Source organism: Mus musculus, chromosome 1 (assembly GCF_000001635.26).
Source record: "Mus musculus strain C57BL/6J chromosome 1, GRCm38.p6 C57BL/6J".
Taxonomy (NCBI): domain Eukaryota; kingdom Metazoa; phylum Chordata; class Mammalia; order Rodentia; family Muridae; genus Mus; species Mus musculus.
In genome coordinates this window covers 110,868,635-111,012,813 of record NC_000067.6, presented here as the reverse complement: position 1 = coordinate 111,012,813, position 144,179 = coordinate 110,868,635, and the positions used below count along the sequence as shown (strand labels likewise).

The 144,179-nt window shown below is 34.8% G+C and overlaps 1 protein-coding gene and 1 non-coding gene across 6 annotated transcripts; both read left to right on the top strand.

Moving 5' to 3' along the window:
* The first annotated feature begins 35,212 nt into the window (after window positions 1-35,212).
* On the top strand, window positions 35,213-124,812 carry Cdh19 (cadherin 19, type 2). Of its 5 annotated transcripts, NM_001356415.1 has the most exons (13): window positions 35,221-35,567; window positions 40,172-40,301; window positions 57,942-58,245; window positions 63,399-63,690; window positions 80,549-80,668; window positions 82,816-82,980; window positions 86,874-87,058; window positions 87,565-87,818; window positions 93,145-93,266; window positions 104,634-104,755; window positions 117,314-117,431; window positions 119,378-119,629; window positions 122,626-124,488. In NM_001356415.1, exons 3-13 carry the CDS (start codon window positions 58,054-58,056, stop codon window positions 123,114-123,116), a joined length of 2,313 nt encoding a protein of 770 aa, NP_001343344.1. In that variant the 5' UTR covers window positions 35,221-35,567; window positions 40,172-40,301; window positions 57,942-58,053; the 3' UTR covers window positions 123,117-124,488. The 5 variants fall into 5 exon arrangements, with proteins under 5 accessions (XP_011246293.1, NP_001343344.1, NP_001074855.1 ...); XM_011247991.2 differs by lacking the exon at window positions 40,172-40,301 and having other exon boundaries at window positions 35,213-35,567; window positions 58,118-58,245; window positions 122,626-124,812; NM_001081386.2 differs by lacking the exon at window positions 40,172-40,301.
* Window positions 107,995-108,067, top strand: n-TKctt7. The gene has a single exon. It is a non-coding gene; the product is annotated as a tRNA-Lys (tRNA).
* Window positions 124,813-144,179: the final 19,367 nt, after the last annotated feature.

Sequence of the window (144,179 nt, the reverse complement as noted above, 5' to 3'; positions counted from 1 at the left end):
GGAAAACAACATGATACTTGAAACAACCACCAAAGATGGTACTGTGTTATAATTGTCTGTGGTAAGTTACCAGTGTGGTGGGAGGAAAGAATTCTACTAATAGGATGACTGTAGCAAGGAATCATGTGGAGTAGAAGCTACAGCATTACACATGGCTTGGTATCTGAATTCCTGAAAAAGGATCATAAAATATTTTCTAAGTCAAAGCTAATAAAATAAGGACTGAAGCCCATTTAAACATCAATCACTGTTCTGATAAAATAATAATAATCATGCTGATTCAGTACTTTAATAATCAAGAAACTTCAGAATGAATTTAAAATCATGAAGAGATATCAATATCTTTTCAAATTAATACCTTTTGATAGAAAAGTCTCAATTTTCTTATTTAAAATTGTCTTGGTAAAATGTCAGACTCCAATAACCAAAATTCTCTTAGACTGTTGACTCTGGACTATTAGAATTTTAATACTCTCCCCTTTGCCATTCCAGTCTACATTTTCACCTATGACCTAGGCAAATCAGCAAGCCTGCCCCTGGATCCCAAAGCCTTCCTTTCTCCCAGGAGGTCTTCCCTAACCAGGGACACAGGTGAAAAAGACACACCAATACACATAGTAGCTTGAACCCCACAGAGCCCAGCAAACATGGGATCTATGCTACTCTACCTGAGCCCTTCTGGTCTGTACTTCTATCTGCACCCATGTCAGACCAACATGCCTGCACACTGACCTGAACCCCATAGGCTGTCTGTCTCCCAGAAGGTCTGCTCTAACAGAGGGACACAGGTAATGCAGTTTGGTACAATCAGAACCCAGTTCTCCTACCACAGAAAATCCTGGATGCCGGAACCCAACCGAAGAGCAAGATTCTGACCTAAAATCATATTTTATCAAGATATGAAAGGTCTTTAAAGAGGATGTAAACAACTCCCTTAAAGAAATACAGGAAACACAAGCAGAAAGGTAGAATTCCTTAAAGAAGAAACAACAAATCTCTTGAATAAATACAGGAAAATGCATCCTAACAGGTGAAGGAATTGAACAAAATGGTCAAAGATCTAAAATTGGAAATAGAAACCTAAAATAAAGAAATCATAAACGGTGGCGACATTGATGATGGAAAGCCTAGGAAGTTAAACAGGAACTACAGATGCAAGCATTAACAACAGAATATAAGAGATACAAGAAAGAATCTCTGGTGTAGAAGATAATGATGGGAAATATTGAGACATCGGACAAAGAAACTGCAAAACGTAAAAAGTTCCTAATGCCAAGCATCCAAGAAATTTAGTAGACAATGAAAAGATCAAACCTAAAAGTAATAGAAATAGAAGAGGGTGAAGATTCCCACTCCAAATGTCCAGAAAACTTTTTCAACAAAATCACGGGAGAAAACATCTCTTACCTAAAACAGAGGTGCCAGAAATGTACAAGCAGCTTACAGAACACCAAATAAATTGGAACCGAAAGAAAATCCTCCTGGCACATAGCAATCAAAACACTATGTAGAAAGTAACCCAAGAATATTAAAAGCTGTAAGGGGAAAGGGTCAAGTAACACATATAGCACAGATAGTATCCAAATTAAAAGGATAAGAAATTAAAAATGAAATATAGCAAGAGAAACTGAAAAGGTGCAAAAATCATCAGCTCTTATTAGAAAAGCTTACACTCAAGAAAAAAAAAAACCTGGAAAATATAGATGAAACAGATCATCATCTAGATAGTTTTCATAACCAAAGTTAAAGTAAGATCAGTTAGACTATCTAAACAGTGATGTGGGGATTGTTGAAAATATGAAAATCCATCAACATAAACAATGTATAAACAAGCACACAGCAAAAGGAAACATGATCATCTCCTTAGGTTCTGAAAAATCCTTTGACAAAATCCAACATAACTTCATGTTAAAAGTCTTGGAGAGATCAAGAATTCATGGCACATACCTAATCATTATAAAAGCAATATGCAGTAATCTAACAGCTAATATCAAATTAAATGGAGATAAATTTGAAGCAATCTCACTAAAATCAGGGACAAGAAAAGGTGTCCCGCACTCTTCCTATCTATTCATTATTAGTACTTGAAGTTCTAGTCAGAGCAATTAGACAACAAAAGGAGACCAGGGTGATACAAAATGGAATGGAGAAGTCAAAGTATCACTATTTGTGAATGATATGATAATATACATAAATGATTCCAGAAATTCTACTAGATAACTACTCCTACAGCTGATGAGTCACTTCAGCTTAATATCGTGATATAAAATTAATTCAAACAAATCACTAGCCTTCCTTTATACAAATGACAAATAGGCTGAAAAAGAAAATCACAAAAACCATAAAACAAAATATATTCAAGTAATGCTAATCAACAACTAAAACATCTGTATAACAAGAATTTCTAGTCCCTGAAGAAATTGACAAAGATCTCAGATTTGAAATATCTCCCATTCTCATGGGTTTGTAGAATTAACATATTGAAAATGGCCATCTTACCAAAAGCTATCTACAGACTCATCACCATTAAAAATTCCAACAGAATTCATCCCAGACATGGATAACACAATTCCCAAAGTCAGATGAAAAAAAAAAAAAAACAAAACAAACAAACTAACAAACAAACAAAAAACAGGATAGGCAAAACAATTTTCAACAGAAAAAGAACTTCTGGAGAAATCACCATCCCTGATCTCAATCTCAAGCCGTGCTGCTAGGGATGGCATACCATGACAGGGACTGCCTGCAGCCAGTCAGGATGCAGATACCTCAGACTTCTGTGGCAGCTCCTTGTAAAAAAAGGATGGTTGGTGTCTGGTACCCTGTAATGCAGGAGACACAACCCTCCAGGGAACCTGCCATCTGAAATAAGGGGTTGCCTGCAGTAGGCCTGGTTAGAGACATCACAGTAATTTGCAGCAGCTCTTTGTAAAAACAAGCAAACAAACAAACAAACAAACAGTTATTCCCATTTCTCCTAACCTTAGCCCTGAATGACTGTTTAGATATCATTTGTATGTGACTGATTTTCAGTTGGCCTTTGTATGCATAATTATTCTACTATATCTAACTTCCCTATTTCTTTCTCCTTCTGCTCTGGTAAATTCTGTGAAACTAGATGTTCCTTGATGTGATGGTTCTTAAACAATTAAAAATTGAGGCATAGGGGCACAGCACAGCACAGTACTGATGGCCCAGGTGAATGCCTTCTCTCTCTTTTTGGAAACAATGTGATAAATACATAAGAGTAATTACAGATTTATGTTTGACTTGCAAAGAGAGTTTGAAGAATTATTAGAAAATGAGATAGACCCAACATTGGAACCCTGGGAAAGGAAAATTATTGAAGTTATGAAATACGTTTTGCATAACATTTGAGAGTGGTTCCTGGATAAGAACATATAGAATACATAAAATCTTATACAAGTGAAACTAAGTAAAAAATGGGACTCTTAAGAGAGTCATTGTGTGCAATGTGCAGAAGCCGAAAACTAGTGTAACTACTGAGTTAAGGGTTAACTTGATTCTTTCTGGCCACTGCCTGTCAGCTTTGCCCATGTCATTTACCAATACAGTATCACAAGAAAATATAAGTAGTTGAACTTGGAGCTCTGAGTTCTGAAGTACAATAAGTCAAATGTTAAAGTTTAAATAATGGTAAGTTTGCCATTATTATTTTAGCCACTGGCCAGGGAAGAGGGAGAGCTTGAAACTCTGGGGAACAATTGTATTTCTTGATAATTTGTGGGATATGGTTATTCCTTTGAATTTGATTTGGCAATGATTATACAATGTCTTTTTTTCCTTCCTGCTTTTGGAGAATTGATAAAAGACTGAGGCAAGAAAAAGGTGAGAAAGCAAGTGAAGAGCGAGGTGCAGTGTGAGTGAGGTGCGCATGAGATGAGTAGAGAGTGAGTAGATAGAATATGTACAAATTAAAAATGTATTAAAACTTGAAATGTCTTGTTTTCTTGCTAATTACAAGGTTTTAATTCTATGAATTCTCTCTTGTTTTATAATAACTACCTATGATTAACATCAATAGTATTATATTTATTATGCATTTATACATTTCAGATTATATGTTATGTTCTTATGTCAAACATGATAGGTTTGTTATTGTGTGCTACATATAACTTATTATCAACAAACTATAAACATCTATTGCTTATCAAAATTAATTTACAAAATCTATCATATGTAAGGTACTACCAATTATTCCATTTTTTCTAGGAATATATTTACTTAAGTGTGAAGCCTTCCATTCCTATTTATTCCTCCAACATTAAAAAAAATACTATTGCTTTTAAATTTGCTGGATAGTTGGCTCAGTGTTTAAGAGTACTGGCTATTGGAGAGATGGCTCAGCACTTAAGAGCACTGACTATTCTTCCAGAGGTTCAGAGTTCACTTCCCAGCAACCACATGGTAGCTTCCAATCATCTGTAACAGGATCCAGTGCCCTCTTTTGGTGTGTATGAAGATAGCTACCGTGTATATAGATACATAAAATAAAGACATAATTAAAAAAGAAAGTATTATATAAATAATATAATGTTTTTCTAGTTTTCTGTCCATTTGTAAATGCACTTCAGCAAATACTTTTGCCATGTTTATTGATATATAATAAGCAAAAAATTTCATTTAACACAAATTTTAAATCTATGAATATTTCAAAAGAAATCAGAAATACATCAGTTTCAATCTAAGAATAGTTAGCATGATTTCTGAGTATGTCACACACATTTGAAGAGAGTTATCCATCTTCTGATGATTGTTGTAGTATTTCTATGTGTCTTCTATTACAGCTACTGCAGAGTAAGAGTATACTGCTATTATCCTATCACTAGTGTTAAATAAGATGATTATAATTACTTGGTTATAATAAAGAATATTAGAAAAATGCCTATTCTTTATTTTCACTTTGACTGGAATTGAACCAAAACACAATGCTGGTAATAGTAAATGGAAAGTAAACAATTAGGCATAATTAATATTCATATCTATTTCAGTGTCTGTGCCAGATTACTAGCATTAATGGAACAGAAGAACAATCACATAGTCCCATTTACCTCATGCCTGAAGTTTATAAGCAATGGAGTTATTAGACAGACTGTCAGCACAGCTTCTGTCAGTCATCTACGTTCCTTATATGCTTGAGTGAACATATGCTATGAGAAGCTGGCAGGACATTTTCACTAAGTTTTCAGTAATTTTGTCTGTTTTAGATGACCCATAATACCAGATATCTATCAATCAGAATTTCCATTGTAATGACTTACTAAAATGAAGTAAGACAATGTGCATATGTGAAGGTCTGCAATTTTAAATTTTATCCAATGTCAATTTAGTTTCAGTATTCTTCTCACACCAAGTTTATGGTTTGTACAAATTGCAGCAGTGGTGTGTTAGCTAGGGTAATGGTGATTGTCTGCCATTAATTCCCCAGAGCGTATCATATTTTCTGAGCACATGTTGTATGGAAGGTCACATTGAATTTATCGATTTACAGTGCTTAAAATAGGCCATCATTACAAAGATTCTATCATAGGGATAGTACCCAGATGAATATCAAGAGCATGCTGTCACAGTGAATATATGTGCACCTTTCATAATGTGATAGCTTTTGAACCTATGTGATAACTTCATACAATTTTAAATTTTAAGTTTTTAAAATTAAAATTAAAAAAAAAGTTGAGGTAATGGACAGGAAACTTTGACCAATAACACTTTCTCAGTGTGTTAGTATATCTCAATATATTCTGGTAAGAAAAGGAAAGTCTACATTCTTCACTAGGTTTCTGATCCCAGCAGGGACAGCTGTTATTCAAATGATGAATTATATTGTTGAGGGAGTATCTTCCTGAGTCCTCTCTAAAGAGTTGATACTGATTCCAGTAACATAGCTTTTATGCATTCTGGGTTCCACTTGGATAATTATTTTTCTATCATAAGTTCGTTCAGTTGATATCTTTACATAGGTCTGAATTGACAATGTATGGAATTCAGACATGCCATATAAAATCATGGCATGTAATTATCAACAACTGTAAGTCTTATTCCTCCATTTGAAGTATCAAAAGCCTATGGAGGTGAGCTCTCATATGTAAAAAAGCTGCATTAAATAAATTTTCCTTAATAATTATTTATTTCAGATCACGTTAATAATTGAAGACTTATTGTTTCATTTTGAAAATATACTGGATATAGAAATAGTCAAATGTAAATTTGTAAATCTTTAATGAGAATAGCATATAAAGATTCCTTTTTCTAAGTCTTCATATATTTTTATGAACTTTTTATATTGCAAATTTCATATAAACAATGGTTACCTTAATATATACACATACACACACACACACACACACACATATATATACATATGTGTATATGTATATATACATATATATATAATTTTTTGTCTTAACTGGAGTCCACAGCCACACCTGACATGTGTAGTTGAAAATCTCACTGTAACACAGGACTTCCTATGTATATGGGTGAAACTGTGGTCAAGTTGTCCACCATCCACACATGTCAGGACCAATTCTTTGAATAGCCAACATTACCTAAATCAAAGAAAGAAATATGAGCTATTCGAATGAATTTATATCTTTCTCTGAATAACTTAATTTTCATTTGGAGATTGTCCAAAGAAGAAAATTACAGAGATATATGATGTCATAGGCAATATAATAATTAGCACATAAATGAAACAGATTTTATTCATCCCTTTCTAGACAATGATGATAAAGGGCTATCTGTAAGCATGTATTCACTGTAATGTCATCACAAGTCCAAGGCATGTCTTCTATTTCACAAAACATTTTAAGTGTTTCTTGACAACTCTCTTCTAAATTAGGAATAGTATTTACATCTTAATAAACCTTTGGTTCATTTTTACTTATAAGGAAATATCTGCACATAAGAGGGTTTGTGAATTTGCAGCCACCCTCGCCTAGTTTATACAGTGAATTAAGACCATTCTAAATTGTACAGCAAATTGTTTCTAAATAAGTAAAATAATGGATTTACCTTGCATGTACAAAGTCCTTAGTTTAATCACCAAATAACTACTAGTATCCCTGGAGATGTATATGCAGACAGGTTTCATTGTGGTAAATAATATTAATTGATAACCCCCCTAAAATAATAGAATCAAGAATAGTGAAATCATATTTAATTTTTTTCTACACAGTTACTATGTTCACTACTATATTGTAGGGCTGTGAAAGGCAGCCTGGTGTTTAGTTGAGCTAAGGCTTGAAACCCGGGTGACCCTGCATGTGATAACCCTGCAAGGGATGGCAAGCATTTTGCCATGCTCTTAGACACCAGGCTCCTGGCATGAGGCTACAGCTCTCTGTAGGTTTGTGGCCATCAATCACTTAAAGGCAATGCTTCAAGCTACCCGCACTCCCAGGTAGAAGACATGAAAAGTAGCCTCAAAACAGATCTCCATTATAATGAGGTACCTAAAGGCCTGAAGCCTGAGAAAATAAACTCCCCCTCCCTGACACTCCTCCTGCAAAAGGCATTTAACCTCAGGCCGGCCCTGAGAAAGTGGGGTATGGTTTTACTCATCACCATTCTCCACCATGACAATAAATGCCTTAAAACCATGGACTGTCTCTTTTCATTTGGATCCACCTTGGAGAGCAATGGAACAGGCCTTTGCATAAAGATCTGCAGAAGGCCTCTCAGTGCTCCCAGCCATGGCCTCCACCAAGCCAAACTGTCCATTTGCTAAATGAACCAAGGACACTCCTCCCCATGGGACCCAACCAGAGCTCTACCCTCTTTGCTCCTTCGGCCCCAGGCTAGATCCAACCTACTGGCCAGACTCCATTCTCAGTTCTTCCACAGCTCCCACCTGTGCCTGGGTACGCAAGAGTCTGAGAACCTGACTGCTCTGGCCTCTGCAGGCCTAGAGATTCCCAAACCATCTCTGACAGTCCCAGGGACCTCAGACTGCTCCCCCATCCCCGGAACTGGGTTCTGTGGCTTCACATAGCCTGACACCAGCCAGGCATGGAGTAAGTACAGTCAAAACTCCAGCGTCCTGCCTCTACCAGTGGCTGGAGCCGAACCAAACCCCAACACTATATTATCATACAGTTACACTCATCATTAGGACAATATCAATTAAAATAAGAAAAACTATGCATTCTTCATAAATTTTTATTCTTTTCTCATATATTATATCGTGAACATCATTCCCTCTCCTGTCTCCCTTCCTTGGACCTTCTTAGTTTCTCCCGCATGTATTCCTCCTCCATTTCTATTCAGTATATGGAGGCCTCCCATGGATAGCAAGCAAACCTAATATATCAAATTGCTGTAAGATGAGACACTACACCTCATATTAACGCTGGAAGAGACAAACCAGTAGGAGGAAAAGGGTCATAAAAGCAGACAAAAAAGTCAGAAACAGCCTCCTGTAGGAAGCCCCGCAAGGAGACCAAACTATACAACTGGCCCTAAGTCAGACCCATGCAGGCTCCCTAGTTATCATTTTAGTCTCTGCGAGCTCCTATGACCTCCTATGGTAGGTTCCACATGTTTCCTTTGGTCTCCTCTACTCCTCTGTTTCAACCAATCCTTGTTCTTCTTACTTAGGATTCCCCAAGCTCCACCTAATGTTTGACTAGAGATCTCTGTATCCATCAGTTGCTAGATGAAGCCTCTGATGACCATTAGCTTAGCACCAATTTATGAGTATAGCAGAGTATTATTAACAAAACACCCATGAAAGGAGTTACAGAGACAAAGTTTGGAGCTGAGAAGAAAGGATGGACCATCTAGAAACTGCCATATCCGGGAATCCATCCCATAATCAGCTTCCAAATGCTGACACCATTGCATACACTAGCAAGATTTTGCTGAAAGGACCCAGATATAGCTGTCTCTTGTGAGACTATGCAGGGGCCTAGCAAACAGAAGTGGATGCTCACAGTCAGCTATTGGATGGATCACAGGGCCCCCAATGGAGGAGCTAGAGAAAGTACCCAAGGAACTAAAGGGAACTGCAACACTATAGGTGGAACAACAATATGAACTAACCAGTACCCCGCAGAGCTCGTGTCTCTAGCTGCATATGTATCAGAAGATGACCTAGTTAGCCATCAGTGGAAAGAGAGGCCCATTGGACGTGCAAACTTTTTATGCCTCAGTACAGGGGAACGCCAGGGCCAAGAAGTGGGAGTAGGTGGGTGGTGGAGTGGGGGGGCAGTGTGGGGGACTTTTGGGGTAGCATTGGAAATGTAAATGAAATAAAAACAAACACAAAAAAGTATCATTTTCATTGACTTTGTTTCTTTTGGCCAGTTGTGTTTGTTTCTATCCTAGGCCTGTGGGTTATCCAGTCAGTTTTAAGGTTAAGCTCCATCTTATAGAATGAATCTCAAGCTGGACCAGTCACTAGTTGGCAACTCCCATGATTTCTGCACTACTTATACTTCTGCACCTCAGCACATCTTATAGGGAATACAAATTATAGGTCAAATGTTTTCTGGCTGAATTGGTGTCCTAATCCTCCCACTGGAGGATTTGCCTGGTTATAGGAGATGACTGGTTTAGGCTCTGTATCCCCTGTTACTAGGAGTCTTAGCAAGGGTCACCCTCTTAGATTCCTGGGAGTATCCATTGCACTAGATTTCTAGCTAGTTCCTGAGATGACACCCAGTTTAATTTTTCCCAGAAAACTTATCTTCGATCCTCCAGCTACCTGTTCCCTATTACTCCTTTCCCTCCCCAGCTACAATGTCATTTGTCCTGGCATTCCTCATAACTTACACACAGCACCTGCACTGTATCATGATTTTCTCTTTATAGATACAGTCATGAGTTCTCCTCTCTGCAACCCTCCTTTGTACTTATGTCCTGTGAGTCTGTGGATTGTTCACTTTCCTGGTTTTGTAAAATTGTTTTTCTTTCTTTCTTTCTTTCTTTCTTTCTTTCTTTCTTTCCTTTCTTTCTTTCTTTCTTTCTTTCTTCCTTTCTTTCTCTCTCTCTCTCTCTCTCTCTCTCTCTCTCTCTCTCTCTCTCTCTCTCTCTCTCTTTCTTTCTTTCCCCTTTCCTCTCCTCTCCTCCCTCTCTCTCTCTCTCTCTTTCTCTTTCTTTCTTTCTTTCTCCTCCCTCTTTTCCCTCCTTACTTTCTTGTTAATTTTTGTTTCTTCTTCAAACCTTTTGATAAAAATAGTACATATATTCAACCCAGGCTTTGAACTCACCATGTAACTGAAATTTATCTTAAATTCTGGTCCCTCTGCTTTCACCTCCCCAGCGCTATGACTGCCAGCATATTTTATCATGTTGTACTTACACAATGGTAGAAAAGTTATCTGGAGCATCCTATGCATGATGCAAACACTATATAAATCTGGCTACACAGTCAAGCTTAAAAATTGCAACTGTACAGAATTTTTAAACCTAACATATCTTAATATAATTGTGTTTGCTGTAGATATCATGCGAAGGCAAATATTGATGACTTCTTCATATAAAACATTCAATGTTAACCAATGTAAATATTTCCTATATATTTCATCTTTTTTTAGAATTTAATCTTCTTTCATACAAAACATCGCAAACACAGATTTTCCTCCCTCCATTCCTCCCAGTATCCCTTCCTCACTCCCCTCTCTCTCCATGATCCACTGATCCTTTGTTTCTCTTTAGAAAAGAACAGGCCTTCCTGAGATATGAACTGAACTTGGCATAATAAGATACAATAATATTAGGTGTATGTCATCATATCAAAGCTGAATAAGACAGATAAGACATTGCTATAGAAGGAAAAGTTTCCTATGAATCTACAACAGCGTCAGATACACCCATACTTTCACTGTTAGGAGTCCCACAAAAACCCCAAGCTAACCAAACACAGCATGTATTCAGAGGTCCCAGAACAGATTCATGCAGGATTAATGATTGGCACGTCAGTCTTTGTGATCCTTTATGGCCCCTTCTTTGTTAATTCTGTGGGCCATGTTTTGTTGTTGTCCAGTGGATCTTACAATTTTTCCATCCCTCTGATCCATAATCTTAAAGAACCATTACCATAAAAGAAAAAAATATCAGTAATACTGCCTTATTTAATAGAACTCTCAAGTTTAGAATGTGCTTAAGCAAAGAAACACATAGTAAAGTCAAGATGCAGGTTTAAGAAGAGCAATTAGTCTCTTTGTTTGAATATGGATCTGATGGAAGTTTAAGCAGAGATTTCAGAAATAGATTTTCTGCAAAATATCCCACTCACACTAAACTGTGATCATTGAAATCTTAAAATGTCTATTTAACATACAGGTAACAAGTTTTTGAAAATACCTCTATTTAGCCTCTAGGCAAAGGAATAATCTCTAACTTAATTTAAACATGTGAGGGAAAATTGGATAAAATGAGACTTTCCAAATATGAAGCCAAGTAAGGAACGGGATTATCACATAATATAATGAAGAATAAAAATTTTTACTGAACTCTTCTTCACCCCAGAACTCCTCACCCTAAAGTTCGAACCCTCCCAACTAAAAACTGTTCCAAGAACATTTTTGAGATAAAGGCCTCCTAGAACAACCTCAAAATGAACCGGGTACATTGCCAAATGATAGGACATGACTCCTTAGTTACGTAGATTCCTTGATAGGACATGACTCCTTAGTTACGTAGATTCCTTTGGCAGAACTCCCTAGTGATGTAAACTTGTACTTTCCCTGCCCAGTTCTCCCCCTTTGAGTTTTACTATATAAGCCTGTGAAAAATTTTGGCTGACCGTTGAGACTCCTCTACCCTGTGCAAAGGTGTATGAGTTTCGACCCCAGAGCTCTGGTCTGTGTGCTTTCATGTTGCTGCTTTATTTCGACCCCAGAGCTCTGGTCTGTGTGCTTTCATGTTGCTACTTTATTAAATCTTACCTTCTACATTTTATGTATGGTCTCAGTGTCTTCTTGGGTACGCGGCTGTCCCGGGACTTGAGTGGTCTGAGTGAGGGTCTCCCTTCAGGGGTCTTTCAATCCAAATATGTTTCATTCCTTGAGAAAAGTGGCTTTGATGTGCCTTCACTGGAGAGTTGAGACCTGCTGTGATTCTGAGTACATTTGAGTACATTGGGCTTATAACAACAAACTATGGATTCTATACTCTTCCACTGTTGCACATTGTTTCACTTAGGTTAAAGTCAGCATTTCTTAAAAATAGATCTCCTGGCCTAGATGTCAACAGGTAAAACAAACAATAACATCCAGAAAAACAAATATCCCTCACAATTCTTGTTATTTGACCTTAAAATATAGTGACTTATAATACATTGGTCTTGTTTCTCAGGGAACAGTATTATGAACTTACAGATAGCAGGATAGTTTCAGGTTTGTGGTCACTGCTACAAATATATTTCTCATATTATTGGCTTATCTACTAGGATCCTAATATCCTTTGGCTGTTCCAGTTAATTTAAGTTCTAATAAAATGTGATTAGAAGTGACAACTCTCAGGTCTAGGTGGTAACAACCAGTAGACATATCATACATCTTACTATATCTGGGCCCTTACCAAAACCACCAGTTAATTTTATTATAATATCTGGTGTGTTAACATGAGTTGTGGGTGAGGGTTTACAATGAAATGTCTCGGGAAACCCATTGGATGTGAAGGATCATTTGATTTCAAGGCCATAAAGATTTTCTAAGCTTTCCTTTTCTTGGGCAGGGAAGGGGGGGGAGGTGCATCAGAGTCGAATTTACTCTATACCAAAAGAATAAATATTAAGTATATGCTAAAACTAAAAGAAAACACTCATAATATTAAATATTAATTTGTTGAGATATTGTCATAACTTTACCTTTTATACATAGTATGCCTCTTTATCAGTATAAGTAGAATAAACTGTTGACACAGTACTCATATATTATAGAAAATCTTAAACAGAGCATTTGCATAATAAAGAGGAGTTTTATTAGAAAAATAAACAAAATATAATGTACCGAGACAACCGGTCACCTTCCTGGTGGGAGCACAGGGGTCCATCTGGCCCTAGAGGTTTGTGCCTCAGGCCCCGGCGGGAGCCTCCTTGGCTCCCGGACTCCGCGGAGGGCAGGCTGCACAGGTGACAGTGTGGAATACAGAGGCCAGCCGTTTCTGAGACAGGCGAGAGCCACAGAGCTTCTGAGGCGGCGCCATCTTTGGCTCCAGACAACTGGCCACCTTCCTGGCCAAAGCAATACAGCTTCTGGGAAAGATCCTGTTTTGGGTCTTCATCTTCAGCCAGGAGGAGGTCCAAACTCCAGAAAACTGTGCACCTTCCCTGAAAGAGGAGAGCTTGCCTGCAGAGACTTCTCTGACCACTGAAACTCAGAGGAGAGAGCTAGTCTCCCACGTCTGCTGATAGAGGGTAACAAAATCAACAAAGGAACAATCTCTAAACAAAGACAACTATAACAACTAACTCCAGAGATTGCCAATGGCGAAAGGTAAATGTAAGAATCCTACTAACAGAAACCAGGACCACTCACCATCATGAGAACCCAGAACGCCCACTTCGCCCAGTCCAGGGCACCCTAACACACCTGAAAAGGTAGACCTGGATTTAAAAGCATATCTCATGATGATGGTAGAGGACATAAAGAAGGAATTTAATAACTCACTCAAAGAAATACAGGAGAACACTGCTAAAGAGTTACAAGTCCTTAAAGAAAAACAGGAAAACACAACCAAACAGGTAGAAGTCCTTAAAGAAAAACAGGAAAACACATCCAAACAGGTGATGGAAATGAACAAAACCATACTAGACCTAAAAAGGGAAGTAGATACAATAAAGAAAACCCAAAGTGAGGCAACGCTGGAGATAGAAACCCTAGGAAAGAAATCTGGAACCATAGATTCGAGCATCAGCAACAGAATACAAGAGATCGAAGAGAGAATATCAGGTGCAGGAGATTCCATAGAGAACATCGGCACAACAATCAAAGAAAATGGAAAATGCAAAAAGATCCTAACTCAAAATATCCAGGAAATCCACAACACAATGAGAAGACCAAACCTACAGATAATAGAGGTGGATGAGAATGAAGATTTTCAAGTCAAAGGACCAGCAAATATCTTCAACAAAACTATAGAAGAAAACTTCCCAAATCTAAAGAAAGAGATGCCCATGAACATACAAGAAGCATACAGAACTCCAAATAGACTGGACCAGAAAAGAAATTCCTCCCGACACATAATAATCAGAACATCAAATGCACTAAATAAAGATAGAATACTAAAAGCAGTAAGGGAAAAAGGTCAAGTAACATATAAAGGCAAGCCTATCAGAATTACACCAGATTTTTCACCAGAGACTATGAAAGCCAGAAGAGCCTGGACAGATGTTATACAGACACTAAGAGAACACAAATTCCAGCCCAGGCTACTATACCCAGCCAAACTCTCAACTACCATAGATGGAGAAACCAAAGTATTCCACGACAAAACTAAATTCACCCATTATCTCTCCACGAATCCAGCCCTTCAAAGGATAATAACAGAAAAAAACCAATACAAGGACGGGAACCACGCCCTAGAAAAAACAAGAAGATAATCCCTCAACAAACCTAAAAGAAGACAGCCACAAGAACAGAATGCCAACTTTAACAACAAAAATAACAGGAAGCAACAATTACTTTTCCTTAATATCTCTTAATATCAATGGTCTCAACTACCCAATAAAAAGACATAGACTAAAAAACTTGCTACACAAACAAGACCCAACATTTTGCTGCTTATAGGAAACTCATCTCAGAGAAAAAGATAGACACTACCTCAGAATGAAAGGCTGGAAAACAATTTTCCAAGCAAATGGCATGAAGAAACAAGGTGGAGTAGCCATCCTAATATCTGATAAGATTGACTTCCAACCCAAAGTCATCAAAAAAGACAAGGAGGGACACTTCATACTCATCAAAGGTAAAATCCTCCAAGAGGAACTCTCAATTCTGAATATCTACACTCCAAATGCAAGGGCAGCCACATTCATTTAAGACACTTTAGTAAAGCTCAAAGCACACATTGCACCTCACACAATAATAGTGGGAGACTTCAACACACCACTTTCATCAATGGACAGATCATGGAAACAGAAACTAAACAGGGACAGAGTGAAACTAACAGAAGTGATGAAACAAATGGACTTAACAGATATCTACAGAACATTTTATCCTAAAACCAAAGGATATACCTTCTTCTCAGCACCTCATGGTACCTTCTCTAAAATTGACAACATAATTGGTCCAAAACAAGCCTCAACATATACAAAAATATTGAAATTTTCCCATGCATCCTATCAGATCACCATGGACTAAGGCTGATCTTCAATAACAAAATAAATAATAGAAAGCCAACGTTCACGTGGAAACTGAACAACACTCTTCTCAATGATACCTTGGTCAAGGAAGGAATAAAGAAAGAAATTAAGGACTTTTTGGAGTTTAATGAAAATGTAGCCACAACATATCCAAACTTATGGGACACAATGAAAGCATCCCGAAGAGGAAAACTCATAGACCTGAGTGCCTCCAAAAAGAAACTAGAGAGAGCACACATTGGCAGCTTGACAACACACCTAAAAGGTCTAGAAGAAAAGGAAGCAAATTCACCCAAGAGGAGTAGAAGGCAGGAAATAATCAAACTCAGGGGTGAAATCAACCAAGTGGAAACATGAAGAACTATTCAAAGAATTAACCAAACGAGGAGTTGGTTCTTTGAAAAAATCAACAAGATAGATAAACCCTTAGCTAGACTCACTAAAGGGCACAGGGACAAAATCCTAATTAACAAAATCAGAAATGAAAAGGGAGACATAACAACAGATCCTGAATAAATCCAAAACACCATCAGATCCTTCTACAAAAGGCTATACTCAACAAAACTGGAAAACCTGGACGAATTGGACAAATTTCTGGACAGATACCAGGTACCAAAGTTGAATCAGGATCAAGTTGACAATCTAAACAGTCCCATATCCCCTAAAGAAATAGAAGCAGTTATTAATAGTCTCCCAGCCAAAAAGAGCCCAGGCCCAGATGGGTTTAGTGCAGAGTTCTATCAGACCTTCAAAGAAGACCTAATTCCAGTTCTTCACAAACTATTCCACAAAATAGAAACGGAAGGTACTCTACCCAACTCATTCTATGAAGCCACAATTACTCTGATACCTAAACCACAAAAAGACCCAACAAAGATAGAGAACTTCAGACCAATTTTTGTTATGAATATCGATGCAAAAATCCTCAATAAAGTTCTTGCTAACCGAATCCTAGAACACATTAAAACAATCATCCATCCTGACCAAGAAGGTTTCATCCCAGGGATGCAGGGATGGTTCAATATACGGAAATCCATCAATGTAATCCAGTATATAAACAAACTCAAAGACAAAAACCACATGATCATCTCCTTAGATGGTGAGAAAGCATTTGACAAAATCCAACACCCATTCATGATAAAAGTCTTGGAAAGATCAGGAATTCAAGGCCCATACCTAAACATGATAAAAGCAATCTACAGCAAACCAATAGCCAACATCAAAGTAAATGGTGAGAAGCTGGAAGCAATCCCACTAAAATCAGGGACTAGACAAGGCTGTCCACTCTTGCCCTACCTATTCAACATTGTACTTGAAGTCCTAGCCAGAGCAATTAGACAACAAAAGGAGATCAAGGGGATACAAATTGGAAAGGAAGAAGTCAAAATATCACTTTTTGCAGAGGATATGATACTATATATAAGTGACCCTAAAAATTCCACCAGAGAACTCCTAAGCCTGATAAACAGCTTCAATGAAGTAGCTGGATACAAAATTAACTCAAACAAGTCAATGGCCTTTCTGTACAAAAAGGATAAACAGGCTGAGAAAGAAATTAGGGAAAGAACACCCTTCTCAATAGTCACAAATAATATAAAATACCTTGGCGTGACTCTAACTAAGGAAGTGAAAGATCTGTATGATAAGAACTTCATGTCTCTAAAGAAAGAAATAAAAGAAGATATCAGAAGATGGAAGGATCTCCCATGCTCATGGATTGGCAGGATCAACATTGTAAAAATGGCTATCTTGCCAAAAGCAATCTACAGATTCAATGCAATCCCCATCAAAATTCCAATTCAATTCTTCAACGAATTAGAAAGGGCAATCGGCAGATTCACCTGGAATAACAAAAAACCTAGGATAGCAAAAACTCTTCTCAAGGATAAAAGAACCTCGGGTGGAATCACCATGCCGGACCTAAAACTGTACTACAGAGCAATTGTGATCAAAACTGCATGGTACTGGTATAGTGACAGACAAGTAGACCAATGGAACAGAATTGAAGACCCACAGATGAACCCACACACCTATGGTCACTTGATCTTTGACAAGGGAGCTAAAAACATCCAGTGGAAAAAAGACAGCATTTTCAACAAATGGTGCTGGCACAACTGGTGGTTATCATGTAGAAGAATGCAAATTGATCCATTTCTATCTCCTTGTACTAAGGTCAAATCTAAGTGGATTAAGGAACTCCACATAAAACCAGAGACACTGAAACTTATAGAGGAGAAAGTAGGGAAAAGCCTTGAAGATATGGGTACAGGGGAAAAATTCCTGAATAGAAGAGCAATGGCTTGTGCTGTAAGATTAAGAATCGATAAATGGGACCTCATAAAATTGCAAAGCTTCTGCAAAGCAAAAGACACTGTCAATAAGACAAACATGCCACCAACAGATTGGGAAAGGATCTTTACCTATCCCAAATCAGATAGGGGACTCATATCCAATATATATAAAGAACTCAAGAAGGTGGACTCCAGAAAATCAAATAACCCCATTAAAAAATGGGGCTCAGAGCTGAACAAAGAATTCTCACCTGAGGAATACCAAATGACAGAGAAACACCTGAAAAAATGTTCAACATCCTTAATCATCAGGGAAATGTAAATCAAAACAACACTGAGATTCCACTTCACTCCAGTCAGAATGGCTAAGATCAAAAACTCAGGTGACAGCAGATGCTGGTGAGGATGTGGAGAAAGGGGAACACTCCTCCATTGTTGGTGGGATTGCAAGCTTGTACAACCACTCTGGAAATCAATCTGGCGGTTCCTCAGAAACTTGGACATAGTACTACCGGAGGATCCAGCAATACCTCTCCTGGGCATATATCCAGAAGATGTCACAACTGGTAAGAAGAACACATGCTCCACTATGTTCATAGCAGCTTTGTTTATAATAGCCAGAAACTGGAAAGAACCCAGATGCCCCTCAACAGAGGAATGGATACAGAAAATGTGGTACATTTACACAATGGAATACTACTCAGCTATTAAAAAAATGAATTTATGAAATTCCTAGGCAAATGGATGGACCTGGAGGGTATTATCCTGAGTGAAGTAACCCAATCACAAAGGAACTCGCACAATATGTACTCACTGATAAGTGGATAATAGCCCAGAAACTTAGGTTACCCAAGATATAAGAGACAACTTGCCAATCGCATTAAATTCAAGAAGAAAGAAGACCAAAGTGTGGACACTTTACCCTTTCTTAGAAATGTGAACAAAACACCCATAGAAGGAGTTACAGAGACAAAATTTGGAGTTGTGACGAAAGGATGGACCATCTAGTGACTGCCATATGCAGGGATCCATCCCATAATCAGCTTCCAAATGCTGACACCATTGCATATACTAGCAAGATTTCGCTGAAAGTACCCAGTTATAGCTCTCTATTGTGAGACTATGACGGGGCCTAGCAAACACAGAAGTGGATGATCACAGTCAGCTATTGGATGGGTCACAGGGCCCCTAATGGAGGAGCTAGAGTAATTACCCAAGGAGCTAAAGGGAACTGCAACCCTATAGGTGGAACAACAATATGAACTAACCAGTACCCGGGAGCTCTTGTCTTTAGCTGCATATGTATCAAAAGATGGCCTAGTTGGCCATCACTGCAAAGAGAGACCCATTGGACTTGCAAACTGTATATGCCCCAGTACAGGGGAACGCCAGGGCCAAAAAGGTGGAGTGGGTGGGTAGTGGATTGGGGGGGTGGGTATGGGGGACCTTTGGGATAGCATTGAAAATGTAAATGAGGAAAATACCTAATATATATATATATATATAATGTACCATGTATTCTAACGAAAAGAAGCACTGCTGAGGCATTTGTGTTTTCTATTGAGAAGCAATTAGGAAGCAATAGTTATTGTGTGCAAATTAAAATCTACAATGAGAGAATAGAACAAAAGGTATATAGCTAGCTTGTAGCTATCAATTTTATTGGTGAAGTAAACAACTAATATTCATTGATTCCACTTAGAAGTATTTTGCTTGAGATTTCTGTTATGTAGAATACCCTTCTTGAGATTTTCTAAGAGATGTACTGAAATGAAAAATAGCATGTACTTAAACATATAGCACCCTTACAAGTAATTTGCTTCCTAAAATAGATTCAGTATTTATAAAATTTATACTACTTATAAAATTACAATATAGTATTTTATAATATTTATAAAATACATGGAAAGCAAAACTGACTAAACACTTTTGAGCACTGTAATTAAGTACATTAAACAAATGAATAATGGAGTTTTTAATTAAATGATTTTGTGTTTTTTTCTCTGAATCGTAATATATAAGTTATCAAATATATAACAGCAAATATATTTCAAGCAATTTTACTTATTATGAATAATGTTTAAACACAAATTATATTATGATTCCCTAGCTAAAATGAATGATTTGAAAGAAATATAAGTATTTTGCAAGCTTTAGTTTTCTTAGAAGTTAATTGTCAGTATGATCAGACCACAAATGGAAACTGTGTTATAGTTTGTATATACTTGAAATAATTTGCAGAAAATTAATTTAATTTCTAATACTGAATTTTACATTAGACTCATTTAATGGAACTACTAAAAATTGAATGGCAAAGTTTAGACATCCTCATGGTATACTGTGTGGCAGTACCTCATGGTACCAGTGGAAAAGCCCTATTGGCACATGACAGCCTTATAATGGTAGTGTCAGAGAAGGTTACATGGAATTGACTTTACTGTATTATTTCACAATTTTGGTATCCTTGTTGAACAAAGAAAATACCAGTAAAATATATTAACTTTGTCACCTAGCTTTGTCAAGTGCTTCTTGCTCAGTTTTGGAGGTTAAAAGCAAACATCAACTGTGGTATTCATTCTCACATGCAGAAACTCTCTCTCTGTGAACCTCAGTGAAGTGCACTGCTTTCATTTTAATATGAAGTGTATCTTAAGTTGATAAAAGTACCATTGACTCTGGTGGGAGTGCTTTTGACAGCCCATTTTCTCAAAGACATTACAATAAATAAACAATTGCAAAATCAGCAAAAGCTTTGAAATAACCATGTTTGATAACACAAGCGGTCAACATACACTGAAGACTACAGAGTTCTAAATAAGATGCCTATAATCATACCGATCTACACAATGCTTTTGGATCACTGTAGAAGGACAGGTGAGAGGATTCTAAGAACCAGAAGTGTTGTGTACTACAAGGAAACAAAGTTTCTCATGTAAACACACCATGGCTCTGACACCAAGTACAAGCTTTAGCCAGGCAAAATCCAGGCTGGGTAGAGCTAAGTGGGAACAGTGCTATACTACAGCTGAGGAGTCCATAGAAACTAATAACTCCTGAGAGAGGAAGAGTTGATTTTGGTAAAGAGTATGGTGTTTGCTACATTCCATATCTAAGGTTATTTAGGAAACACAAATTGAACTTAACTTGTTTGATAAAGAAACAGAAAGTTTGATGGTTATGGAGGTGAGAGGGTGATCTGGAGAAGTTAAGAAGAGAATGAAACCCACTGAAGATTGACTTTGTAAACTGGATTCAAGTTCAGGGAGTCTAATGCCAGCAAGTCCTTGTCAGCATATTTAAAACATAGTACAATTTTGGAAAAGGCAACAATCATTTCAATCAATCTAATTCATTGTAAATGCCATATTTAACAGATTTCTAAGGAATTTGAGGAATATATATATATGTATATATATATACATATATATACAATATTCATAGTTTGTTCTAAGTTAATTACATTTGTACTTATTATAGCTACAAAAATTTCTGTGCACATTAAAGTTCATCATTTATAAGGTTATTGACCAGTATCATTTCTTAATTGCCTTTATACAATTTATAACAAGTTAGTAACTTTTGTAAGATTAGGATTTTACAGTTTTGGCCATACAGCTGTTAGATAGTTTTGGTAATCTAAGCATACTTTTAAATCTTTAGGAATTTCTCATAATGTAAAAACATGTCCTTGAAAACAAACACAAAAAACAAACAAACAAACAAACAAAACATGTCCTAAGCCAAAATACTGGAGATATGCTGATGTCTCCTTAAACTAAATAGAAGATAAAATAATGAGCACAGAGTTAATTGGGAGTTTGAAATTTCTTAGGTTCTGTGTTTTACCAGTAACAACCATAACTGCCCCCAAGTTCTCCCCAAAGGCAGAGTTTTCTAGCCATTGTTTTCTTTAGATTGAGGTTGCAGCAATTCAGTATTACTGTCATGTTTCAATTAGATTGTATTTGTTTTTTTTTTTGTTGTTGTTCTGTTTTGTCTTGTTTTTTTATTTGTTTTTGTTTGGTATATTTTTTGTTTGTTTTGTATTTTGTTTTTATTTTGTTTTTGTTTTTTTGATCAATTAAACCAAGGAAAGATGTATACTATGTTGTTTTGTTTGGTTGGTTATTTGTTTGTTTGCTGTTTTCTGTTGGTACATACTGTTTTCCTCTCAGGGTATCCAGGCACCCTTGTATCCTCAACTGGACTAGAAGAAATGAAACTTTAATAGGTAGATGGATATTTTAGCAGGATCTCTGTTGACATGAGTTCAGGAGAAGTAAATGCCCCTGGTTACAGTTTCAGTGGAACAGTTCTCTTTATTGGGAGTTGGGGGGTGAACAAGAGTTACATAAACCTTGAGGAGTAGGTAGACACAGTGGCTTATGTTCTCTTGCATATTCTATTACCCCAAAATCTGTTTGAAGTGTCCTGCACTGAGGACTAAAGGAAACCAGTCCTGAGATGTTCTTTGACTGGTCAGCATAGTTACTGGCAACCAATGACTGGATGGAGAGACAGAAGCAGGACTTTCAGGAGTCCTGGGGATGGAGTGAGAAAGGAGGAAGAGAGAATTCTTCATGACAAGGATATAGGAGATGGACCATGCCAGAAAGGTACAGGAGGTACACACAGCTGAGATGTAGGTTCAAGAGTATAGTGATCGCAGCAAGGCTGCTCAGTAAGGCCCAGAGCAGCAAAGATGAAATATAGATTTAGTCTTATCTCAGGAATATCAGAGGGGGGAGTGTGTTAGCCAAGTGGAGGTAGAGAGTGGCCTAGCAGTTGAGTTGCTTAGGGCATATTAAAAATAAGTCCCTGTGTGTGTACATGTGTGCATGCGTGAATGTACACATGTGTGATTGTGCATGCATGCACGCATGTGTGTGTGTGTGTGTGTGTCTTTGTCTCATGAATTCAAAACATATGGGTGGGTGTAAAGGAAGTGTTCATATACACTTGGGAGTTCAGAGCATATTAACAATTTACTACATCAGATGGCATTCAATGTATTAGGCTTTTATTCACTTTGAAACTTAATTGGAGATCCCAAATGGAAATCATGCACCATGATGTGAGATTAGGATGTGGGGAGAATTGGTTTCTCTGCAATCTGAGCCAAGCAGAGCCACACAGGGCAGGTTCAGAACTAAAGCAAAAGGCATACAGCTACCAGCAGTGATTTGCCCCAGACACTCATCAAAGGCCTCTGGCTGCTTCAGAGAGTTTAAACTTGGAAGTACTGAGAACACCTGCTGTGCAAACATACAGACTGCTCAGAAGGGAGACAGAGGCAGACAGTAGAGATCACTCCCCTCCAACAAGAAGATAATCAAAGGATAGAGATAAATGAAACTTGATTTAATTGTTTTTAAAGATAGAAAGGAGTACAGTGGTAATTGTTTTAATGTTTTTAAGTATACATGGAGTGAAGAAATCTAGGTCTTTTTTCTCAAATATAGAAAACAAAAACATGGAGAATAAAATGAATAGAATAGAATGAATGAGAATAATGCTTTAAAGGAAATTTGAAATAGTTTGTGGTAGAGTAGCAATTGTCTTCTTTGAACCTGGTGTACTCAGGAATCCTGGGATTGCTTAGCCTGATATGACAAACTTGGAGCCTGGAAATAGGCTTAAATGGTAAGTAGAATGGAATTTGATAGAAGTTAAATACACAGGAATGGATAGGAAGTGAAATAGGAAAGGATATTAATCTCCATAGAAAGGAGAATTTAAGTACAAATAAATGCGTAACTAAACTGAGGCTTTAGATCTTAAATTGCAGGACAAGGGAAGAAGATAGGAGAATAACCTTATCTCAGACAGATAGGAAATAGGAAAGGATATTAATCTCCATAGAAAGGAGAATTTAAGTACAAATAAATGCGTAACTAAACTGAGGCTTTAGATCTTAAATTGCAGGACAAGGGAAGAAGATAGGAGAATAACCTTATCTCAGACAGATAGCACAAACTTAGGCTGGAGACAGTTAAGAGACACGGTCTCAACTGATAATAATATTTGTTTAGATTGCTTTAATGGATTTGAATGGTTTTAATTATCAAAATGTATCTGGTTATAAGTTTGGTGGCTATAGATATTAAAAATTCCCCAGGGAAAGAGGTCAAGCTACTAAATTGAATCAATCCACATCTTTGATGGTTTCAGGTTACTGGACCAAGGACAGACTATTTTGGCAGAGTGATTTTGTATTTGTGTTAATAGGAAAGAAGAAAAGGCTTTGGATCCCTCCTAGAATTGTATGGATCAGAGATGACAGATGCAGACCCCCTGAAGATCTTGGCTAGAAAAAAGAAAAAATTGAGAATATCAAAAGGGGCAGGTAACTTGAATTGCTGATTCCTCCACATTGGAATAGCCCAGTAATGGCTTAGAAATAAAAATACTTCTAGTCAAACTTCAGCAAAAATTAGAAAATAAATCTTGTTGGTTATGGAATCCTTAAGATTCATCGTGCCATCCTTCATATGACATGCATGAAGATTTATCACAATTGATTATTGATCAAATTAACTCCTAAAAGGCTAGTTGTCTTTCACCTGCTCAAACAAGGAGTGGAAAAAAATCATCCTCTCATGCACCTCTCATAATATCTGTAAATATCTTACCAGTACTAAAACTTTGCTTGTAAGATTCATATATTACAGAATTACAGTCCTGACAAGTTTTATCTGTGGGGATGCAGAAATGACTTGTTCTCCATGTTAAGTGCCTCCCAAAACAGCTTCAGGAATAACTGCTATTTCCCAAAAGAATCTGTTCATCCAACCTTTGAAACAGATCTAGTCTGATCTTCAGTCACGTCCCGAGCCTTTTAAATATACAGAGTCTGGATAACAAATGCTAAAGTCTAATCAATTTTCTTAAGTCAAATCATTTTTTTTTTAATTTTCTTACCACTCCCCGCACTTTTATATCAACCCAACCTCATGGGACAGGGTGAAGAAAAATTGAAAAAAGTCAGGGACGAGGAAGATTGCTGTGAAATGCTCTTTCTGGATTTGACATCACTTTTACACCAATTAAATCACAACAGCTGTGGTTTCCTATGTAGAACCTGCACAATATCAATCCAGTTAAAATCTTGAGCATTGACTGTGGAGAGTCCTTCAAGGAGGAACTCTTAACTATAATAGCTTTGAGTAAAGAAAACCTATTTGGTTTTAGCAGGTTAGGGACAGGCAACTCTCCCATAACACAGAGGATGACCTCACACCCACGTACATATGAGCAGAATCAATGACATGACATTTAATGAGTTGACACATTAATAATGATGATTATGACCATGATGACAATGCTTATAGTGCTAGTGGTGAAATAAAGTATAAACCTGGATAAGAAGTTTGTATGGAGATGTGATTGAGTGGATCAATGAGTAGGGAAAGGATAGGATGCAAACATGTATGCATTTTTCACAGAATAAATAAACATTTATTTTATAATAAAATAAAATAAATTTTATAAATAAGCTCTTATTTTATTTATTTTAAGAATAAGGGTCATATTATTTCTAAATACTTTTATATTCACTATATTATTGCTCGAATAAAATGTTAAGTGTTTTTATATGATAAAATCATGTATCATTTAGTTTTTTAACTTTTTAATATTAAATGTACAAGGATACTAAAAAGTAAGACTTCAGAGAAACTATTAGTGCTATAGTTCAGTTGGTAGAATGTTCTCCTAGGAAACACAAAAGCGTTAGGAACCATTCCAAGAACCACATGAAAGCAGAGTGTGGTGATGCAAACCTGTATTCCCAACAAGCTAGTAGAGGCAGGAAGATCAAAAGTTCAATGATGGGCCTTGGGAATATGACTTAGTAATTAAGATGACTTGCTGCTCTTTTAAAGGACTACAGTTCTTTTCCTAGCACCCATGCTGGTAGTTCACAATTACCTGTAATTGCACCTCCAGGGGATTTGACACACTTTCCTGGCTTATGCGTACACCTAAATTTATATCTTTGTAGACACAAAGATACATATGATAAAATAAATCTTTAAAACTATTTAAAGTCTACAGATGTATGCCTGACAAATAGGCATAGTATTAAAATGAATACTAATAATTTGTCATTATTCCATAGACTTCTAATTCTTCATCAAAGAAACTTCCATTTATAGTAGCTGGTAGATCATTAACACAGAGACCAGCAACTAGTGGAGGCACAGAAAATAAGAGATTATGAAATGTCCAGTCTAAAATGGGATATCTATGCAATACCCTTCCTCCCAAGATTCAGAAATGATTCTGTAAGACTGCCCAAAGGAGCCAGAGGTTGTGGAGAACTACAAGGAAACATTGTTTTTTGGACACAAGTTGACATGTATGAATTCGTAGTAGTTGTAACAATGTTCACAAGACTTGTGCAAACTAAAGTCACATCAAATTCTACCATGGAACCAGGGTGATTATAAAGTTCCACCCATCCTTTAGGAACTATTGGCAAGAGATAGCTGCTAGAAAATTGAGCTTTCTTTGAGTGCTGGCACTGGTCTTCATTGATTAAAAAGGACAAAGACAGGAAGTTAGAGGGTGGAGAAGGTAGATATGGAAAAATTTGGAGAAGCAAGTAAATATGACAAAATACACTGTGTGGCATTCTCAAAGCAATAAGACACCTTAAAAAAATCAAAGATATTTGAGGACAGCCTTAACTATTTGAGAACTTCTGACAAAAGAAAAATTAGGTATGAAAATTTATCTACACTTCTGAAATATGTCTTTAAAAAACTCCTTGAAAGATATCTATTATCAAAATTTATACCTTAAATTTCAAAAAATACTAGTTATCATTTTTAATATGAATCTTTTTTTTCTAAGTTTGACAATGAACATTGTGTAAATTGTACATTATTTGGAGTTTTTAATCATACAGCTAATTCAAATTTAATTCATTATTGTAATTCATGTTCATAGCTTAAAAATGACAAAGACAATATAGAAAACTTAACTACTAGAAAATAAGTCCAAAAAAAGATCATCCATAGAGAGAAGTTATTGTTATTTTCATTCTTTTAATAATTGTCTTATGAGTATGTATATGCATACATGACTTACAGTCTAGTGTCAACAACTACATGCAGCTTTGGAGAAGCATGTGTGCTTTCCCCACATAGCTCTTAATACCAGGTGCAGGAGTAGATTAAGGTGTTTGAGTATTGCATTTCTCCTGATAGAACTTTTCATTATATAGACAAGTAACACTTTAATTCAACAAGATAATAATGAAACATGTTTGGAATTTTGAAGTAAAATGCTTGATTTTAAGAGAAAAAAGAATGGAATTGAGGGTGGACCCTGAATGAAGGCCCTCAATCTGTGATGCTTAACCTACTTTAACTTCTCATTTCTGTATATCATTTCAAACTTTTTTTTTTGGTTTCAGTGCTTTTTATTTATTTTTTTATTACATATTTTCCTCAATTACATTTCTAATGATATCCCAAAAGTCTCCCATACCCTTCCCCCCCACTTCCCTACCCACCCATTCCCATTTTTTTGGTCCTGGCATTCCCCTGTACTGGGGAATATACAGTTTGTGTGTCCAATGGGCCTCTCTTTCCAGTGATGGCCGACTAGGCCATCTTTTGATACATATGCAGCTAGAGTCAAGAGCTCCGGGGTACTGGTTAGTTCATAATGTTGTTCCACCTATAGGGTTGCAGATCCCTTTAGCTCCTTGGTTACTTTCTCTAGCTCCTCCATTGGGGGCCCTGTGATCCATCCAATAGCCTACTGTGATCATCCACTTCTGTGTTTGCTAGGCCCCGGCATAGTCTCACAAGAGACAGCTACATCTGGGTCCTTTCAACAAAATCTTGCTAATGTATGCAATGGTGTCAGCGTTTGGAAGCTGATTATGGGGTGGATCCCTGGATATGGCAGTCTCTAGATGGTCCATCCTTTCGTCTCAGCTCCAAACTTTGTCTCTGTAACTCCTTCCATGGGTGTTTTGTTCCCAATTCTAAGGAGGGGCATAGTGTCCACACTTCAGTCTTCATTCTTCTTGAGTTTCATTTCAAACTTTTAAAAACATTTTGTTTTGCTTGGTTTTTGTTATCAGTTTGATAGCCAAAAGATTCCTGCTATAGTGACATTATGTAGTTAATACACTTAAACATGGAACTTACCTATCTGGTAAAATAGATCTTAAATTATATCACCTTAATAGCCATTTATGAAAGTGGGACCACATATAATTGATGAAGGAATTATGGCTGCTTATGAAGGAATTCAAGCAGATGATACTTTGCTAAAAGGCCTTTTTCAAGGGACAGATTGGAACTTGACTACCAAAATAGTTCCAGAACTCAGTAGACATACTTATGTCTAGTTTGTTATTAAATGTATACCACTTAGTTATAATTTTTTTAAAAAAAATGATTGTATTTATAGGATGCTGGTGAATTTTTGCATTTTACTTTTTTACCAAGTTAAATAACCAGAGTATTCTGGATTTTGATGCATCAAACTCCTCTCTCAATATTCTGGCAAATCAGATTAGTATAGATTTCTTAAATACCTATGAAGGCAACAAAGCAATATTTCCTAGACTATTCAGTGCAGTAATGTAACGTTATCTGTGTTATAGGAATTTTCCTAACTCTTTTGTGTTTTTATCATGGTTCTGTATCCTTACATAGTGAAGGTTAAAATTTTCTCCTTTTTTGTCTTTCTTCATTTCTTCTCTCTCTCTCTCTCTCTCTCTCTCTCTCTCTCTCTCTCTCTCTCTCTTTCTTTCTTCACTCCAGATTTTATCCCCGCCCCCACCTGTCCACTCTCCAAGTGTTCAACATCGCATACCCCCTCCCAACTCCCCAGTCTCCACAAGGATGTCACTACCTCCCACCTCCTACCCAACCAGACCTCTAAACTTTCTGGGGCCTCCAGTCTCCTGAGGGTTGGGTGCATCTTCTCTGACTCTGTAGTTTTCTATTCTATGTATGTTGGGAGCCTCTTATCAGCTGGTGTATGTTTCCTGGTTTGTGGTCCATTTTTGACAGATCTCAGGGGTCCAGTTTAATTGAGACCCCCTAGGGAAAATATTTAAATCTTTCTGACATTCTTAGCAAAGTTTCCAGTTCTTTCCTATTAACAATGTTCTGGAATATGTAGATATTACACACTCTTTGAATTTACTTCTTTGCATAATATCATGATGTTGCTATCTATAAAATATGTATTCTTAGATACACCTAGTTAAGAAAAGTCCATAGAGAGCATTGTACTACATCATCACACTTTTAAGCAGGCATCAAGTCCAACACTGTTCTATTTTAATGTTGGTCTTGTCAAATCCATGTGACACCAACATAGTCTCTCAGTTTTGACTGTTCCCATGTCAAGACAGGGAAAGCTACGTCACAGAAACTGTGACTAAAACACACTAGAGAGGAAACCAGAGCTGGTCAGAACTGAGTCACTGACTATTATATAGCTGAAGGTAGAATCTCTGGCAAAAAGATGCCCCAGCATGGCAAAACTTTTTAAAATTATTGACCTTTTTAAAATTATTCAAGACAGCAGTGTTCCCACCATGTTCTACAAACCCATATTCATAAAATTAGGAAAAAAATCTAATTTCTTTAGTTTTTCACTCTTTACCTTATGTTTTATAGTTGTTATATTTTGATATTTCAATTGTTTAACTATATTATTTTAGTTCACAAACACATGAGTACAAGTTTATGAGTTCTTTTCTTCTGGGGCTAACCAAGGAAGACAAAGACCTCCACTGAAGATTTTTTTAAGCTTTTTTTTTATAAAAGATGTACTAATTTATTATATGTAAGTACACTGTAGTTGTCTTCAGACACCCAGGAAGAGGGCATTAGATTTCATTACAGATGGTCATTAGCCACCATGTAGTTGCTTGAATTTGAATTCTGGACCTTCAGAAGAGCAGCCGGTGCTCTTAATCACTAAGCCATTTCTCTAGCCCTCCACTGAAGTTTTAAGATAATGAGAAAAACATCAGGAGATGGAAGGATATCTTATTTACATAGACTTCTGCAAAAATGGGTTTATCACTGAAAGCATTCTATAGACTCAATAAGATCCCACATAAATGTTAATGAAATTCTCCACAGTACAAGGTAAAAATCACCCCCAAATGCCTACAGAAGTAGAAAAGACTCTGAATAACCATGCAAAGATTTTACTATAAGAAATAATGGAGGCCTCAAAATACCTCATTTCAGAGTATATCATAGAGCTTCAGTGAAAAACAAACAAAAGCAGACAAACAAACACACAAAAACCTGCATTTGGTGCAAAAACAGACATGGAGGCAATGGATATGAAGACTCCCAATACCAAGTCACAGTTCTATCTACCTCAGGAGTGTGTGTCTGTGTGTGTGTGTGTGTGTAGGACAAAGAGAAACCTTGATTTCTATCCTTAGTGATATTATGTACTTGGCTTTTGTTTGTTTTACTGTGCTCTTAAGACATGGTCTTTCATTTGGTCTTAAATTAACACTTGTGCTACGCTACCTGGACAGAAAGCCTTTGAGACATATTGGTTCTAACTCCCCAGCACTTGATTTATAAATCATGCCATCATGCCTAGTTTTATTTGTTAATGGCTTCAAGAGAAATGTACTCACATTTACAAAGCTAGCGTATTTTAAACAGAGCTTCTTCAAGCCCCTAATTTTTGACAATATGAAAAATATATGGAAAATATATTTACAAAGTACTACCACTTCGACAAATGTTGCTAGTTAAGGAGATTCTCTATAGGTATAAGTGGAAAATAGAGTCATATTTCTGACCCTATACAAAATTCAAAAGGATCAAAAACATCAATGTAAGACCTAAATCTTGAGAGTGCTAGATAAATCAGAATGGGATAAATCTGTAGATACAGTCATGGGCAAGAACTTTCAGATCACTACTCCAATACTACAATTAATAATGCTTTGAAATGACCAAAATATTAAAATGAAGTTTAAAAGGACCTTAACTACAAAGGAAATTATAAGCAGAGTTAAAATACAGCTTAAATAACAAAAGAAAATCTTTTTCAAACTATACCTCATTCAAGAGTTAATATCTAAAATATAAAATAATCTCAAAAAAGCACATATGAATTCAATCAAATCTTTTTATCAATAAATATATTGAGCTAATGGATAGTTCACTAAAGAAGAAATATAAAGAGCCACGAAATACTTGAAAAATTGGCAACATCTTTAGCAACAGGAAAATACAGAGTAAATCTGCTTTGAGACTCCATCTCACCTCAATAGAATCGATAGCAAGACACAGAGGTGTTGATAAAAAATGTGTGAGTGAAAGAAATCTCTTTCCAATATAGACACCAATGGGGAGTTTTCTCAAATGAACTAAAGATGTATTTCTCAAACAACCCAGCTAAAAAGATTCCTCGTTGTTACTCTGTGGCTTAAAATGTGTGTTGAAATTTTTATTTAAAATCTGTTTCTTGTTCTAATATAAAACCAAGAAATACAACCAGCTTAAACCCTTATCAATAGTTGAATATGCAAACATATATGTATACTTATATAAGTATCTTTTGCAGAGTGCGATTTACTCACTAATAAAGAAAAATCATGTCATTTGCAGAAAAAAGTATGTATTAGTAAATTGTTATGTGAACTGAATTAAGAAAGATTCAGAAAAACAAAACTGAGAAATTTTCTCTATTGTTCAGAATCTGAAGTTAAATATTCAAGCAATGTTTGTGTGTGTGTGTGTGTGTGTGTGTGTGTGTGTGTGTGTGATTGTATGTGATGGTATGTGACTATGTGCTATGTATTCCATGAATCTAGATAGAGGTTCATACATGAAGAGAACAATATTTCAATAAAACATAATTGGTGTGATTTAGAAAAAAAATAATGAAGTACATGTAATAACAAATTAAGAGGAAGATATCTATAGATTGAAGAACACTAGCAAAATGAGACAAATCAATGATGACTTGAATTAGAAGGGGCAATTAAATAAGAGCAATGATATCATATGTGTGAAAATACCATAGTGAAATCCTTTAATTTTCTGATAACTTTAATAAAAAGATTTAGTTGTTTCACTTACCCCATATTAGTGGAATCCTCTTAAATCCTATTTTGAACATTCTGAAGATACAAAGAAAATTCTTCAATAATTGAGTAAATTTGGTTGAATATTTTATAGAGTACAACATTAAAAGTTTGTGTTTGCCTTGTTTTGTGAGATAGTTGTACTATAGTCAAAGTTCAACATAAATTCCATTTGTCTCCATTTAATGACCAGGCCTGATTAAAAAAGAAAAAGTCATAGGTACCAGATTTAGGAATAGACAATATGTCTCAGAAACTAGCATATAAATTTTCAGCTCTAGGAAAAAAAAAAAAAACATAAAATACAGAGCAAGTTCATAAAACTCTTTCCCAAAAAACAGGCTGAGGATAATCACAAAAATGGTGAAATATCTTATCTCTGAATGGGCCACTTGTGCTGGATTATTTCATCATGTGGTTGAACGTTCATGACATAGGAATGTAGACCACTTATTACCTGTGGACCCCCTAGCACCCACCAATAATATTTTAGATTACATAATCCTTCTAGAGAGTTCCCCCAGTTCCCTATAAGAAGGTCTGCATGCCTTTGTCTGGGGTCACCATTTCAAAGAATGGTTGACTCCTGCATGGTGGTTGTTTCTGCAGATTAAACACTCCCTGCTTTGCATACTGAGTCTGGGGTCTTTAGCGATTTTTGGACCCTTACAATAGCTATATACAAATATAATTTTGAAGTTTATATTAAAATTTATTATAACTATGTGATACCAGATTTGATATTTGCACTAAAATGTTACAAAACGTGACCCTAAGAATTAGAATAATAATAAAAAAACGAATAAATAAATTGCTAAGACTGGGTATCTGGCTGTTGGGACAATGTTATATGCTATCTGGCATATACTTACATATGATCGCAGCAAGCAGTTAGAGAGAGAGAGAAAGAGAGAGAGAGAGAGAATGAAACAATCCCTAAGATAGAAATTAAATAGCAATAATCACTGAAATTAAAGTGAAAATACAAGCCCTAGGTAATTACCTAAATTGTTATTAATTCATGCAATGAAATGAGATGTATGTTGCATGTGAATGAATAAGTAGACAGGTAACTCAAATTTTATGCATTTGGGGAAATGGTCAAGCTAACACTAACCACAAAATACAAGAAACAAAGTTATCTAAAAAAAAAAAAAAAAAAAGACAAAGACAGAAACTTGGAAAATAAGACTGAATCATGGGCTATTACAGTATGCTCAAGAACTCCTTGTGTGAAAGTCTTGGGCTTTTTACAGGTGTGGAATCCACATGAATAAACTGAGAGTATATCTTCCTTATAATAATTTTCAATTTCATAAAAAAATTTTCTGGGTAGCTATCACCTATAGCTTCAATGAAGCACATCTCTTCCTCAAGGAGTCAGGTGGATACAGCCAAAAGAAAAAAGATTCCATAATTTTGAATGATGTTTTAAATGATTATCAAAATCATTATTTTTTAATGCCAATGATTTTGATATACAAAAGCTCAGCTCAAAAGAAAAACCTACATGTCTTAGTCATATAACTGTTTATCAGTGTTATTTTACTTTCTAACTGTGAAAGAGATAAAGTATAGTATTTATAGTTATGTCAGGATAGGAGTTTATATTAAGCAGGTAACAAGAGCATGGAACAGACTTATTATAATGATGCTGCCTGGTGATGCCAATTCTAGATCTCACATGATATTTTTGGATGGTCTGAATAGAATATAGAGAAATATGTGGACACAATTCATATGAAGATTTGTAACTTTTTCTCCTAAACTATCATAGTTGATCTTAGGTGTGTTTAGTGATTTTGATTATTTTGGATTTGTTTAGGGTATTTAGGAAACCAGAGACGTTTTTCTAGAGTCTCACACTTTGGCAATACAATAAGGCTTCAGGAGAATCTTTGTGGACAATATAGCTACAAATTATGTCTAAAAAAATTGTAGAGGGGCACTGGTAAGTGGATTCATGACTGTATTATATGAACTAACCAGCTTAAAATATTTCCTCACAAAAAACATATGCATTTAAAATTGTCTACAGTAAGTTCAGTGATTGCCTATTAGATAGGACTAAAGAAGACATCTGTTTAACAATTGTCCTTTCCATCACAGTATTATTGATAGGAAAATCTGGCACCGACACCCAGAACTCACAAACCACAGTTCCTGGCTGGAAAAGGCTCATTAACATGGAGCTTTTATTATTTATTTATTTATTTATTTATTTATTCTATTGTACCATGCCAAAACTCAAATATTCAATATACGATGAAAATTCCATGGAAGAATGAAAAAAGATAATCCTTAGTCTTAAGTGTGCTGTCTCAGCAAAGATCATTTTTAAAATGTAATCAGTAAAAATAAGGAACCCTGGATTTAATGCACATTAAATAATATGTATCAAAATAAAGAATCTACATGTGTGTATACATAAATGCATAGAAATATTTCAGATTTGATGCATTGGAAATGTATTCAGTTAAACTTTAGGAATTAATAGGTCACTATTTATTTGTTTGTGACTGTAAACTTTTCAATAATGTTTATAATACATCAGGTATACTTATCCTAAAAAATCAGATAATGAAGAAATATATAAATATATTTAATAACTATGGTGCATAAGTTAACACAGAGCTTTACTTTTGTTGCATGTTACAACAGCACATAATTTTTGTATGATCCAAATTAATAAATTTAAATTTTGTATATTTAAAAATGAAAGCACATACTTTCTGGCACCAATAAGCTACTATTTTTGATATACTCCATCTACTGCTGTATTTTCATGGATTGGATAAAAAAAGATGTGCATGCAGCCCAAATTTTTCATGTCTCAATTGTTATTTCTGAAATTTGAGGCTGTTTTCTCATAAGTATACTGCCATTTACATATTCAAGTTCAGAATAATTTTATAGAAATTATTTACTTTCTAAACAATGCTTATATTATTTTAGCATTTCTCTTCTTTGATGAAAATGCAATTTTAATGAAATATAATATGAACAAGTAACATGTAATAATACACTGATTTTATAATAGAAGTTTTATAATTTTAATTATATGAATTAATTAATGAATATAATTTTAATAAGTAAGCTAAAGGAAATAAAAAATACATAATTTAGATGATGTTTTCTCATTAGTAATGTATTTGATTCATAAATAAAAGTCCAGAATTAAGAAGCAGCTAGAAGGACTACACATACAGTGAAGGACTTTCTCCTTTCAGTAACTTTTGTCCCTGCTTTAAATTGATCATTTGTTTGCTGGACTAATCTCCAAGCAGGGGGCATGTCCTCTCCACTTGCACAACTCTTACATAAGTAGCCTTGTCCTCACCTCAAGTGAGTACTTCCTTTTGTTTGTTGTTAGGAAAAAAATACAAAACACGAAAAATAAGAAGGGAAGGGAGGGAGAAAAAGAGAGAAAGAGAGAGAGAGAGAGAGAGAGAGAGAGAGAGAGAGAGAGAGAGAGAGAGAGATTGAGAGAGAGAGAGAGAGAGAGAGAGAGAGAGAGAGAGAGAGAGAGAGAAAGTTGGATCTTACAACTTGTTTAGCTGTCTCCATTTTAACCTCAGACTAAGAACGGACATCAGAATGCCCTTATGGTACTTTGAACAAAAGGCTCAGTGTTCATGATTTTACTTGGAGAACCGAAAATAGCATTGAGTAAGCACTGACATACTGACGTGTTGTGCTACTAAAAGCCCAGCACAGTAATCCACGGAGATTCTGCTGAGAAGCCTGTAAAAGCAAATCAGTTCTTCTACTTCTTTTCTCAAGTAACTGCTAAGAAGCTGCAGACTCAGTTTCTGGAGTCCTAAGAGTTAAACCTGACAAGGTAAGACTGTGAGGATCCTGGGTAGATTGAAATGTACAAATCATTAGAACGCCAGGGCCAAAAAAATGGGAATGGTTGGGTAAGGAAGTGGGGGGGGGGGTATGGGGGACTTTTGGGATAGCATTGGAAATGTAATTGAGGAAAATATGTAATAAAAATATTTTAAAAAGGAAATTACTAGATAGATTCAACAAGTAGTTGAAAAATTTTGGCGTTTTGGTATTTCCTAAAGGAAAGCAATCTAGAGATAATTGAAGTCAGTACAAGTTTTGGAAGTTTCCTAAAACAAGTATACATCAAAACTTCTATTTTCCTAGCAGAAATTGATAATTTTTTTCAAATACTAGATTATAAATATATATTTCTTTAACAATGGATAAGACTTGATTAAATTTAAAATTTCTCTTGAATTTGCTTTGTAGCATTATGTACAATGGATAATGAATTTGTATTCCTTCAAATTATAAGAAATACATTTCTTTATATCATAATTGTGAATTATAACTATCTATTTCTTGATAAATAATTTTCAGGATGGAAACTTCTCACATATTAATATCATTGCTTTGTGAAGCTAACAATTATCAAAGTCAGATTTTTTTATTCATTTCTACTTTTCATAATTTCTGAATATTAAACTTTCTATTTTATTTGAAATTGTTGTCAAAAATTAAAGTACTATGTAATTAAATAATAGTAGGTCTCTAACAAAGACAAATATGAAGTAGGACAAGTAGATACATATTTGCCTGCAAATATGTGCAAAGACACAAACACACACACACATATGTCAAATTATATATTAGAAAAAGGATAATAAACACAAGAAATTGTTAAAAATCAAAATTTAGAAAATACAAAATTTAAGAGACAAATATAATTCATCTACTTTAATTTTGATTAGCCTATCAATTTTAATAAAACCCTTAGTTGCAAAAAGGATTCATTGAGAACTCAATGGCTCAAAGTAGTGTACATTTTTGAATTTTTAGTTGCTTACTGGTCATTTGTATTTCTATGTTTAAGAAGTGTATGATATTTTAATTTGTTACCTTGTCATTCAATCTTTTATTCAGTTTATTCTATTTATGATTTAATTTTCAGATAGACACCTGGAAAACGTTTTCTGTGATTCTAAGAGCTGGTATTTTACTATCTTGTTTGTAATGCAGAAGCTTTGTGACTGGATGGTTTCAGTTGTTTGCATTTGTTGTTTCTTCCTCAGCTACACTAATCTAGTAAAGAGTGGGATAATGTCTATATCTTTAACTGTTTCCATTATTTTGGTGAGGAATTTTAAACTGTTAGATTTCACATTAACAGTGATGTAATGTGTTTGTTTTTGTAAAGGTTTCTATTTTCATTTTCTAAATATATTCTACAGATTTCTAAGAACTTTATGCCAAAGATGGCTGACTTTTAAAGTAATTTATGTATTTGTTTTATTTTTAAGGGCATTGAAACTATTTAAACTCGTTTCTGGGTTTACTACTTCCTTGGCCTTCATTTGGTCTCTTTTTTTGCTACTATCTCCATATTACTGTAATATCGCTGTTGCATGTAATTTAAAACAAAACAAACAAAAACAAAACAAAAAAGCAAAACAAACAAACAAACAAACAAAAAACATGCTACCCTATCCCTAAGCACTGTCTGCACTCCGACCTCTCCCAATTTAGATCCACAAGCCTCAGTCCCAATTTACCAGTTCCATTCCTCCCTGCTAGCTTTGCCAAGTAGCCATCAACTTTGCTGTCTGCTCTTTTTCTCTTGTCCATCTTAGCTCTGTGGAAGAAAACCTCGAGACAGCTTTATTAATTTAGAAGTTGCCAGATAACACATATGCTGCAGAGAGTCTCCTGCCCTAAACTTACCAGCTAGCCTATTTCAGCCATCTGCTGATGGCAGAGACCAACGGTTCTGGTGGTCATAAGACCTTATAAGGCTGTGCATCTTTCTAGTTCCCATGCCTAGAAGCTTCTGGGAAGCCAGAAGAGCTCCCTCCTCTCCCACTGAGTCTGCTCTTCCTCCTCTTCCTTTCACCCAGCAATTGGCTTCCGACTTTTTAGTGACACAATCAAGAACCAATTAGGGAATCAGCACCTCCCTGTACATGCCCCTTTAGTATTATTTGATCTCAGGAATTATGACATTTTTAGCATTTTTCTGGTGAGGGCCTTGATTATGTGAGATTATTTCCTGTTATTTTTGATACTCTGAATTGATTTCAAAACCCCATAATAATAATAAAAAAAACTTAGGTTAAAATAAGAGAATTTTTTTTTTATTTATGCTTTATTTCATTATGTACATTTCAGTTTTTATTGCAATATGTTAAATGTTTATGAATATTCAATTTTGTTAGTATGTTATAAATGCATATACAAATGTTAAGGTCCAAGTTAAACATAATGCTACATTGCATTGTTTATTTTAATCCTTGGTTATCTTATTTCCTTATATCCTCAGCCTCTGTGTTACGGCAATATAAAAAGAAAAGGCAGGAAATACTGCAATTAAAATAAGTCATGGTCAAGTACTGCACATATATTTACCTTTTTTCTCCCTCAAACTTCATTATAAATAGTTCCTGTGAGGATATTGTCTAGTTGCCAGCTCTGAGTATACATATTCAATTGTTTTTTCTTAAATACAACTCTTAATTAATTGCTAAATCAAGTCATCTAAATTTAGCATGCTCCTTGTGCACACGTATATAATAACAATAGTAGCATGTGTGCCACAAAATCAGTGAGGAAAAGTCTACTTCACAATAGCTGCTATTAGTGTCAACAGAGCGTATTTGTCACTGGGGCTGGGGTAAGTGAAGATAAAGTACAATAATCAGGTTATTTTGATTAGATTAACATTTAGTGTATGCTTAAAATCATTTAACTCAATAGAAGAAGCTGGACAAAAAAAAAAAAAAAAAAAAAAAAAAGGCCAAGAATACCAAAAAATTCTATCATGAGCAGTGCATACAAACACAGAAATTCAATAATTTAGCTATATTATTTCTTAATTTTTAAAAAACCTGAAGTATTGATATATGACAAAGTAAAATTCAATTTTTCTTGATGGAATTTCACTGGCAATATCAACCACACTTCAAGTCAGGCCTCATACCCTGGATTAGGTGGTGTACACAAAATTAATTCCATAGTATTTTTATTTTTATTTTTATGGAATTTGGTTACATTATTTTTATCTCCCTGATCTGGCTATTTATTTATAAATAAATGAATAAATAAATAAATAAATAAATAAATAAATAAATAAATAAATGTAGTAAACTCCGACATATTTTGTCATTACTACCCAGGTGAGGTACATTAATTTCTTAGAATTGTGGCAAGCATAAATAATCCTGCACCCAATGAAAATGCACCAGAAAAGATATGAACTTAAAACAAAATTTTATAAACATTATTATTTTCATTGGTTTTATTAAATTTTGGCCGGGCGTGGTGGTACATGCCTTTAATCCCAGCACTCAGGAGGCAGAGGCAGGCAGATTTCTGAGTTCAAGACCAGCCTGGTCTACAGAGTGAGTTCCAGGACAGCCAAGGCTACACAGAAAAACCCTGTCTCGAAAAACCAAAAATAAATAAATAAATAAATAAATAAATAAATAAATAAATAAATAAATTTTATTTTAGAGTTTATTTTTACTTGTCTTGAATGTTCTTTAACTCTCTAAAACAAACAAACAAACAAAGAAACAAATGAATTTTAAGAAAAATCAAATCAAATAGCCAGATCAGAGAGATAAAAATAACGTAACCAAATTCCATAAAAATAAAAATAAAAATACTATGGAATTAATTTTGTGTACACCACCTAATCCAGGGTATGAGGCCTGACCTGAAGTGTAGTTGATATTGCCAGTGAAATTCCATCAAGAAAAATTGAATTTTACTTTGTCATTAGATTTCAGTTACAAATGGCTTCTTGGTTATGGGTTAGCCCTCTCAGTGATGGGGCCTTCTACTGAATTGATCCTATATGTTTGCCATAATTTCTGTGAATTCAATTGATCTAACATTTCTGATGTGTCCCTTTGGCAGGATACTAATCTCAGGTTTCCAGCTAGGCCCATTAGCTATCTAGTTTTGTTTTCCACGTTTGCATATTAGGAATGGGTTCTTTCTTACAGAGAGAGCCTTAAATCCATAAATAAAAGTGTGCATGAAAAGAGGATGGGGAAAAGTCCCTGAAGCCACACCCCTACATGAAGAATTATAAACAACTGAGGCAATCTAGGAGGTGAAGAAATTGCCTTCCCCAGAGCACAGCACAGCATTAGTTGTCAAGTTGTCAGGTGCCAAGTAATATGCCCTGAATAATACATATAAATAGCATTATACATACTGAACAGGTGGAAATAACTAAAAAAATATCTGATTGCACTTAAGAGCCACTCCACAAGATGGAACTCATATGATACTGCTTCAGTGACTGAGAATAAGACATTAGATAGCCCAGGGATGCAGGGTAAGAGAAAATAATATTAGTAAAACAAACAAACACACACAAAATGAAAACAAATAAACAAAACACATAGTGAGTTAATGACTCCTAAGGACGTTCTGCTATAATCATAGATCAGTGCCTTGTCCAGCCATCATAAGAAAAGCATCCTCCTACAGCAGATGGAAAAAAATAGAGACCTACTGATAGATATACAGAGATTGACAAGCCTCGGAACACACAGCACTAAATGAGATGTTTCTGGTAAGTCCCTCCCTTCTGGGCTCAGTGAATTGGAGACAAGAGGCAGAAACAGAGTAGAAGCCAGATGAGCATGGATAACAGCAAGAAAAAGAATCAACATAATCTAAGTTCATGTGAACTCATAAAGACTGAAGCAGCAAGCACAGGCCTGAGTGGGTCTGCAACAGGTATATATATTGACTTTCAGTTAAGTGTGTTTATGGGATTCTTGAGTAAACAAGATGGTCTTTAATTTCTGTATCTTGTGGTGAGAGCTATTTTTCTTCTGTTGGTGTGTCTTGTCCACCTCCAATGTGTAAGTTTGGTTCTATTTTACATTATATTTCGTTTTCTTTTATAACTATCCCTTAAAATTACAAGCAACCCAGGAATGATGAAAATAATTTATTAAGGGATGTTGTACTAGTTCAATTTTTTTGTCCACTTGATAAAAACTAATCTACTGAATTGAAAGAGTGCTTCTATTATACTCCCATCCGTAGACACCCGGTCCTGTGTTATATAAAAAGGCATGTTGAACAGACCATCCAGAGCAAGGATTAAGCACATGTCTCCAAGTTCTCTGCTTCAATTCCTGCCTCCAGGTTTCAACCTTGAGCTCCTGTCCTGAGTATCCTCAGGGAGCGATTGTTACCTCAGGGAGGTTTTAAGCTAAAATAACCCCCTTTCCCCCAAGTTGTGATTGCAATGTCCTGCACATAGACTAAAAGAAGCCTGCCCCACTAGGCTCTGATTGGGAAATAAAGTTGCCAGTGGTCAGTCGCTGGGTGGGTTGGTATCCCTATCTTCCCACTGAGGGTCCTGCCTAGCTACAGGAAGTGGCCTGTATAGGCCCTGTCCATGTCCCTAGTATTAGGACCTAAGTGTTAGTGCTAAGGTCACCCCTACTATTTACTCCTGGGAGCCTTCCCTATCCCAGATCTCTTAGATTCCCTAGAGATTCTCCCCTCCCTATCATCCCAGGAACTGTTCATTCTCCTGGCCCACTGGGACTCTCTTATGTCAAGCCCCACACCTGATCCTGCTTCCTCGTTCCTCTCCTCTTCCCTTTTCCTCCCTAGTTGCCTCTCTCTGCCTTCTAAGACAATTTTATTTCCCCTTTTTTCAAGTGGTGAAGATGAAGTCTTGAATTCACTGTGACACAGGAACAGTCTTTTCAGGGTCCTCCAAATAAAGCTTTTCAAAGAATGCAAGTATTCTCTTTGAAAATGAATACTGTAGCACAACTAATAATACATGCTAGATGCATACTAAAACTATCATAAACATAGAAAATTTAAATGAGAAAATTAGATTAGGAATTCAAAGGCCTTTCAGAAAGGACAGTTCAGAGCTGGCTTACATTTTCATTTATCTAAACTCTTTACTATTAATATCCTTGGGTCTGCAGTAGGTCCTCTGTGTATATATTATGGCTTCCAGTTTAATAATTTACAAAACTCCTAAGTGTGTGAGTGAGCTAGTCTCTGATTCTTGTGCCTTTACTTGTGTTTTTTTTTTTTCTTTTGCTTGTTTGTTGTCTTGTCCAACTCCAATGTCCTGGGTTTTGTCTTATCATATGATATTAATTATATTTACATTATATCATATATCATATATAATATTATTATCCCTTATAAGCCTGTTTCTTTTTTCTATTTTTCTAAGAAAGAATGAAAGGGTGTGGATCCAGATGCGAAGGGACATAGGGAGGAGTTGGGAATTGTAGAGAGAAACAAAGCATAATCAAGTTAAATTTTTCTAAAACTACCTATTTTCAATAAAATGAAAAAATATACTGCAGTTTCTTTGTTTAAATTCACCTATTATGGTTAAAACATATTCACCAAAGTACAAAGTAGCAGTTCAATCTGACACTTGTCATCTGCCATCCATGTTGTTATTAGGTAACTGGCCTGGGCTTGGAACGGGTTTCTGAGAAAAAGGGTATCTGGGAGAAGAGAAAAAGAGTGACTCAAAGTCAAACCATGGGTCCAAACTGGCAACCTGTGTTCTGCTTGATGCAGCTTTTCCAGTCTGCTCCTCTCTATGTTCTGCTTTTCCTACTGAGATTTCTCTGTCTATAGTCTACCTGCTTGCTATTGTAAGTCTGTCCATTTCCTGCTTGCTTGTGTCTGTGTGTGTATGTGTGTGTGTGTGTGTGTGTGTGTGTGTGTGTGTGTGTGTGTGTTTGTGTGTGTGTGTGTGTGTGTGTGTGTGTGTGTGTGTGTATGTGTGTGTATGAATTCTCTAGTCAATTCTTGAATTTTATCCTCTGGATTGGTCATCTCCAGGCAGAACACAGGTCCAGTCTTTTATTTTACATTATCAGTCCTGCCTTTTACTCCAGGTTTTCCTTTTACTTATCTTAAAATTCAGCATTCTAGCTGCATATGTATCAAAAGATGGCCTGTTTGGCCATCACTGGAAAGAGAGGCCCATTGAACTTACAAACTTTATATGCTCCAGTACAGGGGAACGCCAGGGCCAAAAAGTGGGAGTGGGTGGGTAGAGGAGTGGGGGCGGAGGGTATGGGGGACTTTTGGGACAGCATTGGAAAAGTAAATGAGCTAAATACCTAATTTAAAAAATCAGCATTCCATTATTAGGGTCCCTTGATTGTTCCAAGACAACAAAAGCATATATATATATATAATATATATATATATATATATATTATTATTATTATTAACTTTGCAAAGGAATTCAGAGATCTGTCTGCCTCTGTCAAGCGCAGCTCAAGAACTCTTTGGGTAGGACCGTGCCCTGAAATTACCATTTCCACCCCACCCGGGGCCTAGACTTGCTTTGTCCCAGGCAGACCTTGATTTCAGGAATCTGCCTGCATTTGTATCTTTTGTATTCCTGCTTGTATTCAGGAATCTGTATCTTTCTGACAAGCTGGCTCATAATGTAGCTACCTCTGCTCCTTCAGATTCATGAAGCCCCTCATATAATTCATATTGCATCATTATATTTTTGAATAGTTGAGAAATTATATATGTTTTGAATTCATGTTTTTAGAGTTCTTTCAGATAGCCTTAAGGGCTGTGCTAAAGGTCCCAGTGTTTACCATTTTGCTGAGACATTAGCAAACCTTTGCCTTCTGGACTCCTGCTGTTTCTAATTCTCATGGAGTCATTAACATTAACAGGGATGACAATCCTAGGAGGAATGTGAAAATATGTACATTATTACACAAACAAGCCTTATGCCCACAGCAGTCATCAACGCTCCTGGAGGCTCACACTGGGCCCTCGTCCCCTGTGCAGGAACTCTCTCTGTCCCCATCAAGTCCAAGCATGTAACATTTTTGTTGGAGATTCTGAGGGACAGTGGAATGGGAGGGGTATATAAATAACTACTTATATTCCAATTTGTTTTTAGCTTTTGATAATTTCGTATGCTTTAATTTGAGCATGTTTGCCCCCATATCCACAACTCCTTTGAGATCACCTCCAATCTTGATATCCACACAATTCTGTGATTTCTCTTATAGACTCATCAAATCCATTTGTTCATGCAATCTTCAGTATGGGTTGTGTACTGGAGTTGGAGACCTATTAGGAATCATGCCAAAAAGAAAACTGTTTCTTCCTCCCAGAGCTGCTATCAAATTCCAATACCTCAAACCTGCAAATGTACCTTCAGGCTTTCACCACCGTGCCTCTCTATGTTTGGATTTTGTTTGGCTTAAGCATGTAAAGTCTTTTGCATGCTATAACAGACTTTGTGAGTTCATATGTGCAAATGCCCTATTCTGTCTTAAAAAGTTTCCTTAGAGTCATCCACTGCATCTTGTAGTATACTTAATCCACCTGACCCTAGCTTCCTCCTCAATGACTCCTAAGCTTTGAAGGGAAAACTGTGATATAGACTTTATAGTTAGGGCTGAGCACTCCAAGGTCTCTTTTATCATCTACATATTGACCACTTGTAAGTCTTTGTGTTTATTAATATCACTACAAAATAAAAGTGAAAATAAACATATAAACCAACAAATATTGCTTTGCTGCTGATTGCTAAAAGACTCACAAATCTATAGGTATAGCACTGAGCCATTAATAATGATTTTAATATTACGTGCAACATACTAGTAGTAGTAGTAGTAGTAGTAGTAGTAGTAGTAGTAGTAGTAGTAGTAGTAGTGATAGTAGTCGTCTTAGGTTCTCCTCTAGGGACCATAACATATCTATTCACCCAAATAATGGTGTCCAACATAGATTTTATTTTACAACATTTTATGTTTTTATTTGTGTGTATATGCACATATGCATGTCTGTGTACATTGGGTGCACACAATTATGTGCAAATGAACATGACGAATCCACAGTAGAATGCTGGGTGTCTGGTTCCAAAGCTCTCTGTCTTCTTTCCTCTGAGATTAGATCTTTCACATTACCTAGAGCTATTCTGGCATCTACAAACCTCTGGTGGTCCTCCTGTATTCATCCCACTTTGATGAAGTCAAAGGTGTGCTTTATTCATGTGGAATATTGTGTGTGGTTTCTTAAATTTTGAGCTTATATCCTCATGGCTTTTCTTTTTTTCAGTTAAATCTTTTTTTTTTTTTATAAGACATTTTCTTTATTTATGTTTCAAATGTTATCACATTTCCCTTTTCTCCCCCTGACACCCCTATCCCATCCCCCATCCCCCTGCTTCAATGAGGGTGTTCTCTCACCCAACCACACCTGGCATTCTTTTACACTGGTGCATTAAGCCTTCACAGGACCAAGGGCCTTTCCTCCCTCTGATGCTCAACAAGGCCATCCTCTGTTTCATATGTGCCTGGAGCCAAGAGTCCCTCCATGTGTACTCTTTGGTTGGAGGTTTAGTCCCTGGGAGCTCTGAGGGGTCTGGTTGGTTGATACTGTTGTTCTTTCTATGGGGTCTTAAATTCCTTCAGCTCCTTCATTCCTTTTTCTAACTCCTCCATTGAAGACCCCATGCTCAGTACAATGATTGTCTTCGAGCATCTGCCTCTGTATTGGTCAGGCTTTGGCAGAGCCTCTCAGGAGACAGCTATATCAGGCTCTTGTCAGCATTTACTTCTTGGCATTCAAAATAATGTCTGGGTTTGATGACTGTATATGGGTTAGATCCCCAGATGGGGCAGTCCCTGGAAGGCCTTTCCTTCAGTTTATGCTCCACACTTTATCTCTGTTTATTTTGTTTCCCCTTCTAAGAAGAACTCTTACTCACAGAACTCCCTCGGAAACCTTTGACCTTTAACTAAGAAAAAGAAAAAAAAAGTAGAGCAATTTTGACCTATAAAAAGTTAAAATATCTGTAACTACTGCCCTACAGTCATACAACTTGTGGGCCCAAGAGGACCTTCCACTTTTTTTCACCCAAAGCCTTATAGAATTTATTTCTTTGACACACTTAGATTTCAATAAGCTCAGCAGGTAGGGGTCACCCTCTCAAAGGCAGGAGATGGGGATGATATGAAGAACTCAGAAAGGGTGGCCAGGAACTGGGGCAACTTTTGGAATGTAAATAAATAAAATAATTTAATACAAACAGTCTTTAAACTATGGATGAATTTTTCATCCTATTTTAGCTACTTATATGTTTAAAAGTATCCTTGATATTTAATAGCTTTAGAAATTCCTGATCATCACAAATTATAAGTCCTATCAAACATAGGTCTTATTGGCCAAGCTTTCTCAATAGTGTCACTGGAATGGAGCCATTGTATTAATTGCCATCTGTTTTTCTCCATGAGAAGTTGAGCTCAGTGAACTCAAAATTTCATGATCCACAAGCATTTCAGAATATGTTATATTTTTATAAGTTTTCACAGATGGAATAATTATCTTTATGCAATGAAAAGGAGGTCATAGAAATTAAAATTCCTAATTAGACTCAGTTTGAAGTTCTATAAGTGCATACATGATATTTTTCATCCCTAAAGTCATAATTAGTCTTTCTTTGTAAACATAATTGTTCTGAGTCACCCTGGGATCATTGTCAGTTTATATGTGTTTGTGCAATAGCATGCATTGCTTCAAGCATGATCATGTTTATTTGTCATTCTATTTAACCATGCTTAGCATAAAGTAATGACATTCAACTATCTTGCACTATATTTGGAACAGGCTTTTATGAAGGTCATGTGTGTGTGTGTGTGTGTGTGTGTGTGTGTGTGTGTGTGTATTGCAGAAAATAATGATTCAAAATTCAAAATTCAGAAAATGAGAATCACTAGATCTTAACTATTTAACTGTCAGTAGCTGTGTTTAGGTAGCTGGTTAAATACATCAATATACAAATTCATACCTACTCACACTTTTGTAAAATGTGTCAGTCAAAATCCTGAATGTGATAGCTGATCCCATGAACACATTTTCTATGTTCTCTCTCCATAAGATAATCTGTTTGACACTTGAACCTTTCTAGTGTTGTGTAACCTAGAACATTTTCACCTGACCAGAACTGAGGATAATCCAAGCGTCAGTAAAAGTGACATGATATTATTTAACATTTCTTGTGTATATATATGAATATATATATATATATATATAAAATAGTGAAATAGATTTTAAAATATTCAAATAATCATGCAAAAACATTCTTTGCTTCTAAAGTTTCTGATGATTTCATGCATGTATATAATGTATTCTGATTATATTGACCCAATTACCTTGTCTTTCCAACTAGCCCATCCCCCCCCCTTCTCTCTGTGTCTATGTCCATGTATATGAGTGTGTGTGTGTGTGTGTATTGTGTGTGTGTATGTTTGTATGTGTTGTGTTCATATATCATACATGGTGGCACAGGTACAATGTGTTCCTGATTAAAACAACTTTTCCATAATTCATATGTGATTCCCTACAGCATTAATGACACAGTTTTCCATTGATTCTTTTCTGAAATCACATAAAATATTCCTATCAAAACACAGAAATCTTTTTATTTCTTAAATCTTTATTCTGTCATCTTACAAAGTATATATGCAGATTTAATGGATAAATAATATTAATTTTAAGTTTAAAAGTTCACTTGTTTTCTGCTCAGTTTTGACACCAATTTTATTTATAATTACAAAGGAATAAATATAAAATAATATGGGAAAAAGTATTTTTCAACAGTTTGTATAAGCGAGGAAGAAATGGGAGATTAATTTAAGAAAATTAGTCTTCATTTTATGTTATATCCATTGGATTTTTTCACCATCAATATTGAGCATGTATAGTGAAACAAATGCAGTATTCATTCATGTATAATCTTTCCTTGTTGATTAAGAGTCTGTATTGTGAATTCCAAACTAACAAAAAAATGATACTACCAGCTCCTGTATGTCCTATGACATTATACAAACAATGAATGGATGGGCTACAATATCAAAAGGGGCATCATAACCCCAATGAAGCTATTATGGATGCATGTCTTGCTATATACTTGACTAGAATTAAAAAAGAAAAATAAGGCATAGATTGTTCATTGACGCTGTTGAATGCATGTTTTTTGAGCTAGATTTCATTTGTGCTCAACTGCATTCCAGGATTTTGAGAGACTGCTTTTCTCTCTTATGCATAAGAACTCTCTCTGACACATTCCTTTTTCCATTATCCTCCTATGGTCCTAAGAATTCCACTTTAAAATTTGTGTGTGCAGTATTATTCTGTGAGACTGCAACATTTCCCTTGATTTTTAAGAGATCACAAATAGAATTGAGTTTCTATGTTTAGTCCATCAACTTCCACCGGACTCTGCTTTTATCTTTCTCAAATTGCCACCAAATCAGTCATTCTGACTCCTTTCCTTCCTGAAGACTTTATTCCCAGTATGAGAAAGGTATCCTAAAACGATAAAAAACATTGTACCAGGTCTCTTTTGAGAATAGTCTAGAAATAAAAAACAAAAACAAAAACAAAACAAAACAAAAAACTTATAGAACTTTATTCAGTGTAAACAACATAAAACATCAGCAGCAAGTTTTACATTATTAAATACTGTCCTTCATTTTCTATCCAATAAAACACAGGTTTTAGCCATAATGTGATTATAAATGCTCAATAGGGGATCACATATTCAAAATTTGTGAACATAGTTTCTTTCTGTGTCGTATAGTAATAGATAAGATATGGATTTCAATATGTGTTAATGATGCTTGTAAGTGTTGTTTTAATATTATTGGAATTTTGGCTTTTTATAATTTCGTATAAGTTCAATGCCATGTTCATCACACATATTATGAAGTATATATTATACTCTGGAACTTAATTAATACATACTAATATACCTATATATACACATAAGAGAATAAATTCAATCGCCTTCAAATAACATATTTGCATGTTACACCATACAAACATATTTAAGATTTTATTATAATATATTCACCTGATTGGAAAGTATAAGCAGAATTGCAAATGCAGAGCAGAGGCCTTGTTCTTACCTGGGGCATTACTGATGTACGTAATCATGATCAGTTCTCTTTTCTTCTACTCTCTCGCTCTCTGCCTGTCTCTCTCTCTGTCTGTCTCCCTCTGTCTCTGTCTCTCTGTCTCTGTCTGTCTCTGTCTCTGTCTCTGTCTCTCTCTCTCTCTCTGTATCACTCTCTCTCTCTTGTCCTTCTCTATCTCTCTTCCCCTGCATTCTACTCCGGGTGCTTCTGAATCCAGTACTGGTGACAGATGCTATCTTTGTCAATCACAAGTAGACCATTATTTGTAAAGTTTATACAGTTCTCCTGAAATACATGGAAACTGTAGAAAACTTTAAATATAGCAGAGTTGAAGCAACAATACATTTTATGATCTAGATACAACTATTGCTATCATTATATTCAATTATATTCACATATACACATAGAGAGAGACACACACACACATACACTAGAATCATAAATTAAACGTTATTCAGATATGTTTCGCTACATTTGGAATTCCAAAGTGATTTTTTAACTATGTGATATTATATAATTGGAAATATCTGATAGTATATAATGAAATAAGAAATCACTCATATTTTGGGTTATTGATCGGTTACCTATTTATCTTTGCTTTCAAAAATTGTTTCACATTCAGATCTGTGTGTGTGTGTGTGTGTGTGTGTGTGTGTGTGTGTGTGTGTGTGTGTGTGTAAACATATGTGCATGATATATCACAGTGCACAAGTGGAATGGAGAAGATAGCTTAGGAGAGGTGGTTGTTTCTTTGTACTCTATAATTTTTGAGATAGAAGTCAGGTGTTCAGACTTGGGAGCAAACACAAGATCACTGAACTCTCTCCTGGGTTAACAAATGATTGATGGATTAATTGGTGAGGTTTTATTGTGTGGCTCAAGCTGCCATAAAGCTCCTGAACCTCTTTCTTCTGCTTCAGTAGTTCTAGGATTACAGGCATGAATCACCAAGGCTAGCCATGTTTATGTTAGATTGCGTTAGAAAAAGAAAGAGACAGTTATTTTAAACACCTCTCTTTACAGCAATGCTCCTTTCTTGTCATCATTTACTCTAAAATTGTGTGGGTCAATTTTCTTCTCCTTTAGCAGTTATTATACTGAGTGTCTCACATCAAGAAAACCTCAGTGAACTGTCTTTTACCTTTGAATTTGTCCTTTTATATGTTATACAGTTCATGCACTTTATACTTGATGATTAGTGGGCTAGTTTCAGATTCTTATGAAAAACTTAAAATATGTCTGTACTTTATATAATGAAGTTTAAAAATATACTGCATGGCAAAATTATTAACTAAATAATTAATATTTACCAAAATTGCCACTATTTTATTTAGTCTGCTATTCTATGGCCAAATATTTTTAGACATTCAAATTGTACATTTTTGCCAACATTGATATACTTCAGTATGTATGACAAACATGTGGCATGATTCTTTGCAATCCAAAATGCATTTTAAATTCCTGACTAAATCAGTAATGTATTCAGATTGTCTTTTAAAATATCACTGCATATGCATATCATTTTTAGTGACCTATTAAATTATTTCTGTCTTATTTTGAGTCTTTAAAATTATTTTAAATTTGAAAATTCTCATTACTAGCTTCTCCATATGGTTTTTAGTACTATGACATATTGAAGGAGTGGTTCTAGTAGCTCAGATGCAATCATAGCACTAGAGACAGGAAGATTCTTGAGGATAGCTGCTCTCTAGCCTTGCCAGTTTCAACGATATACCTGTCTGAAGGGAATAGTAGAGATAAAGCAGGTTATTGGTAGTCCTACTGTGGCATCTATAGAAGCACATAGAAGTTCACCCATACACTCCACACATACACTGTATACTCTCTTACCCTAACACTACAAAATATTTCTAAAGAGTAACCTGGACATTAACTAAGCCACAAAACCCTCCTTCTACAGTTGGTCCTGCCTGCAAAATGTGCTGGAGCAAATTGACACGGAACTGGTTGGGCTGGCCAACCAATGCTTTGTTAAAGTTGAGGCCCCTCCAGCTAAAGAGAGCTCATTCGCTATTCTGCCAGGATTGCCAGAAAACATACTAGACAGACCAGACATCTGATCCAGAAACGTAATTGGCAAAACAAAAAACAAAATATAAAAGAAAACAAAAAGAACCACAAAACAAAACCACCCAAAACTAAAACAAAACAAAAAGCAAAACAAACAGAACAACAACAGTGAAATAATTTTTAATGATATTCTGCTGTACTCATAGATCTGCTGTCATCAGAGAGACTGCCTCCTCCAGTAGATGGGAGTGGGTACAGAGACCCACAACCAGACATTATAGTATAGAGAGGGTCTGAATTGGAGGTTTCCATAAAGCTCTTCCTCTTGGAGACCAGGGAATGGATCAGAGAACACAACAGAAGAGAGGGAGGAAGAGTTTAGGAGTCCAAGGAGATGGTGGACAGCAAGAGAACATGGTTCACTCAACCACCTAAGCAGACAGAGCTCACATGGGTTCACGGAGACTGCACTAGTCAAAAAGGGACTATTCCAGGTCCTCTGTGTATATGCTATGACTGTTAACATGGTGTTTTTGTGGGACTCTTAACAACTACTCTCTTGGTAGTGCCCCCTCACCCCCACCCCCGGTTAGGTTGTCTTGTCCAGCCTCAATAGGAGGGCCTCTGTCTTATAGTATCTTTTGTATTGTTGGGTTGCCTCTTGGAGGCCTGGTCTTTTCTGAAGGGGAATCAAAGTTGAAGGTGGATCTGGGAGAGAGGGGAGACTAGGAAGGAGGATTGGAGGGAGGCAAGGCTATGTTTGGTTTGTATAGTGAGGGAAGAAGCTATTTTCAATTAAAAAAAATTAAAAAATCATTCTTTCCTAAATGTTGAATTGCATTCCAAGATAACAAAAGAAGTTATTTACTTTGTGTCTTTCTTTGTTTTCTTCACCTCTCTCTCTCTCTGTCTCTCTCTCTGTCTCTCTGTCTCTGTCTCTCTCTCTGTCTCTCTCTCTGTCTCTGTCTCTCTCTCTCTGTCTCTCTCTGTGTATCTTTCTGTCTCTCTCTCCTATTATGAATTTGCATGGGACTTTCATTTAGATCTCTTAATTGAGATAAATGTTATAATTTTAGACAAATAGCTATTACAAGATAAATTGATGCATCAGTTCAGGCATGGTGCCGAATGCCTTTAACTCCAAAACTGTAGAAGTAAGGACAGGTAGAATATTATGAGTTAGGGATGATCCTGGACAACATAATGAGTTCCTGGACAGCCAAGGCTACATAGAGAGACCCTTTCTCATAGAAGTAAATAAAATAAAATATAAGGAGTAGGTACATATTCCAACTTTATTAAGTTCAAAACTGTTTTTAAATAGATATGATAATCTCATCACCAGCAGCAGGGTAGAAGATGTATAATGCTGTTTAGCTGTATGTAAACTCAAGAGAGTTGATTTATTAATTGTTTCCATTCTATTTGCAGTAGTACCTTGTTATACTTTAATCTGTAATAATACTGAAAGATGCAATACTGATTATTGTTTCCCATTAATTAATTTATTCATTTTACATTCTAATCACTGAATTTCCTCTTCCTGGTCCCTCATCTTCCATTCCCTCTTCTCCTCTGAGAATAAGGAGACCTACTCAGGGTATTATGTCTCCACATGGCTAGGCACATCCTTTCTCACTGAGGACAGGCAAGGCAACCCAGTTACTGACTGGGATGAGATCCACAAACAGGCAATAGGTTTAGGGACAGGCCCTGATCATGGTTATTTTGTAACATTTCTGTCATAGGTACTTCTATGGAATTTTGTTCAAATGCTTCTTATACTGAAATTTATAGACATATTTTTATTGTAATTCCAAAATACTATAATATTCTTCATAATTTCCTTTTTTCATAGATATAATCTATAATCATTTGTTTTCACTCTGTGGCTAGTCTTTCCATTTTCTTATTAGTATTTCTTGTAGACTATAATAATTATCAAAATTATTGAGGTCACACTTTTGGCATCTATGAATATCACCATTGTGGGACAAGAGAAGATTTTGTTTGAATCACTGAGATAGGAACAAATAAATTCTCTACAGTAGATAGTAGAGAAAGGCAGAAAGAAATTTCACACAACTAGAATAGGTAATTTGCAGATAGATCCAGGAGAGATCTAATGATCCTATGTTGCTGGCCTTAAAGACACTCATGAGCCAAAGAAAAAAATCAACTGAAAGTGGTTTGGGAACTGGAAGATTAAAGGAAGATTAGAGAGACCCATGGTACTGGTGTAGTCCTGCTCTATCTTTTTTTTTTTTTTTTAATCCAGTGAATTCCATGTTGAAATTCTGACCTACAAATGTGGCAAATTATATACTGTGTGATTCTTTTGCAAAATTCTATAATATTCTTTATTCAATTTAAATGCATCAGTGAGTATTTTTCACTATGTCACAACACATAGTGAAAAACACTACAGTATTTACAGTACTTACATTGTATTTTTCACTATGTCACAGTACATTTAATTTGCTAAGCCATGATAAGTAACCCCAAAATATCCCTAAGCCACCAGGTGGAACCCAAACAGCTCAATGGTTGACAAACATGGGTTGTTGTTTTATTTTATATATGTCCAAATAAATACTTTTAAAGAACATTGAGGTCGCACTTGGCTATTGTCAAAGCAAATTAAATTGTAAGCTAACTTACACAACAGGATGCACACAATTTTGTTTCCACTTTTGCCAGTGGAGACATTGATGTCTAGGAAAAGAGTAGACAGGCTTCAGGATTTGACAGTTCTTACCACTCTGCTACTCTGCAATAATCTTCTAAGGTCCTAGCTTTTTGGTTTGTTTCTTTGTTTGTTTTTCTAATTATATATAGAGAAAGTGATGCTTTCTTTACTATTACAACACAAGAGGTTATGGACTTGCAGAAAACTCCAGGAAAAATTCATTCTGTCTAAACTCTGAAGCCATGTTGTTCTATGAGTAACGTCAGATATGTTCATAGCTACCAGTACTAATAGGAGTATATCCTCTTCTCATATTTAGACAAAGCTTAACTCAATATAAATGTACTTAATATATTTTCAATTATTTTTAATGTTTAATGTAGGCTTTTCTTTCTATTGGATATTTTATTTATTTACATTTCAAATGTTATCCTCCTTACCTGGTTTCCTCTCTGGAAACCTTCTATCACATACTCCCTCCCCCTGCCTCTATTAGGATGCTCACCCACCCACCCACCCACTCCTGCCTCCTTGTCCTGGCATTCCTCTACACTAGGACATTGAGCCTTCACAGGACTAAGGGCCTCATTGATGCCAGATGAGTCCATCTTCTGCTACATATTTGGCTGGAGCCTTCTTTGCATTGTTGTTTGCCCTAACCAGTGATTTGTTTATTCTTAGCCATGATCCTCTGCTTGAATTGCTCTTATGGTCCTTGATCTGCAATAGAAAAACTTGACAGGCAAAGACTCTCTTCATTTATGTCCGAATTTCTATGAATTATAGTTTTTCCTTTGCTAGAAATCCAAAAACAATAATTTTGTTGCAAACAACAAACTGATCCAAAATTCTTATGAAGAAAATGCTGTTTCATTTAATCCAACCGCTAATATTTCTCTCTCAGTCATGACTTTGCATGAGTTTATAGGTCATTCCTCTCAGCATTTCCTGACTGTTTTCACAATGCAATTATGCTGGTGAGTAACACATCCCCAATGTGCTTATTATTCATTTTATTATGTTTTATTATTTACTAACATATAAATTTTTCTGGAATTATTTGTATATTTTTCTGAGAAACATGCAATTAATTTTTCCTTTCAATTGTTATTTTTTCTCATGTTTCATTACATTACAACACATTTGTATACTAATTTTTTAAAAGAAAAAACTTGATAGTGTGAGCTTTATCATTGCATTTTAGTATGATTGGCCTGTTATGTCTTCCATATCAGAGATTTTAATTGTTTCCTGATCAACCTCCTGATAGCATGATCAAGTATTACAGTAATAAATCTTATGAAATTAATTTTGTTTTCTAAGATTTCTATGTTGATTTTATGTTCCACAATATTTTGCTGAACTATTTAACTATGGTTTAACTTGGTAAATTTTGAAATTATGTTCTCTAGGGAGTTCTTGAATAATGATTCCTCAGAAAACACACGAATCTACAAAAGGATAATATAATCAAACAGACCACCACAATAGTCACAGTAAAATACAGGTGGTGAGTGATGAGGCTATCTAAATATTTAAAAGCTCAAGACGTCATGCATTATGAAGTACAAAAAAAAATCATCTGTGGTCTTTGACATGATATTTATAATAGCAAAAATAGCTCAGTATAGAGAAATTTAATAAAACATTAGGTCCAAGCCAAAAAGGACCTTAACCTAATCTCCATAATTTAACAATAAATGTTTAGACTATATGCTCTTATGTTGAAAGCTTTAATTTTGTAATCTGTGCTGTATAAAGTCATTTTGTACAAGTATATGATGAACTTTGAGCATATTTCCAAGTACCACATCATATTACATTGCTCCCTCTCTATTACTTTCTTCTCTTCTAGAGAGTATGCCATTAGTACATGTTATTTTTCTGTAACATATTATTCTTACCAATGGAATATTAATTGTTTTCGTTTTGAGAATGAGTTAATTTACCCTAATTATTTGAGAAAATCTGTTTCATTTATGTTGTGAGGAATATTAAATAAATGAACCTGCCAACTCTCAGTGGCCCAGACCACACTTTTGTGCTCCTCCTGTTGGATGGCCAACTCTCCGGCCACACTGAACCACACGGCTCCTGCCAGGCCATCACTCCAATCTTCCCTCCCCCCAGTTCCTCTCCCTTTCAAGTTACAGCCAGTACACACCTGGTTAGCAATCTCAACACCTAATTACCTAGTAGAATCTAGACTCTTAAGCTTATAGTTAACCAATTAGATTTATGTATCAATAAAATCACAATTTACAAGGTGTCAATACAATAATTGAAGACCCAATTGAGAATGATAAAGCTTTAACCCAATTATTCTAATCTTTTGACAAGACCACATTGCCCTCCGCCTCACTCTCTCTCTCTCAGTCTCTGAAACTCTTTGCTCCACCTGTCCAATCACAGACCTCCTCTGCATTAATGTAATTGGACAGAGGAAATCCTGCGACAACATTTACTTAAGTGTCTGGAATTTATATGAAATGTTCATGGCAAGTAGATATATTAAATATAGCCACAGGGACACAGCTATTGCAATTCAGAATATGGAAAACGTCATAGCATGAAGTTATCTTTGTTCATCAAACTACCATAAAATAGCAAAAATTAGATTTATCAGAAAGATATACAAATATTAATAAAATTCTCTATGTAAATATACATAAATCCTGATTTAAATATGCTTGAATATTTTAAATTCAAATACTAGATGTGTATTTGGTTGGTCTAAAACCTTACTTTATTTTTCTAAAGTCTTAGTAAATTTTAATTTTAAAAGCTCACAGACTTTTAAAATGGCATGTATTAATATATAATAAATAATATATAAATTTGCTTTATTTATTCTTATAAATTGTTCATAGTAGGAAAATAAATAGATGATGGAAAAATGGCTCAGGATGCAGAACTTATCATGAAGCACAATAACCTGAATTGGTAGTTGACTTCTCGTGTGTTGTGGTATGGACATACATGCATTGACATGGACATATGAACATACTACACACACACACACACACACACACACACACACACACACACACACAATTAAATACAATAAGAAGTAATAAAAACATATTCAATGTATACACAAAAATCAGAATATAAAGTTAACTGAAATAATGGTTTATCCAAATGTGATAATTTCACTTTGATAATTTTCCATATTACACAAAATATAATTCTTGAAAGGATATACTTGATCCAAGTCTTATTCACCAATGACAATGACCTATCATGATATTTTTCTATCATATCTGTAATCTTTCTATCATCTATTATTTTTCTAGTTAGCAGTAACAATTTAATTGTTTATCATTTGCAAGACTGGATCTCTAGAATACACACACACACACATTTTAAATAATATTCAACACAGATTTTTTAAATTATTTTTTATTTTTTTTAATTGGATATTTATTTCATTTACATTTCCAATGCTATCCCAGAAGTCCCCCACACACTCCCCCCCCCATTCCCCTACCCACCCACTTCCACTTTTTGGCCCTGGTGTTCCCCTGTACTGAGGCATATAAAGTTTGCACGACCAATGGGCCTCTCTTTTCACTGATGGCTGACTAGGCCATCTTCTGATTCATATGCAGCTAGAGACACGAGCTCCAGTAGGGTATTGGTTAGTTCATATTGGTGTCCCACCTATAGGATTGCAGATTTCTTCAGCTCCTTGGGTACTTTCTCTAGCTCCTCCATTGGGGGCCCTGTGATCCATCCAATAGCTGACTGTGAGCATCCACTTCTGTGTTTGCCAGGCCCCGGCATAGTCCCACAAGAGACAGCCATATCTGGGTCCTATCAGCAAAATCTTGCTAGTGTATACAATGGTGTCAGCGTTTGGAACCTGATTATGGGATGGATCCCTGGATATGGTGGTCTCTAGATGGTCCATCCTTTTGTCTCAGCTTCAAACTTTGTCTCTCAACACAGATTTTTAAACTTTGATATAATGGTGAAATTCATTCTAATTTTCATATTAATTTCACTATTATTAAATAATTAATAAATTACTAAATAAAGTTTCTCAGTGAAAACATTATTTTATATTTAATTTATTTAGTATAATACAACTTTAGGAGTTGTAAGATAAATCTTATGATAGTCAAAGGAAAGAATTATTTTGACTCTTGCATTAATTCATTAGTCAGACTTTTCTGAGCTAGAAATATGTGAGAAAGTAAGCCAGTTATATGATAATATAATTTGGCTCTATATCAATGTCAGCTGTCAATCAAGGAGATTGTTAAAGGATTACTGCAACCTTCAGGGAGATTCATGAGTGCAGTTTAAAACAAATGGTGCTTGAGCTGAAATTTATTGCATTACAATCAAATCATTGCTTAGATACAAAATACAATTAACTAGCTTAATTGGTAGATAAATTCAATGTCTGTTTTATTCCCTTATTTCCAGCTGCAAATGTTGTAGCCTGTCTTTAGAAGTTATGTGAGAAAAATGTTGTTCTTTAAATGTAATCTTTTTTTTTCTATTTCCCACATTTTAGGAACATACAGGATACTTAAAATTATACAGGAGAATTGAGAAACAAACACATTTGGCTTGGATCAGTTCTGTTCCTTTCTAGAATAAGAGCTGGAATCCTAATACACACCAGAATGAATTATTGCTTCTTGAAACACTGGATATTGATGATTCCTCTTCTATGGCCTTGCCTTAAAGTTTCAGAGACCTTGAAAGCTGAGAAGGCTCGGAGAACAGTACCTTCCACTTGGAGAGCTAAGCGTGCCTGGGTGTGGAGACCATTTGTTGTTCTAGAAGAAATGGATGATATACAATGTGTTGGAAAGGTACTTGTTTTCTGAAAAAGTTACAATAGATGAATTTGTAAAGATGTGAAGTGAGTTGGTTTGGAAAGTCTGATGATTTCCACATATTTAAAGAATCCATTAGAAAGAACCAAGCAAAAGCATAATAAACTTGAATTTGGAAACACTCATTCAAATATTAAAGAGGGAAATCTAGTTTTCCAATTTCTCTTTCTTTATCATGAATAAGCTGTCTCCATTTATCAACATCTATAAGTAAAATGATGTTATTTGTTACAATGGACCAAAGCAGTCACAGAGTAGAATAATATTTATCAACAATACTTAGCATCACATTATGCTATGCTAAATAGCTATCGACATGCTCTCATTAATGTTGAATGGAGCATATTAATCCAATCCATTTTAATGGCTAAGCAATTTCAAGAGCCTATACACATCATTTCATTAGAGAAGTATAAAGAATTATTATTTTAATTGTACCAGAGAACTATACTTAAGGAATACTTTCTTATGAGACCCTCTCCAATTAGTACATTAGATATTTGTATTATTATTTGCTTTATTTAAACACAGTTAATTACAGTAACATGTTGCTTTATAACTTTTTTCTCTGTCTGGATCGATGTAATGAAATAATTAACTGCTAATTAACTGGCGGTAAATTTTAACTGGAAGCTCTCAGAATTTACTTCCTTTGCTTCTTTTTGTTTTTAATTTTATTTAATCTTTTGTTTTTTAACACTCCATATTTTATCCTCCTCCTGGTCCACCCTCTGGCTGACATACCATACCTCCTCTCCACCTTCATCTCCAATGTCCCCACCCCACCAAACCTCCACACTCACTGAGGCCTCCAGTCTCTTGATGGTTAGGTGCATCTTCTCTGACTGAACCCAGATCCTATAGTCCTGTGTAGTATATGTATTGGGGGCCCCATATCAGCTGGTGTATGCTGCCTGGTTGGTGGTCCAATGCCTGAGAGATCTTGGGGATCCAGGGTGATTGACACTGTTGGTCCTCCTACAGGGTCACCCTCCTACTCAGCTTCTTCCAGCCTTTCCCTGATTCAACCACAGGCGTAAGCAGCTTCTGTCCATTTGTTAGGTGCAAATATCTACACCTGACTCTTTCAGCTGCTTGTTGGGTCTTCTGGAGTGTGGTCATTATATGTCCCTTTTTTTTGTGAGCATCCCATAGCCTCAGTAATAGTGTGAGGCCTTTGGACCTCTCCTTGAGCTAGATTCTACTTTGGGCCTGTCACTGGATTTTCTTTGTCTCAGGCTCCATCCCTGCAGTCCTTTCAGACAGAAACAATTATGGGTAAGTGTTTTAACTGAGATGGCAACCCCCTCCCTCACTTGATGCCCTGTCTTCCTGCTGGAGGTGGGCTCTATAAGTTCCCTCTCCCTACTCTCAGGCATTTCATCTAAGGTCCATCCATTTGAGTCCTGAGAGTCTCTCACATCCCAAGTCTCTGGTACATTCTGGAGCCACCCCCCTCCCCCACCTCCTACCTCCTGAGGTTACCTGTTTCCATTCTTTCTGCTGGCCTTCGGGGCTTCAGTCCTTTTCCCCCACCCAATATTTTATCATGTTCCCCTCTTCCTCTCCCTGTGTCCTTTCCTACCCATGACCCTCCCTCCCTCCCCCTTCCTGTTATTGCTTTCTACTCTCTCCCAAGTGGGATTGAAGTGTCCTCACTTGGGCCCTTTGACTTGTTGACCTTTTTTGCGTTCTGTAGATTTTATCCTGGGTATCCTCCCTCCCCCCCCACTTTGGCTAATATCCACTTATTAGCGAGTACTTACCATGCATGTCCTTTTGGGTCTGAGTTACTGCACTCAGGGTGAGTATTTGTTAGATTGGTCCACAGAATCCACTAACATTCTATGATTCCTAACCATAAAACATATTTTCAACAGTAGAATTTTAAGCTTTCCCATATCTGCATGTGTTTACCAGCCACAAATGGTATTACTATGGTCTTTAAATAAATGACTATTTCTGTATATTGTATTCTTAGTCCATTTTTAAATGACAGACATATATAGATATAATTAGATACAGATATAGATATATTTGTCTGCCTTAATTGGTAACACATGTATGCCTGACACCTATGGATGCCAAAGTCATGGGATCCCTTGAAATTGTAGTTAAATACTACTTTGGAACACCTTGTAGATTTTGAGAATGAAACAGACGTCCTCTGAATGAGCAGAAAGCACTTTGAGTCATTGAATCATTCATGCAGACTTTATTATTTTATCTTTATAATATTAAATATGAGATCATTTAATGTGTTTATAAATAATTCCACGTGGCTTATTGAATATGCAAATAAGTTTTAACAAAAAATTTTAATCAATTCTTGGTGCTTGTAAATGGAAAAAAATTGAGAATAAATGTTGCAGAAATATTATAAATAGTGGCACCAAGTTCTTGGCACTACACCTAGCTGAGCTACAGTCTACCCCGGTGGTCTCACCACCTCTGCCTCTCTGCTAACCCCAGACAGTGGTCTTCCCAGCTCTGGTTCACCTGCCTCAGAGCTGAGAGTTCCTTCTCAGCCATGCATCTTCTGTGGTCTGAGGTCACAAATCCCCTCAACCCAGTAAATCAAAACCCTAGAAGCTTATAATTAAGCAGTCAGATTTATGTATCAATAAATTCTCAAGTCACAATATGCCCACACAATACTTTCAGAGTCAAGTGATAATTATCCAAGCTGCCCACCTAGATTAGAGAAGTCATTCCAATTAGTCTATCCCTATATGATATTATAGCTACCTTTGCTATTTAAAGCCATGTGGAGTCTGAATCGTCCTGTTCATTCTCCATTTTGCTTCTTCCCCTTTCTCCTATATGGCTTGCTGTCTCTGCAACTCTTAGCTCTGCCTCCCTTTTCCCTGTTCAAACACAGACTTCTTGTTGTATTAGTATTTAAATTAATTGGACAGGGAAAATTGTGCTACAGATAAGCAATAGTGTGGATGTTCCACATTTGATAGCTATTAAAGAGTGATAAAGCATTATGTTCAATCAGGTAAAATTTTGCAGTGATATCGATGTCCCACCATGATAAAAGGTACTTATTTGAGTAAATATTTTTGTCCAAATAAAGTATATCTTATAATATATCTTCATGCCCAATAGGCAGGAATTTACTTAATTAAAGTCTGGGGCATAATGAGGAAACCTAACAGTCAAGAAAATATTTTGGGCACCCTACTGCTCTTCAACACTAAGCTTAATATTCTTTGGAAATTATTTCACAAATATGTGTAAAATACATTTATTTGTCTCTAAATTTCATTTATCTTTTCTATATTACTGAATACATTTTCAAATTTTAATTATTTTGTCATTTGAAACATTGATGTGTAAATTTATTTCTAATAATTTCTTAGGTTATGATTTAGTAAATACCACTCATTTTATAAATCATTATATCAAGTTTAAAAAAGTGTAGCAAGAAAGTGGGTTTGTATAATAGTTTTCCTATTTTATGATTTATAAATGTTATTTATCTTATTATTAAAACAATAAATTGATAGTTTAAGCTATACTCTGATTATCTCCATGATGACAGAACAAGTAATTAGTTCAGAACAATAGCTTACAACTCTTACATTTGGAATCTATGCAACATGGATGAATGCCTTTACATGAAAGTATTATTCAAAGAAGAGCATATTCATAAATGGTGATCCAGGGACATATATATGCTCTGCAATACTAACTTAATTATGTTATAACATAGTGACATCTTAGTGTAAAATAATTTACATATGAGATATGCAAGCTATTTCTTTGTGTCAAAAGGACATTAGTTTTTAAATACAATTTTAAATTCAAAATTATTCATAAACAGTATAGATGATGAAAAAGTTGGTTTGAACAGAATGACAGTAGACAGTATAAATATAAGAAAAATATACATATGAAAAGTTAGAATGAGGTGCAGTGAATTTGTATTTCTTAACTGAATTTAATTTTAAGGTTTTAACTTCTCCTGTCTTTGTCTCTCTGTCTCTGTCTCTCTGTCTTGATCTTTCTGTCTCTTTCTCTCCTTTTCTTTCTTTTTAGCTTTCTCCCTTTGATACTATGTCTATAGATAATCTATTCTTCTAAGTGCTATGTAGAACAGAATGATCTTGAACTTCTGAACTTCTTGTTTATACTCTTCTATAATTTGAGGCCTCTACCACTGTTCATCATTTAAGTGGTGCTGGTGAGTAAATTGAGGGCTATTTGCATAGTACACAAGTACTCCTCAGCCTTTTGAGATTTAAATGTCTGTAATATAATTTTCCTCAGTAAAAGATATGGTCCTCCATAGACTATTGTCTAAGCATTAAACATACACAAAACCCATGTAACAATGAAGAAACCTCAATTATTTTTGTTATTCCCTGCACTATAAAAACAAATTATTAAAGCAGACAAGACTGATCAGTGAGTAAATGGGGAAGCCTTGAAGCCTGACAACCTGAGTTCTTAGGAGACAACTGACTTCCACCTATTTTCAGCTGATGGTCTACATACAAACATGATGAAAAAAATTACATGCCTATGCACACTTGCACACAAATGCATACACAAAAAAACAGCAAATACCTTTAAAATTACAATGATCAATCTAGATGGCTGCTTTCTTATATTTTTGCATATCTTAAATTAATATAGATATGTGCAATCATGTTTTTACTGACTAAAAATAAAATAAAAATATTTGAACTAGTTGAGTTTGGCATAATTAACACAATGAATATTTTATGCCCCTCAGCTTTCTAATTATACTTATTTTTTAAATAATAAAGTTTTGATATTTCATTGTATTGGAAATTATGAACATCTCCACTGCCTGAAATGGATATAAATCTGATGTTAATATTTTACATCGGCTGATATAATGAATTACAAGCCAGTTGGAGGTGGTACAAACCTTTTATCCCAGAACTCTGGATGCAGAGGCAGGTGAATCTTTGAGTTTGAGGCCAGCCTGGTTTACACAGTGAGCTCCAGAACACCCAGAGTTAAAAAAATATCAAAAACAAATTACATACAATCATTCACTTGGTACTGGTTACTATTTTAATAATTGTGTATGCTACGTTGATTTTTTTTCATATAACTAGAAATTCACCTGTCTATGTTTATACTTGCAGCTAAGATCTGACTTAGACAATGGAAACAACTCTTTCCAGTACAAGCTACTGGGGATTGGCGCTGGAAGCTTTAGCATTAATGAAAGAACAGGTGAAATATGTGCCATACAGAAGCTTGATAGAGAGGAAAAATCCCTCTACATTCTGAGAGCCCAGGTAATAGACACCACTATTGGGAAGGCTGTGGAAACTGAATCCGAGTTTGTCATCAGAGTTTTGGATATCAATGACAATGAACCCAGATTCCTAGATGAACCATATGAGGCCATTGTACCTGAGATGTCTCCAGAAGGTACTAAATGATAATTTACATCAGACATTTATTTGCAAAGAGAATAGATTTAAAGTTTGGAATATATGTTTGGTAGTGCATTGTTTAATTTTCATAATTCTTTTGACAAAAAATTTAAAGTAAAATATTTGAAAAATTAGATTATATAATATTATTTTATAAGGTACAATTAGAAGAAAAAATATGACTGCTTATTGTTGAACTTTATTTAGTTAATGTCTTATTTATTATTTCCTCAAGCTTGTTTGTTCTTCTAAGGTATAATGTGATAGTTTTATTCTTGCACTATTTGTATCAAACACAAGCATCTTCGTATATACTACTTGTTTTTGTTGGCTGCATACATGTCTGAAATGAATTTAATTTCAAACATGAACTTCCAAGTAGGATTCAGCTAAAAATTTATATTTTACATATTTTTCATTCTGTATTGTTAAGTTATTTTCATATCATTCTTAAATTTAAATATAAAAATTTTAGATGTACATTGGTTACTAAATTTTACAAAATATACATGAGAGATTAAAGAAAATAGTTTGTACAAAAGACCTATTTGCTGATGATATGATAGCTGATAAATATCTTCTACAAAGTGGCTGGATATAAAATTAACTCAAACAAATCTGTAGCCTTCCTTTATAGAAATGATAAATTGGCTCAGAAAGAAAATAAGGAAACAACACCCTTCACAATGTTACAAAAAATTATAAAATATCTTGGATTAACTCTAACCAAACAAGTGAAAGACCTATAGAAAAGAACTTCAAGTTTCCTAAGAAAGAAACTGGAAAAGACATCAGAAAATGGAGAGATTTTTTTCATGCTCATGGATTGGTCAGATTGACATATTAAAAATGGCCACGCTACCAAAAGCAATCTACAGATTCAATAAATTCGCCATCAAAATTCCAAAACAATTCTTCACAGACATGGAAAGAGCAATTCTCAATTTCATATGGAAAAACAAACAAACTAAAACAACAACAACACCCAGAATAACGAAAACAATTATTTACTATAAAAGAACTTCTGGGGAAGCACCAAATTGTACTATAGAGCAATAATAATAAAAACTGCATAGTATTGGCACAGAGACAGGCGGGTCAATCAATGGAATAGAATTGAACACCCAGAAATAAACCCACACATTTATGGACACTTGGTCAATGACAAAGAAGCCAAAAATGTACAATGGAAAAAGGAAAGCAATAAATAGTTTTGGTACAACTGGCAGTCTTTATGTAGAAAAATGAAAATAAATCCATATTTGTCACCTTGCACAAAGCTCAAGTCAAAGTGGTTCAAGGACTTCAACATAAAACCAGAAACACTGAATGTAATAGAAGAGAAAGTGTGAAAGAGCCAATAAATCAATGGCAAGAGGTGAAATTTTCTAAACAGAATGCCAATGGCTCAGTCTCTAAGATCAAGGATTGGTAAGTGGGACCTCATGAAACTGAAAAGTTTTTGCTGTCAGGCAAAAGACAAACTCAGAAGTTCAAACTGCTATCCTCTTTGAGATGTGGGTTAGGAGGAGGAAGAATTGGATGAGGAACTGTGGGAGGCGGTATGGGGAGTTGGGCAATGGCTTGTGTGTAAGAAAATACAAGTAATAATTAAGAACTATTAGAAGCATTAAAGTCAAGGAATACAAAATAAACGAATGCTTGGACATTTACATTCAGCTTTTGATTATTTTAAGTTACTTTTCAATGTGATTGCCATTAAAGCCTTAATTATAATGATTGAAGAGGAGACAATTTGTGTGGAGCAAAGTAATCATCTTCTTTGGAGAGGAAAAATATATGGACAGTCCAGAGAACCTAGGATTACAAAAAAATTTTTTATTAAGTCAGTTAAAATTTGGATAATAATATATAGAATAATTTAATTTAAAAATCCATTTAAAATGATAAATTAATGCTTCAGTCATGTTTTTAAAATATGCCAACATATTTTGAAGTTCATTTATGAAAAATGTGCAGTTATCCATGGATTGTAAAATATATATCCCATTGTATTCTTTCCTGATTTTCCACCTTTTAACATAGCAGTTACAAACTAGTGGTCATATTCTACACTGATTAGAATATAGGCCTTTAACTAAAACAACATCAAGTTAGTTGCACAATACGTTTTAAAACAAATTATGGTAAAATATATTTAAAAGTTCTACAAATTAGTTATTTAATAGCTATGCAAGCTAGTGTCTATTAGGCAGTTCAATAATTATGTGTTCCTTATTTATCCAACATTGGACATACTTCTAAGACTTAAGTTGATGCTTTTACTTTTTCATGTCTTGGCTAAATTAATTACTCATTTCCATGTATACAATGTTTGGTTTTCCTAGTTTCATGGACAGTTGAAATATAGCCTTTTTCAAACTTGGACTGTCAAGTGGAATTGGGCTAAAATTGTGTGTGTGTGTGTGTGTGTGAGAGAGAGAGAGAGAGAGAGAGAGAGAATGTTTATGTGTGCTTTCATTTGTTACACTAGACTACAAAGCTATTATCTTTCATACAAAAAATACTGCATACAACACTCAAATATTTAGAATTCTTGAGGTTCCGAATGATTGAATACATACACAAACCAATCCATTTCTGTATGTACATGCTATACAAGTCATCAGACCAATTTCAGATTTGAACAGTGTATATGTAATTGAGAATCCATGAGTGTGGATGAATTAACAGGGTGACCCAAGGGATTGTAAATTTCTAGTAAATAGTCAAGCATCATTCTGAAATGATTTTTATTGAAGGTGAATATGCATGTTTATATCTTTGTGACTAACCTCCATAGTGACTTACTATGATAATCTTCCCTGATGGCTATCAGTTTTCATCTAATATGCTATGTTTAAGGGGCAGGGGATTAAAAATAGGTTGTGTAGGGTTAGAGGAGTGAGTTAGCAGGTAAAAGAACTGGCTGCTCTTTGAGAGAAACTGATTTATTCCATATACCCACCAAGGAATGCATAGCACTCAGTAACTCTACATCTAGGAAATCTGATGTCCTCCTCTTCTGGACCTCAGGGATTCCAGGTACTTGATTATTATTATTATCACAAACATAAGTGAGGGCAAACAAAAATCTTTTTCACATAAAAATATATTATTTAAGATATATATATTCCACAAAATAAAAGCAGAAGGTACTCTACCCAATTCATTCTATGAAGCCACAATTACTCTGATACCTAAACCATAGAAAGACCCAACAAAGATAGAGAACTTCAGACCAATTTACCTTATGAATATCAATGCATAAATCCTCAATTAAATTCTCGCTAACCGAATCCAAGAAGACATCTAAACAATCATCCATTCTGACCAAGTAGGTTTCAGTCCAGGGATGCAGGGATGGTTTAATATACAGAAATCCATCTATGTAATCCACTATATAAACAAACTCAACGACAAAAACCACATGATCATTTCATTAGATGTGGAGAAAGCATTTGACAAAATCCAATACCCATTCATGATAAAAGTCTTGGAAAGATCAGGAATTCAAGGTCCATACCTAACCATGATAAAAGTAATCCACAGCAAACCAGTAGCCAACATCAAAGTAAATGGTGAGAAACTGGAAGCATTCCCACTAAAATCAGGGACTAGAAAAGGCTGCCCACTTTCTCCCTACCTATTCAACATTGTACTAAAAGTCCTAGCCAGAGCAATTCGACAACAAAAGGAGATCAAGGGGATACAAATTGGAAAGGAAGAAGTCAAAATATCCCTTTTTGCAGATGATATGATAGTATATATAAGTGACTCTAAAAATTCAACCAGAGAACTCCTAAACCTAATAAACATCTTCAGTGAAGTAGCTGGATATAAAATTAATTCAAACAAGTCAATGGCCTTTCTCTACACAAAGGATAAACAGGCTGGGAAAGAAATTAAGGGAACAGTACCCTTCTTAATAGTCACAAATAATATATAATACCTTGGCATAACTCTAACTAAGGAAGTGAAAGATCTGTATGATAAGAACTTCATGTTTCTGAAGAAAGAAATTAAAGAAGATGTCAGGAGATGGAAAGATCTCCCATGCTCATGGATTGGCAGGATCAATATAGTAAAAATGACTATCTTGCCAAAAGCAATCTACAGATTCAATGCAATCCCCATCAAAATTCCAACTCAATTCTTCAACAAATTAGAAAGGGCAATCTGCAAATTCACCTGGAATAACAAAAAACCTAGGGTAGCAAAAACTCTTCTCAAGGATAAAAGAACCTCAGGTGGCATCACCATGCCTGACTTAAAGCTGTACTACAGAGTAATTGTAATAAAACTGCATGGTACTGGTATAGCAACAGACAAGTAGACCAGTGGAATAGAATTGAAGACCCAGAAATGAACCCACACACCTATGGTCACTTGATCTTTGAAAAGGGAGCTAAAACCATCCAGTGGAAAAAAGACAGCATTTTCAACAAATGGTGCTGGCACAACTGGCTGTTATCATGTAGAAGATTGCGAATTGATCCATTCCTATCTCCTTGTACTAAGGTCAAATATAAGTGGATTAAGCAACTCCACGTAAAACCAGAGAGAGTGAAAGTTATAGAGGAGAAAGTGGGGAAAAGCCTCGAAGATATGGGCACAGGGGGAAAATTCCTGAATAGAACATCAATGGCTTGTGCTGTAAGATTGAGAATTGACAAATGGGACCTCATAAAATTGCAAAGCTTCTGTAAGGCAAAAGACACAGTCAATAAGACCAACAGGCCACAAACAGATTGGGAAAGGATCTTTACCTATCCTAAATCAGATAGGGGACTAATATCCAATGTATATAAAGAACTCAAGAAGGTGGACTCCGGAAAATCAAATAATCCCATTAAAAAATGGGGCTCAGAGCTAAACAAAGAATTCTCACCTGAGGAATACCGAATGGCTGAGAAGCACCTGAACAAATGTTCAACATCCTTAATCATCAGGGAAATGCAAGTCAAAACAATCCTGAGATTTCATCTCACACCAGTCAGAATGGCTAAGATCAAAAATTCATGTGACAGTAGATGCTGGTGAGGATGTGGAGAAAGAGAAACACTCCTCCATTGTTGGTGGGATTGCAAGCTTGTACAATCACCCTGGAAATCAGTCTGGTGGTTCCTTAGAAAATTGGACATAGTACTACTGGAGGATCCAGCAATACCTCTCCTGGGCATATATCAAGAAGATGTCCCAATCAGTAAGAAGGACACATGCTCCACTATGTTCATAGCAGCCTTATTAATAATAGCCAGAAGTTGGAAAGAACCTAGACGCCCCTCAAGAGAGGAATGGATACAGAAAATGTGGTACATTTACACAATGGAGTACTATTCAGCTATTAAAAAGAATGAATTTATGAAATTCCTAGGCAAATGAAAGGACCTGTAGGGCATCATCCTGAGTGAGGTAACCCAATCACAAAAGTACTCACATGATATGTACTCACTGATAAGTGTATATTAGCCCAGAAACTTAGAATACCCAAGATACAGGATACAATTTGCGAAGCACATGAGACTCAGGAGGAATGAAGACCAGGGTGTGGAAGCTTTGTCCCTTCTTAGAATTGGGAGCGGAACACCCATGGAGGGAGTTGCAGAGACGAAGTTTGGAGCTGAGATGAAGGGATGGACTGTCTCAAGACTGCCATATCCTGGGATTCATCCCGTGATCAGCCTCCAAATGCTGACACCATTGCATACACTAGCAAGATTTTGCTGAAAGGACCCTGATATAGCTGTCTCTTGTGAGACTATGCTGGGGCCTAGCAAACACAGAAGTGCATGCTTACAGTCAGCTATTTGTTGGGTCATAGGGCCCCCAATGGAGGAGCTAGAGAGAATACCCAAGGAGCTGAGGGGATCTGCAACCCTACGGGTGGAACAACAATTTGAACTAACCAGTACCCCCCAGAATTCCTAGCTCTAGCTGCATATGTATCTGAGGATGGCCTAGTCGGCCATTACTGGAAAGAGAGGCCCATTGGTCGTGCAGACTTTATATGCCTCCGTGCATGCCAGTGCCAGGAAGTGGGAGTGGGCAGGTGGGGGACTGGTTGGGGAGGGTGTGCGGGACTTTACGGATAGCACTGGAGATGTGAATGAAGAAAGTACCTAATTTTAAAAAAAGGGGGGGGAGTGGGATACAAAACCTCTTTATATTACTTGTAATTTCTGGGATGTTAAGGAATTACCTACCAAATATAATAAGATTGTGTCATTTAGGACTTACTAGTACGTGATGATCTTTGTACTAATACAATTGGGTTTCATTGTGCATGGATAGGCAGACCTCTGATAAAATAGTGACTTGTCTAATGAACCTAATTACTTTAACCGTCTAATTAATATTTTCACTATTTCATGGTTAGAAAAATACCTAATGTAATGTACAGGTAAATATAGTTTTATATACTGTACATTCCTTTAGAGTTTAATTTATCAAGTAAATATCTTGATAAATTAAAGATGAATAAAACTTATGAACTACATGTCCAAATAGCTATGTCATGCCTGTCTATAGAGGTGATAACCTGTAGACAGAGCACTCATGGGATGGAATCACATGGATATCTATGGGTTCTAGTTCTACTAGTCTACACTAAGAGTGACAGGCAAGCCTGAACATGTTATTGCTTATCTCAAACCACAAAATTAATGTCTCCTAACACTGTTGGGAGCCGCCCCCACATTCGCCGTTACAAGATGGCGCTGACATCCTGTGTTCTAAGTGGTAAACAAATAATCTGCGCATGTGCCAAGGGTGTTTTATGACTACTTGTGCTCTGCCTTCCCCGTGACGTCAACTCGGCCGATGGGCTGCAGCCAATCAGGGAGTGACACGTCCGAGGCGAAGGAGAATGCTCCTTAAGAGGGACGGGGTTTCGTTTTCTCTCTCTCTTGCTTCTTGCTCTCTTGCTTCCTGCACCCTGGCTCCTGAAGATGTAAGAAATAAAGCTTTGCCGCAGAAGATTCTGGTCTGTGGTGTTCTTCCTGGCCGGTCGTGAGAACGCGTCTAATAACAATTGGTGCCGAATTCCGGGACGAGAAAATCCGGGACGAGAAAAAACTCGGGACTGGCGCAAGGAAGATCCCTCATTCCAGAACCAGAACTGCGGGTCGCGGTAATAAAGGTTCCCATAAAACAGACTGTTGAGAAGGATTCAACTACATGAATTCAGAACTTTTCAGCTGGGGAACGGTGGATACCAGTAAGTATAGCTTTACGAGGTACGCCTGGCCTTGAACTTTCTAACGAAATTCAAGACAGTCTATCAGAAGTAAAGTGGGGAATAGCTTTACAAGGTACGCCTGGCCTTGAACTTTCTAACGAAATTCAGGACAGTCTATCAGAAGTAAAGTGGAAAATGGCTTTACGAGGTATGCTTGGCCTTAAACTTTCTCTAGTGTTAGAAGCCCTTTTGTTCCTTTTCACATGTTATCAAGTGATTAAGGCAGGGCTAAAAATTCTAGATGAAATTCAGGACAATCTATCAGAAGTAAAGCGGGGAGAGAGAGTAGGAGCAAAGAGAAAATATGGTTCACAAAATAAGTATACAGGCCTTTCCAAGGGTCTTGAACCTGAGGAAAAGTTTAGGTCAGGTAAGAATACCTGGGGAGAGATTAGAAGGAAGGAGAAGGAAAAAGAAAAGAAAAAAGATCAATCAGCGGAGGCTTCTAAGAGAAGGAGCCTATACTCATCACTAGATGAGCTCAAGGAGCCAGTTTTTAGTAGTTCTGAATCAAATGAAAAGGCTATTAGGGCCTGGAAGGCGCTCTCCCGAGCAGGTGAAGCCACTGGACAATAATGACAGAGGCAGGCTCTTGCAGCCTACAAGGTCTTATTGTCTACCCTGGAGTTGTAGATCAGAATTGTAAAGGGGAACTTCAGGTTCTCTGTTCTTGTCCTCAAGTTGTCTTTTCTATATCACAAAGGGACAGAATAGCTCAACTAATAATAATTTTGCCAAGCCTACATGGCTGTTTTTTCTTCTTCTGGTATTCCTTGAGCTGCCAGAGGGATTGGTTCTACTGAAAGTGATTCTGATTACTTAATAATGCCTTTAGATTGTTGTCAAATTTTATCTACTCACGTAGGGGTAAACCCTCGTGGCGTCAGGCCATTACAGGTCTGACAGATGGATGTCACGCATATTTCCTCCTTTGAGAGAAATCAATATTTACATGTTTAGATAAGAAGAGATCACCTCCATACCTTAAATGATTTTCAAAAGCTGTTGGGAGATATTAATTGGCTCAGACCTTTTTTAAAGATTCCTTCCGCTGAGTTAAGGCCTTTGTTTAGTATTTTAGAAGGAGATCCTCATATCTCCTCCCCTAGGACTCTTACTCTAGCTGCTAACCAGGCCTTACAAAAAGTGGAAAAGGCCTTACAGAATGCACAATTACAACGTATTGAGGATTCGCAGCCTTTCAGTTTGTGTGTCTTTAAGACAGCACAATTGCCAACTGCAGTTTTGTGGCAGAATGGGCCATTGTTGTGGATCCATCCAAACGTATCCCCAGCTAAAATAATAGATTGGTATCCTGATGCAATTGCACAGCTTGCCCTTAAAGGCCTAAAAGCAGCAATCACCCACTTTGGGCAAAGTCCATATCTTTTAATTGTACCTTATACCGCTGCACAGGTTCAAACCTTGGCAGCCGCATCTAATGATTGGGCAGTTTTAGTTACCTCCTTTTCAGGAAAAATAGATAACCATTATCCAAAACATCCAATCTTACAGTTTGCCCAAAATCAATCTGTTGTGTTTCCACAAATAACAGTAAGAAACCCACTTAAAAATGGGATTGTGGTATATACTGATGGATCAAAAACTGGCATAGGTGCCTATGTGGCTAATGGTAAAGTGGTATCCAAACAATATAATGAAAATTCACCTCAAGTGGTAGAATGTTTAGTGGTCTTAGAAGTTTTAAAAACCTTTTTAGAACCCCTTAATATTGTGTCAGATTCCTGTTATGTGGTAAATGCAGTAAATCTTTTAGAAGTGGCTGGAGTGGTTAAGCCTTCCAGTAGAGTTGCCAATATTTTTCAGCAGATACAATTAGTTTTGTTATCTAGAAGATCTCCTGTTTATATTACTCATGTTAGAGCCCATTCAGGCCTACCTGGCCCCATGGCTCTGGGAAATGATTTGGCAGATAAGGCCACTAAAGTGGTGGCTGCTGCCCTATCATCCCCGGTAGAGGCTGCAAGAAATTTTCATAACAATTTTCATGTGACGGCTGAAACATTACGCAGTCGTTTCTCCTTGACAAGAAAAGAAGCCCGTGACATTGTTACTCAATGTCAAAGCTGCTGTGAGTTCTTGCCAGTTCCTCATGTGGGAATTAACCCACGCGGTATTCGACCTCTACAGGTCTGGCAAATGGATGTTACACATGTTTCTTCCTTTGGAAAACTTCAATATCTCCATGTGTCCATTGACACATGTTCTGGCATCATGTTTGCTTCTCCGTTAACCGGAGAAAAAGCCTCACATGTGATTCAACATTGTCTTGAGGCATGGAGTGCTTGGGGGAAACCCAGACTCCTTAAGACTGATAATGGACCAGCTTATACGTCTCAAAAATTCCAACAGTTCTGCCGTCAGATGGACGTAACCCACCTGACTGGACTTCCGTACAACCCTCAAGGACAGGGTATTGTTGAGCGTGCGCATCGCACCCTCAAAGCCTATCTTATAAAACAGAAGAGGGGAACTTTTGAGGAGACTGTACCCCGAGCACCAAGAGTGTCTGTGTCTTTGGCACTCTTTACACTCAATTTTTTAAATATTGATGCTCATGGCCATACTGCGGCTGAACGTCATTGTTCAGAGCCAGATAGGCCCAATGAGATGGTTAAATGGAAAAATGTCCTTGATAATAAATGGTATGGCCCGGATCCTATCTTGATAAGATCCAGGGGAGCTGTCTGTGTTTTCCCACAGGATGAAGACAACCCATTTTGGGTACCAGAAAGACTCACCCGAAAAATCCAGACTGACCAAGGGAATACTAATGTCCCTCGTCTTGGTGATGTCCAGGGCGTCAATAATAAAGAGAGAGCAGCGTTGGGGGATAATGTCGACATTTCCACTCCCAATGACGGTGATGTATAATGCTCAAGTATTCTCCTGCTTTTTTACCACTAACTGGGAACTGGGTTTGGCCTTGATTCAGACAGCCTTGGCTCTGTCTGGACAGGTCCAGATGACTGACACCATTAACACTTTGTCAGCCTCAGTGACTACAGTCATAGATGAACAGGCCTCAGCTAATGTCAAGATACAGAGAGGTCTCATGCTGGTTAATCAACTCATAGATCTTGTCCAGATACAACTAGATGTATTATGACAAATAACTCAGCAGGGATGTGAACAAAAGTTTCCGGGATTGTGTGTTATTTCCATTCAGTATGTTAAATTTACTAGGGCAGCTAATTTGTCAAAAAGTCTTTTTCAGTATATGTTACAGAATTGGATGGCTGAATTTAAACAGATCCTTCGGGAATTGAGACTTCAGGTCAACTCCACGCGCTTGGACCTGTCCCTGACCAAAGGATTACCCAATTGGATCTCCTCAGCATTTTCTTTCTTTAAAAAATGGGTGGGATTAATATTATTTGGAGATACACTTTGCTGTGGATTAGTGTTGCTTCTTTGATTGGTCTGTAAGCTTAAGGCCTAAACTAGGAGAGACAAGGTGGTTATTGCCCAGGCGCTTGCAGGACTAGAACATGGAGCTCCCCCTGATATATGGTTATCTATGCTTAGGCAATAGGTCGCTGGCCACTCAGCTCTTATATCCCATGAGGCTAGACTCATTGCACGGGATAGAGTGAGTGTGCTTCAGCAGCCCGAGAGAGTTGCAAGGCTAAGCACTGCAATGGAAAGGCTCTGCGGCATATATGAGCCTATTCTAGGGAGACATGTCATCTTTCATGAAGGTTCAGTGTCCTAGTTCCCTTCCCCCAGGCAAAACGACACGGGAGCAGGTCAGGGTTGCTCTGGGTAAAAGCCTGTGAGCCTAAGAGCTAATCCTGTACATGGCTCCTTTACCTACACACTGGGGATTTGACCTCTATCTCCACTCTCATTAATATGGGTGGCCTATTTGCTCTTATTAAAAGGATAGGGGGAGATGTTGGGAGCCGCCCCCACATTCGCCGTTACAAGATGGCGCTGACATCCTGTGTTCTAAGTGGTAAACAAATAATCTGCGCATGTGCCAAGGGTGTTTTATGACTACTTGTGCTCTGCCTTCCCCGTGACGTCAACTCGGCCGATGGGCTGCAGCCAATCAGGGAGTGACACGTCCGAGGCGAAGGAGAATGCTCCTTAAGAGGGACGGGGTTTCGTTTTCTCTCTCTCTTGCTTCTTGCTCTCTTGCTTCCTGCACCCTGGCTCCTGAAGATGTAAGAAATAAAGCTTTGCCGCAGAAGATTCTGGTCTGTGGTGTTCTTCCTGGCCGGTCGTGAGAACGCGTCTAATAACATAACACAACTTGTATTTCCAATATACTAAAAATCTCTTAACTGGCATACTGGACGTCTCAAACCTATATAATATTTACATATCAAAATAAATGAGTCATTTTGAAATTGAAGAATTAAATCTCAGCATTCAACACTTATAAACTGTGATACATGTGTTTATTTAAGTGCTCACCAATAAATATACATGTTACTTATATAATGGCCTAGGTTTCGGTTTCTGAGCTGAATTCCTTATGGCCACCATAATTAGTGTGCATGTAAAAAATTATTACTCTTTTATATTTTCTGTTTGGATGCCTCTGATCATTACGGGAGGATAAAACACTCTCTGTGAACTGAAACACCACAAGCTAAAGAGGTTCACTTGCAGATGCTGAACTTAACAGTTGGTTAGGAATCATTAAGTCTTCCATAAAATTCTTGGGTGATCATAAATGTCAAATAAATCTACATTAACAGAGTACAAACTTCCTCAGATCAGTTAATATCTAGTGCTGACAGAATATGTTGACGTGTGGAGAAATTCTATTATTGATTCTGCTACCAAGGTTTCTTCTAATCTTCACGTTTTGTTTTGTTTTATAGAGATTAACACTTATTAACCTTTCTTCAAGCATGATAATTTATATGAAATTATATATATACTATACTATTTTCTCTGATACTGTATAATCATCTCATTTCAATTCAATCTGGGTCATAAAAATGAAAGAATTTAATACCAATATATAATTCCTAAAGAGAAGTAAACTATACTTTTCTCTGAAATACCTGGTATAATCTACATCCCATGACATTGATATAATACATCTTCCAGAAAGCAATGAGGCAACATAGGCCAATTCTAATTACGTATGGCATTTATTTCCACAAATATATTGTATTATCATGGTAAAGATTCAGTAGATAAACAAAAAGATGTAATACTTACATTCACATTAATGTGAGAATGTCTGTTACATGATTTTAACCATTCATTCAGAAACAAGTGATGTTGCATTGTATATTATTTGTTTTGATAAATGTGAAAACAATGTAGTGGTATTTAAGGATATGTTGATGTTACTCCTATTATTAATTATTGTGAATGTGCTTTTGAAAAATTAATGGATAAAATATTTTTCCTTAAACAGTTTAATATATTAGAACCTTGCTAACTTTGTCCTAAAGAATTTTTCATTAAGTAATTTTACATTAGACTTTTATTTATTTCCTTACAAAGATGTCTATCAATTTGTCATCATTTTGTTGTAAATACATAGTGTTGCTTTTTGAGAAATGGAATAAAGTAAAACCATAGGAGGTATGAAATACCATTTGGTTTTAATTTAGGAAAAGATGTTGGCTATTCACAAAGTATATGATCACTCATGAGCTACATATAAACACACAGATAGGCAGACAGGCAGGCAGGCAGACAGGCAGACAGATGGCAGAGAGAAAGATTCAACAATAAAAAAAAATAAATGCCCAATAATTTGGAAGAGAAGAAGAGGAGGTAAATATAAATGTTTTTTGAGAGGAACAAATTGAGTCATAGTATATTTATCGAAACTTTATTTACAAACTAAACTGTAAGTAAATTCAGGCAGGAAAACAGATCAAATTTGGAGTGAAGTTAATCAGGATTATTTTAACAGTTATTTAGATGATATATCATACATACATACATACATACATACATATTTCCAGAGCATGAATTATATATATATAGTAATGTAATTTTTATATTTTAATATAAAATAATATAATATAAATAATGCAATTTTATATTTTAACATATAAAATATAAAATCATATGATATATGCATACATTATATATATATATATAATAGAATATAGACAGTTCATATACATATGTATAAAATATGTTTCAATTGAATTATATACAATACATTTGTGTATATTTTTTTGCAGAAACCTCAAAACTGGCTTTTTCATTTACTTTTTTATTAATCATTTTATTCAATTACATTTCAAATGATATCTCCCTTCCCGGTTGCTCCTCCACAACCTTTCCCATTCCATTTCCGCCCTCCCCTCTCTACTTTTCCTCCATTAGGATGCTCCTCCCCCCACTCATCTACTCCTGGCTCATCACTCTAGCATCCCCCTGTGCATCAAATCTCTACAAGATCAAGGGCCTCCTCTCCTATTAATGTCAGATAACATTATTTAACTAAAATGTAATTTCCTCATGTTCTCTCTCCTTCTCCGTCTTATATCTCGTATGCCTGTTTCCTCATCCACAATTCATTTTCCCCTTCTTTATTTTTGTTACCTATACATATACATGGAGACATCCATAAATGTGTATTCTGAGTCTACTCAGATTACCTGTATTTATGTATTCTTAGGACTGATTTAGGTTTAATCAACCAGGAAGCTCATCTCCTGGGAAAATTAATTTCCCCTTTTCTTAGAAGTTAATCACTTGTATTTTTTCATCTAGCTATAGAGCACCACAAAAGTTCCCTCATCGGTATTTTTAGGCTAACTATTGCTGGAGCTGTCAAAGCTTTAGGTCCAATTATTCCTGAGATTTCACAGGTGCATTGCTTCCATGACTAGATGGTACAAACTCATAGAATAATTCCTGGTTTCTCTGGCTCTTACAAACATTCTTCTCACTTTTCTGAGATGTTCCTTGGTCCATAGGAACACAACCATTGAAAATGTTTATGTGTTAAGGATGAGTACATTTTTAGCTGACATTTCCATTTTAAGATTATGCCTTTTTTGACATTATAATTGTATCAGTTCTACTTTTTCTTTTCTCCCTCCAAACTCTCATCTACACCACCGTTTCTTATAAATTGAAATATAATAGTTAATCATTTGTTTCTATCGAATAAGAAACCTTAATTAGCATATACTTAGCCAATAAAAGAAGCAGCGTTTGTCTCTCAAACAATTGATCATTTGCGCTGAGAGATGCATTATTATTTTTATAGTGAATTTGCCAATTATGTATGAATTATACAGGTGATGCTTAACTTGAAGTAACTGTAAAAATTAATTTCAAAGTCAATGAAAATTAAGAAAAGCATAAATATATGAAATTATGTCATAGTCTTTGTGTTGTAGAATGGTGGATTATAAAGTTAATATCTATAAAATATGAATAAGAATTAAGATGAAGTATAAATATGCCAAACTTTTAGAATGTTCAGCCTTTGTTGAATATGAGTATATACATGCATATGCACATAAATATGTGGTTTTGTCTATATCCTTCCTCAATCCTCATTGTTTTGATCAAGGACAGATCAAATCTGAAACAGTATAATTTTAAGTTGCCTAATTATAAGGTAATTGATTCTTAATTTTACATAACTAGCCTGGAGAAATGGCTCAGGATAAATGAGTGCTTGCTGAATAGAATTGAACACTTGAGTTCAGAACCCAAACTTACCTAAGAACCTGTACATTCCCATGATCACCAGTAGCACCAGTGATGGGGAGAGTGAAAACAAAAGGATACCTGGACTGCTAGACCGACCAAATGCTTAGCTCAGCAACTGACCCTGTTTCAAACTAGAAGGACAAGGAGAGAACAGGACGATAGATTTACTCCTTACACTGTCAAACCGAAGCATATGCATGTACTGAAACATGAATATGTGAGCATATGTCACACTCACAAGGATATACATAAAATAATTATGCAAAATAACAGCTTCATAATAAAGAAGAGTGGGATTCTTCTCCAGAAATCAAATTCCTAAGTAAGCTATCATAACAAGGGTATTCTGTGAATTTATATAAAACAGGTTTTATTCACTCAAAATATTTTGATCTAATTTTCCACACAGTTAACTAATTATGTTGTGTGATACATAAATCAAATATATTAGGTTTTTTACTTAGTACAAAGCAAAGTAATAACATTAAGTATTCAAGTACTTAGTTTTTTGTTATAAGAAAATTATGCCACTATTTGTCATTCTCTCTCTTTTTTTTTTTAAGGAAAGGAAAACTTGATAGCAATGTGGTGTGCCAAGTGGGATTCATTGCATTTCTTTTTCTTCTTTCTTACTTGAATAATTATATGTTAAAGGCACTTAACATGTAAAATATTATGAATATCTTCAGTTAGCAAATTATGGCTTTTCTGAGTTTCAGAAAGCAAAGACATCTGGTTTAGGTCTTGAAACTAGAGCTGGGTGTCTATGAAAAAATTAAAGAGAAGCATAAGAGGAAATAGAAAACAAATGAAATTTTTAGGTTCAAGGGACAATTTAAGAATATTTTCTACGCAGTGCCTTATACACAAATTAAATGAATCATCTCTGGGATAATTCTTTACAGTATTTTAATCATTACATTAGATGCATTTTTTTAAAGCACATGGATACATACCTTGTCCTTATGTTGAACAGCTGGGATGGTTAAGATTTTGAAGCAATGGATGAAATGCTTTCTTTTCATACGTTTTATTATTCCATGAGTTTTAATTAGATTGAGATTTTGGTTAACGATTATATTAATAGCTATTTGCTACAAAATATCCTGCTTTGTTCAATAATGTCAAAAAAGGCAAAAAAGACAAAACAACCCAATTAGAGTCACAGTTTTTACTTTCAGCAGTTAAAATACATGGGGCAATTATGATATTGATTTTCTGGGCGATTTTATGAAAGTATCTGTGAAGAGACCTGAAAAGTCTACTTAATTCTGTATTCTTCTTATCATTCTTATGCATAAAGATATAGTACTTCAAAAGATGATGTTTCATAAGGATCATGACTTGAAGTTGTGTGTTAGTAGAAACACAGAGAAAAGTTCAGTTCTTTGAAATACTTACTTGGTATCTCTTAATGTTCATTATAGATATGCAATTAATTATGTCCATAAGTTGAATTCTAAAAATAATGCTTACTTATATGTCTACTTTTTAAAAAAATAAATAAAGTAGATATTTACAAAGAGATTTAGCAATATTAAGTCAATTAATACTTCTTGAAACTCATTACTATAATGTTTGCAAATGCTTTTCAACATTATTTATTTCAGCTACAGGCTGCTTTAATACATTTGATAATATTTTCAATTTCCTCCACTCATCACACATCTTGGAAAAATCATAAACAATATGCAACAATGAATGATTTAATAGCTCATTTTACAAAAATGCATGTTTACTATCTGCAGAACTTAAGGGAATGAAGTCTATTGATATAGGTATATTCTTGTTTGTATATTACCTAATAATTTGTCCTTTGAAATGGGAAGAACAGCATGATTTTCTTTAACATGATCATTTTGTTTGTTTTATAGAATGGGATTTATTGTAGATTAAGACCTAAATCTGGGTTACTGTTAATACATCTTTTCTCTAGGAACATTTGTCATCAAGGTGACAGCCAATGACGCAGATGATCCTTCAACTGGCTATCATGCTCGCATCCTATACAACTTAGAACGAGGTCAACCATACTTTTCTGTTGAGCCAACAACAGGTATATGTGAATTTAAAAAAAATAATACAATTCTTCATGATTCTCAAGAGGAAAAATGTCTGCACAAATCATTTGGTTGAAAACATGTTCTATGGTAGACGACATGTTTCAACATAATGTGATGTCATTCACTAATATTTAAATTAAATAAGACAGTTTATGATTCAGAGATTGGATTTTCCATATATCTCATGGAATATTTATATTGTGATAAAAAATCTATGCAAAAAATCGTATAAGTCTATCAGAGATAAAAAAGAGCAAAGAACTGTAAAACTATGGGAAGTAAATATTATAGAAGATAACCAGACATCATATAGCAAAAGACAGAAAGCAAATTAAAACGTCCAACCTTCAGTAAATATCAGGAGCATAAAGCTAAAAACCAAAAAGAGGCATGTGCATTCCTAACCAGATATCTCATTTACTGTATAATATTAAATATATATGGTGTCACATATGTTAAGGAAGTCCATTATGAAACAGCTTTTATTTTGTAAACTTTTGTCTTTATGTCTGAAACAGGGCCATTTCATACTTTTTTGTTTGCTTGTTTGTGTCCTGTATTTTTTTTTCTGTTTCAAAGTGGCTTTTATTTCTATTGGATATTTTCTTTATTTACATTTCAAATGTTATCTCCTTTCGGAGTATTCCCCGGGAACTCCCCCATCCCATCTCCTCTCCCCTTGCTTCTATGATGGTGTTACCCTACCCACCCACCAGCTCCTGCTTCGGAGACCTCTTCTTCATATGCAGCTGGAACCATGGGTCCCTCCATGTGTACTCTGTTGTAAGATCTTTTGGGTACATATGCTCTAGAGCAGTATAGAGATTGATTGATTCCCAGATTCTTCAGGAAAATCCACCCTGATTTTAGAGTGGCCAAACCAGTTTGCCCTCTCACTAGAAGTAAATTTCATCCTTCCTCTGCTTTTTTTTTTTTTTATCATTTCCAAATTTTATCATTTACATTTCCAATGCTATCCTAAAAGTCCCCCATACCCTCCCCACCCACTCCCCTCCCCACCCACTCCCACTTCTTGGCCCTGGCATTCCCCTGTACTGAGGCATATAAAGTTTGCAAGACCAAGGGGTCTCTCTTCCCAGTGATGGCCGACTAGGCCATCTTCTGCTACATATGCAGCTAGAGACACGAGCTCTGGAGGTACTGTGTTAGTTCATATTGTTGTTCCACCTATAGGATTGCAGTTCCCTTTAGCTCCTTGGGTTCTTTCTCTAGCTCCCCCATTGGGGGCCCTGTGATCCATCCAATAGCTGACTGTGAGCAACCACTTCTGTGTTTGCTAGGCCCCCGCATAGTCTCACAGGAGACAGCTATATCAGGGTCCTTTCAGGAAAATCTTGTTGGCGTATGCAATGTTGTCAATGTTTGGAGGCTGATTATGAGATGGATCCCCGGGTGTGACAGTCTCTAGATGGTCCATCTGCTTTTTAATTTTTTCCTTTATTTGTTTTCTTAATTTTAAAATATAAATATTTAATTCCTTCATAGAATCTTGTTTGCTAAATTCTGACTTTATACTAGGCATTATACCACATAAAGGAGTTTTCAAGGTTTGACTCGATGACCTCTTAAATAATAAGAACAATTTAAAAAATTATAAACATAGGCTTTTTGTCATAGAACTTAGAACACTCTAATAAACATGTGGATATAAATTAATACATATGATTAAGCAGTCAAGAGTTCCCAAGTGAACATAAAGGTTCAAATGAGAAAAAAAGTGAAGGTAACTTTAGATTTCTTATAAATGAAGTTTTGCTGAACTCAGGATGATGACCTAAGTCTGTTCCAAAGTAAAGTACAGACTGGCCTACTGAGTTATGGGGAAAATCTAAAAGACAGAATATTAAATATATAAATTCATTCTTTAATTGGGAAAAACTGAGGCTCCTGAAATACTTTGATTATACTTGCTATACTATTGTATTATAGTTATAGTCTTATTTAGTAATATGATAATAGTCCTGATCAAATTAGTGTTCAATTTTACTATTGTTGCAGATCTCTATGTTAGTGGCTTGCATATGTCAGAAAGAGTGTTACATCATAGGATAGTTAAGATGTTAGCTAGAAAAGGGTCATGAGAAATAATAACTGGAATTGTATTATTTATTTTTAAAAGGAGTCATAAGGATATCTTCTAAGATGGATAGAGAGTTGCAAGATACATACTGTGTAATTATTCAAGCCAAGGACATGCTCGGTCAGCCTGGAGCCTTGTCTGGAACAACAACCGTATCAATTAAGCTGTCAGATATTAATGACAACAAGCCAATATTCAAAGAAAGTAAGTAGAAAGTAACTTGGATTTCCATTTTATTTTAAATTGTGTGAATATGCAGCTTAAATTACATAAAATAAACGTGCTATTTGTTTATACCATTGAATTAATCTAACGTGAAAACATCAGAGAAAAAGTAATAGCTCTGTGCTTTACTGCTGCAGTGACAAATTCCCACAAGCTGATGACTTATCTATTGTTTTTTTTAAATCTTTAGTATGGGCTTACTACAGTCAAAATTCCCTGGACATTTCCTATATCTCTTGGGCACAATCTACTTCATTCTTTTTTAGACTGTTGATATTTTTACATTGTCTGTGTAGCTAGTATTAGATAGAGTTTCCTTAATGGCTGTTAGCGGCGGCGGGGGGGCGGGGTGTCATTCCTAAATGCAAAGGTTTTCTGAAAATTCTTGACTGACCACACATCTCAGCAGCATCTAGTAAACTACACTATTTAGTTTACTATTTCCACTTCTATTTTCACATGATTAGAGTAGAGAGCAAAATGAATAAGGCTAAACTCTCCTTGTCAAGGCCAAATTATTAGCAGATTAATTCTATCTGTGAGTTTGATTCCTTTTGCTATTTCCAGAAACATATTCATGAACTCACAGGGAATTGAGACGAATATTTTTTTGGAACTGTTCTTTTGTGCATCTGTAATAATAATTTAACAAGTAATTTTAGTTCTTTTTCTTGAAGGAAGAAAAAGTTACATTTGCTCTAATCATTTATTACACACATCAAATCATGAGAAATTTTCAGGTAGTCATAACTTAGGATCAAAGATAGATTTACTTGTATTTTTTAAAACATGAGCAATTATCAATTATTATAAAAAATACCAGATGAAGAGAATAGTAGATACGATTATTAACCATAGCATATTTTTTGGACTTTGATTATAGATATGCAGAGATGAAACTGTCACTCTGTTTGGCTTCTAGTTTTAATAGAGTTTAATATTTGTTAAGCTATTTTTATTTTGTTTTGTTGTTATTATTTTATTGCATTTATGCATTTTTAAGGTCTGGTGTCAGTCTGTAGGGCCCAATGATTTCCAACTCATATCAATTCTTCTGCCTCAGTGTTCTAAGAGCAGAGAAAAGTCATGAGATATAGCATCTGGTAAAAACTATCTCTTAATTGCCTGTGCTTCTGCCTGCCTATCTTTTGCATTCCTTAGAACTGTTTCCTTTTGCAATTCTCTCTATATACTAGCACCTTCACTGACAGGATGGCACTTTACCTAGTTGTTTATGCACCTTGGCCAATCAGTATGGATGGTTTTCCAACTTTCAACTTTTGTTGAACTTTTTTTTTTTTAATTTTATTTTTTTTCTTTTCCATTTTTATTTGGTATTTAGCTCATTTACATTTCCAATGCTATACCAAAAGTCCCCCATAGCCACCCACTCCCCCTCCCCTACCCACCCACTCCCCCTTTTTGGCCCTGGCGTTCCCCTGTACTGGGGCATATAAAGTTTGCGTGTCCAATGGGCCTCTCTTTCCAGTGATGGCCGACTATCCTTGCCATTACTCAAGGGGGGTTAACAGAATTATAGCTATAGTAGATTTTAATGTGTAAGCACTTACAAAACTTTCCTTCTTTAATGATTATAAAAATAACCCTACTCAGCCAATACTTGCCAATCATAGAAGTATTAAATCATTTATCCTAAAAAAAGAGTGTTATATACTTCATAATGACACCATCTACAATTTAAATAGACAGATATAGCATATATAACACTGGTGGTATTAGACTAAAATGGAATTTCTCCTTTTATATATGCTGCATAGCTTTAAGATGTGATATATTTTCAAAAGTTCATGCTATAATCTCACCTCTCCTTTGACTCTCTTATGCTTAGGTATTTCTCATTCCAATTAATATCAAATTCAAATATTGTAGTTCTCATGCAGAAATCTTATTATCTGAATTGATTGAAATCAATCTTAATGATTGGCAAGTAAAACACTACACTGCATGCAAAGTTATTGATTTAGTTCACAGTATACTGTGCCAAATGTACTTCAAGTGAAATTTCTTACTTTGTCTGAATTGATGATTGATACAACACATTTCATGATAATTCTTGTTTTCAACAGTCTGTTAGCAAACTAGCATATGCATAGACGTAACAAACAGAAACACACATATATCATGCACACCATATCACACCACACACTTACACAAACACATACACACACTTAACACATCCACACGCAAACACATATACACATACACACATACAGAGACACAAATGTTACACACACACACACACACACACACACACACACAGATGAATACTTAAAACCCAGACATAAAAGCACACAACTCATCATCTGATAATGGAAAATACTTTTATTGAAAGCTTTTAGCCATTTGTTTTCATGTTTTATTTCTTACACCAAAACTGAAATAGTCTGAGAATTCTCTTGATTTGGCCTTTAAAATAGTTAAGAGCCTCCCACTACTTCAGTTCTCTGTTCTTGTTTCACTGCAATACCTTCATCTCTCCTCTCGTCACAATGAGTTCTCATCTAATTTTTGTGCCTGTATCATTGATCTATTTTCTCTACTCCACATAGCTTTAGTGAAATTGATAGGTGCACAGCAGATATCCTCACCATAGTGTTTCATCTCATGGAAAACAGTCTAATTGTTGATACAAACTAATTTCAAGTAATGCTTAAAAAGGATCAGTCTTTATTGCCCTGTCCATGAGGACCTGAATCAAACTCTACAATTTGTCCTGTGCCCTTCTCTTAGAACACTTAAGACTTTGACCTTTTGATATTCTAGTATCTTATTTCGTCAGATATCACTAATTTTAGTTCATATCCCAAAGTTTTTTCAACTATGAATGCATCTTACATTAGCACAAACTAAAAACAATTCCCCTACAGTATCACCTTCCCACTTACAGACATCATGATTATTACCTGCTTCCTTTTTAAGACCATAAACTGAAAAAAAATTATATACATATTATTTCTCAAAACTTTAGATCATGACTTTGAAAGGAGTCTATGTTGAAACAACATTAAAAAATAAAAGGTGAACTGCATAGAAAAAAGTGTGGAAGAACGAAATACTTTGGGTATTTCTAGTTTTGAAAAGAGTAGCTAAATATAAACTCAATAACATGTAAGTCCAAAGATTCATATTTCTATCATTTTTATGACTTATTTAGGTGTATGTGTCTGACAACACCATATGAATGTGTGTCAAAAGACAGCATTCAGATCCCCTAGAAAACGGGTTGCAGATATTTGTGCAGCACCTGAGATAAGATAGGTTCTCGGGATACAACTTGGATGTTCTGAAGACTAGTCAGTGCTATTAACCATTGATCCATTGCTCAATTCCCATAAACAACTTTTAACTCTATGATACCAAGTCACTATTTTACTTTCTTTAATCACACATGTTTTTCCACTGAAAGAAATTCTAGGGTACAAATTGTTACTTTTGCTCTAAAAATAAAGTGGTAGAATATCAGGAATTTTTAACTAGTGTTTCTTTCACATTTAAAACAATACGAAGCTTCCAAAGAAAATCTGTGAAATGATTTGAGGAAAGTCATAAAAGAATTAACATGTCTTTAAATAATTTCATTATGTAGACTGCTTTTGACCTCACAAATTACCATGTTTAGAATACTGACATGAAAGAATATTTCTCTATTTCAACATATACTGTGAATAATAGTAAATATACTTTTATATAGTTTTATATGTACAAATCTAAGAGAGATAGAAATATTGAGATATAAAAATGGTGGCAAAAAAGTCACGTTTTTTTCTAGAGACTACAAATACAATATGTGAAAATGTTAAGTTTAATGTGTTAAAAATTTATCCAAAATATCTGGAACTTTGCTTGTAAAGGTTTCTACCGCTTCACTATATCTGAATCTGCACCCATTGGAACATCAATAGGGAAAATTATGGCATATGATGATGACATAGGGGAGAATGCAGAGATGGAGTACAGCATTGAAGATGATGATTCAAAAATATTTGACATAATCATTGACAATGACACCCAAGAAGGGATAGTTATACTTAAAAAGGTACAGACATTTAAATTATTTACTTCAATGAGTAGTGCAAAATCTAAACAAAAATATATAATTATTCATGGTTATTGGTTATATTTTGCTTCCCTCATAGTTTAACTGAAGAGATCATCATATGTAGCTTGGAAATGCAAATAATTTAGAAATGAGTGATGTAGTTTTATAAAATACTTTTTAATTGGGATGTTCAAATATAAAAAAAAATCGTGATGAATAATTTGGAAAAATACCTTAGCTAATAAGACATTAATTCTCAATTTTGTAAAATATTTAAACTCATAAATTCATAATATTATTACTGAAGTAAATTACAGTTATTTCAAATAATCATATAAGTAAGTTCTACTTTTAATTCCCGAGTAATGAGTATAGGGTATGAATTTGCATATATTAAAATCAAGGTTAGATTAAATGTATTGAGACACGAATAAGTTAAGTTTTTAAAGTTAAACCTTGTTTCATTGAAATTATTTCTTCTCAACATGCTGCATTATTTGTAGAAAGTTGATTTTGAGCAGCAGAGCTATTATGGCATTAGAGCTAAGGTTAAAAACTGCCATGTGGATGAAGAGCTTGCACCTGCCCATGTTAACGCTTCCACAACCTACATTAAAGTTCAAGTAGAAGATGAAGATGAACCTCCTGTTTTCCTCTTACCATATTACATACTTGAAATTCCTGAAGGAAAACCATATGGAACAATTGTGGGGACGGTTTCTGCCACAGACCCAGATCGAAGACAATCTCCTATGAGGTAAGTTTTTAGATATGAACATTAACATTTTCTTAACTGATTAATGGGAAGTTTCAATTAAATAATATTTACTGAAAACATAAAATGAGGGTTTTGTAAACTATATTTCTAAATTTAGTACTTAACAGATTTGTATCAATGGAATATAAAAGTTTAAATATTCTAAATGTTTATCAAAATGCATTGAAAAAGTCAAGGTGGAAAATATGTAATAGGCAATCCTAACCTAAAATACAGCACAATACCTGTGTGTGTGTGTGTGTGTGTGTGTGTGTGTGTGTGTGTGTGTACAAATGTGTGTGTATACATGTGGGCTTGCTCATGGTAGATGTGTTTGGAGGACAGATAACAACTTCTGGGGAATGGTTCTATTATTTTCCAGTGTGGGACCAAGATATTAAAATTAGATTTTCAGTTTGGTGACAAAAACCTTAATCAACTGAGCTATCTTGCTGTCCCCTCTAATACTTTAAATCAGGAATAGGTATGAGGAGATAGAAAATCTTGACTATCCCACTTCAGTCCACAAATTATGGCAATCCATATTTCACTTATATGAATAATATTTAATTTAAATCATTTTTAAAAATTCAAAAATGTTTAGGAATAAAAGGAATAAAGGGACTTAAGTGAATGGATTCAATAAATTTCTGTGTTGTAGAGAAACAAATATTTCCTAATTATTAAAAAAAAAAAAAAAAGCCTAATGCCCAGGCCTAGCAAACACAGAAGTGGATGCTCACAGTCAGCTATTGGATGGATCCCAGGGCCCCCAATGGAGAAGCTGAAGGAAGTGCCCAGGGAGATGGGGGGATCTGCAACCTTATAGGTGGAACAACAATATGAACTAACCATTACCCCCACAGAGCTCATGTCTCTACCTGCATATGTATCAGAAGATGGCCTGGTGGGCCATCGGTGGAAAGAGAGGCCCATTGGTTGTGCAGACCTTATATGCCTCAGTACAGGGGAACGCCAGGGCCAAGAGGTGGGAGTGGGTGGGTGGGGGAGTGGGTGTGGGAGGGTGTGGGGGACTTTTTGGGATAGCATTGGAAATGTAAATGAAATAAAAAGCTAATTAATAATAGTAAAAAGCCTAGTTTTAGTTGTAAAGTTGTGGTTGTTTTGCCAAAATAGAAAGTATAATCTAAATAAATATAAAATCGAGGAAAATACCTACTTTTACTGATTTTTCTTTCCCAATAACTTTTCACAGCTCACTATCCAGAGAATATATGCATTCTTGTACATATTGATTTGGGTGCTGAGAACTCTTTTACTCTTTGGAGGCACAGCTTGGACCCAGAAGGAATACTTGTGTCGTGTTCAGATAAACTGATATATAATTTCCTTTAAAAAAAAGAAAAAGAAGCAAGCAAACAATCAAAAAACCCTCTTTCCTTAGGATGTTGCCTTCAAAATGCATGTTTAATGATAAAATTCTAATTAACCCTTAAGTGGAAGAAAGGTTAGGACTTATGTTTCTCATAAGTCCAATAAAACCTAGCAGTAGAAATTCTGGGTAGTGTGTCTATATTCAAAACACATTATTTCATGATCTGTACAATAACTTGTGATTATAAGGAGATTATCACAAGGGATTAACAAAAGATCATTGCATTTACACAGCTACATAAAATCTTCCCGAGAAGACATTTTTCAGCTTTATCTGTGCCAAGAATTGGCTCCAAAGACATGTTGAATGATAATGCCCACTTTTTAAAGAATAGGATATTTTAGGGACACAATTACAGTAGAGATAAAAGCAAGACAAAACCAAGGGTGGACATTAGGACAAAATGTCTGCAGACCCGTTAGAACTCTGAGGTACACAGGGAAAAGACTGCCATGTGACATGTACTCAGATACTGAAGTGTTGGTTGTAAAAGCCACAGGATGGATACTTACGACTCTCAGGAATCCAGAAGTCAAAGAAGGAAAGGGCTTGCTCTCCATGACAGACTTGAAAGACATAGCTCTACGGCGTGAGAGTATACTTTTAGATGAGATTATATTTCCATGAACTGACTTACTATATTCTGTATTATACACACACACACACACACACACAAACACACACACACACACACACACGTATATATATAGCTACTGGGGAAACTTCTTATGAATTGGAACCAATATGTATAAAGAGACATGTCATTATTTATAGAAATACAGTGATTTTGATAATGAAAATGATAAAGGATAGAAATAATCATTAAGTTCACTAGACTGGCAAATCCTGCTTCTATTTAATTGTTGTTGAGAAAACTGGCAGGTGAATGTTTGAGGAGAAATTTGATGAAACATCAAAATGCTATCAACAGTTCTTTTTAAATAATAATAATAATAATAATAATAAAGGCATGGAAAGACTCCTCTAGTGGAGAAACTATCAGACACTGCACTAGTCAAGTGATCAAGTATGTATACAATTACTGTTACCAAAACAGGGTCAGGATCATGTATGATTAATGTGATACTATTAAAAAAAACTTGTGTGTTATTCTTACCAAAATTATATGAACATTATTTTCACGGTTGACTATTATTTCATAACCAATTGGTACGATCCTACCTGGGGAAGACTACTTTCCCAATCTGAGGTTTTTTTTTTTTTTTTTTTTTTTTTTTTTTTGGGAAACCTGTAATATTTTTGTATGGTTGAAACCCTTGCCTTTTTCTCATCCACATTGTCATGCCTATAGATGTTTTACTCTTTTATCTCATGTTTAAGCAGTCAATCTGATGACATTTCATGGTTGTAGCTTCTGACATTACTAGAAAACAAAATATCACAAACATCTGATCCTCTTACTCCTTCAGTCTTTCAGCCGTATCTTGAGAAATATGCCATGAGCAATAGGTGTGGGACAGTTTTCCCAATGCACTGGGACTTGGTTCCACAACTCTGGGAATTCATTTGGTTGTGATTTTTTTTTTTTTATAAAAGCCTATATGTGTTGTAAAGAGAAGTTTCCTTGTTGAGAGGTCAAAACTATACATATCTGTAGATACAACAACAATGAGCTTGTCAGGATACCCATAAGAGGGTCAGCAAGCACTAAGGGCCTATATTTTGGTAGTAACCAACAGCTCTCTAATACCTAAGATCCATTCATCAAGAGGAAAATTTTGTCTTACCCTAGAAAGCTAGGCAATTACTCAGTACTTGTGAAGTCATGAATCTTGGAAAAGAACCTCCAACAACCAGTTTATTAAACCTATAAAATCCCCAATTCTGTGTTGTTTTGTTTTATAATTTTTTTTGTAGTCTAATTTTTTGTGTGCAATCTGGATCAATTTATTTGGTCTTGACTATTCTACCTAAATTTCAGCAAATGTTTATTTAGCTACGAACAAAAACCATTTATCTCAAAATTCTAATGGGATTTCTTGGAAACAGTGTTTTACAGGAAAAGGATTAGATTTGAAATACGAAATAGAAACCATTAAAGTACCATTTAATTCTACAGCAAATTTGTTTAATCAAAAATGCACCTACTTGCAGATATTTATGTAAAATGTGTCAAAATACTTAACATTGAATTAATCTAAAATTGAACTCTAGTCTAAAGTATCATCCTCATTCATATTTTAAATTTCTTTTGAACATTAAACCTCAAATTAGGATAACATTTTTAGAAAGTTGTCAACTCAAGTATAAAATATTCTCACCCCTACCACATAATTATCATAAATCTAAAATATATTTGTGTAAAGTCCTCAAGAAAGTGTTGGTAGAAAGAAACCAGCTAAACCCCAGGTATTATGCCTCTTTAATTGTTATTATTTATCATTCTCAAGCAGACAAAACACACTGGGTGCCTCAAAGGATTTTTATTCCAGAGCTGAGGACTGAACCCAGGGCCTTGCACTTGCTAGGCAAGTGCTCTACCACTGAGCTAAATCCCCAACCCTGAATTATTGTGTTTTAAGTTTGAGACCATTATGCAGACTATTTCCTGAAAGAACTTGTAACCCAGCTACTTTCCAAGAAAAGTAAATGAAATTCACCATCAGTATGTTTAACCCGAATGAACAAATAGATTTAAATGGTTTCTAATATTTGAAGTTTATCTCCCAAAAGAGTTAAGTGTTAGTATGTTTCACCTTTTACTGACCTGCAAGACCAAGGATCTGAGGAACTGCAAGAATAGGGCAGATTCCATCCAATGCTTTGGATAACATTACTTCAGTTTCAGGGTACTTTCAAACACAAATATAATAAAAGACACGACAAAACTAAGAAAACTTGTAGAAAAAAGTCAGTAAGCACATACTAAATATTAGCAGAGCATCCTTTTACCGTAATGTTCTCAGGCAGACCAATTTACATACAATTGCCTGACACACACTATAGATTATATCAGGGAAAGCACAAAAGCAAGGCTGAAGGCCATATCCAGATTCATGGTACATTGAAGAAAGCACTAAGCATATATTTTCACTAAATTGGGTTCTATAGCTATTATTTGACATCCAACAAGAATAAATATGTCTTACAAATTAAATTTAAATGTTTGACACTGAAACCACAGAATCACGTTCAAGAATAATGCAGGGGACAAAAGGTATTTGACGTAGAAGGCCCTCAACCCTTTTTTCCTGGAGCCACTCTCAAGGTCCCCAGGGTAGTGTTTACCATGCGTTGTTGTTTTGATTATGTTTCAAAAGATTGTAATGTAATGAAATTTATTTTATTAAACATTTATATAGAGGTATATATTTTTATATGTGATAGAGCTTATTCACTGAAACAATGCTCATGGTATAGAATAGAAACTAATAGGAGAAGATGATTGATCAAAGATCTTAGTCACATATTTCATTCCTGACCTTGTTGTACTTTGGTTTATATGAGACATGTCTCTTGCAATTCTTTTGACCAAGTCATTAACCATTAAAAATCTCTCATGATATAGGTAGGAGAGCCATCTATTTGTATTTATAATACCTCTCTCCAAAATCTTTTTAATTTTATGTTTTCAAAAACTATTTATATTAATTTTAGAGATTACAGTATAACTACAGCATTTGTCCCTTTCCATGTAGCTTCCAAATTTTCCTCCCATATGAACTTACTGCTCTCTTTTAAATTTGGGGTCTCTTTTTTCATTACTTGCTATTTCATGCCTGTTTTTAAACATTTATTCTGGGTATATTGTTAAATATGTAAAGTAGTTTATTTGAATTATTCAGGATCACTGTCTCTATGTGAAGAATGTAGTTAAATATTTCTCCTGCAGCTTTGAATGTGGGTATATCCTACAACATTGCTAAAAATATTACAATTTGGTTATAATCTCTTTTCCTTTTGGTGCAGATATTATCTCACTGGAAGCAAAATGTTTGATATCAATGACAATGGAACAATAATCACCACTAACATGCTTGACAGAGAGGTCAGTGCTTGGTACAACTTGACTGTCACAGCTACTGAAACATGTAAGTCCTCATTAGCCAGTTGCAGAGAAGATAACTGTAATTAGTAAACAATTAAATATTTTGAAACTCTGAGACTGACATGCGTTTATGTTTAGAAATAAAATTAAAAATCTATATGTAACTACTTGTATGTGGGTTATCTTATTATAAGTTACTACCTTCTCCCTGTATTTAAAGCTTACTATATATTTACTGTTAAAATTTGAGTTTCTCTTACTTAACAATATTGGCTTAATAAAAATAAAGGTTGAATGAAACACACAGTATAATGAAGGTGATATTTAAATATAAAATATGTTTATTATAGAACAATGTGTCATGTTTTTACATGGATGTTTCATAAATTTTAGCATACATTTTCCATGTTTATTCTTATTATCATGTGTAATAAAACTTATGTACATTTAAAAACCATATACTTTTAAAAGACAATTATAATGCTACTGACTAGGTATTACTAGCTAAATTTTTTATTTAAGGAATGCTGTGGTAACTGCTTTCTTTTTGCTATTGTTTCATGTTGTTGAGTTTTTTGTTTTATTTTATTTTGTTGTGTTGTTTTGTTTTGCTTTGCTTTGGTTTTGTCCAGACATCCCCCTGTCCTGGACTTGCTGCACACATAAGGCTGGCTTCAGTCTTAGCGATCTGCCTGCCTCTGCTTCCTGAGTCCCGGTTTTAAATGCATGTGCCACCATCACCCAGAGAGTACCTTTTTTTTTAATTGTAACAGGTTATACTGTTTTTAAGTAATATTTAGAATCTTAATGTGAATATATTTATCTTTCCTCCTTTTAGAATGAAATGTGAGAACTAATGTTGTAAATTACTACCAAAGCACGTTTAACATGAATCATATTTCATTCTGATTATGAGTTGGTAATAACTCATAAATTATGTCCAACATAAAGGATTGGACAAACATTATTTGGTTATCATTTATTTGTTGTAGACCACAGCAACAGTAGTTGATTTTGAGCCTCTACTCATAGCTCCTGCTTTCAGACAGTACAACTTTAATAATCAGCAGATACCAGGCCCTTGTTTCCTTGTTATTCCTTCCCTTGAGACCTAGACTCCTGATGTCTTTCTGATTATGTAAATAGATCCATTCATACCAGTTTGTTGTTTAGTTATTGTTCTTGAAATCGTGAATTAATCACTTTTTGATCATATATATTAATTAAATCTAAAAGTAATGGATATGTGAAAATCAACAAATAATTCTTGTTATTTAAGTTATTGAACATAAAGTAGTATAGCAAGAGATTAAATCCATATAGGAAATATCCTGTATTCCTTGTAATTGGTTTTATAGTGAATTGCAAAAAAAAATTATGAGTGTATTGGTATTAGTTTAGGCTTGAAGCATATGCTTGCCTTATAATTCACTACGTATAATTACTCTAAGACATTTAGAATGGAGCCTCTTTATTCGTTTATTTAAAATATATATCTAATTATATAGTGAAACAAGACAGGTGAACTTTGTCCTAGATTATTAATTATCTGTGTATGTAAATAGAAGTACTATTTTGATTGTTCATGGTAGAAAGAAATGTCAAGGTTTTCCATGTGAAAAGGCATGACAATACTTCTACTAGACACTAGATCTTTTATTCATTCTGGGTTTCTGAGACTAAACAATTATGTTGTTCTGTAAAGCTATTTAAAAATATTTAAATCAGGTCATTTCAAGAGAGAAATTGAAATTAAAAATAAAGAGGATTTTCTGTAAAATAATTTTCAGATACTAAAGATTATAATTAGTCAAAGCTTCAGTAATAAGTCACTTCAAAACTTTTCTCATATATGAGGGGAATAAAATAAAATATTTACTTTCTTACACTAGATAATTTTTTTACATTACAAAATAAGTGATTAGGGACATTCTTTACAATTTCTACACAGTGTATTTTGTATTTTATTTATTCACTTGCAAACATGTATATATGTACACATGTGCACATATACATTTATGCATTGGTGTATATTAAAGGATATTTTCGAAGAATTATTTCTCTCTTTCTACTATTTGGGTTTCAGGGATAGAAGTCAGGCTATTAGACTTAAGGGCAGGACTCTTTGTCTTCTGAGCAATGTCACTGGTCCTATTATCACTATTCTCATTATGAAAAAATTTTAAAATTATGAGACTAATGAAATCACATTTGGGTAAAAAAAAATAATGCCAGATGATTTAATTAAATAATGCTTTTAATCTAAAGAATATTGAAATTAGAGAAAATCTCTAGTAAATTCTCCTTTTTGGTGCTTTTCTTTTTAAAGTACATTTTAGCATTATAAACTAGAATCAAAACATTAATACACATCTTTAATTAGCAAGAAAGCTACCACCTACTCAAATGATTATCGTCATCATTTCCTTATTTATGTAGCTTTGATAGACAGTATAACCTTATACTTTGTCATCTTATAATGATATTATGTGTTCTCATCATAGGCAATAGTATAATATTTCTTTATGTGCATAACATGAGCAATCAGTCAAGCCTTCATCTCCTACCAATTATCAACACTATCCCACTGAGCAAAAGCTTCAGGGTATTTGAAATGAAAATGACTTTATGAACACTACACAATTTATATGCATGTATTCTCATGTATATACACACAATACACTATTCAGTCTATAGTATTGAATCAATTCTTACTTTAGATATTATTCCATAAACTTATGCAAGAAGATATAAGCAATGGTGTATATGTTGTGGAATCATAACCAAATGATAAGAGTAACAAATAAATATGTGCATCATTTCAAGTTCACAAGAAAAAAATACTTTAGCCATGGGGATAGAGAGAAGACTTAGCAGTTGTGATCACTGGCTGGGGTTCCAAGAGACCAAGATTCATTTCCCAGCGAACACATAGCAGCTTTCCACCCTCTATAAATCTAGATCCAAGGGATCTGATACCCTCGTTTGTCCTATGCAAACCAGGCAGAAAAATAGTATACAAATTTACATGAAGGCAAAATACACACATAAAATCAAATAAGATAAAACCATACCCTTGCTGTAACTCTATTGTATTTTTCACACATTTCTTTGACCTCCTTCCAAGATGTTTATTAGTGTTGGTGAGTCTTAAAGTATCATGTTTCATTAGTTTTCTGATGTTTTTAACTGGATTCTTATTTAGGGATAGACCTACACAAATGATTATCTTCAACATTTCCTTATTTATGTAGCTTTGATAGACAGAAAAACCTTATACTTTGTAATCTTATAGTGATATTATATCTCATCATAGGCAATATTATAATATTTCTTTATGGATAAAAAGCTTTCAATGATACTTAAAACTGTTTGAAATAAACATTGTTAGTTCTATACTATGTTAAACATGTAGCCTCTTAAATCTATACTACATTCTTTAAGTAATAAGAGAAGGAAGAATCACAATTATATCTAATCCCAGTGTCAATCATATTGTCTTAATTCCACTTCATTAATAAAGTGCCTTATTAACAAATGTGAAAAGTTATTTTAATCTAATATTTTTAATTAAGTGAGCTGTATGAGCTGTAGTCTTAATCAAGATTTTATAGATTTTCTTATCTATCCTTAAAATTTAAGAGATAAGTCATTTCAGTGAACAGGCCAAATATAGCATGCTAGTTGGAGCTATGCTTGTTGCATAGCTTTTTATATAATAAAGTAATAATTCCTAAGAATGTAAGTTATTGCTCATTACTCTGAAAGTGTCTTGACTTTCTAATTCATGTGTCATTGAAAATGTGAGGATTAGAGAAATTATATTGATATAGTGGGATTTGAAGAGATTATTATAATATCAATTAGTTTTCAAATAACATACTTGTGACAAAATTTTATCTTAAAATGTTTTCAAATCATTATGAAAGCATTAAAGAAGAATGTATTAATGTTGAAACTATAATTTTATATCATAAGTAGAGAAATAGACACATAAAATTCAAAATATAAGACGAAAACAGTTTAATTATCCTGAAGGAATTGAAGAAAAAGTAAAGAGCCAAGTCTATAAAATATAGTTAGGTTCCTTCAATCACAACTTTTGCAAGGCTGAACTGAAAATTGCCTATAAGTTCAACACTGATAAAGTCTTTTGAGATTATAAAGCCAAAATGGTTTCAGGCGTTAGAATCTATCTCCGATAATCATATCAATCAATCAGTCAATCCAGCAATTAAAAGTTTTAGTAAATTTAGATGTATAATTCACAAAATATTTTACATCAATGGTGTAGTTGATAATATGAATCAAAATTATATTTATATTAACTTAGACATTATGCTTAGTGTATATTATTCTTGACAAACAAATGTTAAAAACTAAAACACAAAAATAAAGTTAAAGTGTCAACAATTGAAAACTAAAGAATATAAACTAAATACATTTATTTTAATTATAACAAATCTTATAAGTTTATAGATATTTTAAGGTAATTGATAGTAAATATTTTCAGATCAGAAAGATGAAGTGCATCCTAATCTGTTTCTGATGCTATATGGTCATATTTCTGAGAATCACAAACCATTTTAGTAAAAAGGATTCTGATATTTTCCCATATTATTTTTATCTTTTGGCTTAAAGGATACAGAATAATGAATGAAGTTTTAAAAAAGAAAGTACCATTGTATAAGCACTTTCAACATTTGCATACCATTCAAATGGACATTTTTTAAAGCAACTCATTAATTTCACTTTAGATAATTGTGTGTGTGTGTGTCACTTAGGGTTTACATATCTGTGAATTGACACAATGACCAAGGCAACTTTTGCAAAGGACAGCATTTATTTAGGGCTGGCTTAGTATTTCAGAGGTTTGGTCCATTATCATCATGGTAAGAAGCATGACAGTGTCTGGCAAACATGGTGCTGAAGGAGCTGAGAGTTCTTCATCTTTATCTGAAGTTGATAATATAATAGAGCCAGGAGGAGACTGGCATCTTCAGTCAACTAGAAGAAATCTCTCTTCTGTAATGTATAGAACCTGGGCATAGGAAGAGACCTCCAAAACCCTCACCCACAGTGACAAACAATCCAACAATGCCATATCTCATAATACTACCATTCCCTATGTACTCAAACCACTGCATATTCAAACCACTACATTCCATTTATTGGCTGCCATAGGATTTTCAAACAAATGAGTCTATAGTGTCATACACAGCCATAGCATAAAGCAACATACATTCAGTCCAATTTCAAAAATCCCTGTAGTTTAATGTAGCCTTGTAAATGCTTAAAAGTCCAAAATTCAAAGACTCTTCTGGGATTCATGCAATCTGTTAAATGTAATTCCCTATAGAATTGAAATAAAAAAGCAGATCACATATTTCCAGCATAACATGGCACAGGATATATACTCATACCAAAGTGACATAGGGAGGAAATACTGAACTAAAGCTAGACTGAACAACAGTTGGTCAAATTCTAAACTCCAAGTCTCCAAGTTCGATATTAATGTCCGCTCCAGATATCCAATGCCGTTCATCCTTGTTAACTGTTCTTGGTAAATCTGGCATACCGCAGCAGTTCTCTTGGGCTGCTTCCACTCCCTATTTGCAACTTTCCTAGGCAGGTATCACGATACTCTGACATATCTAAAATCTTGCAGAATCTAAGACAAATTCAACTACACAGCTTTGAGTTCCAAGGTCTGGGATCCACATGATCTTCTGGGCTGTTCAAAAGGGATTTAGTCACTCCAATTCTGCCCTCTATATCACTCTAAGCTCTGCTGGACTTCATTCAACTGTTGCTACTTTTCTTGGTGATTATTCAATGGGACTGGCATCAACAAATTCCTACAGTCTTACATTGCACCTAGCCGTGACCAACAGCCTCTTATAGGCTTTCTTCATTGTTCCATGCCTCAATTTCTTTGCATGACTGCTTCAGTCTTAGGCTGGCAACTGTAAATGAGGCTGTCCCTGTACCAATGGCCTTTCATGACCTATTTCAGTGTCATGCCTCATCTGCTCTCCATGAGTCCTTTATGCGTTCCAAAGAGTATCACCTGGGTAATTCTTATTATTAAGCTGAACTGCAGCATGAGGAACAACTGGGCCTATCTTAGAACAGTTTCTTTATGCTCTAAGAAAACACTCCACAGACTGTTTCACTTCAGTGATGAAAATCTCTTCTTAATTATCACTAATTTGATAGATAGAGATAACCTGCATCAATTATTCCAGTAGACACTTCTATTCTTGACTGTAAAATCAGAGCCACCTGGCTGAAGCTAGCAAGTTTTACTGCTTGCTGGAGCTGGAACATGACCCCTCTCCTCTTTTTCTATTACATTATTACTAGCTTTCTGTTTTCCAACTCCTCTACTGCCTAAGTTTGGCTGTCCTCGAACTTGCTCTATAGATTGATCTTAAACTTAGAGATCCCCATAGATCTGTATACTAACTTCTGTGCTTAAAGTTATGTGTATCACCATGCCTGGATATAAGCCCTAAACTATAGAACATAATCAAGTTGAAACTTGAGAATATCCACCATAATTGGTGACTGCAATTAAATTTTTTTCATATATGTATAGATGAAGGAAATTTCTATAACAATGAGTTACATTATGGCGTTGAAAAAAAACCCTTCAATGTTAAATTGTTTCAATGGATGGTAATTGACCCAGAGACCCACAACTAGGCAAATGGATAAAGGGGATAGAGCACACTGTCCTAAGAGAGATGACTCTATCAAACTCCCTTACCCCTCAGGAATATTGTATGTAAGAGGAAGTGAAAGATTTTAAGAGCTAAAAGAGATATATGGTTCCAAAAAATCAGTGTCTTCCAAGCACAACAGCACTGATGGACATATGCACTCACAGAAACGATAACAGCTGGAATAGTTCTTACATGAATTCAAACCAAACAAAGCCTCAGGATTTGGAAGGAGACACATATATAAAGTCCTAGCTCTAACAAAGAAGCTATTAGAAATTGATGGCTACAGGAAGGAAAAAAAGGAAAGAAATAAAAAAGATTATAACGAACTGGTATGGGGTATATCAGCCATACTCAAGTTCAGGTGCCATGCCCAAGAATAGTTAACCAACACTGTTGCATGTAGCTTTTGTACCGTGCTACCAGCTTCTGCCCAGCTTCCCTTGAATCCATGGATTAAAAAACACAGACACACATTGCTCAACGTCTACTTGCGTTTTTGGCACAATTGCTGGGTGCTAATTATCTCCCACCTGGAAAAATATGCCCTTAACAATACTCTTAGCTCCACCTCTCCACCTGCCCTCCACTTTATTTGCTCAGTTTCCTTTAATCCCAGCTCAACATCCCCAACTCTCCACCTGTAAAAGCAGACTGGAACTGCTCCAACTGAGATATCCGATGGCTGATGGGCTTTTCTCTCCCTGAAGAATGATGAACTCTCCCTCTCTTCTGCTTCTGTATCTCACCTGCTAGAAACAGAAAGTCCTGCCTGTTCCTTCCACCCAGGAATTGGCCTATGGCTTTCTTATTGATAGATCAAGAACTAATTGGGGAACAGGACCTTAGCATCAGAACAACTCTTACACAACATAAAACAAACTTCATTTTGAATATGTATTTTGGGGCTTATTTAATGATTTTTTAAACATATATCTGTGCTATTTGTTTGGTTTGGGTACTGATTTTATATTTTTGAAAGGGTTAGAAAGAACATAAACTTGGGATGGTAGGGAGGTGGGTAAAATCTGCTAGCAGTTGGGAAAAGGAAGTAAAATGATTAAAATGATTGCATGCTTTGTTTAATATAATAAAATAAATCATAAGATAAAAAATAATCTGTCAAATAGAAGTTGACAAAATCAAAGAGATTACAACTTGAACAAGAAAAGTCCCTAGAATCAGAGACCTACTCATTTCACACTTAGAAATCCCATAAGAACTGTGCTAGAAGTTATAATATGTACGCAGAGAACCTGGTACAGACTTGTGAATGTGGCTTATGATGCCACAGTCTGTGTGAGTTCATAGGAGATTTTACATTTTTATTTAGAGTTTCTTGGATTCTCAGTGTCCTCCATTCTCCATTGACCTTATACTCAGTAAATCTCTTCTTCAAAGGGTATCCTTGAGCTTTGAGGGTAGAGATTTGATGGAGACATTTCACATAGGGCTGAGGTCTATTATTATTCTTTGCATAATGTCTCGCTCTGGATCTATATATTTGCATTCCATGGGAAATGAATGAATCAAAGAATGAATGAACAAATGAATCAAAACTTAGCCATTAGAGTAAAGGTTAACATCTGCCACGTAACCTGTTAGGAGAAGGAAAAAAATCAATGTTCTAATATAATGACCCAGAATTCCAGGAAGTTACCTTGTTCCTGGGCAGGAGGGGCTGTTAGGTTAATTTTGGGGGCATTATACAATTACATGACTGAAGCTAGCTACAATAGGACAGGACAACAACTGTCAACACTGTCAAAGTGAACTGATGTGAAGTAAATATAGATAGAACCTGGTCATCTGGAGGCAAAACATATATGCCACATATTTGGGAAAGTGTATCGATAAGAAGAGCATAAGTGCCTTCTCCATAAAGCTTTTAGTGATCTCTCCTGCTATACACAGTTATCAGTCACACTTGCCAAACTTACATAATATGTCTGGATATAGGCTACTGATTACCCACATTCTGTCTCAGTGTGTCAGCTCAGGACTCTAAAAGCAAGCGCTCTGAAATGGGAAGTGAAAAGTCTGAGTATATTATGTTCTTATGTACTTTTATGTAAAAGAAAGGCAAAATCTCAGAAAAGAATGCTGTTTAGGAGCCTTGTGATATATATGTAGCTAAATGCAAACTACTATTTTAAAGTGACATCAATCTTAAATATAATACCAATGATTGGTGGAAAGCATGTATGAACATTTTACATTCATATATATGGCTCTGGTAATTTCCAACTTTTTAAAGTTACATATGACTAAACTAATTTCTTTCATTATGGTGCACGCGCGCGTGCGTGTGTGTGTGTGTGTGTGTGTGAAATGTTAGGAAAATACCTATATTTTGAAGTCCAAAAATAAACATACATATTACTTAAGAAAATAAGAATTTTGCTGTATGCTTACTAAGAATATTAAGGTTTTTGGAATTTATTTTATTTACTTTTACAAATCACATAATAAATATATACTGTAATTTTACTTAACAGAAAAACACATTGAGTATACATAAAACCTCAAATGCAAACGCAGGAAGCACCAATATACACTTAGCAATGCCCAAAGATTATGCTCTAGTCATAAGATGATAATGCTATTTTCATTGGTGAGCTAAGACTTGTCCTCTTTTCCACAAGGCATCATCCAGTCATCCAGTTCTAGGTGGCAAAGAAGCTAAGGCAGCAGGAAATGATCATCAGAACATTTCATGACCTGATTTACTAATCTGTGTTTTCTGAATGTCGTTACCTAATTTTTAATGATAAAAATAGCACAAAATTTACCTTCTCAAACATGAATCAGGTGACACAAAAGGAAGAGCCTTATTTCTGGGATGCTGACATAGTAACCCCAGGCTGGGACTTGATTGTGTGGCTGGCTGCCTGCTTATCATGGGCACAGATGGTGTTAGCATTCTGTTTAAACTCCACCCTACACTTACCTGGCAACAGTCAGATAGGCCTGACACAATATAAAAGGGGCTGCTTGGCCCCTCCTCACTCTCTTGTTCCTCTCTTGGTCTCTTGCTCCTCCCTTGCTCTTTCCCTGCTTCCCTTCCCCTTCATTCCCCATTCCCTCCCCTCTGTCTCCCCACATGCTCATGGCCAGTCTCTATTCCACTACTTTGCTATTCACTCTCTCTTTGCCTTTCTCTGTGTCTACTATCCTCTAATCTTTTTTCCCTATACCCTGAATAAACTCTATTCTATATTATACCATCATGTGCTGGTTCTTCACTGGGAAGGGATGCTTTGCATGGGTCTGCTGAGATGGCCCTTCCCCCATACCTCACCACACCCCCATAGAACATATTCTTCCTCTTTTAATCTTTTTATAAACACATCAGTTGGTCTGAGTATTTGCTCACTGTTATCCCCTCTGACTTATAACATATCTGAGAGACATTCAAACAGCCTTCCCCTTTTAGGCTTGTAACAGTTTCTTTGCATATCCTCAGGTTTAAGCCTTCATGACTTCCCCTTTCCTATCCTTGAAAATGCTTTATCTTTTTTTCTATACCTTTATTTCACTTCTGGCTCCAGACCTACACTGAAGCATATACAGTCTATTTACCACCAGCCCCGGAAGGAAGTTCAAGTTGAAAGGGTCTCATATTGCCAAATGCAGTAAGGACAAAAACATTTTTTTAAAGCCTGAAACTATGGAGATGGCTCAGTCATAAATGCTTACCACATGTGCTGGTCAGTGTTGTTTCAACTTGACACAGTAGCCAAGAAAAAAAGAGAACTCATTTCACAAACCTGTGGACAAGTTTGTGGTACATTCTCTTAATGGATAACTTATGTGGAAGCTATCAGGTAACAGTGGGTGGTGCCAACTCTGGGCTAGTGGTTCTTAGTGACACAGAAAGCAGACTTCACCAACAATGAAGAAAGGGCAAGGCAGTAACCAGCATGCCTCCATTGCCTGGTTATCAGCTCCAAGCTCCATGTCATAGTCCCGTTTGAATTCCTGCCTTAACTTTATTTGATGATGAAATGTGTTATGTAAGTCATCCATAAACCGTTTTCCCTCAAATAATTAAAATCAAAATAAAAGTAACAGTTTATTTTGAAATACACTGGGAACTTTAAAGATCATTGTTTAGTGTTTTTTATTTTATAATTTTAAAGACTTATTTTTAATTATTTGTTTTTATATGTTCATTCTGCATTGTTTATTCCTTTATGCTTTGTACGTTATGATCTAAGTTTAGTGTTCCATAATATGAAACTATGACCTTATAAAAGATTTCAGTTGTGCTAGGACCTCAGGTAGTTTGCAAATATACATGTTTTTGCAGCGCAAGTGTGAAAATTAGAAACACTGGCAAATTACTAATTCCTATTCACATTCCAATGCAATGGACTCCTGCAGACACTTCCAGTAGCTCATAAATGTTAGTAAGGTGTTCATGTAACAATCATTTATCCATTTTACACTAATCATGGGTGAAAACCATAGCACATAGAATGCACAAATTAAATGGGACTGGAACTGAACATAGATTCTGGTTCTGGCCTTTGTTACTGATAAGTATGTGGATCACATAAACCCCCATCTTTAATTTTCCTCAAGTACAATTATTAGTATACAACAGTCCTCCAATTCAATTTATTGTGTGACTTCTAATAATCATGTAATTAATTGCATTCTGTATCTTTAATTTCCAGACAATGTACAACAGATCTCTTCAGCCCATGTTTATGTACAAGTCTTTAACATTAACGACAATGCTCCAGAGTTCTCTCAATTCTATGAGACTTATGTTTGTGAAAATGCTGAATCTGGTGAGGTAAGATGAAATCGCAATAGATCACCAAAATCTGAGCAACAGAGCATTTCATTTTTTATATTATTTTAATATAATATTTAATAAATGCCAACAAATGATACCATATATGTATTACATAAATCACTTGGGTTATAAACTATATATTATATATGTAATATGCTACATACATAATTTTATTATATATTTTTAAAACTTGAAGTATAAAGAACATCACATTTCTGTACCTCTACCATGATATTTTACTTCATCAAAACTTAAGTCTTTGTCATGAACAAAGCAATCTAGCAAGAGGCAGAAATAACTGATTGATGAAAAGTTATTCTTCCACACATTTTTTTTATTTCCAAGTTACTAATGTTTCATCCTATTAACTCAAAACATAATATTTAATGATTCTAATATAATGATGTAATAAGTAATAAATTATACTAGTACATAAGAATGCCAGGTGAAACTGGTTTACAAAGATGAAGATATTCAATTATAGTTATATTATATGTTTATACAAGATACATTATAAACATACATTAGATATATAGTGTATATTATGCATTTGTATATAATATAATTAATATAACATAATATACATTTATATATGATATAAATATATCTTATATAATTGAATATATGATACATACAATAAGTATGTGTATTTGATTACACATAACTACATGGGATAGTTTGACACAGCAGCAATGTTTTCCTTCACACTATATGAAAAACGATCAGGGACACAGATAATTTGAACTTCCCTTCTAGAATTTTATCTCTCAGGAGACTACACAACTGAATATGTGTGATACATATAGAAGAGTAGAGGTGGATATAGTGGCATTGCACAATTCTAAATTAAAAATATTTTAGAGCAATACTAGCAATTATTATCTGAGTCCAATGAATTTGTACAACAGATCAAAGGGTAAGGTGATTGACACGCTAAACTTGGGATTAATGTAGTATATGATATATTATTTTAACTGAAGAACAGAAGATGGAATTCTAAACATCACTGACTCCTGAGCAGCGATGTCATGATGTAGTTATGTAGACGATTAGTTAATTAGAAGTCTGCCTAGAAATTTTAGCTAATTGATAGAACTAGTTAGATAAAGAAAATCATATAGAAATAACTATAGTCAAGGAAAGGAATGTTCATGTTTGACCTGATGCAAAAAATACAAAGCAGAGAAACATATTTACTGATCTCATGTTTAAAGTTTAATACGGGATAATGAATTTCTGTGATTATATTATTTAATTATAAACCCCCATTCTGGTTATAGTAAATATTTATATTTTATGAATATTGAATCAAGTATCCTTTCTAATATAAACCAGCAGCACAAAAAGAAAAAGATTAAGTATATCATACAATATTTTCAAGAGCACTAAGTATTTGGGGTAAGAAAGGGGATCAATTAGCTACTGAAAAATAAAATCAGGGTGTACATAATATATATAGGGATAGTCCCATTAGGATGAGACTATTTTAATAGTCCTGAAGTAGGAAGAGAAAGGAGAATATTGAACTCCACTGTAATCCAGGGAACTGGAAGAGTAAGTGGTCTTGGGCTGACACTGAAAGTGAATAGAGTAGGTGGAAAACTGTAACAGAGGAGTACCCGCAAGTGTGGTCAGAATCAACGTCTAATAGAACCTGTCGTAGATCCCAGGGATATAGCACAGTCCAAGCCATGGTATTTTGTGAGACACCGGCCAGCCCCAACAAATTGGCGAACCAACTCAGAGCATGGAAAAGGCAGAGGACATTTGGAAAAAGCACTGCTGGTTTGGAGCTCCATGGAAGAAGAAAAGAATTAAAGAAAATTCGTATGGGAGAAGGTTGTTATTGGCTAAACTAGATTAGCGCTAAACCTGCGCTGGATTCACTTAGGTTCAGCAGTGAGTTATTGGGAACTAGGAGCTCAACAGGCAGTCAGTAGGCCGCAGCTTCCAGAAGCTGCTTTTTAGGCGAGAGAAATATAAGGACTTAATAAAAGGGATTTTATAATCAGGCAGATGGCCGCAGTTGGAAACTGCATCAGGCAGGAGGAAAGTAGATTTTGAAACTCTCCCAGGGACAGAGAGAAAATCGGGGAATCCCCTCTTGTATGTGTGCAGGCAGGTGTCTTCGTTCTGAGTGTCTGTCTTATGTTTCTGGAAATGAACATGTACTCATTGTGTTGGTTTGTTGTCTGTGTTTCGTCCCGTGTCTCTGAAACATGGCACAGTCTGAGTTTAGATCCGCCCGAGTTTGGTTTCTCTGGTGTTTATAGACAATGGGGTTTTCTGAAACGCACACTTGGTATTTTCAGCTGTCCCTTCGGGCTGTAGGGACCGGAGGACAGTGGTCAGCAGATGTGCTAGGAAGACCTTCACCTCACCAAGGGACGGCCTGGGGAGTGGGGAGAGTCAGAGAGATGTCTGGCAGTCTCCGGAGATTGGTCAGAGGGACCAAGTTTTGTTTATGAATGGAAGCTTACCCTTCTAATTCTTTTGCCTGCTCATGGAGGATGAGTAAGAGTCGCATGTGTCTGGATCTGTTGGTTTCTGTTTTGTGTGGTTTGTGTATGTGTTTAGAGCTATGTGAAAATTTAGAGAAGTGCTAGTGTGACTGGAAAAGCCCTGCTGGGAGCTGATTGCAAACACAGCTCCTAAAGGGGCAGGCAGCCTTTTGCTTAAAATTGGTAACTCAGAGTTAGAGTCATTCTAAACAACATGTGGCAGGAGGGAACCCAGGAAAACAGGTCTTTGAAGATATTTCAAAATAGGGATAATCTTTGGGCCAGGACTCTGGCAGAGTGCTCAGATTGAGAAATGTTTGTGCTTGGGTAGATGCAGAACTCATCTAGCAGCCTCAGGGAGGTTTGTGTGGCATTTCTTTTGTTTTGCAAACCATGACTGGGGAACCTCACCTCTCCCTGCCTTCAGGGAAGATTCCTTAAGAATCAGGGGCAATATCTTTTAATACTTAGGTTTTTAGCTATACTTGAAAATCGTGGTCCAGAAAGTCTAAGAAGGAAAATTTTATTTGCTTCAAAATTTTATTTTCAAAAGCTTCCAGGAATGTTAATTGGCTAAAACCTCACCTTAAACTCACCACAGGAGAACTTGAGCTTTTGTCAGGTGCTACTAAGTGAGACACAAATTAACTGGCAAAGAACAAAAGGCCTTGCAGAAATTAAAGAAAGCTTTTATAGTTGTTATCAATTATAATCAATGGTAATTAAATCGTAGCTGCCTGGCTAGCTCAGTCCATAGAGCATGGGACTCTTAATCCCAGGGTCATGGGTTCGAGCCCCATATTAGGCACCAATTTGTTGGGGCCGGCCTGCAGCTCTCATGTCCGTGTTCGAGCCTGGAAGGCATCTTGGAATCTGGAAGAAAAGAGGGAGCCTAGGCGGGTTGAGAAATAATGGAACCAAGACAATTAGTCTGCTCAAGGTTCAAAATTTTAATGGTGGACACACTTTATAAAAGAGTGGGGAAAGTCCATTCCCAACATTTCATCCTTGGAGCCTGGAACCAGCACATGCAGAATAGGGCATAGTCTCCAGAATAGCTCCGGGGCCTCTCAGCATGTCACAGTATCTTGAAGAGGAACAGGGGCTTTGGTAGAACAATAGAGTGATCTAGGGAGAAAGGCTCCACCCTAGATAATCTCCTTAGTGGCAACAAGGTCAAATTCTGGCTTAGCCTGCTTCAGGCTTATGGGAGTCTACAGATACCAACATTTTTTCCCCTCATGAAATAAGCTCTGAAATCATTAGTGGGTTTAAAAAAGAAGAGTGGAAATATTTCCTATTGTCTGAACCTGCACTTAAGTATTAATTTGGCAAAGAACAAGTCTACAGCAAGTCATACCCACTGCTTATCAGCATACAAGGAAACGGCCAAAAAGATGTAACAATAGGAAGGGATTGAAGTAGGTGGTGAAAGCAATAGAATTCTTGAAACACTTTTGGAGCAGAGATCTTCATAAGACCTTGTACTCATGGTACAGCGAGAAGGCATGAATTACAAATACATTCAAAGGGTTCATCCAGTGCGTGTAGAGAGAAGAAATGTATTTTACTTGGTTAAAAAAAAAAAAAAGGTGAGAGAAGTAAGGTAAAGAAATAGACATTTCAGCTGTGAAATTTTAAATTGCTGTGTAATTTTAAATTAAAATTTTAAATTGTGTTGATGTCCTAGACTTCATTATCATGATATGGACATGATAAGGTTAAATGTATCAGGCATCTGTGAGATATTAAAGTCTGTGTGGTCTAGAAATTGAGACAAGGATAAAAGGATGTCAATGCCTTAGGGAAACAGAGAGTGTGGTAACCTAGAAACCAAATAAAGTATTAGGTGGAAGAGGAAGGAAGAGTTTTGTTTTAAAATTTCCTTCTCATAGCTTAGGGGATAATAGTAAAGTTCCTACTGAATTTAACAATGCATATTTTACTAATTTTCAATATTTAGGGCTAACACAATATTCTCTAGAAATATCAGATATCTGTATTTAATAAAGGATAATGTTTAAGAAAGAAACAAAGAATATGAGTCTGGCTTTATGTTGCAGCAGGTAAAGCTGATCGATAAGCCTATAATTCAAGTTATGTCACAAACACATGAAATATGAATATATATGTGTGTATGTACCTAAGTATTTACCCACAGATGTGTGCCACAGCACATGCATACTCCACCACACAAAGGATATATATTCGTGTCACTAACACGAATGCCAAAACTTGTGCTGACAAGGACAACAATAGGCATCCTGACATGGGCAGAGGAGAATCCATAAGAACTTGACTCTGCAAAAGGAAATACATACTATAAAAGAATGCTAATAGTCCAGGGAAATAGTTATCATCAGGGAAGAGCAAGCACACCAATCTGCTACCTGATTCCTTAGTCGACCCCGAAATCACATGAGTAACATTATGTAGACTTAGCAGATTGTACTTATATATTTCTGAATATATAAACACATACACACACAAACACGCATATATATACTAAGAATTATTGAACATAGGCCATAAATTTGGCATTATATGTGAGGGAGGAAAGCAAAGGAGGAAGTTATGTAGTATAAGAAGATAAAAAAAAATATTTTAAAATTTTAAAAACAAACAGATGAGCAGAAAAGGACTTGTGGTTTTGATTAACAGTGAGAACAAGTCCTAGATTCTCTGTTCTTCTGTAGCAGAGAAAATCACTGCAGAAATTCTAGTGCCAACCAGTACTGCAACTTGGGTTGAAGTATCAGTTGTCCTTAAATGTTAGTTAGTCCTTAAGTGTTGGTTAGGCTACCAGAGGTCCTGGGAAGAAGAGGTACTAACTTCACCATGATAACATTTCAGAGGAATTAATGTGTTCCAGGTGCTTGATTAAGAACCACAGGTTTGTTAAATGGGAGAGTATGGGAGACATATAAACATTCAAATAAGCAATTAACATTTTTCAATTTAATTAAAAAAACCTCTTAAAGTGTCCACAGTATCACATTAAACCTGACTAGGTGGCCAACTCTATTCAAGGTCATTCTTCTATACAGAAAAAAAAAAAACTTACATGGCTAGCCAGGGATACCTAACATTGTGATAATAATAATAATAATAATAATAATAATAATAATAATAAATAATAATAATAATGCTATAACCTACAGAATAACAAAAATTCAAACAGTAAAAGTAGAGACAAAATTTTTGAATGTAGCCAAGCAAGGATTGCTATGTAGGTCACTCTTGGTCAAGTGTTCATATAATGCAAATGTGGTAAATACATATTAGTTAACATGAAACATTTAAAGATTTTAAAAAAGAAAATGGCTGTATTCATATTTTTTTCTAAATAGGTTTGTGATCCTCAATTAGAACAATAAGTCCATTTATCTTTTTTGCACACCATTTTTTCACTATTGATCACATTTGTATATATCCTATTTTAAGCAATGTAAATTTAGATGAGTATATCTTATTTATGGTGAAATAAAGCATATTATTATGTATATATAAGGACAGAAGCAGAATGGAGTGCCATTGGGGATTAAATCTATCTCAACACCTTGAACCCCAACTATCTTTTTTCTAAAACAAAGAAAAACCTCTTTGAAACTTAAAATATCATACAGAAAACTGAGGCTTTTGGGGCTTTGTTATGGCCCAAAGCTCAGGATGGGAATCTAACACACTGAACTATGAGTGAGGTGAAAGAAAGACAATAGTTATTCTCTTAGGAAAACAATGTTTATTACCTTTGCCAAAAGATATTTCCCTTAGTGAAAAGAGCATAGTGGAGTCTTTTAGGCTTCTGTGTTTTACTGCTCAGAAGGGGGCCACTGTCCTTCATTTGTTATTTTTTGTTTGCTCTGATTCTTTTCTCTCAACAACTGCCCAAAGCTTTGGTTGAACCTTCTTTTTTTGTTTGTTTGTTTGTTTGTTTGTTGTTGTTGTTGTTGTTTTGTTGTTTTGTTGTTGTTGTTTCTGAGACAGGGTTTCTCTGTGTAGGCTGTCCTGGAATTCACTCTGTAGACCAGGCTGGCCTCAAACTCAGAAATCCACCTGCCTCTGTCTCAGCCTCCCAAGTGCTGGGATTAAAGGAGTGTGCCACCACCACGTGGCCTTGGCTGAACCTTCTTACTCCTTAACACTATTCCCAACATCCACTCACCCTCTGCTGCTGCCTTACAATTCTGTGTTGAGCTCCATTACTTCACCTGCTGGCTTTTTTGTCACCCAAACTTAAAAACTTTGCTTTGCTTTTTTGTTTGTTTGTTTTGGTGTCATTGTTTTGTTTTGTTTATTCTCTCTACCTCCTTCAGGGAGCTTCTTGGATTTTCACCTTACATGCCCCATCGTTTCTCTTTCAAATTTTAGTAGTAGTGTACTTGGTCTTCACTCTGAGGTTGCTTGTAATTATTTCATTAATGAGACCAAACAAGACTAAGAACTCCCAAAGGGTTGAGATTTCAGATTCATGTTTGTCAGTCTGTCTGTTTTATACTCGTAATGGCAATTAAAAAGAAGTCTGCCATGAGATTATTTCACAGTGTTTAGAGTAGTCAGAAGAGACATATCAACTTCAGGAGAAAATGTGAAAGACTCAGATCTCTGGTAATATTCATCATGCAAGAAGATTTTGACAATGAGTACTCTCAGATATAAGAGTTGTCTTAGTTACTGTTCTACTGCTGAGAGTAAATGCCATAATCTAGGTACCACTTTAAAGGAAAACATTTTACTGGGCCTTGCTTACAGCTTCAGAAATTTAGTTCATCATCATTGTTGTAGAGAGAATGGAGCCAAACAGGCCTGGTGCTGGAGAAGTATCTTAGCATAACTTGGTCCACAAGCAGCCAAGCAGAGAGCAAGACTTGGACTGACTTGTGCTTTTGAAACCTCAAAGCTTACTTTCTGTGACACCTCTTCCAACAAAGACACACCTAATCTTTTCAAGTGTCAAGAGGACACTTCCTAATCCTTTCCAATAGTACTCCAATCTGGGAAACAAGTCTTCAAGTTTATGGGCAATTAGGAGGTCACTCTCAATGAATAATGATATAAATAAAGAGGAAAGTCTAGTGGTCATCCTGTGTACAACTTACTCCAGGTAGATTTTAACAGTAGCTTATGACAAAAATTTGGAGCTCTACATTAAAGTACTATTACATATTATCTGGTCATCCACAAAAGTCCTTTTTCATAAGGCTTAGCATTTAGACAAAAGCCACCTAAGGAGCTTGAAGAAAGATCATAGTTCTTAAAATATAAGAGTCCTTCTTCTTATCCTGGCAAGAGCAACATTAACATATGACTGTGCTACCTACTAATTTTCAAAGTCACTGCTAAACTCTAGACTCCCTCAGTCCCTGTTCATATGTTCAAATGCTTTCTCCATTCCCAGGTAATCTTGTAAACCTTTCACCTGTCACTTCTCCTTGGTTTCACAGGAGACAGCCTTGGCAATTTGGAATAAAACTTTCCCTTTACACCCATGGAGCAGCTATTTTAGTTTCTTTACTCTGCCCTCTTTTCATTCATCTCATGAATGAAACTCAGAAATGGACCAGGGACGATGAGTGGTTTTGTCTACAGATTGGTAAAGTTTGAATTGGCACTAGAAGAACATTTCCTCTGGGGCTAGTGAGGTTCCCCAAATGGACGTGTGCATGTATGTATATATATATACAGATATATATATCTGTATATATATATACATACATACACATGTATGTGTATATATATGTATATATATGTATGTGTGTATATATATATATATATATATATAATGCTGATGAAGGGTTGGACTGAGAATGGATATTGAAGAAGCAGTCACTTGCTGTCTCCATAGAATAACAAGAGACTGGAGGTGATGAATGGAAAGAAAATTATTTCAGGGATACAGAACATAGAGTTAGGGTTACAGGGGGAGAGGAATATTCACTACCAAAGATTGTCATAATGGAGCACAAGGAAACCTAAAGTTATATTAAGGGACCCACTGTTATTGCAGTAAATTCAGTGGTGAATCAGGAACTTACTTAGAATACTTTTCCAAAGACTGAGTTAAAAGAAGTCTCACACAGCCTAAATTGTACTATGTAGACTGTTGAATAGCTTTTATTAAATCATCTAGAAGGTTGGCACGTGCTTCCTCCACAGACTTAAAAATTGACCCATCCACTATGCTAGCCAGACTAGCCCCAGACATATAGGTGTAGATTTGTATCTCAGTACCTTGGAGCCTCTTCTTATCCTTAGTGGTCCTGTGTAATGAAGGTAGCCATAACTGGTGTGGGCTCTTGACAGAGTAGTTTAGGCTGAATGCCCCATTCTCATTTAGAGTATGGTACTTACAGCTCCAGTATGGCCACCTATGCCAAGAGGGATCCTCAGTGAAGGCTAGGTATGTTTGGTCTTAGAGAAGACTAAGGTCCTTTGGCTTCTCATGTAAACCGAAGCAGGTTGTTTCTTTCTGCAGTTGCAGAAACAGGCTGTTTGGGAATATAAACTTATGTCTTGAGCAGCAGCCAGAGGTTGGGTGGACAAAAGATGAAACCATGGAGTCTATTAGTTTGTATAGTAATCGTGAATGAACTTTCATAATTAAATTACATTCAAATATTTGACTAGTTCAGTGCATGTGTACATTACCACTCTGTATATTTTACAAAATCAAAAATAGATGTGCAGAATAGTTGAAATTAGAATTATTTTTCATATCAAATTAAAAGAAATTGACATTCCTTTATTTTTTGAATTGTACCTAATGTATAATGCATATTAATCTATATGCATTAATCTATATGTTACATATATAATCAGCATAATCTATATTTACATTAATATATTTAGTATAAAGAGTTATATATTATATTATATAATATATTAATAGTAATATAATAATCTGTATAGCAGGCAGAATAGCTCTAAAAGATGCCCATAGTATAGTGTATGGTACATCCTCATTCTTAATGGTCCTAGTAATTACCCGAAACTTAATATAAGTATTTACAAAATGAAGTTAGTGACAGAACTTATTCCAAAAGTTCACTGTGAATATATGTATATCACTGCTTGACTTATACATGAGAGTTATTATTAAAGTTATTATTTAAAAAGTTATTTTCACATTCTGCAAGTACAGAGAAAGAATTTTCATTATAGAATTCAAGATTATTATACATAAGAAAACAAATGTACTATGTCAAGAAGAACTTAGACAAATTCTGCTCAGAGAGCAAAAAGCATACTAAAATTTAGAACTATCAAAATTTGCTAATTTTTTTAGGATTATTCCTACTACTTGTTTCCTAAAAGAATGATAAGTTTGTGTTTACATTAAATCTTGTATTTCATCACTTTATACCTCATCAATTTCAAAGGGTTCAATAGGGCTGAATTAAGTAAATATCATAATTTAAATAACTGAACAACACTAAGGATAAACACATTCTTAGACTGTTATTTGCACAATGAAATGTGGTATTTTTCATTGTTACAGTTTAAATACCTAAACTATGAGCATATTAATGAAAATTTTCTTAAAGATTTGTTATTTTAAAATGTATACACATATATGTATATAAAATATGTATGTAATATATACTATGCATATTATATAAACTATTATATATACATATATATATGTATATATATATATATATATATATATATATATATATATATATATACACACATATATATACTCAGTGTTGACTGAATTTTTTGATAACACCTCAGATAGTCTGAGTAAGGAGTATATCAGTGGGTTCCTATTTTTAAAATTTAACTGAATAAAGTATATTATATTTGAAATCCACCTACTAAGCAAATATAAATGTATCAATGTTTATACTAAACTGTGCTCATGTCCTTTGTTTCTAAGAGAAACAATGCATTTTTGTTAGTTTTAATTAGAAGCATTAGAAAATATATACAATAAAACAGAACTCAAAACCCATAATAAGCATTTTCTTTCTTTTTTTTATTACGTATTTTCTTCAATTACATTTCCAATGCTATCCCAAAAGTCCCCCCCTCCCCCCCCTCCCCACCCATTCCCATTTTTAGGCCCTGGCGTTCCCCCGTACTGGGGCATATAAAGTTTGCCTGACCAATGGGCCTCTCTTTCCAGTGATGGACGACTAGGTCATCTTTTGATACATATGCAGCTAGAGTCAAGAGCTCTGGGGTACTGGTTAGTTCATAATGTTGTTCCACCGATAGGGTTTCAGATCTCTTTAGCTCCTTGGATACTTTCTCTAACTCCTCCATTGGGGGCCCTGTGATTCATCCAATAGTTGACTGTGAGCATCCACTTCTGTGTTTGCTAGGCCCCGGCCTAGTCTCACAAGGGACAGCTATATCACCGTCCTTGCAACAAAGGCTTGCTAGTGTATGCAATGGTGTCATCGTTTGGAGGCTAATTATGGGATGGATCCCTGGATATGGCAGTCTCTAGATGGACCATCCTTTTGTCTCAGCTCCAAACTTTGTCTCTGTAACTCCTTCCATGGGTGATTGTTTCCAATTCTAAGAAGGAGCAAAGTGTCCACACTTTGGTCTTCGTTCTTCTTCAGTTTCATGTTTTGCATATTGTACCTTATATCTCGCTATACTAAGTTTCTGGGTTAATATCCACTTATCAGTGTGTATATTTCATTTGAGTTCTTTTGTGATTGGGTTACCTCACTCAGGATGATGCCCTCCAGGTCCAACCATTTGCCTAGGAATTTCGTAAATTCGTTCTTTTTAATAGCTGAGTAGTACTCCATTGTGTAAATGTACCACATTTTTTGTATCCATTCCTCTGTTGAGGGACATCTGGGTTCTTTCCAGCTTCTGGCTATTATAAATAAGACTGCTATGAACATTTTCAACAAGTATAACATACAACCTCACAAAGAGCGATTGATGTTATACATTCCATCAAGGTAAATGTAACTTTTACAACTTGTGTTCAATCTTGCTTCACTTTTACAAATAAAAACAGCAGTATGCTCAGTTACATTCTGAACAACAACCTTTTGTAATATTGCTGGAGAAAGTTATTTTGATAAACACGTAACAGAATTGTAGAGAGGTGCAAAAACTCTTGAAAAGTTGGTCCAGATGTGCCTGCAAAGGAATCCTAAAAGTGTTTCAGTTTAGAGAACTTGCAAATAGCAAAATATGGACTGACAATACTACTGCTGACCTGATTAACCTAAAGAAAATTGTAAAAATATTTTCAAATAAAAGTACTGCCTTGCTATCATGCATTATCTTACACAACATGAGTTGAATAAAACTTTTCTTTCTATCATAAATTTAAATAATTATGATTACAAACAAATTATGAAGAAAATATGATTCAGCAGACATATAATGTACCAATTGCTTTGGTTTCACTGTACTCTACTCTTCATGCATGTGAAGAATTAGCTGTTCTTTGAAGTATAACTTACTAATTTAGATCTGTCACCTTAAAATCAAGGAAAGTTTCATATAAAGTACTGTTTAAGACATTTTGATTATAGAAAATAGAAACCAATTTACTTTAATTTTCATTCTTAGTGTGTGATCATGACTACTTTAGCTTTTATCTGAATGTAATAACATATATATGTCCTCTTATAAAAGAATTGAGAACCTATATGCTTATATCTGCATTTCTATACAGTTTTATGATCTGAGATACATAATGACACTTACTTGATTGGGAAGACTTTGACTATAATCTTTGTGGGTCAAAGGCAATTAATTATACATTGCCTGAAAGCTTTAAACGCATCCTTTCTGAAAATCAATTACAAAACTCATTACTTTAGGAAATTACTAATAACTCTTCAAAAATGTGTATTTACAAGAAGTCTATATCATCATGACTGGATCTGTAAATCATAATGACTGGCAATCAGATGAAGACTAACAAGGAAGAAGGAAGTAAGAAAGAAATATAGAGGTCTGCAATATCCTTAATGATGTTAAGGAAATTAAATAAAAGTATAAGTAACAATAGCATTGATCAATTTACAGTTCCAAACAATAGCAATCAACTTTCTTCATATTTTTCTAGATAGTTCAGATCATCAGTGCAATTGATAGAGATGAGTCCATAGAAGATCACCATTTTTACTTTAATCACTCTCTGGAAGACACAAACAACTCAAGTTTTATGCTAACAGACAATCAAGGTAACTCCTCGTCCTTAAGGGTATTTGATGCAATCAATATTCTATTCCAAAGAGTTTGTCTAACTGATTATTTATTGTTCTTGCAACATGAGGCTACTGAGAAACAAAACAAAAGGGTATTTGGTCAAAACGAGAGAATGATCTCAAAATGAACTTGAAGGACACTGGTTCTATTACTCCTTATATTGCTTCAAATTAGAGAAGCAGAGTTGAAAATCAATACTGTGAGGGCTAGAGATATACTGCTTTGCCTGGTTTATGTAAGGCTATGATTTTTTTTCTATTACACCTAAATTTAAAATAGGAAGCTATACTTGATTATAAGATACTGGAAAGTCTGAAAAGCTCTCACATATAACTATGGTTGTGACTTCATATGTCTATTTATAATTGTCAGTCAATTATCAAATTACCTGATAGAGTTAATTACCAAAGTAAAAATGAAGAAGTAATGGTATATACTTAAGTTACAATTACCATGGCTTAATTATGAATAGGTTACATAAACATAATTTTAAATATCTTTCTTTCCTCAAAACCAAAGTTTTTTATTAATTGAAAAATAAGTATTCTATGTTAGTATTTTGTTCAGAAAGGCAGATTTCCTGCTCCTCCTGAATAAGACTAATGAATTATAAAAAAATATTCCTTTGCATTTTCATTATCTGTAGGGAGATTTTGCCTATTATATAGATATATATTTTATTTTTATACCTAAAATTTATGAATTTCAAACATACTTGGAATGAAATGAATCTTGTTTTCTGGTTCTTATCAATTTGGTTTAATGATACAAACAAAATTTATGCTAATCAGATGTGTCTTGGTTTGTTTTCCGTTGTTGTGATAAAACGCCGAATACAATGTACTTTGCCAGGAAAGATTGCCTTACGGACAATCTTGGTGGAAGCCAGATAAGTAGATTGAAGCAGAAGTTACAGAGGAATATGGCACACTGCCATGTTTTCTCTTGCTTTTTCAACACTCTTTCTTAGGAATCCTAAACCCATCTACCTAATAGTGACATGAGTGCCCTGGGCCCTCCAGCATCTACTAGCAATGCGGATAATATCCCACAGTCATGGTATGGAAGTAGACCAAGCTAATTGAAACACTTCTTTAATGAAGCCCTATTTATGTCAACTTGAAAAGCAATATTAGTTATTCAAAGGATAAAACAAACAAACAAAAAAATCAAATAACAAGCCGACACAAAAAAATAGAAAAGGAAAACTGAAATTTTGAGAGAAGAAAACCGTGCAAATGTCATTCTGAGTATCTGGGATTTAGTAAAAATTTTCTCATATATGAAAGTACTCATTGTTCATTTTGTTCATTTTTATTAATAGTTTGAAATTTTACTAATTCCTAAAGTATTATTATCTTGTGAATGAATTGAAATGATAAGTGAAGAAGGCATGTTTTAAATTTTTATATGAAATATGACTTGGCAAATTTAAAGTAAAATAGAATATTCTAATAAGTTTTTCCCTCCAAAATTGCATTATTTCATTTTCTAATTAGAACATATATTATTTAAGAGCACATGTTTTTTGCAATTATGTTATGGAAAATCTTGCACATATCCTGTATTTGTGAAAGGAGTACTCAGAGCAGCTCTTTCAAATATACTGAGAGCCTCATTATAGGTTTAATGCTAATAACTTCTACCAGTACTGATGCCTAAGTAGAGACACATTTTTTTTCTGTGCACTGTTCTTCCTATACTTTTCAAAATCTTTGGAACTGATTCAAATAATTAATCTAATTGTATAATTCATATTTACATTTTTTCAAATGAGTTTTTGCTGGATATTTTAATATAAGACTTGGTTTTTGCTTGCACAGATATGATTATATTTAACAATCTTTGTCCATAGTACCTATATTTTACAGATTTGTTTTACACTGTTGAAAAAAGTTATAAATATTGGTTTCTGTTTTAGATAACACAGCTGTAATTCTGAGTAATAGAACTGGTTTCAATCTTAAAGAAGAGCCTGTCTTCTACATGATCATCTTGATTGCTGATAACGGGATCCCATCTCTCACAAGCACAAACACTCTCACTATCCAAGTCTGTGACTGTGGAGACAGTAGAAACACAGAAACTTGTGCTAACAAGGGACTTCTCTTTATCATGGGATTCAGAACAGAGGCAATAATTGCCATCATGATATGTGTTATGGTAATATTTGGTAAGTTGTATTGAATGGTACAAACCTTTACTTGCAAAAATCACCATGAATATGTAGAAGAGGTAATTACAAAAATGCTCATGTGTTTATTTGCTCTGAATAGGTTTAAAATTTAAAACCAAATAAAGTTGATTTTAATAAATTTTAGTTTCATAAATGCTCCATTTAATATTAGAAAATTATTTCATGAAGGTCTTCTCTTATGTATATGTTTACATTATCATTGTCTTTATGTAACCAAGAATGGTGGTGAACCACCATGTGGTTTCTGGGAATTGACCTCGAGAACTCTGAAAAAGCAGCCAGTGCTAACTGCTTAGCCATCTCTCTAGACTCTTTGAAAGTCTTTTTTATTCAGCTTCTTTGTAGTACAGTATCTGAAATTATATAATGAGTACTTATGATAACTATTTCAATTTTAATATAGTGTATCTAATCAATTTATACTTTTAATTTACTTTATTTGAAAACTGTTCATATTTTGATGATACCATATAACATTTCATTACAAAATGATCATATGAATGAAGTTAACATAATTATGACCATCATTTAAAATTTCTGTGTTGAAGGCACATGATTACTAACTATGAATACCTTGCTGTGCAAGAGGTTTCAGAATTTATTCTTTCTAAATAATTGTAAATATAATATAATGGTTTCTGGGATCATTCATGTCATAAAGGGATATTGCTAATTTTTGAAAGTCAAAAGTTGAGGGAGTAACTTCAGATATCAGTTGGGAAAATGAACCTTAAAAAGGTAAAAATAAAACTAAGATCAAATTGACTTTGTCAAATTGAATCACAACTTCTAGAGAGTTGATGCCATGTGGAATATTTAGTAGCAAATGTAAAAACAGTATTATTTGGGAAAAAAATGGTTCCTTGTTTCATGCAATCAGTACTGCCCAAGGAAGCAGTAATAACATCAAAACTCAGTTGAGGGTACATGTTATTTTTTTTCCAAAAAGATTGGTTCTAGAAATAGCTAATAATCTAGCTTAAGGGCCTTGGGAGTCTTGGTCAACCAGAGAGGGAAGTTTTGGGCTATTAGCCACTTCTGGTTCTGGTTGTGGGAGCTTGGGAAAAGTGATAAGTATTATAAGTGTCATTTAGATTTCTAGTAGTCTAGTCCTGATCATGGATGTTTGATATGGTCTAGCCCACCAAATAACAGAGATCACCAAGCTGTAAATTAGTTCCTACTTCTATCTTTCTGAATGAAAGAACTACTTTTATGCCCAGTCATCATTTAATAAGAGAGCAAATGGTCTCAATAAATAATCTCTCTCTCTCTCTCTCTCTCTCTCTCTCTCTCTCTCTCTCTCTCTCCCTCTTTCTCTCTCTCCTTTCTCTCTTCTCCCCCCATCTCTAGACACACACATAATCCATAGTAATTTGATTCCCTAGTCTTATCTATCATGAATATGGCTAGAGTGCACATAAAAGTTTAGATGTCTTGAGCTGTATTGGTGGCTCAGCAGTTAAGAGCACTGGTGCTCTGGCATTGTAGAGTTTCAGTTTCTAGTACACACAGGGCCCCAGGGCTCCCATCAGCTACCTGAAACTCTGGCTCCATAAAGATCGGATATCCTCTTCTGGTACCTTCAGTTACCTGTAAATTGACTTACAAAGAATCAGGTACAGCATTTATACACATAAGTTTTAGACAAATCTATAAAATATATCAGGTATTGATTAACATACTCATTTCATGTATCAATAATAAAATTACTAGTTCTTTATGAATGCTATAAGATTCTGAGAATTCTTTTTAACCTGTCTGGTAGAATTTAATTAAAAAACATGATGTCCTTGAGTTTTCTTCTTTTTCATTGTAGACATATTGTTACAACCATCTCTTTTATGGTTATTTAGCCTGAAGTTTTCTCATTACTCCTAAGTATGGTCTTGATAGATTATATGTTGTAGGAATTCATTCATTCACTTTTTTCCACATTGTACAGTTCATCACTATGTAATAGTTCATAGTGATTACTGTCAAGTCATGTTTTCTGTTTGATCAGCTACAATGTCCTCTTTTTCTATTGTATTTGAGTGTTGTCTCAATTTTTCTCAAGAAACACTACTCAGTATAAATCTCTTTATTTATATATTTATTTCCAAGGTTATAATATGAAATACTGAGGAGGTACATAAGATCCAAAGCTAAGGAACAATTGATTATTGTTGATACACAAACATAAACTCAAAACCATTGCATTTTAAAATTGTTCTATTTGTACATATTTTAAAAATGATCTCTAATAGAAGCTACCGAGTTTGACTACTTTTTAGTATGATTAGATACTTGATAATTTAAAATTTCTGAAACTACAGCTATCACAGAATCCAAATAAGAATATTTTTTCATATTGCATGTTGGTGTATTCTCTCTTCTTGTAGTTATGATATGATACTTTTATACTTTTTTCTCAGTTTTCATAGATCAATAATGATAATAAATGATTTTCATAACAGTTAAGTCTATTAGCAAAATTTAAGCTTTTATAGCAAAATCTGATATATAAATCGCTTACACACATACCCTTTGTAGTCTATATATAATATAAATATATATAATTATATATTAATACTAACTTCCAAAATAATTGTACCACGATTTTGCTTTAAAGAATATCAAATGTTTTCTTTCTGAACATTCATTAGCATGGATCATGGTCACTAAGTACATTCATATTGGAAAATATTCAATTGTTTTACTTTTTTTCTGTTTAATCTTGAAACAAAATTAAATTCTACTTTAAGTTTTAAGTTCAGCAAGATCCAAAATAGTTCACTGTAATTTCATTGCACGTACCTCTAAACCATCAGCCATAATAATGGCTGTATTTCACATACTATTTTGCAAGTATTGCTTATTTCTTTACAATCATCAAGTTTAGTGTGATGTCTTGAATATACCAAGGAAAAGGATTACAAAATTTTCACTATGCACCATGATTTAGTTCTTTTTATATTTCCTTTCCTCAGGGTTTTTCTTTTTGATTCTTGCTCTGAAACAGCGAAGAAAGGAGACTCTATTTCCAGAGAAGACTGAAGACTTTAGGGAGAATATATTTTGCTATGATGATGAAGGCGGCGGGGAAGAAGACTCGGAAGCCTTTGACATCGTAGAGCTGAGACAAAGTACAGTAATGAGAGAAAGAAAGCCTCAGAGAAGCAAGAGTGCGGAGATCAGGAGCTTGTACAGGCAGTCCCTGCAGGTGGGCCCAGACAGTGCCATATTTCGAAAATTTATCCTAGAGAAGCTTGAAGAAGCCAACACAGACCCATGTGCTCCCCCCTTTGATTCACTACAGACGTTTGCCTATGAGGGAACAGGGTCATCAGCTGGCTCTCTGAGCTCCTTGGCATCCAGAGACACTGATCAGGAGGATGACTTCGACTACCTTAATGACCTGGGACCTCGTTTTAAAAGATTAGCAAGCATGTTTGGCTCTGCAGTACAACCCAACAATTAAGGCTTTCTTAATATCAGCATGCAATAAATATTAAGGTATATTTATATAAAATGACAGGTTTTGGGGAGAATTTCCTCCTCTGGATTTCTGCTGGCAGGAGACCTGATTTGTAAAATTATGATCTCTTCAAGTACACAGTGATAGTGATTTGTTATTCAACACAGAGGTTGGGAGGGAGGCAGCCAATCAGAGTTGATATGTCACTGCAAAGAATGAGTACTACAACATTGAAATGGTCATTGAGAAATTTTCCGTGTAATCCAATGTAGATTTTCAACAATTCTGAAGGACAAAATGAGAAATTTGCCAAAGAAAGCTATCCACGTACAAAGTAAGTAGGAAGCCTCTATGTGTACTATGCTCTTGATACTGTGCAGAGATCAATTTTTAACAACAAGGAGAATTCTGGGTGGTTTCATAAAGGAACACAAATATTTTTATATGAATAACCAGTTTTCTGATTGATATAGTATGCATTATTAGAAACGGTTAAAATGTTTTCAGAGATTACTCTTTAATACTCCAAATTTGGCTCTATTTAATATATAAATTAATCAGAGTTACATAACAACCTGTGTTGTTTGATTATTCTGAGTTTGCACAAAGAAAGAAATCAAGTGATATGCCTAGGGGCTTTCATAGATTTATATTTTTAGCAACTCCAAATGCCTTTCCTTTTCATGTGAAATTAAAATGACCAAATACATGTCAACATTTACTTATGATTAAATTATGAATAGTGGGACTGATGGAAAGTACAGAAAAATTTTAAGGACATTTTGTTTTCTAATGAGGTTAAGATAGCTAAATAACATCTCTACTGGATTCAAATTTGAATTATTATTTACCTCAAATATTATAATTACCTGCACTGTCTATCTCTATTCTCAGAAATAAAAGCATGGTGCCACTCTCTTCGTTACTTTTCTGTTAGGAGCTTAGGATGTGGCTTATTACCCAGTGTCATTTTAAAAATATTGAAATAGAAATAAGACACAATGGAAACATCTCATTATAGCATTATGGAAGAACTAAGCTGTCAGTCATAAAACTTCAGGGTAAATTAGGCTACATGGTAATTGGTAATAAAACACAGTATTTTAAACTGACTTTAAAAGAATGTTTCTTTTTATATCCAAGTCAAGATGGAGTTCAAATTTGATATTTCATTTGTAAATAATGTATTGAGTACAATGGTTTTAAAATGTATAATGTGTCCTTTTCTTACTGTATGGCCTTGAACTAAACTATGTATATGTATATGAAATATTTCACATAATTTTATATGTAATTGAGCAGTTGAATAGCTATATTTTTCTGTGTAATCTGAAACATATACACCCATTTAACATAATAAAGGGAAAGAATATCATTTTGGAATGGGAATCACTTTGTTTATACCACAGATATTACTTATAAGACTATGAAACAGTCACATTTGAAGTATACCATTTAAGAGAGTAAATTAGATGAGACATTGTGTGTTATTGTAGATCATTACACATCAATAGTGTTATGCTAAGGGCAGAAATAAAGTACAAAACAGAAATGTTACAAAGAAAAACCTAAAACCTATAATTCACCTGGAGATGCATTCATTAGAAATTTATTATTCCTATCACAATGTCCTGCTGTTCAATAATATTTCAGATATTATAATGAATAAAATCACTCTATGAACGGTTATTTTGAAAAATTTAAAAGAAGTTTTATGGAACCTTTGCTGTAAGCCTGGAAAGTCTGATGAACAAAGATGATTAAATACAAAATAAATGGAGTTAAGAAAAAATTAGGTCTTGGGATCATCGCAGGAATTTAAAGCATACCTTCCCTGCCAGCATCTGTATGAACAGCTTATACATGATATAAAATGTAGAATGTCTATATCTTATGACCAGTTACTGTTTGCAGCTTAGTGAGAAACACACTGCAATTTGTATAGTGATAAGATTGTCCAATAAAGATACATTCAAAAAATGGAATAATCATATTGATAATTATAGTAAAATATGTAAAATTTTCATCATCCTACAGAGTGATATCTAATATTGTATACCTTTAATAACTAATAATTCATAAAATCTTAGAAACAATAATAAACAGTATTAGTAGTTGTATATTTTCTCATTAATCACAAGTGCTGCAAAAATTCATGTTTACTATGTTGAATACATTCCCTGATTTTTGAATAGTTTAATAACACCTAAATTAATGTGGTTATACATATGTTCCAATTTTATATTAATAAGCTCTTCATCCAACTCTCAATCTTATATAGAAGTTTCTAATAGCAATTCTTTAAAATAAGCAATACTTAAAGTTAATAATAGAAATCAAATTATATAAGCAGCACTAAGTTTCTCAGAATAATTTTCTGCCACTTGATATGAGTGTGAGATAATTTACTTTAATTTACATAACTGTGAACTTGAGGACCCATCTAATCTTTATGAACCTCAATTTATAATCTATAGAAAAAGCTGAATTTCCTTATTCGCTTCATTATAATGGAGAATAGACAATAAGGTGAAAAATAAAAACACTATGTAGATAGTGACCAAACCTAATGACTCAGTCAATGACATAGCATCATGCTAGCATCTAATTTATGGTATTGTGATACTAATCCTTCTTTTTCTTACAAGGAGTGTTCCCAAAGCTTCTTAACACCTATGACAATAAGCAACTATGTTCTGAGCCATTCAGCATTTATCACTCTGTCTTTACTTACACATGGTATTCTTTCTTTCTCTCACTGTTGAGTCTCATAATGTCATATCAATACCTTCTTCAAATCTTTCCTCTTATTCTTATCTCCTCATAGTTTGTATCTCATCAGTGATGATTTACTTAGCAAGACACGCTGACTACTAATTTACTTTTAGTAGTACTTACTTTGCCTATGCTTAAGAATGCACACCACTTAGCTTCATAATAATAAATAATAGTATAAAAGTATGTAGTTTCTTTTTCCTTCCATTATTAAAACTTAAGCCATTCGTGGGACAGATATTATGAATTTCCTTCTTTTATATTTATCTGAAATATTTGCCAGCTCGTAGAAAATAAGCAACAGATATTCTCATTAGGATTTAACAATGAATTCTTTTTTTTTCCTTTTCTTTTTTTTTCCATTTTTTATTAGGTATTTAGCTCATTTACATTTCCAATGCTATACCAAAAGTCCCCCATACCCACCCACCCCCACTCCCCTACCCACCCACTCCCCCTTTTTGGCCCTGGCGTTCCCCTGTACTGGGGCATATAAAGTTTGCGTGTCCAATGGGCCTCTCTTTCCAGTGATGGCCGACTAGGCCACTTATCTATTTTATTTAGCCACATGGGGAATTTCTATGAATTATTTTCATTCATATTAGAATATAATATAGAAGTAATGTTATTTAGAGGTCAGTTTAGGTTACTTCTTTGAAATGGAAAGTATTTTTAAAATATGTGACAAAGACATTTTAGTTTGGATTTATTGATAATAAACTAGGCCAGTGCATATTGATAAATTATACTATTGGGATATAATAATTCTGATTGTTACTATAGTCAGTTTTGGGGACAACAAAGGAAGGAAAATAAAAGACTTTAATTTTATGCTTCCAACCTCATTTTATTCTTCAGAGGACAACAAGCAGTTACTAGACAGGTACAATTTACTCATTTTACCCACCAGAAAATATGTCTTCTACTACATAAAAGATCCTATTGTATACTACAGAACACAGTTCACTCATCACATGCATACTGAGGCACTCAGTGCTCCTCAGTTTGTGTCATTTAGCTTGAGTTTGGCATTCCATACACCAAAGTAAAGACTAATTACATAGATGGAAACAAGGTATACACCGCATTTTGTATATTCTACTGTCACTGTCAATTATTGATAAAATAATTTGCTGGAAAAGACGAGACTGGCTGGTCAAGAATAGGAAATAAATTGGGACTTTTTGAAATTTTAGCCATAATTCACTTAGGGAATTCTAAGGTTAACAGCTGATCAATCATGCCATGGTGGGAGAAGGAAGGGCATTAAATAACTTATTGTTCGCTCTTAAACAGGCAAAGTAACAAGTTTTCAATTTGTCAAGCATTTCATCTTTAGAAGTATTACAAAGTTGTAGAGGTTGAGAAAAAAGCTTATGTCAGTCATGCAAAGACTGTTTCACGTGGGTAAAGGAACAACAGATACCATTTTCTCGAGACGAGTTTCTGAAAATATACTGCACAATGGATCCTAGGAGAGCCCAATCAAAGGCCTACTCTCTTCTCAAGAGACCAAGGTAGTGCGATTATACAGTTCCTGCATCCTTTCTATGACCTTAACTGTACTACTCCCACCTCATCCTGAATTTCTGAGTACCACAATCAGTTACTAGATAGGTACAAAATATATATTTTATCCTCAAGAAAATAGCAAAGTCCTCTTCTACATAGTAAATGAGTTCTTGTGTGTATTTCAAAATAACCAGAAGTGATGGGTCTTTCTAATAAATATTTGGTCCCTGTGTGCAACAGAGTAATCAATGCAAAGATGTCTATAACTTAAAAAAAAAAGCTATTGTATTGATTATTCATTTTTATATCAAAATTAGTAAAATGGCTTTATATAACTAATCTAAATCAACTTACATATAATAGAATTCTAAAAACAATTAAAATTCCATTTTCTAATTTAAAACATAAGCAAAACATCCAAATAAATTATGATTTTAATGTTCATAAAATACCCTAGATCAAATTAAATCAGTTTAGTTTATGTTATTCTATACATTTCCTTACTCATATTAGTATTTAAAATATGACCTTTATTAGTAACTTCCACTGTATAAAATTACATATTTCTACTACAATGTTAATTCCAATGTTTCATGACTAGAAAAAATTTAAAAACTCAATAAAATGTTAATACCATAACAGAACATGGACATGATTTCATTAGCTCTAAAAACTAATTTCAAACATTTCCACATTTTACCTTATTTGTATTCTAGATTAGTGGTCTATAATGTTTACTTTTAATTATTTTCTACCTCCTAACATTTTTTTTGCTGTCTAACCTTGGGCAATTTATTTAAAACCCTCTCCCTTGACACCCAGATCTATGCAATAGGGATATTAAGAATGCATGAAACTTTTGTAAAATCTAACTGAATTTCTAACACAAGGGAAGTTATACATTATATTATACTAGACCTAATGAATGTATATATAACATTCCTAATTTACAACAGATATTGCAGGTATTTACCTACTGTTATTACTAAATAATGACAAGTATTATAATAATAATGTTACCTTCAGACCGTTCATAGACCTAACTCCTTATTCAACTACTAGAATTAAAATGGATAAGAAGAAATAAAATGAATTAATTTGGGGAAATAATTAGCTTACTTTTCCTTCCTGCTCCCTCCCACTTGATCCCTCGGGGAACTTTTCTGTTATTACCAAAGGAAAAATTAATTGCTTATGTCATACATTATGCATTGAATTTTCTTGTAGAAAATATTTTTTTCTCTGCCATTTATTTGGGAAAAAGTAAAAAGTTGAATGTCAACTAACTTTCTAGCAACTTATTCTGGTATATGTATTTGGCAAATAAAACTTTTAAAGTAGAGTTGGTTTTGTGTTAGAGTTTATAAATTATCTATGAATTGTATTAGGACTACAAGCAAAAAAAGAAAAAAGAAAAGGAAAGAAAAGAAATACAGAAATTCATCAAGTAAAAAGTCTGGCAAATGTTGCCCATGGCTGACAACTGCTAGACATAGTTTTCCACTTGTGTGATTATTTTTATTTGTTTGTTTGTTTTTTAAAGAGTTTAACTGAACTTAGATTTTTTTTCACCTTTGACAAAACAAAACCTTACATCCCTCACATAAATTTGTCTTCCTTTTTCCTTTCAAAATACATTTAAGTACAAATTGCTATGTATTCTGCAATGTCAATTTTTCCACTGTCTTTTTTAATCTGAACCAGTGATATAACTCAGGCAATTTTGAAGCTAATGTCCAGACTGTATAACACCTTTGAATTAAGAAAATTGTCTATGATCCCAGAAAGACATCTCTGTGAGGTTAATTACATATGTTAACTAATACATATTTAAAACTAATACATCTCTACTATATTTGCTTTTCATACAGAACATGACAAACAATTATTTGGAAATGTTTCTTTTTAATAATTATGTAAACAGAACTGTCCAGTTCATACTGCATATTTATTAACAATAACATCATGATTCTGTATCATAAAAATATTTTATAATACTGGGAGTACATGTGCAATGATCTCTCCTTTATAACATACTCATATTACTCTATTTTTGTATTATAATTGCTAAATTGGTTCTATATTCAGAAATACAACAGTAGTGTCATAAATATAAAAAATAAGCTTGTTTTCATGTAGTCTAATATAAAATACTTATTGTGCAAAGTGTTTTCTGAAGAAAATAACACATATCACATGTGTTATGCCCCTATCATCTATTTTACATGTGGATACAGTGAGCATCCTCACGTTAATAACTAGATATACAAATGCACGGGTTTGCAGGTTTTTGAGACAAAGACTCTTGTCCCTATATTGACCTTGATTTTATTGTTCTAGTTAAAGATGACATTCAATCACTGATCCACCTAACATCACCTATTGTTTGCTGTAAATATAGGAACACACCAAGTTTCAGAAATGCTAGATATCTAATAAAACATGTCTTGCAATCTAGGCAAATATATTACCAACTGAACTCTTTTGCCAATTAATGAACTAAATTTTCACTAAGTAAATACTGGTGGCTTCTTTTTTTTCTCTCAATCACTCTCTCTCTCTCAAGCACTCTGTTTCACACCTCTCTCTCTCTTCTCTCTCTCTCTCTCTCTCTCTCTCTCTCTCTCTCTCTCTCTCTCTCTCTGTCACACACACACACACACACACACACACACACACACACACACACACACAGTGAGAAACCAAAACAGAGAGCACAAGAGAGAAAGAAAGAGAGAGAGAGAGAGAACAATAGAGAGAGAAGAAAGTGAGAAGAAAAAAGAGAGCAGAGGAAGAGGAGAAGGAGAGAGAATCAATGAGACAATGAGGCATCATCTCTGGAGCTGAGCTGTACTGAAGGGCATTTGTGGGCATCAGATATGAGTGCTAAAGTGATACTGAACTTGGACTATAAGTTAAGCTTACTCTGCACTATACAGAGAAGTAGCTTTTTTTTTGCTCTGATTTACATAGATATGTGCTTACTGGTCTGAGGATCCTATTTTGAATGGAAATATTTACATCCTCATAATTTTGTTTCCAGAATATATGAATTAATTCATTTATAAAGCTCTGTAACTATACTTGTAAGCTATTGTTAGAGTGATGTTATGTAAATACCCTTCTAGTTCCATCCTTCCTCTAATATATACTATCTCACCACTACAGAATTGTAATTAGAAAAAACTACCTTCAGAAAAACTATCAGTCTCTAGGCATATACTTTAGCAAAAGGCACAGTTGGAAGTTGGACTCAAACCATTGTGTTCTAAATTCCAAGCTTTATTTTGCTATGCCATACATTCTTCATTTATATGTGCTTCTTATATAATGGAACCCTCACATCTTCTAGCATGCCAACTGTATTTAAAGCTTTGAATGCTATCAATCTATCAGTATTTCATTTTTCTATACCTACACACATACACACAGAGGATGAAGAAATTATTAGAATTCTGCTTTTCAAAGTAAATATTTAGGGTGAAGAGCTGATACTTTGGTAAAAAAAAAAACCAACAAATAACAAAAGAAAACAAAAACAAACAAAAACAAACAAACAAATACCTTACAGTTGAAATGTCAAGATTTTATTTTTCTGCTCAGTACTCACTGAAAAAGCTCATGAAGGAAGAATACATCTATAATCCCAAAATAAGAAGGAAGAGAGAGGAAGAGAGAGGATGAGCAAGGGTCTTGCTGGTTTGGAGGGTCTAGTGATCTGCAATTGCTCTCTTAAATAAGGGGAAGAGCAATTGTGCAAGACACTGAAAGCCAGCATGCTTTTGTTTCTAACACTAATAAGTGTTAATAAATTCATTACATGTACAGAAATTATGAGTATCAAGAGGAAGAACTTTGCTTCAAGAGGAAGAACTTTGCTTCTATAGCTGTGTCATCACATGGTGTTGGCATTTCGCATAGCAGAGGGGCTTGCAGTTGTAATATTCTGCTATCTTATAATGTGTTTTGTTTTATAACAAGTGTTGTGGAAATATAGAAGAACTGCAGGATTTGAAATGAGAGAAAGATTTTTTTAAAGATTTATTCATTTATTTATTTAATGTATAGGATTACAATGTCTTCAGACACACCAGAAGAGGGTGTCAGAATACATTACAGGTGGTTGTGAGCTACCATGTGGTTGCTGGCAATTGAACTCAGGACCTTTGGAAGAGCAGTCAGTGCTCTTAACTGCTGTGTCATCTTTCCAGCTGAAAGAAAGGTTTTTTTTTTTTTTTTAAGTGTTTATTGCATGGTAGATATTGCTTTACCACTTGCCACACTTTTTGAAAAGCCAAATGATAATGATAGCATGCATATCACTCCCTGGTATGGAAGACAGCTCTATATCTCACTCTACTAATTACTTTCATTTATTTCCATACTAAATATATCATAAAATCAATCAAGACATTCTGTTATAACTGCTAATAGCTTTTCCTAAAATTGGAAAGCTTAGAAGAATTAAGTATACCTGACTTGGCCACAGTTCCTCTGAGAAGCATAAGACCCACAACTACATCATTACATTTATAAAGCAAATCAGTGATCTCCTTTCTTCCAAAGCTGTCCCTTAACACACATAGAATTGATCCAATGCGTGGCTTTTATTGTGGGACTATGATAGGCAACTTACTTTTGTTGAATGAGGCTTGCTCCTGTGACCCAGTAGAGAACTCTACAAGGAACGGAAAAATGAGCCACATTCTCAGAGGCAGGTGCCTAATACCACAGAACCCCCAACTCCATGATTCTGTGACTACCCATCGTGCAGACAATGTCCCAAGCTTCTGGCATTCTGGCTAGGCTCCACCCCCACAGTTACCTGACTATAGCCAGGTATGCTCCTCCCCAAAGTCACCTGATAGCCCAGCCCACTATAAATGGAGCTGCTTGGCCCCTCCTCTCTCTCTTTAAGCTCCCACCTTTCTTACTTTCCTCTCTAACCCTCCTTCTCTCTCTCTCCATTCCTCCCTCTCTCCAGATGGCCATGGCCAGCCTCTCTGTCTTTCTACCTTCTTTCCTTCCCCTTGCCTTTCTACAATAAAACTTTAATACCATAGACTGTCTCTGCTCATCAAGGTCCGCCTTGCTTGAATGATGGGATAGGATTTCCCCTAATGAGCCACGTATAACCTCCCACTGGAAGGCTTTCCTGCACACCAGCTATGAACTGGACTATAGACTCTAGCCCAAATGGGAACCACCCAGCGCCCCCTCTTCCCCTGCCCTCTCTTCCCTTTGGCCTGGGGTTGATGAGCTGCTCCCGGGGCCCTCATTCTGTTCTCTGCTTTTCTGCTGTGTCCATAGGTGTATGGGATGCTGGAAGCTGGGAACCTAGTGCCTAGGACTGCCACTTGTCGCCAAGCTGGGGTCTCCACTCCTACTGCCCCACATTTTATGATTAACTTTACCCTAATACATTGCCTCAGAATTGAGAACACCAAAGTAATAATGAATTTCTAAATATCATATCTCTCCTGTTTTGAATTAGTAATTGAAAAAGTAATATTGGTTAGATAACACAGTTAAGGTGAAGGAGTTAGTTGCTCAGGCATTGTGGTATGCAGTTTGTATTCTTATTACTTCAAAATTAAAATATATAATTAAACTGCATAAACAAGCATATAATACAGTATATCTCTATAGCTAGTGTCCCTCAGCTGTAAACCAAAATAAAATTTAAAAAGAAAGAAATAGTTGACAATGTAAATTTTGGCAAATTTTAATTATTTAGTGAGTTGAGAGTTTGACATGATTGATATTAAGTACTTTAATATATATGTGATTATATATATGTATATATATATATATATATATATATATATATATATATATATATATCACATGTGCCATTCTAAGGAGAAAAATGTCATCTAAGATGGTAGGAAGGTACTCCTTCATGACTCTAAAACTCATGAAATTTCATCTGTTTATCTAATGAGAATATAGTTACAAAAGAGTCAATGCCTAAAATGATAGACATCCTTAAATAGAATACGAATAGGAAAATATAACCAAAAACTGGAAAAAACAAGCCTTTAAAGAAAATAAAGACAGCACTAACTGAAAAGTAAAAGAAATCAATAAAACCGTTCAAGATATGAAAGTAGGATAGAAGTGAAATAAAAAACCCAACAGAGGAAATTCTAGAAATAAAACTGTACAAATGCAAACAAAATCCACTGAGGCAATCATCAACTGAATTCAAGATGTGGAAGAAAGAATATTTGACATTGAAGATACAACAAAAGAAATTGATACATTGATTAAAGAAAATGTTAAAAGAAAAAACAGACAAACAAAAACTAATGACTAAAAACATTCAGAAATCTGGATTGCTATGAAGAGACGAAACCTAAGAATAAGTAGAGGGGCAGGAGAAGAAACCCAGCTCAAATACACAGGAAATATTTCCAACAAAATCATAGAAGAACATTTCCTCAGCTAAAGAATAACATCCATGTAAAGTTACAAGAACCATACAACTAATAGATTGGACCAGAAAAGAAAGTACCATTTCTACATAAAATTAAAACAGCAAACATGCAAAACAAAGTAGAAGTAGTAAAAGCCAGAAGAGAAAAAGTCGAAGTAACCTTTAAAGACAAACAGTATTATACTGACTTCTCAATAGACACTAAACATCAGATGGAGCTAAACAGCTGTGCTGCGACTGTGACAACAGATGATCAAGCCCAGAAGACCAAGTCCAGCAAAGCTTTCAAACAACCTAGAAGCAAACAATAGGATAGTCCATGATGAACCTTAATATAAGCAATATTTATCTACAGATACAGAAGGAAAACTCTAACCTATTTATGTTAACTATACACATACAAACATAGGGAATAATTAATCTTTGTAAGTGTTTCTTTTATTTCCTCTGATGTAGGCAAGAGATGAAAGCCATATAGAAGTTTTATAAATACATGGCTTGGGTTGAGTCCAGAATTTTTCTGTTTAATGACCTCTAGACAATGGCCTAGAAGCTTCTAGCTTATGTACCATCTAATTTTCTGCAAGCCTAGATATGGAAATCGTCAGCTTCCATCCTGTCTGCTAACCTAGGCCCGTAATGTTTCAACCTCTGAGCCTTACTGTTGAATAAACTCAGCCTGTACCGTCCTTTTTTTTTTTTTTTTTTTTTTTTTTTTTTTGAGACAGGGTTTCTCTGTAGAGCTCTGGCTGTCCTGGAACTCACTTTGTAGACCAGGCTGGCCTCGAACTCAGAACTCTGCCTGCCTCAGCCTTTATCCTTCTTTCTGAACTCGGCTTAGTCATTTCAATTCAGCTGCTTTGGCTCAAATTCCTCTCCACACTGACTAATTCAAACTGGCTTCTCTTCACTTTTAATGAATTGCCATGTCTGGAAAAATTGCCTCTGAATTCCATGAACTTAACTGCATTGCCCGCACAGATTGGAGGAACTTTCTGGAACTAGACAAACTCAACCTAACTCAACTGAACTTCACTCCCTTCCTGCATAGCTCTTAAGAAGCCTCTATTTCCTATCCTCTAGAGAACTGGATGAATATCATCTCTGACTCACTCTGCCAAATACTTTCCCAATTCATCACCTGTATGCCTCTCAATTAGACATCAATGTTGGGGATTAGAGGTATGTGCTAAAAGCTTTTCTGTATTCCAGCCAGATCACACAAACCTAGGTATTTGAATGTGATCCCTTGCTAGATGAGCCATGTTAATATTTTAAAATTAATTTATAAATCTTACTCCAGCAACATCAAGGAAGGGAAACACACACACACACACAGGACGTACACACACATACTCACCCAGATACTACTACTTCCACCATTATTACTATAAACCAAAATAACAGGAATCAAAATCACTGCTCATTGATATCTCTCAGAATTAATGCTTTCAATTCCATAGTAAATGACACAGACTAAGAGGATACATGAGAAAACAGGATCTGTCTTTCTACAGCATTTAAGAAACATCATCAAAACTAGACATCACCTCAGACTAAAGTTGGGAAAAATATTTTTCAAGCAAATTCACTTAAGAATCATGATGGTATAGTGACTCTTAAGATTTAACAAAATAGACATTGAAACATAATTAGTTTATAAAATGATGAGAAGGGCCAATTCATAATCATCAAGAAATAATAAACCAAAATGATATCTCAATTATTAACATTTTATCAATTATACCTCAAACATAGGGTGTACACATTAGTAAAAGATACATCACTAAAGCTTAAATTATACAGTGAACTTTACATATTAATAGTGAGAGATTTCAATACCATAATCTCACCAACAGACTTATCATCTTCCCAAAATAAGTAGAAATACTGTAGTAAACAGACATTATAAACCAATTGTACCTAAGGATTATCTACAGAAAACTTGACTCAAACACTATAGAATCCATCATTTCTCTGAAACTCATGGATTTTCTACAATTTGACAACATACGTGGACACAAAACAAGTCTCAAAAGATGAAAGAAAACTGAATAACGTCCTCCATCCTCTAAGACTACCATAAATTAAAGCAGAATATCAAGAAAAACTGGAACAACAGAAAGCTTACAAACTCGTGGAAACTGACCAACTCTCTAATGAATAAAAAATGAGACAAGACAGAAGTAAGGATATAAGTTAAAGACCATTTAGAATTCAAAGAAAATTAAAATATGGCATACTCAAACTTATGGAACACAAAGTAGTGCTAAGAGTCAAGTTCATTGAAATAAGTGGCTACATTAAAAGACAAAAACAAAAACAACAACAAAAAATCTTGAAAATTTCTCATAGGAGGAACTGAACAGTGCACTTCATCATGGACTCCCTTTCCTATTATTATTTTTTAGTTATTAATTGTTATGACAAATGCTGCACACACACACACACACACACACACACACACACACATATATATATATATATGTATGTATATATATATACATATTTCAACATATGCTGCCTGTTACACTTTGGTCCGTTTTTATACTCTCAAATATCACCCCCCGAGAAAACCTCACATGCCACAAGAAGTTCTGTCTTTTCTTTTCCCTATCATGGAGAGTATTTCTCTATTGTGGCTTAGATTGTTCTGTGTTAAATCTGTTCTGTTAAAAGTATTTGACTTTGAAATAACCTCAATTTTTAGCATGTAACTCTACTTTTCATTCATAATTCCTCCCCATGCAGTCATTTCTTTGAATGGACACTTTCTGCGTAGTGATTATCATATACAGTACCTCTCATAAGATACAGATCTTCTTTAAATAGTGGCTATTCCTGTCATTTCTTTAAAGCAAGGGCCTGTAGATCATTTTATTCTTATGTAATTTAACAGTGAAGTGGGTTTAGTGTTTTACTAAAGAATTATGGAAACTTTCTAAAACATGAATTTGTCAAGACATAACCATAGTATCCTTATGGGGAATTTTATTTTGAAACATTATTCTCTACAAACTCGTCTAGTAGGCATACAAATTGGTACCAAGGAATTACATCATGGAATAAATTTGAAGCACTTCCTCTAGCCACATTCACATTTTTCATAACCTTCTGCAAGCATAGAAAAATATATTAGAAAAAGGTATTATATGCCAGTAACTTCAATTGCCTGGTCCTGCTGTGATACTTTAAAAGACATGAAGTTTCAGGGCTAATAATTCCTTTATTTTCAGGTTTTAAAATTTCTTTAATCCTTTCTGGAATTAACTGTTTTACTCATTTCTTGCTCCCATCTATATTGATTCTGATTTATCATATTAAAACTCATACCTTTAAAATTTATATCACACAGCACATAGCAGTGTGTTTAATAGTGATAAATGAGAAGCTAAGTCAGTTTCTCATGATTAGTATAAATTGTAGTTATGAAATTCACTTGCTCAAAAAGGATAAATATTGGAGTGAAAGCAGATTGCTCTTTTTGGCCCATGAATGCCTCTTATATTAATTAATAAAATAAAATGGCTGTGGCTGCCTGGATGTTTTCTTGTACTTATGTTGCAAAAATTTGCACCAACATTATTTTATATAGTCAGTGTTAAATTTCAGAAGACCTGAAATTTTGAAATAGGCAATATCCTTTATTATTATTTATAACCTGAAGATTTAGATTTGAGTAGTCTCAAAGATTAATTAGTAAAAGTCTTACATCATGATATTGAGGAAAATGTTATAAAATTTGCAATTTATTCTTTCAAACTTTATCTTGTACATTTGAAAATGTGATGTCATTTCTTCTAGGTTTCTGATGTTGTTGACGTTGCTGTTTTCTTTTATTTTTCGGGATGGGTTTCTGTCCTGAAACTCTCTATATATACTTGTTTGGCCTTGAAATTGTGCACATTCACTTGCTTTTTCTCCTCAAATACTGAGATCAAGGGCTTACTCTACCACTGCTGGTTCTTCTAGATTTTAATAAATGTCATAGTAATTTAAAAGGAAAAACTCATCACATTGTTCTATCAAACAACCCCCTTTGGTACTTTTATCACATGGATATTTTATAAAACATTATCATAGATCCTGTATTTCCCAAGTGTGCTAGCAAATTATTATGAGAAACATAAAATGAGTTATAGTGGTCATAGGTAAAGTCCAAATTCCTTACATTCTTTATCTAATATTGTTATTGATAAACACAAATAACATAAGATTATGCCATGCATGTTGATATTTCACTTCTATTAATAAAGATAAAAGTCACATGATAAAACATTTAATTTACAGAAATAAGCATATATAGGAAATTCTAAAACAAAATTTTCTTGTAGAATTTCTATCTCTATATATTTTTTGAAAGGAAGCAACATCTTATCAGGTGAGCAGAAACATGGCAGTAATCACAGAACCCTATGGCATTTGAAAGGATATTAATAGCAAAAACTAATAAAGCCGGGGGCTGAAAAATATTGCTTCTTCTGAAGCCCATGAATTTCCATAATAGAACAGGCGTGATCATTTTCCTTTTTTCATTAGTGGTGCAGTTCTCACAAAGTGCTTCATATTGGTATAGTAAAAATGTAAAAATGAAGACAGAAGGGGTGTCCAATGTATATTGAACAACAAAGAGTTAATCAGACAAAAGCAAGCAAGAAAGCAAACAAACAAAACACCATCCACACTTTGTTTCTGATTAGTAATTTCAGGCTGTGTATTATGTATGTGTATATGTAAGTTTCTTTGATATACTGAAGAAATAAAATTTTGGAGACATGAAGGTCCTGGTTTTGTTTTCCATTTCACTATTTGATTTTGTAAAATCATTAATTTGAAAATTATAATATTTCCTGTCTCATTTCAATTACTTATACAATCAGATAATGTGAATTTCATAAAATAGAAAACAAGTTAGATAAAATCATCTGCCAATGCATCCAATGTCTTTGAGGAAGGAGGGATAATCTATTAACTACTTTAGAATCTGGATTTACATTTCCAACTGCCAAAGCTGTTTACTGGGAAAACAATAGTGAATGTTGCTGGCTATGTTATTTTCTCTAAAGAAATCAGCAGATACAGGTGACCAAGGGTGATTCTTGTTAGTTTGTTGGTATTATTTTTAGATCCACCAATCATTGTCCTAACGTATGTCTTGCATTATGTTACCTACAGCATAATTTTTCCTGTATATTCAAATAGAACCTAACCTTTAACCTAAAGCTAGATATTTAGAAAAGTAATGTTTGTTGCATATATATTATGTGAAAGACATAGTAAAGATGTTCTTTTTATATCTCATGAAAACACTCAAGACATGGAAAGGGAAACCTTCTATGTCAATTTATCAATGAGAAAGTAAAATTAAATGGGAACAATTTATTAATGGACACAAAGTCATTAAAAAAAACTAGTAATAGTACTACATTTTCTAGGATTTGTTTTTTTCTCATATGTCCTTACACAAAACTGCTTGTATTCATGGGCATATACTGACACATGGCATTCTTAGTTTATATTTTCTTCAATGAAATATTATTTTTTGTAAAATTAGACTTTCTTTACTATTTATAGCACTTACTTTGAAAGTTATATTTGAGCAAATGTTCAAATAAAACTTTATAACCTTATACATATGTGGTTTTATGAATAGAACCAGATCTCTATATATTTTTGTAGCATAAAATTTCTTGTGTCTTATATGGTTATTCTTAATTTTCAAAGAAACTTTTATAATCAGTGTAACTTGTATGTTTATTAGTACTTTGACTCATGTAGTTTGTAGGTACATATTAGTAAATGACTGTCATAGTTGAATAATTCAAAACATAAAAATAAATTTTAAGTTTATTCTTAAGCATTTTGATGTCCTATATTTGAGATAGTATATGTTCTCAAACTGCTCTTCTCTAGAAATGGAACTGGTTTGTGCCTTCTTTATCAACTACCCCATATTTAAACTATAGTGATCTGAAAATATTGTTCAGGGTTCCTTCTAGGTTGCTATGATAAACACTGACCAAAAGCAACAAAAGGATGTAAGATTTTATATCATTTTCAGGTTACGTTCTGCCATCAAGGATTGACAATCAGGAACTCAGAAAAGAACATGAAAGTAGGAATTGACGCACAGGCCTCTTAGGAATGATGCTTACTGGCTTGATCCCTCTGTCTTTGTCATTGACTTTTTTTATAAAGTCCAGATCTATCATAGTAGACTGGCTATTCCTACAACAATTAGCAATTACTCAGGCCAATCTTAAAGAAGTCAAATTCACATTCACAGTTAAGATTCCCTTCTCCAACCTGTGTCAGCTTGACAACTGAAGCTGTGCTTAACCGCAGCATGCATGCTCCAATTCAGTATTCTCAAGTTGTGTTGACAAGTCTTTTTCAGGAAATAAAACATGGTGGACAAAAAATAATTGTCTTTTGGAATTTCATGTCATTTCCCCCCAATCCCACTCATCTCGTCCTTCAATATCCCTACACTGCCCTTGCACCTTTTCCTCCCCTCTATAATAAAACATGCAAAAAATAATTAAACAAAACAGCAAAAAACCCCATCTCACTATGAAAGCTGTGATGTGTCACTGTGTGTCACACAGGATACCCTCTTTCCCAAATAGCTTCAATTGCAAATGATCATTGCAATGAATCATTTGTCAGGTCTAAAGCCTCTGTAACACTTTTTATACTGGGTCCTCATAGAGACTCCTCTCTGATATGTTGATGCCCTGTGTCATGGAGATCCTGCAGCTTTAATTCTATCAAAGTGGCTCCTTCATATGCTCCAGCAGTTCACAGATAAGTAGGTGTTGGGGTTGGCTATCTCAGTGGCCTGGATCTGGGTCTGAGAGGAAGCTGAGTTGATCTTTCAACTAGCTCTTCTGTATCAAATCTACCGGGGTCAGATTTGCCCAGGCAAGGATCCAGACCAGCACTCTTATCTGCTGAGCTGGCAGGAAGCAGAGCCAATTCTCCAGCTCTTGTTCCCTGAGACTGGCTCATCAGTGTTACCCCCTCCACCAGGACCAGCTCTATGGAATCCTATGGCAGGTGGTGTTGGTAGGTACAGGTCTTCTCTCACACCCCATGAGGACTGGCTCACCCAGACCATTGTCACCAGGATCACCTCTACTATTATATTTAGGCAAGATGCTCAGCCTACTCACCAGAGTCTTGCACCTGGCCAGGAGTTGGGACAATTCTTCCCATGAATTACCTATTAGAAAAAAATGTGATTATTAAGCATTTGAAATTTAAATAATATGGACCAAGATGTCATACAAATAAAACATATACATAGATTTTAGAATTTTAGTAAATAAATATATTTTCATATGATGTAGTAGTTTGTTATACATTCTATCTTGTAAAAATAATATACTAGACATATAAGGTTAGATAATTTAGACATTTACTTTATTTCTTTAATTTTATTTTTGAAAGTGGCCAGTATATAAATACCATATACCTATGAATCCTACTGCACTTGTAATAAAATTCTGCTTCTCTGTGCTAGAACAATTCATTTTAAAGGTTGTCAGTTCTGTTAGGAACTTTCTTTGATTTATTTTTCTACATTCACACATCCACTGAAGCAAGTCACCTGAATCAAGGAACCTGCAGTTGGCCACACTTAATCATATCTGTGACGAGGTACATTCCACATGGCCACTTAAGAATAGTCTCCAGAATACCATGACCTAACATAATTTATTATTTCATGTTTTATTACTTTTAGATAGGTCATGTCTTTTCAAATCAAGAGTCATCGCTTTCCTCCTTATCACCTGACTTTTCAGGATCCAAAATAATAATATTTCTCCTAAAGGTATGTAGCTAATGATACAGCTGTCACTTCCACTCCTGACTAATTTTCATATATATATATATATATGTATATATATATATATATATATGTGTGTGTGTGTGTGTGTGTGTGTGTGTGTGTGTGTACACATGATTAATATCACACTATTTTCAAAAAGTAAATATAACATTTTGTGAATTCTGGCAACCGCAATCAATCTTAGATCCTCTGAAATATCAGTAATGGTTTTTAATAGCTGAGGCACCTCTTTGGCCGTGGAAAGTTATTTTAATTAGAAACCTTTAAAAGTCATATTTACTTTGGAACTCTAGACGATATTTAGGTGTTGGGGAAGGAAATTTTATTCTTTTTTAAGTTTGTTCCAACTTGTAGTTTTCTCATTCTATAGTGAATAGGAAGCACTATTAGTATTAGTATACACACACACACACACACACACACACATATGTGTGTGTGTTTCATGAAAGTGAAAACACAAAATATTTTTAATCAGCAGGAAGGCATTGTATTATAAATAACCAAATAAACATACTGCCATGTAAACCTCTGAAAATGTCAGAATACATTTTGATATGTAAATATATATAAATATATTATAGTTGAATATAGAAAGTTTATGATATGTTGGGGAAGATGTTGGGACACTGGAGGGGAAATTAATTTGAATATGATCATATTTTATCATGTCATTCTACTCTCTGTTGCCTTTGTGCTCCCTTGCTGCTGTAACTGGTCCACTTTTCCATTAATTAGTTTCTTCCTTGTTACATATATTCCTTTACTTTTACATTTTTCCACCTACCCATAAGATCTCCCTTTATCTCATGATTTTCTTTGCCGCTTTATTCTCTATATACCTATATGTATATATATATATATATATATATATATATATATATATATATATATATATATATATATATATGATGAAATGCAGTATTGGGCTGTGAAGCTTCAGATGTGCACACTTTTAATTAAACTTCATGTGTTTTTTTATATGGTGGTCTTGAATTTTCAAGATTTGCCCATACCTGGAAGTTAAAAATCTACAAATAAAAGCCTGATAAATATCATACTTCATTGTGGAATATTGCAGGTTGTTTGATTACACTATGAATCTGAGATTATATTATTTACTGAAAATATTTTAATTTCTCTGGCAGAATATATTATAGTTGAATCTATATGTCTGAATACGGACATGCAGTTACAACAAGCCTTTCACTCTAACCAATGAAGGTAAAATTAGTTTGTAGAAGAAAGCATCAATGTTTGAAACTTATGTCTAATTGAATATCAGACAAAATGATGAGTCAGAGAAAGATTTGACTTACTAGAATACACCTCATTGTTAGTTAAGGAGCAAAGCAGAGAAAGAGAAAAAAAGAGAGAGGAGGTAGTTTTATTGGAAGTGTTTTACAGAGACAGGTTTCAAAGAGGGAACAAGCTTGATATAGATGAAGCCTGAACAACCAAGAGAATGAGAAGATAGATTAGAACGTATTGCCAAAGTTAGTATGGAGCCAAGCAAAGCAATTAAGTAAGAGAATGAGACATGCTAGGTTGACTCATTCAGCTTTGCAAACACTGTGGTATGAAAATCCTTAGTTTAACATCTCTTTCTGAGATTTAACAGGGAACCAGAGAAAGAACAATACTATTAGTATTTCTATAATACTAATAATGGTTCTCATGTTTCACTGACCACTGGAGAGAAAACACTATTTTTCAACAGATGTGTTAAAAAATATACTGTATGGACTTTTAAGAACATTATGGCAGCTACATATTTGTTTCTATATAAAGAAAATAGTAATGGAATCAATGGATTTTTAAAAGAAAAACTACAAATAAATGACTTAATGACTCATTGAATTGCATTATTAAATATTTCAGTGTATGCTGGCAGGAGCATGGTGTAGCTGTCTCCTGAGAGGCTCTGCCAGAGCTTGACAAATACAGAGGCAGATGCTAGCAGCCAACAATTGGACTGAGCATAGAGTCCCAAATGAAGGAGTAAGAGAAGCGACTGAAGGAACTGTAGGGGTTTGCATCACCATAGGAAGAACAATATCAACCAACCAGATGATCCAGAGTTCCCATGGACTAAACCACCAAACAAAGAGTACACATGGAGGGACACAAGGATCCAGCTGCATATGTAACAGAGGGTGACCTTGTTGGACATCAAAAGGAGGAGAGGCCCTTGGTCCTGTGAAGGCTCTATACCCCAGTGTAGAGTAATGACAGGGTGAGGAGACGTAAGTGGGTGGGTGGGTGGGTGAATACCCTCAGAGAAGCAGGGAGAGAGTGGATGGCATAGGGCCTTCCTAGAAGTAAAATTGGGAAAGAGAATAACATTTGAAATGTAAATAAAATATCCAATAAAAATACATTGAAAAGTAATTCTCTAAAAATACATATAGGGAATGTCACAGTTAGGGATTCCATTGCCATGAATAGACACCATGACCAAGACAGCTCTGATAAAGACAATATTTAA

Bases quoted from the DNA above. Each gene is read 5' to 3' on its own strand.
- Cdh19 (XM_006529520.2), top strand. From the start codon at position 58,054: ATGAATTATTGCTTCTTGAAACACTGGATATTGATGATTCCTCTTCTA. The intron at 93,267-104,633 runs GTAAGTCCTCAT...TTTAATTTCCAG, and splicing joins TGTCACAGCTACTGAAACAT to ACAATGTACAACAGATCTCT. The intron at 119,630-122,625 runs GTAAGTTGTATT...TCCTTTCCTCAG, and splicing joins ATGTGTTATGGTAATATTTG to GGTTTTTCTTTTTGATTCTT.